At 35.2% G+C, this 144,179-nt stretch overlaps 2 protein-coding genes and 1 long non-coding RNA gene across 3 annotated transcripts; 1 reads left to right on the top strand and 2 right to left on the bottom strand.

Moving 5' to 3' along the window:
* Nucleotides 1–86,867: 86,867 nt before the first annotated feature.
* LOC109118937 (uncharacterized) lies at nt 86,868–87,642 on the bottom strand. The gene is made up of 2 exons (XR_002026113.3): nt 87,454–87,642; nt 86,868–87,373 (listed from the first exon to the last, which is right to left on the bottom strand). It is a non-coding gene; the product is annotated as an uncharacterized lncRNA (long non-coding RNA).
* A 23,637-nt stretch (nt 87,643–111,279) lies between these two features.
* LOC138339416 (uncharacterized) lies at nt 111,280–111,918 on the top strand. Its single transcript, XM_069291013.1, has one exon. The coding sequence runs from the start codon at nt 111,280–111,282 to the stop codon at nt 111,916–111,918; it is 639 nt and encodes a 212-aa protein (XP_069147114.1).
* Nucleotides 111,919–119,743: 7,825 nt separating this feature from the next.
* LOC138339415 (uncharacterized) lies at nt 119,744–120,365 on the bottom strand. The gene is made up of 2 exons (XM_069291012.1): nt 120,303–120,365; nt 119,744–120,187 (listed from the first exon to the last, which is right to left on the bottom strand). The coding sequence occupies exons 1-2, from the start codon at nt 120,363–120,365 to the stop codon at nt 119,744–119,746; spliced, it is 507 nt and encodes a 168-aa protein (XP_069147113.1).
* Between the last annotated feature and the right edge of the window lie 23,814 nt (nt 120,366–144,179).

The raw sequence follows: 144,179 nt of genomic DNA, 5'->3' as shown, positions 1-144,179 counted from the left end.
AATCACGATATATAGGTATAATTCCATCCTATATACCATACACTCTAAGTTTTACCCTAGAATAAACACATTTCTAACATTCCTTGGCTTACCCTCTATTCGACTTCTGAGTTCAATAGCAGAAAATAAGTTTAAGTTAATGTTAGTCATTCACAAAAAAAGTTACACAAGAACTCAAGCATAAATCATATTAACCCTAGAATAAACATGTTTCTAATATTCCTTGGCTTACTCCTCTATTCGACTTCTGAGTTCAATAGCAGAAAATAAGTTTAAGTTAATGTTAATCATTCACAAAAAAAGTTACACAAGCACTCAAGCATAAATCATATTAAAACTCATCTAACGCTAAAAATATATACCATTAAGCAATTAATCGTAGATATAACCTTAGAATCAAGGAATTTAGGTACTCACAGTATGAAACATCATCAAATAGTGTTAAAAGATCATATAAGTGTTTACCAAATGAAAGAGTAGAAGATAATCCCTAGGGAATGTCAGCAAAATCGCCAAAATTCGGTTTTCCATATTTCAAAAGCTGAATAATGATAAAATAATACAATTGGACTATTTATACTCTTAAAAGAACCTGAGATGCAAATCTGGAGTCCAAGTCTTCGGCTAGAAACATTCCCTCGATGAAAATTTTGAATATATCAAGCCAACTTCGCAACATGTGTCCATTGCGCGCTCCACTGGTTTGTAAAATTAGTTTTTCACATGCTGGCTTCAGCTCCGCAACGCAGAGGGGCTCCCTCACATGGTATTTTTTCAATCTCTTAGCCATTTCTCCTTAGCAATTTTGACTTATATTTTCCGACCTCATGCGCGGTGTCCTTTTTCGCTTTTTTTCTTGGCTTTGCACCCCACGACATCTAATCATATTAGTTAGAGGGAACACGATAAACGGACTCCAAAATTGCGCCAGCGATTAGGAATTTGCTCTCATACTAACCTATATATATGGGATAACATGGCCATTAGGTGAATAAATACGCCTAAAATTACCACCCCCTGCTAAAAGCTTAGTTTGTCCTCGAACACTTCCGCTCTTTCATGCATACTACGATTCTATTACCCTTCTAACAAAAGACAATCAAGCGTTTGCCAGAATAACCACACGAATTTCAAAACATGTATGAAAAAAATATGCATTTAATATGGAAACTCATAAAAAGCTATGTAGCCTCAAGAATGGACTCTTATAACGCAACAAACTCATGCACAATTTTTGGATACATAGTTACAATAGTTACGAGCCCTCATTAAACATGTGACCTCACCACAAGTGAACACCTTGATTTACTCACATATAAAAATTCAAACCATATTAGGTGTGGGAAGAAAATTTTGCTCAAAATCTAAAAACATCGCATGCTTAAACCAATGAACTATAGGCTTTCCCTTATTGTACTACATCACCACTTCCAAGAATATGGTATTTCAAGGTCAGTTAAGTCTTTTAAGAGTTGCAATTTAGGCTATGGAATAAGTAGGAAATATTTGTCTATGATTAGTGACTACAATCCTAAGCGATTTAATACAATACAAACTTCATTTTTTGTCTTTCACTTAATACCTTCCTTTGTATGCTCCTTTTCGTCATATCACTCAACCCTTTGTTGTAAGGAACTCAACATTAATTTGTTCCCAATGAAGGAACTGTTATTATATTTACTTTATTTTCTTGCTACACAAGCCATACATATGAAAAGGGGTTTCACACTTGTTCTTTCTTTTCCTTCATTATTGTTCACTCCATAGGCGCTTTTGGATCAATTTTATACACAATAAAAGGAACAATAATAAGCTTCATGTTTTGCTACGAAAGAATAAGTCAAACGCTCGATAGTGGTTAACAAAGGATAAAATAGGGTAGAAGAAGAAAACAAACAAGTCTATCAATGAAATGCCTATATCACTTCCTCAACTCCTTATCCTCTGTTACACTCTATAAACACACCAGACAAGTTTTAAACAATCAATTAGTAGCAAGGAATACACAAACCTTACACACATGGCACACATTAAAATAAGAAGTTATTACTACAGAATACTTCTCCGTTATTGAAACAAATTCATTTTAAACAAATGGCATCTAGAGTCACATACAACAGCTTAAATGTCTCTCAATGCAGTGTGCAGCCTTATAAAGATTCCAACCCTAAAGACCCAACGAAAGAAACTAACCTTAATATGGTCTTCATCCATTAGTCATAGGGAAGCTTGACTCAACTATGACAATGACTCAATCCTAGAAAAATTAAAAAAATGGTTAAACGGGACTGTCCTTGGCCAATGAACCGAAAAAAACTTCCAATGAACCCTAAAAAATAACATAAAAAAATATTTAAACAGATATAATACTCCCACTACATTTAATTATTTAAATTTGTAGCATCGTTTCTAGTGTGACATATTTCAAAATGAAATAAAAGTAGCATGGGTGTACTTCCCGGATCATACTCCATGTAAGCATCACTGTCAGTGCCCTCAAGAGAAAATATGCCACCCTCTTCTACATAACAATTGGATTAACTATTTTACATGATTCGTCTCTTGTCTTAATCAGTAAGGATATCATCCCATACAACTCTTAAAACGAGGTCCCGAGTATAGCAATGCTTCAACATGTTCATTTAAGGGGAACCTCTTGCTATATAAACCAACTACTTCTAATTTAATGCTCGACAACCAGCTCTATAGCATAGCATTTCCAATCCCAACATGCATGGCGTGATTAGATCATCCCTCCTGTTGCGCTTACCAGTACTGAGGGTAGGTATGTGCACATTATACGACCCCTTTGTCTTTTTCACATCTAAGGGTTCAATGAACAAAGGTTCCATGTAGTCCACGCTTTCCTTTCGTACTCATCTTCGCTGCAAAAATTCGTGAGTAGTCACCCAAAAACATACCTTAGAGATCAATGCACTCTAGTCTTTCACATGGATGATTTCCACACCTCACCTATATTTATGGGTGCATCCCTCATTAGAGCATAGACCAAGCACACACTGTCCGTCGTCACTTTAGTGAGATGCAACTCTGGTATCAAGCAATTTATTACAATTTTTAGCCACGAGCTTCACAATTGATTCGAGCATAAGAGTATGATTGATGATAGCTACTATGACTATGCCTAATACACTTTGGAGTGGATTGTACTCCACAGAGAGTCAAATTTGCTGATAAGGAGGATTGATAAGTGCACCTCATTAAGACATTGGAAGGGGCATCTACATTACCCAATATATTATTTATATTTGAGGTGTAAGAGGGACCATCACGCCATACATCATTACAAAGTGAGAACAACATTTGATTTCCAATTTGCATAGAATTTCGAATAACACTAATATTGCACTCTGTTTGATCATGGAATATGAAACCCATAAGTACCTCTTTTCGGCAGAATATAATTCAAGGGAACTCCTTCTCTAGTAGCACATCATCAAACATTTGAAAAGTACTTGGCTTCAGTGTGTGATTCAATCAATTTTTTCCTTAGATGTGATTGTCTTAGCCCCGTAGCGTTGGCTCTGCCCTTGTGAGACAGCAAGTGCTTGGGGAAAAGTTGTTGTAGTTCTCATTCTGTTACCTCTGCTAGACGAAACTGTTTTCCCAGATCTCTGTGTGCCAGACTTAATGTAAAGGTCCACGATACAAAGTTGTCGCAACATGCCTTATGAATTCATCTTAGTCATGTGGGAGAATTTCTGCTCAATGGAAGCAAGTCCGCGACACGCTCCATTAGTGGATTCTACGTTTAATCCTTCACAGTTGTTGCAATTCTCATCTAAAAGTCCATGATGCACATCTTTCATGGACATGAATTGTGATTTAATTTATTCTTGTGGGGGTCATCACCTTGCAGAAACAAGTCCATAATGCGGTAATGTCGAGGACCCCACGATTTTTCCCCAAAATTTCCCTTTTTATTTTTTATAATTAAAAATTAGACCATGTAAAATAAATAAACTAACCTATAACGAAAAACAACAAGAATTAATATATCAAAACAAAATAAAAAGAAAAAGTTCTCTATAGTACAAAGTCATGGGTTGCCTCTCGAGTATCGTCTTATTTAACGTAATGGCACAACTCAGCTCCCTATCATTTTAATGGTCAAATTCAAACTATTTTCTTCTAAATCCACCTCTTGTCTGAAGTAATGCTTCAGCCTCTGTCCATTTACTATAAGAGTAGACTATTTTTCTTTGTTGTATAACCTACAACTTCATTGTTTATAATGTACACAACCTCAAATGATCCATTTCATTTTTAATTCTTACGTGTAAACAACCCCATCGGGGTTACAAAATAATACGTTTTAACTAGGATCTATGATTCAGGACACAATATGCTTTCACCATAGATCTTCACATTTTCATGGGCATGGAGTTTGAATTCCTCCAATTCATGTAGATGGCACATTCTTTTTCTCCCTCCTAATTTCCGATCCAGATTTAGGTTCTTCACTGTGCAATAACCTTGATGTTATAATTCAAACATAAACGAAAAAGGCTTTACCGAACAGCAAGTTCTAGGGACAAGTTCATATTGGTGTCTTATTAGTTGTCTTGTTCGCCTATAATGCATCATTAGGCTTCATCTCCCAATCTTTTGTTTGGTTATTTACTCTTTTTTGGAAAATCTTCTTCACCTCTTGGTTCGATATTTCTATATGGCGATTAGTTTGAAGGTGATACATTGTACCTATCTTGTGTCTAACCCTGTATTTAGCTAACATATTCTTCATCAATTGATTTGTGAAGTGCATTCCTCCATCTCTGAATATTTCACTAGGATATCCAAATCAAGTGAAGATATTTCTTCAGAATCTTCATTACCACATTAGCATCATTAATCTACATAGCTACTACCTCAACCCACTTTAACACATAATCCGCAACCACAAGTATGTATTGATTTCCATTTGATGGAGGGAATGGCCCATGATACATCAAATATTTCTACCCCTAAGATGTTATGAAATGGAATCTCGTATTGCCTAGAAATAGTCTCCATACTCTTGCATTGATCATAATTTTTTACATAACCTGCAACATCTTTAGAAAGAGTAGGACTAAAAACTCGATTCGAGCACTATCACGCACTAAGAGCACCCCCTCGATGATACATGGCGTATTCGACCCTAAAGGGGTCATATTCAAGCTTGACATTCATTCATCGCATAGATACTAGAAATAGTACGGATTCAGAACCATACAGTTCAAAAAATTTAAAAACACAAAGAGAAGTCTAAGTTTCACATTAACCATCTTAGACCTAATCTAAAAAAAAATATAATAGGGACACATTCCCTTTACAATTGAATTCTTCATAATGGCCTTAGAATGTGAAAGAAGTAAAAAAATTAAAAGTTTTGTCCTTGATCTATGAGGACATACCATGTCTTGGAGGACAATATATCAAGGCAATTGAATCCTAGATAGAACCAATCACTCACCGGAACCTACAATTAAAGTGAAAACATATAAAATATGGGTTAGCACACAAAAAATGTACTAAGTATATGAACATGAAAAATCATGCCTTAAAAGGGGACATTGGTTTGAAACCATACATTATGCCACTTTTTAATGATCGTTGTACATACCACCACCCACACTAAGATAACCAAAAGTGAACTCAACCTTCAATCCTTTCATCCTTTAAACAATAAACCATTTAAGAGACATAACATTGCATAAGTCAATATGGTACACTAGGAGCATTAAATAAGAAAACCCCTGAGTCATAGTTGTGCAATGTGTAAGTAGCATCCCATAATACTACTCTTACGAAGTACATGAAATCACCATAAGAAAAAACATACATATCAATAAGGCATGATAAGAGGGCAACTCATGATACAATTCAATTATAGCTACATTTTTGCATTTAAGTATATAAGAGTCAACATTACTCAATCACTTTATTTAGAGAACTTTCATTCTCTAAGGACACATTCACTCATTGATGACACATTCATTCATTATAGACACATTTATTCATTGGTCATTAATACCTCAGGGAAGTTACTATAGCCCTGTTGAAGTCTACTAGTGATAGGTATGGATAGCATCTCATACTAATAACCACACTTCATAGAATTTCTCAAGAGACTAGAATTCACATCTCACATGATGGGAATAAGCAATAACCAACATAGACCATGAGAGATAATTCATGGAGTCTGTTGTTCTATACCCACACTGAAAAAAGGTGGTCCCTTTCCATATGGAATACCGGTAATATCATCTTGGATTGACTTGAATCCACTTGATATATCCTATGCGGTCACATTGTTATGGGATATGAAAGCAGTTCATCAAGATCTTACCTAACATAGTGAGAATCTTCGTTTAATCATATCATCTGGGTGTTTAGCCTACATTCCCATAGAGTAAATTCATTAAAATTACATTCACGTGCTTGAGAGGGACACCAGAATAAGGAATATTGACCCAAAACACATACACATGAAGGGCCACCACAATTTGGTCTAGTGATTCAAGGTATAAGGATAGCTCATTGATCATCCTAGGAAGAGCCACCAGCATTACCTCTACCTCTCCTAGGTTCATATTTATACACAAGTAGGAGGCCACCAACCATTAGGTCTACAACTTCAAGGTATCACATTCACATACAAGGAAGTGCGACCATAGTAAGGCCTATCCTTCTAAGGTTTCACATTCACATTAGCACGTGGACTCGTCATGAAATGTAACCACCCTTAGGTCTAACAACACAGGATTTAGCCAAGATTAACTTATTATTCATTCATTTATACAGAGACTACCAACATTAGTTCTACTAATCAAAGAGATTCATTAATTCATTAATAAAGAGGCTACAAACATTAGGTCAGCCGATTCATGATCATTTAGACCTTAAGTCAAGACACGTTTATTATACTAGACAAGGTTCTCTAGTTTACTAATTCAAGATTCACATTCACATTTACATTGATATATAAAAGAATAAGGGTCCTTATCCTACAAATTCAAGAGATTCAACATTTACAATATGGAACATTTCACATTCCATGAATATCATTCATGACTATTTAGTAAGAATATATTTAAAATATAAACACATTGGCTTCCTGTACAAGAAAATCATAATATCGTTGGGATAACATGTGTGTGTGTGTGTGTATATATATATATATATATATATATATATACACACACACACACACACACACACACTTCAAGACATGATCATTGAATACACATTCCATAACTATTAAATAAGCACCTCCACCTTTCAAGTGCTCAGTATCATTTCATAATTCTTATTCAGTAAGAGAATGATCACAATTTGTCTTCAAGTCTTTAGGTCACAACTAACTAATACATCAACAATTTACCATAATTTGGCATAAATAATGATTCTGTTCAGAAATCTTAATCAATTTAGGCAATTCATCATCATTCATTCATGATTAATAACCCATATCATAAAGGACAATTTTTCGAAAATCGAGAGAAGTCATGGGGTTGATAGAGTTTTTCATCATAAATCATAAATCAAATAGTAATTCAATCATACCTATGCCATTACAAACTCGTTAATATTGTTTGTTCAAACAACCCATGAGTTTGAGTAAAACTTAAGTTTTTCTTAAACAATGAAATTGACTCTAGGGTAAATATTACCCTTAGATGAAAGATCATCATAACTTATTAGATGAAATCCACAAAAAATTAGAGAAGATTCTTTTTTGAAATCCCCAACCCTGGCTTGAACTTAACCTTGGTCTCCAACTAAATTCTAGAGAGAAGAAATTTTAGGAGAGAGGGTTTTAATTTGAGAGATGAAGTCTAAATTAGGCTATTAATGTTTTAATACTTATTAACTACATTAAATGACTTAAAATAACCGCCCACACAATAGGGGCTTTGGGTGAATTTACCGATTTACAAGCACAATGGTCGGGTATAGATAACAAACGTAGGTTCCATCTATGAACCCCCATCCAAGGACCACAGATAGGTCCACAAGACGTACTGTCAACTGTGGTTTGATTCAAATACCCTTATTTATGGCTCTTGACCTATGGAGAACATTAACTGGGTGTGGATGGAACTATGGGTCGTTGACCCCTTTCGTAGGTCACTCTCAAATCGGCAACTTCAAGGTATTCTTGGGGTTTCGACTTAGGGCCTTCTTCAAGTAAACCTAGGGTGCTACTTGAGGAGTCGTACCTTAAAGTATAACCCCTAAACACCTTAACCATGGCTTGGGTTAACTTATAATAACATCAAACATTACATCAACCTCAAATGCACACATGTTAGGCTCTAGTTTCACTAGTTAGGTTTAGGATCATTACATTATCCCACACTTAGAAACATTCATCCCCAAATGACGCTTAAACACATTCAGTGGTAAATATTAACGACTAGAAGCCCATCATCATACATTCAAAATAAAAACAATGCTTTAAATTAGGAGGAAACATTATCTCCACATCAATAAGCTCAAACAAACTTCATGCAGTGCAAGCAAGTAGGAACTACATATACAAACACATTATACGTTTGAACTTCACGTTCCTTTCATTGGATGAACTTTCTTCTCCATATCACATCATGCTTATTAAAACATCATTAGGCAAATATGCAAAACTTTAAAGAACACCTTTAAACGTTCTCCACAATTAAACTGACGAAGTAATTAGGTAAATCATCATAGATGCATGTCTACATGTGTAATACATTTATGAAAACTCATGTTTCTCATTACATAAGTATTAAACTAAATCATGCATAACATAAATAAGCCATAGAAAACTCACTAACACTCATGACTCCAACCAAGAAACAAGCTACAAGGGAATCTAGGTCTCAATCTTGATTAGGAATAGAAGGAAAAGAGAAGGATACCTATGACCTTACCCTTCAACATATTATCCCCAACTTTAGAGAACCTAACTAAAGAAACTAACATCAACATAGGACCCTGAATAGATCATTAACTAACCAGATCTTTCAAATTAGGAAGGTACTAATTAAGGAACTCTTGCTCACAACAACCTTACAAACACCACTCAAGGTCTAAAATGAGTCTACAAAATTGGGTCTAAACTCCTCAAACTCTTCACAACATCACTTCTTTCAATTCTATTCTCAGGGCAAAACATCACTAAACTTTCACACTCATCTCATAAGGATGCTTCCATAACAAAGTAAATTATGCTTATACTCTGCTTTAAAGGAGTCTACTCACCAAACATCTATTGGCATCACTTAAACACCACTATTCTTCAAATATTTTCCACAAACCTAAAAACTCCATCATATCATTATACAAACCTCACACATAACCATAAAGCAACTCATCCACACCAAAAAATTTCATTCAACTATAATAACTCTTACCTAATCACATTACCACAATAGCATCTCCACTTACCTTTTCCACCTCGAAGCCACGAAGCATTAATGCTTTAAGTAGTCACATCTAGAGGACCACCAAACAAGGAATGAGGAGAGATCAAACGGAGTTGATCTTCGTGGCACGACACAAGAGTAATGAAGAAAGTGAAGCTTCTTATTGTAATAGCCTCTCACTGATAGATGTGTCACAATTCACACCAATGAACCAATTCTGCTAGACGTGGCATGTTAGACATCAACCCAAGAATCATTCCAAAAATCTTATGCTTTCATACCAACTTTTTCACGTGTCAAGAGCACCCCCTTGAGGTGACAAGGAGTACTCGACTTAGAAAGGGTCTTATACAAGCCTCATGGAATTTAATCAACATAGATACTAGGCATACTACGAAATTAAAACCATAGGATTCAAAATATTTCAAAACATAAGAGGGAACCTAATTATAACATGGGTATTTTAGACCCAATCTAAAAAAAACATAAAAGGGACACAACCCCTTTATAATCGAATTCATTACAATGGTCCTAAAAAAATAAAAGAACTAGGAGTAGTAAAAGTATTTGTCTTTGATCTATGAGGACATACCAAGTCTTTAAAAAAACACTATCCAAGCACTTCTAACCTACATAGAACAAATCACTTGTTGGAACCTACACTTGTAGTAAAACATAAAAAAATATGGGTTAGCACACAAAAGTGTACTATGTATGATGAACATGCAAAAACATGATTTGAAAAGGGATAATTGCTCAAAAACCATGCATTATGGCACTTTTGAAATACAGTTGTAAAATAGCTTATGAAAAATACACACGTATAATCATCATGCAATCCATGATATCTCAGTTAGGCAATACCAACATGTAAGTCGTTACCTTTACCTTTTAACCTTCAGCTCAAGTAACCATCATGCTATATCTTGTGCAATGTATGGATGGCATCCAATACAACCATCCACACTAAAGCACCATACTAATGTCATAAAGTGAACTCAACCTTAAATATTTTCTACCTTTACACAATAAAGAGTTTGAGAGGCATAACGTTACATAAGTCAACTCTGCAATAGAAGAATTACCTACGACAATCTCTAAGTCATGCTAGAGTAGAATACCATAATACTACTCACAATAAGTACCCCTTTGAAGTCACCATATAAAAGCACTTTCATATATAAGGCGTGATAAGGGAGAAACTCATGATAATATTCAAGTATAGCATGCATCTTTACATTTAAACATTTAAGATTCATCATTAGTAAATCACTTTATTTAGAAAACTTTCATTCACTAAGGACGCATTCACTCATTTAGGACACATTCATTCATTAAGGACACATTAATTCATTAAGAACACATTCATTTATTAAGGTCACATTCATTTATTGGTCATTAACACCTTATAGAACCTATTATAACCCACTTGAAGCCTACAAGTGTTATGTATGGATAGCATCTCACATTACTACCCACACTTCATATAACTTCTCAAGGGACTACAATGCACATCTAATATGATGGGAATAAGAGTTTAACTAGCATAGACCATGAGATATAGTTAATAGAATCCTGTGCTGTCACGACCCAAAACCGGGCCGCGAGTGGCACCCACACTTACCCTCCTATGTGAGTGAACCAACCAATCTAACCTTAACATTTCAATGCAATAACAACAGAAAGTAATGCGGAAGACTTAAGCATCATAAGTATAATAAATAATCAACTTCTATAACTCAAAAACATATCATTATCCCCAGAATCTGGAAGTCATCATCACAAGAACATCTACAATCAAATGACTAAACTAAGAGTATTCTAAAAGCTAAAAATACATAAGAAGCTAGTCCATGCCGGAAGTTCAAGGCATCAAGACTTGAAGAAGGAGATCCAGTCCAAGCTAGAAGCATTAGCTCACCCTGAATTTCCGATGTAGTAAGACTGGCTTGAATTACTGTTAAGTTGAAGACGATGGCACGTTTGCTGCACTCCACAAATAAACAAGAAGAAAACATAAAAGTAGGGGTCAGTACAAAACACGGGTACTGAGTAGATATCATCGGCCAACCCAAAATAGAAATCAATATATACCGAGTAATATCATAAAATCAACTATGATACTCAACATGTAGCAACAACAAGCACTGTATCATTAACAATTACCGTCAAGTTCACACATGAGGACTCAAGCCCCAATACCATACTCATTTGGGAATCATGTTCGTTAGATTGAGTATATTAACATCTTTCAAGATTCATTATCTTTAATTCTCTTGTGTCGGTACGTGACACTCCGATCCCTCATTTCATTATTCCTCTTGTGTCGGTACGTGACACTCCGATCCCCTAAATCTACATGTTGGTTCGTGACACCCGATCCCCTAATTCTACGTGTCGGTTCGTGACACCCGATCCCCTAATTCTATGTGTCGGTTCGTGACACCCGATCCCCTAATTCTACGTGTCGGTTCGTGACACCCGATCCCCTAATTCTACGTGTCGGTTCGTGACACCCGATCCCCTAATTCTACGTGTCGGTTTGTGACACCTGATCCCTTAATTCTACGTGCCGGTTCGTGACACCCGATCCACTAATATCATTCTGTAAACCATCAAGCCTTCTCTATACCAAGGCATCATCAATCCCATTACTTTAATTCATCAAGCCTTCTGCTATACCAAGGCATCATTATTAATAATGTATATTAAAGTTTCCTTTCAAGATTTGGGATTCAATATTTTCATCATGCTCATCTTATCACAATCACACAATCATATTCATGCAAACATACAATTAAGCATATAGTAGGGTTTACAATACTACCAATATATATCATTCTCTATTAAGAGTTTACTATGAAAGCATGAAAACCATAACCTACCTCCACCGAAGAGTTGAATCAAGCAAGAATTTTTCCAAAGCTTTGTTTCTCCCTTCTCGTTCGATTCTCTTTCTCTCTCTTGTTCTTTCTATTTTCTTTATTCAAACCCTCTTTCTTTTACCCTAATTAGTATATAATTAAGAATAAAAGATGGCAATAATATCCCACTAATTAACTTAGGGTTACCTCTTTTAACCCCTCAAGAATTTGAGTTATTAATATAAACCCACGAACTTTATAATTAAGGCAAGAATAGTCAAAAACGTCCCTTTAAACTTAACCAGAAATTCGACTCTGCCTGGGACTTGCGCAACCTGTGACGGGCCGTCGTGCCTGGGACGGTCCGTCCTGCAGGTCGTCGCAGAGTCCAGAGACCCAAATTTCCACCAAGGGTCTGTGACGGTCCGTCACATGTGACGGTCCGTCCTGCCATTCCGTCACAAAGTTCAGAGAGTCGATTTTTAGTACCCAATTTCAGATTTTCGAAGTGTTTTGAAACGAGACCCTGCGACGGTCCGTCGTGCCCATGACGGTCCGTCGTGGGGTCCGTCGCTTCTGCCAGTTTTTCCAGAATTGAAGTCTGTTGCTCAAAACGACTAAACGGGTCGTTACATTAGATACCAATTTACCCATCGTTCGTCCCCGAACGATCAAAAGAAGGAAAATAAGGGCGAAAAGGAGTACCTGAATCTTTAAACAGATGTGGGTATCTTTCTTGCATATCCGCCTCTTTCTCCCAAGTGGCTTCTTCAACCGGTCGATTCTTCCATTGCACCTTTATGGATGCATTCTCTCTTGACCTCAACTTGCGAACTTCTCTATCTAAAATAGCAACAGGCTCCTCCTCATAAGACAAGTTCTCATCAAGCAAAACTGAATCCCAACGGATAATGTAGTTTCCATCCCCATGGTATCTTTTCAACATCGACACATGGAATACCGGATGTACTCCGGACAGCCCTGGAGGCAAGGCTAACTCATAAGCCACCTCCCCCACTCGCTTAAGTACTTCAAATGGTCCAATGTACCTTGGACTTAGTTTACCCCTTTTACCAAACCGCATCACCCCTTTCATGGGTGAAACTTTCAACAAGACTTGTTCACCTTCCATGAATTCTAAGTCTCTAACCTTTCGAACTGCATATTCTTTTTGTCTACTTTGCGCCGCTAGAAGCTTTTCTTGAATAGACCTCACTTTTTCCATCGAATCCCTCAAGAGATCAGTACCCCAAGGTCTGACCTTGAACGCATCAAACCAACTAATGGGAGACCTACATCTCCTACCATACAATGCTTCAAATGGGGTCATGTCAATGCTTGAGTGATAGCTATTATTGTATGAAAACTCCGCTAAGGGTAAGAAGCTATCCCAATGACCACCAAACTCTATCACACACGCACGAAACATATCCTCCAACACTTGAATCGTTCGCTCAGACTGACCATCGGTCTGGGGATGGAACGCAGTACTAAGGTCCAACCTAGTACCCAATTCTGCATGCAATGTTTTCCAAAACTTAGAAGTAAACTGCGTACCTCTATCTGATATGATGGATAGTGGAACCCCATGCAATCGCACCACTTTCGAGATGTAAAGTTTGGCTAACTTTTCTGCATTGTAAGTTACCTTGACCGGAATGAAATGAGCAGATTTAGTTAACCTATCAACAATCACCCAAATGGAGTCATACTTACCCATCGTCTTCGGAAGACCAACCACAAAATCCATTGCAATTCTTTCCCACTTCCATTCCGGAATGGGCATTCTCTGAAGTGTTCCTCCGGGCCTTTGGTGTTCATACTTTACTTGTTGACAGTTTGGACATTTGGCAATAAAATCCACAATGTTACGCTTCATTCTACTCCACCAAAAGTGTTGCTTTAGGTCACGATACATCTTGGTTGCGCCCGGATGTATAGAATACCTTGAACTATGAGCCTCTGTCAGAATAGTGTTGATCAGACTATAGACGCAGGGTACACATACCCTTCCCTTGATTCTCAAAACACCTTCCTCATCGATCTGTGCTTCCTTAGCCTCTCCTCGCAATACCTTATCTTGGATTATGCGCAGTTTCTCATCATCGAACTGTCTTCCCTTAATTTTGTCAAGAAAGGAAGATCTTGACTCCACCGAAGCCAACAATCCTCCCTTCTCATTTACTTCTAATCTCATCAAGTCATTAGCTAGAGTTTGAACCTCTCTAGCTAATGGGCGTCTAGAAGCTTGCAAGTGAGCTAGACTTCCCATGCTTCCCGCCTTCCTACTTAAAGCATCCGCTACAACATTCGCCTTCCCCGGATGATACAAGATAGTGATATCGTAGTCCTTTAGTAACTCCATCTATCTCCTCTGTCTTAAGTTCAAATCTTTCTGAGTAAAGACATACTGTAGGCTACGATGATCCGTATAGATCTCACACTTAACCCCATATAAATAGTGTCTCCATTGTTTTAATGCAAACACTACCGCGGCCTATTCCAAATCATGAGTGGGATAGTTACGTTCATGCACTTTTAATTGTCTTGAAGCATAAGCAATCACACTCTTCTCTTGCATTAGTACTGCACCCAAACCAGAATAGGATGCATCACAATAAACAATGAAGTTCTTACCCTCTACTGGAAAGGTAAGGATAGGTGCGGTAGTCAACAAAGTCTTTAGCTTCTGAAAGCTTTCCTCACATTCATCCGACCATACAAATGGGACATTTTGCTTAGTCAAGTTCGTCAATTGGGAAGCAACAGAAGAGAATCCCTTGACAAATCGGCGGTAGTAGCTAGCTAACCCAACAAAGCTCCTTATTTCTGACACATTAGTGGGTCTTACCCAATTCTTCACTGTCTCAATCTTAGAAGGATCCACCATCACTCCATCCTTAGAAACCACGTGCCCCAAGAAGGACTCCGCATCTAGCCAAAACTCACACTTAGAGAACTTGGCATAAAGCTTTTTCTCCCTCAACATTTCCAATACCATTCACAAATGCTCTTCATGTTCCTTCTTGCTCTTTGAGTATACCAATATATCATCAATAAATACGATCACGAAGAGGTCCAAATATGGCTTAAAAATCCCGTTCATCACGCTCATGAACGCAGCAGGGGCATTCGTAAGACCAAAGGACATCACTACAAATTCGTAATGCCCATACCTCGTTCGAAAAGCAGTCTTTGGCACATCCGTTGCCCGTATTTTCAATTGATGATAACCGGATCTCAAGTCAATCTTAGAGAAGACACAAGCACCTTGTAATTGATCGAACAAATCATCAATGCGGGGAAGAGGGTACTTGTTCTTAATAGTTACTTTATTCAGTTGTCTGTAGTCTATGCACATCCGAAAACTCCCATCCTTCTTCTTTACAAACAAAACCGGAGCACCCTAAGGAGATGCACTTGGTCTAATGAAGCCTTTGTTCAATAACTCTTGAAGTTGTGCTTTTAACTCTCTTAACTCCGCGGGAGCCATTCTATAAGGGGGTATAGAAATGGGGCGAGTACCGGGTTCAAGATCAATACAGAAGTCAATATCCCTATCCGGTGGCATACCAGGAAGATCTGCAGGGAACACATCCAGAAACTCACGAACTACTGGAACTGACTCAATCGAAGGTACTTGGGTAGTGTCATCCTTGAGATGTGCCAAGAAAGCTAAGCACCCTTTACTAATCATTTTCTTAGCACGAAGAAAGGAGACGATGCGGACCGGGTTGGAAGTGTAGTCACCCTCCCACACTAACGGGTCTGTCCCAGGCTTGGCTAACGTCACCGTTTTAGCATTACAATCCAAGATTGCAAATTGCGGAGAAAGCCAAGTCATACCCAGAATTACGTCAAAATCATCCATTTCTAAGATAACCAAATCTACATAAGTGTTGCTCCCCACAAAGTTTACCAAACAAGACCTATATACCTTTTCAACTACCACAGACTCACCCACCGGAGTAGAGACACGAATAGGAATATCAAGTAATTCACAATGTAAATTTAGACCATTAGCAAATGAGGAAGATACATAAGAAAACGTGGATCCAAGATCAAACAATACAGAAGCCATGCAATCACAAACAAGAAGATTACCTGTGATGACAGCATCAGATGCCTCCGCTTCAGACCGCCCAGGGAAAGCGTAACAATGGGCCCTATCGTTCGTCTGTCCGTTGCCCCTACCATGTTGTGATGTAGTGGCCCCAGTTTGCCCATTACCTCTGCCATTTTGGTGACCACTATTACCTCGACCACCACGCCCTCCAGAAAAACGGCCTCTACCATGACCACCTCTACCTCTAGTTATTGGGGGTCTGTAACTTGGTCTGGGACAATTTCTCCTAATATGTCCAATCTCCCCACATCCATAACATTCTTTGGAGTCGATCATATTCCCCTCGGAGAAGTGTTGACCGGTCTGAGGTAGTCCCCCAACTACAGTCTGTAGTGAAGACTGAATTGGTCGGACTAAGTAACTTCCCGAACCTTGTCCTCTAGTGTAAGAACCATTAAACTCAACTCCCTTTCTAAGCCTTTTTGATGTCGATGTTGTGGTGAAGTCGTCTGGCTTCACTCCTTCCACTTCAATCACAAAGTCTACCACCTCTTGGAAGGATTTTGCCGTCGCCGCTATCTGTAAGGCCGAAATCCGCAATTCTGACCTCAACCCCTTCACAAACCGGAGAATCCGCTCTTGAGGACTGAAACAGAGTTTAGTGGCATATCTGGATAGTGCACGAAACTTAGCCTCATAAGCATTAACCGACATCCTACCTTGCTCTAGGCTCAAGAACTCATCCCTTTTCCTATCCCTCAAAGTCCGGGGGATATACTTCTCCATAAACAAACTAGAGAATGAGGCCCAAGTCATAGGTGGTGCCTCTATTGGTTGACACTCGATATGTGACCGCCACCACATTTTGGCGTTCCCTTGAAACTGATAAGTCACAAACTCCACACCAAACCGTTCTACTATACCCATCTTATGTAGTAACTCGTTACAGTCAACCAGAAAATCATAGGCATCCTCCGATTCAGCACCCTTGAAGACCGGAGGTTTCAATTTCAAGAACTTACTGAAAAGTTCATGCTGATCATTTGTCATTATAGGCCCAGTAGTCAGACGTGGAAATGTGCCTATGTCCAATGGAACATCCATGCGGGGAGCCATAGTAGCCGCATGTTGTACTTCTGAAACCGGAGGTGTTGGCGCAGAAAACACTGGAGGTGCCTTACCTTGATCAGATAACCCGCTAAGATAAGCCAGAACCTGATTGATCATCTCCGGGGTAGGTTGGGGTGGCATTTCCTCATTTTGCACTTGTTCAGTTTCCCCATCCTCCCCTTCTCTTATTACTTCCTCGGTCGGTGGAGGAGTCACTGCCCTAGTATCAGATGGGCTAGGTGCTTGTCCTCTCCCTCTAGAGGACATCCTCCCACGACCTCTTCCACGGCCCCTTGCCGCTGTTCTTCTTCGAGCCACAACCCAGTGGCTGGCTCAGTTGTTTCTTGTCTGGCCGATGTTGGTGTTGGCGTAGTCGTTGCTCTAGTTCTAACCATCTACGAAAGAGAGTGAAGATGGTCAGATACCAATTCGTATCGCCTAGATACCAATTGGACTCAAGTAGTAGCACAAAAGAAAGAATGAAAGAGTGAATTTTTTCCTAAAGTCTTATAGCCTCTTAAGGAAAAGTAAAGGCGTCCCCCTACCGTTCCTTAAGACTCTACTAGACCTGTTCTTGTGTGATGAGACCAACGAACCTAAAGCTCTGATACCAAGTTTGTCACGACCCAAAACCGGGCCGCGACTGGCACCCACACTTACCCTCCTATGTGAGCGAACCAACCAATCTAACCTTAACATTTCAATGCAATAAAAACAGAAAGTAATGCGGAAGACTTAAGCATCATAAGTATAATCAATAATCAACTTCTATAACTCAAAAACTTATCATTATCCCCAGAATCTGGAAGTCATCATCACAAGAACATCTACAATCAAATGACTAAACTAAGAGTATTCTAAATGCTTAAAATACATAAGAAGCTAGTCCATGCCGGAAGTTCAAGGCATCAAGACTTGAAGAAGGAGATCCAGTCCAAGCTAGAAGCATTAGCTCACCCTGAATTTCCGATGTAGTAAGACTGGCTTGAATTACTGTTGAGTTGAAGACGATGGCACGTTTGCTGCACTCCACAAATAAACAAGAAAAAAACAAAAAAGTAGGGGTCAGTACAAAACACGGGTACTGAGTAGATATCATCGGCCAACTCAAAATAGAAATCAATATATACCAAGTAATATCATAAAATCAACTATGATACTCAACATGTAGCAACAACAAGCACTGTATCATTAACAATTACCGTCAAGTTCACACATGAGGACTCAAGCCCCAATACCATACTCATTTGGGAATCATGTTCGTTAGATTGAGTATATTAACATCTTTCAAGATTCATTATCTTTAATTCTCTTGTGTCGGTACGTGACACTCCGATCCCTCGTATTCATTATTCCTCTTGTGTCGGTACGTGACACTCCGATCCCCTAAATCTACGTGTCGGTTCGTGACACCCGATCTCCTAATTCTACGTGTCGGTTCGTGACACCCGATCCCCTAATTCTACATGTCGGTTCGTGACACCCGATCCCCTAATTCTACGTGTCAGTTCGTGACACCCGATCCCCTAATTCTACGTGTCGGTTCGTGACACCCGATCCCTTAATTCTACGTGCCGGTTCGTGACACCCGATCCACTAATATCATTCTGTAAACCATCAAGCCTTCTCTATACCAAGGCATCATCAATCCCATTACTTTAATTCATCAAGCCTTCTGCTATATCAAGGCATCATTATTAATAATGTATATTAAAGTTTCCTTTCAAGATTTGGGATTCAATATTTTCATCATGCTCATCTTATCACAATCACACAATCATATTCATGCAAACATACAATTAAGCATATAGTAGGGTTTACAATACTACAAATATATATCATTCTCTATTAAGAGTTTACTATGAAAGCATGAAAACCATAACCTACCTCCACCGAAGAGTTGAATCAAGCAAGAATTTTTCCAAAGCTTTGTTTCTCCCTTCTCGTTCAATTCTCTTTCTCTCTCTTGTTCTTTCTATTTTCTTTATTCAAACCCTCTTTCTTTTACCCTAATTAGTATATAATTAAGAATAAAAGATGGCAATAATACCCCACTAATTAACTTAGGGTTACCTCTTTTAACCCCTCAAGAATTTGAGTTATTAATATAAACCCACGAACTTTATAATTAAGGCAAGAATAGTCAAAAACGTCCCTTAAAACTTAACCAGAAATCCGACTCTGCCTGGGACTTGAGCAACCTGTGATGGGCCGTCGTGCCTGTGACGGTCCGTCCTGCAGGTCGTCGCAGAGTCCAGAGACCCAAATTTCCACCAAGGGTCTGTGACGGTCCGTCACACCTGTGACGGTCCGTCCTGCCATTCCGTCACAAAGTTCAGAGAGTTGATTTTTAGTACCCAATTTCAGATTTTCTAAGTGTTTTGAAACGAGACCCTGCGACGGTCCGTCGTGCCCATGACGGTCCATCGTGGGGTCCGTCGCTTCTTCATGTTTTTCCAGAATTGAAGTCTGTTGCTCAAAATGACTAAACGGGTCGTTACATGTGCTCTATCCCCACACCGAAAATAGGTTGTACTTGTGCCTATGGAAAACTGGTAATATTAGCTTGTATTGACTTATGACTGTCTAATAGCCTATGCGGGCACATAGTTATGGGATATGAAAGAAGTTTATTGATATTCAACTTAATGTTGGGAGAACCTCAATCTAACCATATCCGCTTGGTTCATAGCCTGTATTCCCATGTAGTAGATTCATTAACATTACATTAGTGTGCTTTAAAGGTCCACAAATATTAGGATTAGCGACCAAGAGTACACACACCTGAAGGGCCACCACCATTACATGTATCGATTCAAGGTATAAGGATAACTCATTGATCTTCCTAGGAAAATCCACCACCATTAGGTGTACAATCCTAGGTTCATCATCCCACACAAGAAGGAGGACACCACCATTAGTTATACTGCTTCAAGGTTTCACATTCACACACAAAAAAGGGCCACCATATTATGTTAATCGGACCAAGGTTTCACATTCATATTCGCACCATGAAAGGCTACGACCATTAGGTCTACCAACAGAAGGTTAAACCTACACTAATTCATCATTCATTCATTTATAAAGAGGCTACCGACATTATTTCTACCAATAAAAGTCATTCATCCTTTCATTCATAAAGAGGTCACCAAAATTAGGTCTACCAATCCATGATCATTTACAAATTAAGTCAACATACATTTGTTATTCTGGAAGAGGATGCTCTACCCTACCAATAAAAAATATACATTAACCATTACATTCATTTATACAATAATAGGGTGCCTAAGACTGCCAATCAATATATTCCACATTTGCATTAGATCCTTTCACATTCCATCATAATCATTTCTTCATGAGTGTTAAATAAGAATATACTTTCAATCAGAACACATTGATGTCCTATGCAAGTTGATCATTCTATAATTAGGACCACATACACACACACACATATATATATATGTATATACATATATATATATATATACTTCAATACATGCGCACCTAAATTTCATTGAATTCACATTCATATAACTAGAAATTAAGCACCTCAACCTTTCTAGTGGATTAACATCAATTCTAATTGAACATAAGGTTGATCACAATTTGCCTTCAAGTCATTTGGTATCAACTCACACAAAATCCAATACATTAATAATTCACTGTGATTTTTCATAGATAATGATACAATTAAATCATCCATAGACATAATTCTTCATCATTCATTCATATTCAATAACTCATATTATAAGGCACAATTTAAAAAATTGATCCTTTAATTTTTTAATCATAAATCATCAACCAAACAAAAATTAAATCATACTATTCCGTTAGAAACATTTTGAGATCATTTAGTTAAAGAACCCGTGAGATTGAGTAAAAATTATGGGTTTTCTTTAACTTTGAAAACATTCAAATTTACTCTATGGGGGAAGACTAACCCAGTATGAAGATCACCATAAATTATTGCATGAAATCCCACAAAATTTTTATAATAGACACATCGAAATCCCCAACCCTAGCATCAACTTGACCCTGATCTCCGGTGGAGTTATTGAGAGAAGATATTTTGGGAGAGAGGGTTTTAATTTCAGAAATGAAGTCTAAATGAGGGTTTTAATATTTTCATACTTTTAAAATACCTTAAAATAACCTTCTACACATTAATATGTACTTGGAGTGAATTTACCAATTGACCCCCACATAGGCTGAGTCTATACAGCACACATGTGCCATCTACAAAACTCCATCCACGATTCATGGATGGGTTCAGGGATAGACTGTTCAATCCTGGTTTTGTTCAGAGGCCCTGATTTATGGTTCTTGACCTACAAGGTATATAGACAGGTCGTGGATGGATCTACAAGGCGTGGACCCTTCCTATAGGCCATCCATAAATTTGAAACCTCATATTATCCTTGGGGTATTGGGGCTTTGACTTTGGGTCCTCCACAAGGACCCTTAAGGTGGTTCTTGGGGAGTATTACCTTAACTCAAAACTCCTAAACACTTCAACCATGGCTCGAGTCAATGTAGAAAAATATAAAACTTCACATAAACTCAAACGCACACATAGTTGGCTCTATTTCACTAGTTCATTTTGAAGATCCTTGCAAGCACCTTATGTGTATTGCGCTCACCTCCATGATTACCCCATATGAATACAAGTGGAATCTATCCTTCAATTGTCTCATCTCATATGTATAACTGAGCATCATAAATTAGGCTCCTCTTTTGATGTGTCGTTGCACCCTTTGGTAACAACCCGTTCACCAAATAATTAACAATATAAGCATACTATATGAGTTTTGTCACCTCGAGGGCCAATAGTTTTTCATCAGGTATATTTTGTCGAAACTAACTTTTCTTCTCTACATTTTATGCACTCTCTAACATGGACAATTTATCTGCAATTTCATTTTGAGAACCCCTTCGATCCTTGATCTCCAGGTAAAACTCTTGCAATAGCATAATCCACCTATTCAACTGTAACTTTGCATCATTCTGATTGTACATGTTCCTGATAGTTGTATTGTAAGTATAAAAAACAACTTTACAACCTACTAGGGAAGATCTAAATTTGTCAAAATCACATACCAGTGCTAGCATTTCTTTTTCGATAACCGTGTAGTTGGTTTTGGTTGCATCACAATTTTTCCTTCATAACAGATTGAGTGAAACACTTCTCTTTCGTTTCACCCTAACACTGCTCCTACAGTGCGTCTCACATCAGATCAAAATGAAGATCCCAATTTTGGAAAAGTCAAGATTTGAGGTTAGTTTAACTTCTACTTCTAGGCTTCAAATCTTTAATGCACATCTTATCGAAGGTATATTTCATATCCATTTCAAGAATACTAAACATAGGTCTCAAATTCTTAAAGAAAACTTTAATGAATTTCCTAAAGAAACAAACGTGACAGTATGACACGATCAACTTCCAATCCTCATTTTGACACCTTTTGTTCCAATACAATTCCTTTCTTCACTGGGAAATGACATTTTTCCTAGTTTAGGACACGACTAGTTTCCTCAAATCTATTGATCCCCTTGTCTAAATTCTCCTAACACCTGTCATAATACTCCACAAAGAATGATAAATCGTCCATTAATATCTCCATAAAATCTTCAATCATATCATTAAAGATGGCCATCATGCATTCTTTGAAGGTGTATGGGGCATTGCGTAGCCCAAATAACATTTGTTTGAAGGCATAATTCCCATGCAGACAACTGAATATAATTTTCTCTTGGTCCTCTTGTGCATCAACGATTTGGTTTTTATACTATATAGTCATCTAGGAAACAACAATATTCTTATCCAGCTAACCTGTCCAGTGTTTATCAATAATAGGAATAGATTAGTGATATTTTCTGTTGGATTTACTCAATTTCATGTAATACATGCATATTCTCACCCTATCACTGTGTTGTTTGAATCAATTCATTATTTTCATTGTAGATTAGTGTCGTGCCTACTTTTTTGTTATACAGCGAATCGGGATGACCCACATTCTGTCTAAAGTCGGGCATACAGTACCCTTTTTTAGAAATTTAATCACCTACTTTCACACCACTTTATTCATCAATATCTTTAATTCTCTCTGAGATTGTACACTTGACTTACGTCCCTCCTCCATCAATATCATGGGCATGCATAAAGCTAATTTGATGCCATGCATATCAGCCATATGCAAACATATCACCTTTTCCCTCCTCCTCAATATTTTGAGAGGGGCCTCAACCTGCACTTCAGACTAAGCAGAAGAAAGGAATACAAGTAACAATTCATTAGCACATAAAAATGCATACTTGAGATGAAAGGAGAGAGGTCTTAAATCCATCTTTAGTGCTTCCTAAATTGATGGCTTAGGAACTGGTACCAAGACTCTATTTAATGGTTCCACAAACATGCGAAGCATACTCACATTTGGATCATCTAAAATGCTATCTAGCTCTCAGGCTTCATCGTCCCACCCAATTTCCTACACAATTAACATTTTCTTTAAAGGGTATCGGACTTCAACATATTTAGATGTTGTTTCCTCATCAATGACTATAATTGCTTACAAATCCTCTTATATTTTAGGCAACTTCATTGCCTTGTATATATCAAAGACCTTTACCTTATCATGAGCCCTCATTGTCAGTGTATCAGCTGCCACATTAATAAAAACACCACACGTTTCTATGAATTTTTGTCCCAAAATAAATGGGACCTCCGGGTCATGCTCAATATCGAAGATGTCAAAGTCAACGGGGAATATCATAGTTCTCACATAGACTAAGACATCCTTAATAACACCATATGGCCTTGCTAGCGAAGGGTCAACTAATTGCAACTTTATGGTTTTGGACTTGAGACTTCCTAGTCCCAACTTAAGAATTACATAGATGTAGGCATTAAAATGATAATTGTGACCAAATTTCACAACCCTCTTGCCAAAATTAAAATACCAATTTTTATTTTTAAAGTAAAACTCCCTGCATCTTTCAACTTAGTTGGGAGCCTATTCTATATCCTAGAATTGCAACAAGTACCACTATTGCATACTCCATCAATCTATTCTTGTAGTCCAGAACATGTTTGGCATAATTAGGAGTACCTACAACACATCAATAAAATGAAATTTAACATGTAATTGTGTAAGTAATTCAATAAACTTACCAAAATATCCCTCCTTCTCCTTCATTTAGAATTTATGTGGAATGTAGGAGGTGGTTTTGCTTTTTGTTCCTCATCCACCCTTGGCTCACTTGTCAAAATACATCTATTTGTTTTACTTTTCCTTCAGCAAATTTTTTCTTTGATGTTAGCCACTCCAATAGACTCCTACTATGGGTACTCACAACATTTACCAGTTTTGGGTGTGGATCAATATTCATAGACAAACCCTCTTACGATTTAGAATTTTGGGCAGTAGCGAACTGCCCAAGCTGCTTCCCTAAATTCCAAGTCACTAGTTGATTGTTTCATACATTTGCTGCAAACTTAGCTTGGTAATCCATGATTTATTAATCTTGTCCTCCACAGTTGAATCAACTTGCTTGACAATTAGCATGACCTTGTTGGTTTCCATGGCTTTGTTGATTGTAATTTACCCACCACCTTAAGGCATGTATTTGTTCTGACCTTGATGTTTGTTTTGATTATCACACCATGAAAACATTTTCCGCTATCTTGGATTTTAGGGGTTTCCATAATTTTGGTGATTTCCTCCACGTTGGGCATTACCTACAAAATGTACAGATTATGGGTTTGCTCCACGTACCTTAGAAATGTTATCTCTACCTCCACATACTTCAAACAATGTTGGTAGTTGCTACACCATATTAACTAGAGCTTGCTGTTATGCTAGTTGCATGTTGTTGAAGTGTGTAGTAATCATATTTTGCGTTGCTGGAATTTGTGCACTTAAGGTTGTCACTACGTCCACTTCAAACACTAGTACAGTCTTTTGTAGGAACAGTATAGGTCCTCTTCAATTCCACTCGGGATAACCTTGTGATATTTTTTTTAAGTAATGTAAACAACTCATCATGTGTCTTCTACAAAGCTTGTCAATCTACAATAGAATTGAGTAACATTTGTGTTTGGTTTATACCCTTCAATAAATGTGTGGACCAACACTTCATTAGCTCATTAATGATGTGGAAAACTTAGAAACAGGACTTAAACCTTGCCCAAGCTTGGTGAAAATTTTCTTCTTCTTTTTCTCATAAGATTAATATATCGCTTTACAGCTTCAATGTTTTCCAGATGGAAAAACCTTATCAAGAAATTCCGAGCAAGATCATTCCAAGATGTTATGAAATTTGTGGCTCAGAGTACATCCATATTTTTTCTTCCCCAAGCAAATAAAATGGGATTAAGGTAAGCCTGACATAATAAGGGTTCACTCCAGTAGGGGTGAACGCGTCTTTGATCTCAAGGAAATTCAGAATATGTACTTGTGTTATCATGAAATACACCAATGAACTGTCTGATAGTGTGCAATAGTTGCATCATGTTTTTACATAACTCAAACAACCCACCAACTACAGGTTTGTGAATACTTGAAGTAACATTGGTGGTGTATGGGATTGCAATGTCTCTCACTATCATTTCTGTTGCAGATATGTATTGATCCTCCATTTCTTCTAGGTTACATGTTGACTATCGAAAATAGGAACATTGTATGTGACTCTTTCTTTCTTTCTTGAGTAACAAACAAATTTCTCCGGCTCACCCAGAGGCTTTACCAAGTCCTGGTCGTCCTTCACAGTCAAATGTATACACAACCTGTAAAATGGATATAGAAGATCAAGTTGTCAAAACATATACATATAATTTCGAAAATAAAAAATTAAATGTCTTCTAATTTAAAAGTCCTTAGCCCTTGTGCCAAAAACATGTTGTAACCAAAAGCACGCACAAGATTACGTGCTCACTCAAGTAGTATAGCAACACTTTCGAGCCATATTATCTAATCCAAAGGACTTCAAAAAAACAAACACTAAATTATTGAAACTAGAATGAATTTATTTATGCGACAGAAAAATTTAGGAATTTATTTATATCAATTTAATTAAACATTTTCCAAATTCTATTTACTACAATTGAAACAATTGAAAATGAAGGAATTACACAATTAGGGAAATATTCCAGGGTTGTACCATGCATCGATATCAAACATAATAATAACTTCTCCTAGCTTTTGACATGTTGATTTTACTATCATGATCTCCCGATATATCATTGAGTAGGGATAGGCATGAAACAATAATGAAGCATTAAACTATAACCTTGCACATTTATCAAACCCAACATATAGGTATTATCCTATCCTATATACTAAATACTCTAAGTTTTATCCTATGATTAACTGGATTTTCACATTATGTGGTCTATCCCTCTATTCGTCTTCCGAGTTCAACAGCGGACTATAAGTTTATTTTAATTTTCATCAGTCAATAAAATAGTTAAACAAGAATGCAACCATAAATCATAAAAAACACATATCATGCTAGGAATAAATACCATTAACCATTGATCGTAGCTACAACCCTAGAATATGGGAATCTAGCTATTTATATTAATCACTCTTTTTAAATATTTGCATGAAAAAAAGGAAAAACTAAATCATTTATTGGAAATTGGGCATGTACTAGTACATCTATCAATTAAACCTCCTAGTTGCGCACTAGTATTCTAATATATCTACGAATAACTTTTTTCTTTGTTGATCAACTACCCTGATTGAGATTCATATCTTTCCATACCTTCATCATTATTTGAAAGAATTTTTCATGTGCAAAAACAAAAATAATTATGTCATATTCATAAGCAAGGTTGTTAAGATTTGCACTCCATTTAGGAACACCATAACCAACATACTGTTTATCATCAAATAAGGAATTTAATGCCCTAGACAGAACTTCTGCAATGAGAATAAATAAAGCAAAAGATAAAGGGTCCCCCAGTTTTAGCCCCTGGTAGAGTGAAAGAGGACTTTAGTTTACCCATAAAGTTCCAACTGTTAGCTATTGTCACATCAGAATTTACCCCCTAGATGTAACCGTGGTAGTTGTCCTTTTGAATGATAAGGCTAGCCTCTTAGTTTCATGTCAGTACATTCATAGGTTGAAAAATGCGGGGAAAATTAAAATAGTATTATATCTACTTGGAAGTTTCTTAGACCTCTACATACACATAATATATATTCATATCGAGTATACATAGACCCTTCAGATAGGAAGATTACATAGCCTTCTGCTTTTATTGCACATACATATATAAGAATATGGAGTAAAGTCTAAATGATTATCTCATCTCATACAATCTAAACGAATATCACAATATGGGCATAGACCTTAAATTCAACAAGACAATATATAGGTTGTCCAAAAGTACAATATTCAAATTACAAGAAAATGAATGATAGAGTCAATAAGCTCATAACAAAATTCAAAGCTAGAGGATGCCATTTCCCTCTAGAGTTGCGAACGTACCATACTTCGATGAAAGGAAGAATCCAACCCATCAACAATGACGCCTCCCAAAAATTCTTCAACGACCAGAACCTAAAATATTTGGGGAAAAAGGTAAGAAAATGGGCTTAGTACTCCACAAGTAATAAGTATGAGATCTTATGCACATACACAAACAAAACATGCTAAAGGGACTTTTAGTTAAATCATGTCATTTTACTCATTTAAGAATTTACGCACAACCAATAGTTAAGGAAGTCAAATGTAAATGAGAACGCTTAAACCCATAATATCATATACTCTATCACCAAGTAATATCATCACAAGCATGAATAAGAGTAATCACATAAATAGCAATGTAAGGTAACAAATCATAAATTCCCATAGAGTCAACAAGTGCAATGACCAAGTGAAGCCCCATAACTCTACTTAATCAAGTCACCCAAAAAGAACTATAATTAGTATCATAGTTAATAAAATATAACATCATATGTTCAAAAATTTGTATGTTTAGTAAATAAGACCATTAAAACCATTTGTATGTTCATAAGAATCATAATCATCATATAAAAACATTTACATTTAACACCATCCATATACATAATATTAGCTTCCCAAAGCTCCCATCAAGGCACACTAATGTAAGGCATAGGTAGAGTCTCATACCCCTACCTAGGCTAAGTCAAACCCCTCAAGTCACTTTAGTTAGTCTGTACTTCATTCTTTCATTTTAGTTTAGGGAACACCTGCTTTCTCCGACATAAACCACATGACTAAATGTGGAATCCAGTGTCATATAACCTTACACCAATGGGAGATTGTCTACTGGCTAAGGTAAAACCTCATATAAATATAACTTTCTAGGTGGATCCACTAGCTATTATCCTATGGTGGCAACATAGTTTTAGGAACCATGAGATAGGTATTCCCTCTACATACCATTTAGTAAATGGGGCCTCAAATCATGGGAATCATTGAATGAGTATCACTCAAAGGGGAGTCAACATCACTTATAGACATATAGGGGAAAACTTCCTCTATGGAAAGCCACCACCTCCCATTGTCAAGTTCACTCGGTCCTAAGCTAAGTACCTTTATTGAAATGTCTTTAAGCATTTAATTATGAATCATAACTTAATTTAGGCCATATGGTCTACCCCTTGTATAATCATCATCATCAATATCTCAATAAGAATTGTATGAGTATAAGTTTTTTTTATCACAATTCATACAAGTGAGGTTAACACTTTAGTATTTTAGAACATATTAAGACACATTGATACTTTTCACCATCCTTATAGCACATATACCTTAATCGACCTCACAACTTAGTCAAGAAATTTGAATTCAACACCATACCACCCTATAGTCCTAGTACAAGGCATACTCCAAACGTAATATCATGACTTAACAACAAATAATCACTATTGGAAGAGAAGATAGAGATTCTAAGACTTACCAAACCTCCCTCGTAGTCTATAATCAAGGTCTTACCATAAATCCCTAACTCAAACCAACTTGGGAAGTAACATTCACATAATGATAACCAATAAGATAACAAGGCCGATTGCATCTCTATAACACAATTCATCTTTAGATCACAACTTGAGACAAGGTACATAGGCTAATTTCACATTATAATTCATAACCTAAATCACATCTCAAGAAATAGCATGATAGGCCTATAATTTGTCTTAATTTAATCATCATAGCACCATATGATAGTAATCTAATCAACAACAAACTGAATTGAATGATCACAATACAATATAGGTTAAGATCACTACCCAGAGTTAGGGATAGAGGATCATATTCTTCAATTTACACAAAACCTTAAACAATTACCATTAAAAAGTTGAATTACATGTTAATATACTCAATATAAACCTCAAAATTCATTAACCACTCAATCCATAACTTCAATTTTTTAATTTAACGAAACCCATAAGAAAACTCAACTTTTTGGAATCTATTTTGAAGGAAACCTTTGATGAAAGAATCTCAAAGGTTAATGGAATCCATACCTTAATGTTTCTCAACAATTTTATGAAGAATCTCCCCTGTTTTCCAGTCCCCAAACCCTAGTTTTTTTTAGCCTTCAATGGAGAGTTCATGTATAGAGAGAAATAAGAGGGAAGTAGAAGAGTTAATTTTGAGAGTTGTCTTTAGGTTAATGAGTATTGAGGTATTTATAGTGGGTCTTAATTAACTTAATTAGTCTCCCTTTAATACCTAACTAACTCCTAAACCACTTAATAATTAAATGAAATCATTTAAAATTTAACAACGAAACTCGACCTTCACAGACGAGAACCCGATCAATGATCCGCCGGTGAGTTGACAGACACCCCGCTCTGTCCTACACTCTATCATCTCGGTCAGAGACTTTTCAGGCGAGGGTTTCCTCCAATTTTTCTATGTGTTGGACGACGGTGGCATCGACTCCCCATCGATCCACACACGATCCGTAGCTTGCACCTCCGTATTTCGTCGATGATTCCAAAAACTGTGCAGCTGAAGGGCCCTAATCCACCAGCCTATGTGTTGGACGATGATGGAATCGACGTCCCATCAATCTACACAGGGGCCGTCGTCCGTTCGATCGATACACACTATCAGGCAGTCCAACATCAAACTTTATGGATCCTCCTCAAGGGCTCTTGGTTGGTCCTTAGGGAGTTGTACCCGACGTTTCTATCATAAAACAACTAAACACCCATTTTCTACCTTTCCACCCATTTCGTACATTTCCGACTCCTAAAAGTTAGTCAAGAAGGCTAAGGTACACTAACATCCCTTTGAACCAACTTCCCCGACGTTTTTGGATGTTTTCATTCTTACACCTCCTTAATGACCTATAATCATTAAAAATAAACTTAGATCAGTGTTTAGACATTACGACACCTATGTTAGGCTTTACAATAAGTCATGGATTTTCAAGGTGTTATTTTATCCCCCCCCCCCCCCCCCCGTTTAGGAACATTCGTCCCCGAATGACACTAAAATTCATTTGAAGCAAAGAAGAGACCCAACACTAGCAGCCCAACCAATCAACAACATCCATTAAACATAAATCATGTCATTTTGGCAAGGCTAATAATAAAACTCATATTACCACACCTAAGGCTCAAAACACTTCATCATGAGACATTTCCCTCTCACAACACTTATGAGCTCACATATATCACATGAGTCAATTAGCACAAAGTTCAACTTAACGACATGCTACCTTTCATTTCATGAAGACTCAGCATATCAAAATGCATAACATAACTTAAAGCAAGCAAAAAGCAGAATTTCAAGTTTCTAATAGCAATACTACAATGACTTCACTGTAAAAGTTACTATGAGGTTTTTTAAAATGCCATTTTTGTAACACTTCACACAAAAATCAAGAAACCACAAATCTTTGTCATAATTATATGATTAAAAGGAATGTCTAACCTTATTTCTCAAAAAGAGGAGGATTACGGGAATTCATATCAGTCGCAGCCTATCATGTAGCATCCTCAACTAATTGATTTTTCGATAACACTTTTACGGATACAACCTGTTTATTCCTTAACTTCTTGACTTACTTCTCAAGAATTTGAACCGAAAATTCCTCATAAGAGAGGTTATCCTTGACACCAAGACCCTCAATAGGAAGAATGGACTCGGGATCACAGAAACACTTTTTAAACATAGAAACATGGAAAACCGGATGAACCAAAGCCAATTTACTAGGAAATTTCAATTCATATGCAACCTTACCAACCCTATGAAAGATTTCATAGGGACTCACATAACGAGGACTCAATTTCCCCTTCTTGCCAAACCTAACCACCCCTTGCATTGGTGAAATTTTCAAATACACCTTATTACCTTCTTTAAACTCCAAATCCTTTCTCTTACTATCAGCATAAGACTTTTGCCGACTATAGGCCATTTGCCACCTATTCCTTATGATATGAACCTTTTCAAAAGACTAATAAATCAACTCAGGACCAAGAAACGATGTTTCACCCAGTTCAAACCATCTAATAGGAGATCTACACCTCCTACCATACAATTCTTCATAGGGAGACATTGAAATGGATGAATGAAAACAAGTTATACGCAAACTCCACTAAAGGTAAATGCCTGTCCTAACTCCCTTTAAAATCAATAATGCATGCTATATGAATATCTTTAAGGGTTTGTATCGTACGGTGTTCTTGACCATCTGTTCGGGGATGAAAAGTGGTGCTTAACTTCACCATAGTACCTAACTCTTTTTGGAGTGACCTCCAAAATCTAGATGTGAATTATGCTCCCCGATGCGATATGATGGATAATGGAATGTTGTGGAAGCACACCATCTAATCTAGGAATATTCTTGCTTAACCCTTCGCCGCATATGAAGACTTGACGGGGATAAAGCGAGCGGATTTAGTCAATCGATCTACATTCACCTATATGGAATCATAGGAATTTTAGGTCTAGAGTAAACCTACTACAAAGTACATATTGATATCTTCCCACTTCCAATTTCGAATTTGGTCTCTTGTAATAGGCGCCACCTGGATTTAGGTGTTCGCCTTTACTTGTTGGCAATTTGGACACTTAGCGACAAATACTGCTATCTCTCTTTTTAGACATTCCCACCAATATATTTCCCTTAGGTGATGGCACATTTTGTCAACCTCGGATGAATTGAGTAGCGGGACCCATTTGCTTTTTCTAAGATCCGATCCTTCAACCCATCTACACCGGGAACACATAATATCCCTTGGTACCTTATTACACCCTCCCCCCTAGGGAGAATGATGTATTCAACTTTCCAATAACCGATTCATTCAACTAGAATAAGCCTAAATAAAGGTGTTTCTTGGAGTTCACCTCAACCACTAACGATGACTCAGTGTTATGATGAACTATGGCATCCCCATCTAGAGAACTCTTCAACCTTACCGCAAACCTAGCCAACCTATGCACTTCCCTTGCTAGGTCCTTTTTGGATTCATCAAGATGGGATACACTACCCATAGTAATATGATATAGGGCATCCTCAACTACATTAGCCTTGCATGAGTGATAAAGAACACTCATATCATAATTTTTCAACAACTCAAGCCACCTTCTTTTTTGGAGATTTAACTTCTTTTGGTTAAACACAAATTGGATATTTTTATGATCGGTAAAAATATCTATATGAAACCCATACAAATAACACCTACAAATTTTCATAGCAAACACCACGGCCGCTAATTCAAGGTCATGAGTAGGGTAATTTCTCTTATGTACCTTTAGTTCCTAAAGGCATAAGCTATCATCTTCCTATTTTCCATAAGCACACATCCCAAACCCACTCAGGATACATCACAATACACCACAAAACCCTTTGTACCTCTGGTAAGGTCAACACCGGAGCGGAATTAAGCCTATCTTTCAACAATTGCATGCTTTTTTCACATGCCTCTAACCACTCAAACTATTTACTCTTTTGGATAAAAGTAGTAAAAGGAGATGCAATGGATGCGAAACCATCCACGAATCTCCAATAGTAACTCGCTAAACCCAAGAAACTCTTAATGTCAGTCGGAGTCAATTTTCTAGGCTAATTTTTCACCGCTTCTGTTTTTGTTTGGTCTACTTCAAATCCTTCACTAGAAATTATGTGCCCAAGAAAATTCACTGATCTCTGCAAAAACTCACACTTACTATATTTAACATAGAATTGATGACTTTAATGGTTTGCAACCCTACCCTTTAATGACCCATATGATCATCCTCATTCTTCGAGTATACCAAGATATTTTTAATGAAGACAATGACAAACGAATCTAGGTAATTTCAAAATACTCTATTCATTAGGTCCATAAATGCCGCTAGAGCATTGGTGAGACCGAAAGGCATGACCAAGAACTTATAATGTCCATACCTACTTCGGAAGGCCCTCTTTGGTATATCGTCCTATCTCACTCTAAGTTGATGATACCCCGACCTCAAGTCTATGTTTGAAAAGTAACTTCCCGTTGGAGTTGGTCAAATAAGTCATCAATCAAAAGGAGATGGTACTTATTCTTAATGGTGACCTTGTTGAGTTGGCGGTAATCAATACACAATCTCAAAGACCCATCCTTCTTTTTGACAAATAACACCTGAGCACCACATGGAGATATATTAGGCCTTATAAAGCCTTTGTCAAGCAAATCCTTGAGTGGAGCCTTGAACCCTCTTAATACCGCCGGAACCATCCGATATGGAGGGATTGAAATGAGATATGTTTCTGGGGTAGCAAATTGATACCGAAATCAATTTCCCGTTCGAGAAGATTACCGGGAAGGTCATTTGGAAAAGTATCTAGAAATTCACTCACTACTGGGACCGACTAAATAGGAGGAATTGTTGAATCCAAATCTTGGACTCTTACTATGTGATAGAGACAACCCTTTGAGATCATTTTCCATGATTTTAGACAAGATATGATGCGACCTTTAGGAATAGAATTTTCCCCGTTCCACTCTACCACGGGTTCATTTGGGAAGTTAAACCTAACCACTCTTGTCCTACAATCAATGGACGGAAAAAATGCATGAAACCAATCCATACCCAATATAATGTCAAAATCAAGAATATCGAGTTCTACTAGATCAACATAAGAAACTCAATTGGGCAATGAGATAGAACAATTTTTAAAGACTCTTCTAGAAAAAACCAACTCTCCCACCGGAGAACACACTAGAAAAGTCTCATGCAAAATATTGGGTAAAGCATCAAACTTTTTAGCTACTAGAGGTGTAACAAAGGACAAATTAGCACCCTGATCAAGTAAAGCATACACATCAAGAGTAAATATTTTTAACATACCAGCCACCACGTCGGGAGAGTTCTCTTTCTCACCCCTAAAACGAAAAGCATTGAAAAATGTTCTTTTTTGGAGAATAACTTGAACAACATGGCTGTCCAATCTTCCCTTGCCCTTAGCATTCGGACAATCTCTCACCTTGTGGCCATTTTTGCCACAACCAAAGCAAATCCCAGTTCATACCAAGCATTCACCAAATTGACCCTTTCCACATTTGGCACAAATAGGTTTCTCATTAGACGAACTCCCAATCTTCCCCTTTTGGTCTTTCGGCCTAGAGTCCTTGTCATCCCTAGCCTTACGAAATCTGTATGGAAGTTGATTTTAGAATCTCTTCTGGAATTTAGGATTATCTTGAATCTCAAGACTATTCTTTGTAGCTCCACTCTCAAAGGACCTTTCCCTATTTGTATCCCTATCCTTCCTATTAGATCTAGCCTCCTCCACCCTTTTAGCATGAATCATAAGATGGGAAATGTTCATATTGTCATGTAACATCGCTAAATGACATTCTTCTTGTAAGTCATCGGATACACCCGTCGAAAATAGACTCATATCTTCTCTAGGATTGGAGACCAAGGAAGGAGCATATTTAGCCAATTCGATAAACTTCAAGGATTAATCATGAACACTCATATTCCTTGGCGGAGGTTAATGAATTCCACCACTTTAGCTTCTGTCATCTCTCTAGGGAAAAGCCGGTGATGAAATGCCTTCTTGAAGATCTCCCAAGTCATCGGCCCTCCTCGAAGCGATATATTATCTCTCCATTGCATATACCAAGTTTGGGACACATCCTTGAGTTGTTATGTGGCCAACTCGGCCTTCTCACTTGTAGACACCCCATCGCATAAGGTATCTTATATACCACATCAATAAATTCTTGGGCGTTTTCATCAACCATAGAACCATATAAGGTTGGAGGATTCCTTTCCGTGAAGTCCCTAAGTCGGGAAGCCATAGTAAAAACTTGTTTATGAACCCTAGGTGCAACCTCCCGATTGTCTTGGGCTGTCATAGCTTGGGCTTGAACGGTCATGGCTTGTGCTTGAGTAGTCATGGATTGAGACATTTGAGCAAGAATAGCCCTCATCTCCGCCTCCATCATAGGTGGAGGGTTAGCCTTGGCTTGATCAACATTAGCATTCTCCTCAATTGGAGGAACTTGCTCATCATATGAGTCACGCATTAGCAACTTTCTCCTCAAGTCTTCGAGTCGCATTCCTTCGAGTGTTCATGATTCCTATAAGCACAACAATATGAGTAGATGAAAAATCACACCATAAGTACACTCTATTAGCACGATATAATATTTCCAAGAAATAGAGTGATTCATAAGCATCATATAGGTTTCTACTCATAAGTGTGGTGCGCTTAAAAATTATGTATACAAACATAAATAGACGTTGTAAAGAGAGACGTAACTCAACGATTTCAACCTCATTCTCTCATACAAAGTGTGTTACATCCAGGTTTACCTCTAGACATAACCAACATCGTCGTCCTTTTGAAGGACTAAGAATAGCCTCTTAGTTTCATGTCATTACATTTATATGTTGAAAAATGCAGAAAAAATGTAGAACTTTTATTATCTCTACTTAGAGGTTTACATAGACCTCTACATACACATAATATAAATTCATATTGAGTTTACATATACCCTTCATATAGAAGGTTTCATAGCCTTCTACTTTTATTGCACATACATATATAAGAATATGGAATAAATTCTAAATGATTGTCTCATCTAATACCATCTATACGAATGTCACAATGTGGGCACAACCCTTACATCAATTAAACAAGACCATATATAGGTCATACAAAAGCACAATATTCAAATAACACGCAAAGGAATGATACATTCAATAAACTCATAAATAAATTCAAACCTAGAGATGGAATTGCCCTCGAGATTTGAGGACCTACCCTATTTGGATTAAAGGAAGAATCCAAGCCTTCCACAATGACGCCTCCCAAAACATCTTCAACGACCAGAACCTAAAATGTTTGGGGAAAAAGGGAAGAAAATGTTGTTAGTACTCCATAGGTACTAAGTATGACATCTTATGCACATAAACAAACAAAACACACAAAAAGGGGATTTTAGTTAAATCATGCCATTTTACTCCTTTAAGAACTTAAGAACAACTAATAGTTAAGGAAGTCAAATGCATATAACCACACTTGAACACATAATATCGTATACTCTATCACCAAGCAATATCATCACAAGCATGAATAAGAGTAATCACATAAATAGAAAAGTAAGGTAATAAATCATAAATTCCCATAGAGTCAACAAGTGCAATGAACAAGTAATGCGCCATAACACTACTTAATGAAGTCACCTAACAAGAACTATAATTAGTATCATACTAAACACAATATAACCTCATATATTCATAAATTCATATTTTTAGTAATTAAGACCAGTAAGACCATTTGCATGTTCATAAGCATCATAATCATCATATAAAAACATTTACATTTAACATCATTCATATACATAATATTAGCTTCCCAAAGCTCCCATCAAGGAAAACTAGTGCAAGGCATAGGTAGAGTCTTATACCCCTACCTAGGCTAAGTCAAACCTCTCAAGTCACTTAAGTTAGTCAATACTTCATACTTTCATTAGTTTAGGGAACACTTGGTTTAACCGACATAGACCACATGAGCCAAATGTGGAATCCGGTGAAATAAAACCTTATACCCATTGAAGGTGGTCTACCGGCCAAGGTAAAACCTCATATAAACATAGCTTTCTAGTTGAATACACTAGCTAGTATCCTATGGTTGCACAACAGTTTAAGGAACTAAGAGATAGGTATTCCCTCTACATACCATTTAGTAAATGAGGCTCACCTCATGAGAATCATTGGATGAGTGTCCCTAAAAGGGGAGTCAACATCACTTATAGACCTATAGGGTAACACTTCCTCTATGGAAAGTCATCACCTACCATTGTCAAGTTCAGTGGGTGATAAGATAAGTCCCTTTATTCAAATGTGTTTAAGCCTTTAATTATAAATCATAACTTGATTTAGGCCATATAGTTTACCCATTTTAGAATCATTATCATCTATCGCTCAATAGAATTTTATGAGTATAAGTTCTTTTTATCACAATTCATATAAGTGTGGTTAACACTTTAGCATTTTATAACATATTAAAGAACATTGATAGTTTTCACCATCCTTATGGGAAATACACTTTAATCAACCTCACAACATAATCAAGAAATTTCAATTCAACATCATACAACCCTATAATCCTAGTACAAGTCATACTCCAAATGTAACGTCATTACTTAACAACAATTAATCACAATTGGAAGTAAAGATAGGGATTCTAAGACTTATCAAGCCTCCCTCATAGTCTATCATCAAGGTCTTACCATCAAACCCTAACTCAACCCAAATTGGGGAGTAAAATCATCACACAATGATAACAAATAAAATATTAAGGCCAAATGCATCTCTATAACACAATTCATGTTTAGATCACAACTTGAGACAAGGTACATAGGCTAATTTCACATTATAATTCATAACCTAAATCACATCTCAAGAACTAGCATGATAGGCCTATAATTCATATTAATTTAATCATAATAGCACCATAGGATAGTAGTTTAATCAACAACCAACTCAATTGAATGAACACCGTACAATATAGGTTAAGATCACTACCTAGGTTAGGGATAAAAGATCATATTCTTCAATTTAGACCAAACCTTCAACAATTACCATACACAAGTCAAATTACATGTTAAACTACTAAATAAAACCCTAAGAATTCATTAACAACTCAATCCATAAGTTAAATTTCATATTTGAATAAAATCCATAAGAAAACTCAACTTTTTGAAATCTATTTTGAAGGAACCCTTTGAGGAAAGAATTTGAAAGGTGAACGAAACCCATACATTAATGTTTGTCAACAACTTGATGAATAATCCACCGTTTTTTCCAGCCCTCAAACCCTAGAGAGTTGGTGAGTTCATGTAGAGAGAGAAATAAGAAAGAGAAATAAGAGAGAAGGAACAGAGTTTATTTTGAGAGTTGTCTTTAGGTTAATGAGGGTTGAGGGTATTTATTGTGGGACTTATTTAACTTAATTAGTATCCCTTTAATCCCTAACTAACCCCTAAACCATTTAATTAATTAAATGAAATCATTCAAAATTTAACAGTGAAACTCAACCCTCACAACTGAGACCCCGATCGATGGTCCGTCAGTGAGTCGACGGACAACCCCCCCTCCACCCTGCACGCCGTCATCTCGGTTAGAGACTTTGTAGGCGAGGGATTCCTCCAATTTTTCTCAGTGTGGGACGACGGTGTCATCGATGCACCGTTGATCCACACACGAACCGTATCCTGCACCTCCGTATTCCGTCGATGATTCCAGAAACTATACAGGTGAAGAGACCTTCTCCACCAGCCTAAGCGCGAAACAACGGTGGCATCAACGCCCCATCGATCCAGACATGGGTCGTCCTCTTTCCCGTCGATGAACACTGCTAGGCAGTGCTGCATCAAATTACATAGGTCCTCCTCAAGGGCCCTTGGTTGGTCTTTGGGGAGTCATGCCCAGACGTTTCAAAAATGAAACAACTCAAACACCTATTTTATACCTTTCCACCCATTTTCATACATTTCCGACTCCTATAAGTTAGTAAAAAAGGATAAGGCACACTAACATCCCTTTGAACCAACTTCTCGGGCGTTTTTGGACATTTTGGTTCTTAAACCTCCTAAATGACCTATATTCATTAAAAATTGACTTAGAAATGGTGTTTATACTTTATGACGTATATTTTAGGCTTTACAATGAGTCTTGGATTTTCAAGGTTTTACATCTATAATCCTTAAGATGATATCAACAAACCTATCAGAGAATCCCATTTTCCTTAAGACTTTCATTTAAAAGAACCATGATACCCTGTGATAAGCTTTGATCATATCAAGCTTAAAATAATATTGGGTTGTTTTCCATTTTTGGTGATATTAAATGCAATCTTAAGAGTAAGCAAAATATTTTCAATAATTTTCCTTCCTTATACAAATCACTATTAGTTGGAAAAGATAGACCTTGGAATTACCATTTTCAATATTTCATGTACCGCCCTGGAAAAAACTTTATTGATGAAATTACTCAATCTTTTAGTACTTTGATTAGCAGCAAAAGGTTAGTATTAGTAATACTAATAGAAAGAAATGTAAAACCATCTGGATCACTTGCACTATCCCCACAAATATTAAATACAATATTTTTTAACTTTTCCTTTGTAGAAATAATGTTAAGAAAAACATTATCCTCTTTGATTAGAATTTGTTAAATGTGGTTTAGAAGAGAAAACTCTGTATCTCCCTTTCTTGAGTAAACCGTGTTTGATAAAATATAACAGCTTCATCAAAAATATATTCTTTATACGTCAAATTCATCTTTTCCTTCTTCTCTTCACTAGATTGTAAAGGATTCTAGTATTTCTGCCAGCTTTTTCGGACAACATAGTTTTGACTTTTTGGTTCCAGTACTTCTCCTCATAGTGTAGATATTTCTTAAATCTTGGTTGTGCATTCTGCATTACTTCCCTATTCACACTGGATTTGACTGTGTCTTCCTTGATTATAAATTTTTTGAAAATATCATCAAGCACCTCACTCCTCCATGACTTGAGACAACTTTCACTTTTTTTAAAAAAATTTTGTCAAAAAATCAAAGAAAATGTTATGAAATTGAGAACCTGACCAAGTCTGAGCAACCACTCGCTTGAATGATTCATGTTTTACACAAAAATTCAAGAATATTAATGGTTTGATAATATTTACCAAATTTTCTTAACAAGATAGAAGTATAATGGCATGTCTGGATCCACTTCTTGAAAGATGATCGACTTTCAGGTGATTAAACAAATTTTGCATATCTTTATTTTCTAGGATTATGTCAGATCTTTCAAAAATGTAATTATTCACTGCTTTACTCTACGACAAAGTAAATGGGCTACCTTTATAAATCAACTTTGTGCAAAATCCAATACAATTTGCAAATATTTTTGTATCACCTAGTTGCACAGGACCCCATCAATCTTCTCTTTTGCATTCAATACAACGTTAAAATCCCCACAAGTTATCCATGGAAAAGTGTAGGAATTGGACAATCGATATATATCCTCCCACAAGTGCAATATGTACAATCTATCACATTTGGCATAAACCGCAGCTATGTAGGATGCTTTGTTTAAAATGAGTATCATTAAGCATTGGAGTAATTTATTTGGATAAATCCACTACACATCCTCTTGATAACCCTCCTTTAGAAAAAAACAATTTTTTCCATTACAATGAGCTTTGAAAAAATCCATCCCCAATTTCCTTATATATTTGCTGATGAGACTAGAATTTTTAAAAGGATACATTAAAGCAAAAATATTGAATTTATATTCTCTATTCAACATTTAAACTCTTTTAAATGCTTTTTGAATCTTTATGGACCTAATATTCCAAAAGAAACACTTCATTAGTGAGACTTATTCTTTTGTAACCCTCTCATTGGCAATGTTTTGATAGGCTGACAATCTACTGTATTGCCACCATTTTTTCCAAATCTGATTGTTTTATTGATTTTTCTTTGACTTTCTCTCCATATTCTGCACTATGTACTCCTTCACTACTTATAGTACTTTCTTTTCGTGATCTGAAATGCTTGATTGTTCTTGTTTCTCAGGGTAATCCTCCACTATGAAATGAGATACAGTGTCATATAAGACCTTGTGAGGTGAAGAACCATTAATTTACCCATGCTCCTGGATTTCATTTTCATTATTGTTGGAATATCCATTATTCCATACATTTAGATCCTTAATTGGCTTAACCCTCTATCTTATCGTCTGTTGTGCCTAGTTGATGTTGTTGGCCCCTGTGCTTCTCACTGACCCACTATGATATATATTTTAAGAACTTTGATTGCTTCTATCTACTTTCTTTTGAAACAAACAAGTATTTTGTTGCTCGTCTTGTTAGCTTTGTTGTTGATTCTGCGTTGTAATGGTTTATTTTTCTTCCAAAATGATGTTGACACCACAATATCACTACATTGCCCCTGAGATTCTGATTGCCCATATTTCCTTCAAGTTTTCATTATTCCTGTATCTTGACATTGGAAAAAGTAATATTGTCACATCCCGAGACCACACCCTAAAAGATATGGCACTTGAAGAGTGCAACAACCGTACTTGAACTCTTGGAGGTGTTTTACAAGATATATATGTGTGTGTGTGTGTGTGTGTGTGTGTGTGTGTGTTTGTGTGTGGGTGTGTGTGTGTGTGTGTGTGTGTGTGTGTGTGTGTATGTCTGTGTGTGTGTGTGTATGAAAAGTACTGCGGATTTAAGAGTTTTCACAACATTCTAATAGCCTTTAAAAATATCTTTCATTTAAAATACATTAGAAATACTAAGTCTCATTTCATCAAATATTAGACACAAGAGTACATTGGGACACGACCCATACAATAGAAATGTAGTACTACTAAGTCGATTACAATACTGCAAATAAGACAAATAAAAGACATCTATGCCCTCGAGTCAAATGGGGACATACTTCAACTTGCTTGAACGATCCTATAATGTAAGCTTAGCCCCCAAAATCACCTTCACCTATGAATCACTTTAGATATAGTTAAAAGCATGGAATTAGTATAAACACGTGTGCTAAATATGGCATAATGCATAAAAATAATGAAAATGGACATTTAATGGAAATATGCATATTTTGATTTAAATAACATAATATAAGCATAAGAACAACATTATCACCATAGAAAAACGTAAGGAAACACTCAAAAAATTTATCACATTTTAAAGGATAACTTTACACTAAACCCATGTCACTTTACAGTGACTTAATTCACTATAACAGTGAAGTCTATTCACTTCACATAGAACACTTTCTAGCATGTATTTCTCCCCCCTAAAAGCTATCCTAAGACTCACTTAAGTATGACAAAGATAAAATGCCCATACATGCTCTCTAGGCACACCTAAATGATCATTAAGACCACCTATAATGAGATACATACACTTACAATACACCAATTACATGAACATGACATTCTCCTACCAAATGTAATTCTAAGGTTCACTTGAGTTAGTTGTGAAGCGACCTCCCATACAATTCCTTTCACACACACTTAAGATATCCATTAGAATACCTAGGATAAGATCAATCTCACTTAATACATTAGCATTCGTAGAATATGACATTTACCTCCAAAAGATTATCAAAACACCTACTCAAGTTATTAAAGAAGAGAATGTTCATGATTGACCTCTTTCAGATTACCTAATTAATCCTTAAGACTACTTAAGTTTGGATTATGTCTAGATAATCAACCAACTTCCCTAACAAGAGTCATTCTTAAGGCTTTTGTAGGTAAGATACAAAGTGACCATTCCTATGTCCTCTTCACACCCTTAATATACAAACCTTAATTACTCTAGATATTTACTTATTCATTTAACATTCTCAAATTAAGGCATTACACGCATTAGTTCATTCAAGAGACATTCATCACATAAGGACATTGGAATAATGGCCTTGGGAAGACCTAGGGATTCTTACTAACATATTCAAACCCTATTGTTCAATGTCTAGGTAGATTCCCATACCACCACTAAACTTCATAAAACTTGTCAAATACTAGTAGGTATCCCATATGATGAGAACATGCAATAACTAACATCGACCATGGTAGCAAACCATTCAACCCGGAGTTGTATCCTAATCTGACGGAGGGTGTTCTACTTGCCAATGGTAGAACTTGGACACATCCCATGTAGGAACATGGTTAAGGAATATGAAGGGTTGTCATTGTACTCTAGTCTCATTCTTAATTAGAGATAATTCCCTTACCATACTCAGTCGATTCTAGGCTTTGTTCTAATAGAGTAATTTACATTAAAGAATCATACCAAGGGGTTCCATATCTAGTTCATAACCCAATCACATTCACCTTACCATATAGGTACCCTAGGGATGCCTTACAATAGCTACAAATATATTTTAATGACTTTACTAAGGATGATATGATATTGTTCCAGCCAACCAACTCTAAGTCCATCATTCATTACAAGAAGGATACGATTACGGCTTTGACTTCAAGGCTCATAACCTTACCACTAGGTTCAAGGTTTCATTTAAATGACCTTCTTAGCATTATTCAAGGTCTAATTTCATTCATACATACAAGACTAAGGGGATTTAGAATCCTAAGTCAAGACATCTCATATTCACATTCATGCATGTATCAAGTAAGGGACCCAAGTCTACCATACAAGACACTCCAATACCTCACTTTAGCATGTATTACATATCATTTTACAAGAACTTAGGAATAATAATTGTCAACTACAAGTCATCGTATACACTACTATAACATCATCAATATAACCATCATAGAATTATATAGTCAAGTAGGAATAATCATGCATCAACTCTAAGACTACACACATAAAAACATAGTAGTCTAACATGATCATCTAATAACAATTGAAGAACACATGATTTCACTATCACAAGTAGATGAATATGATCATACTTCACATAAATCAACTAAAAAATCATCATAATACTTCAAAGTAGTTTTCCGACAAGGTCGTAATCATCATAATACATAAAGTAACACCAACAAGGTCACATCATTCGCATAGAACCTCCATTGTAAGTGTACCATACCAATCACAACATAATTCAAGAAATACATTATATAAAATAAGGATAAATAGGACAGCGTACCACCAATCTATTCTCACCACTTCGATCCATAGATAAATCATACAATTCAATACCAAAAAGCTTTTACCCATTGCCATGAACAACAATTCAATACAAAACATATAATAATCAATCAATCTAGGTTAATTAAATATAGATTTATCAATCTAGACAACATATACATCAATTGAATATAATTCTTACATCATTCAATAGCCCATTGAAAACTACACTAGAATTCATAAGCATTAAGTCAATATTAAGTCAACCATAAAGTATTCAAAAACTAGTGTTCATCAATTATATGGGTTCATAGGTTAATTGAGTTCAAAACATATAATTAAAAAAATTCAATCAATATACAATGATTTAAAACCTTTAATGCAAGAGTCCATGGATATATCATAAAATTGAACAAGTTAATCTTTAGAAAACTTTGAAAATCTCATTGAATTTTGGGCTCCTTGATAAACAAAGTTTTAAGGATAAAAAATCATACCTCAATGATTTTAATCTACCAATTTGATGAAAAATCACCACTCAAATCTCCAATCCAAGTTCTTCCTTGAGTTTTGGCTTCAATGGAGTTCTAAAAATTTCATAGAAATTTTGGTGTTTTGATTGGGAAAAATGAATTCATCTGGGTATTTAGGACATACAAAACCACTTAAAATACCTTAAATACCCCTAAGTAGCCGCCCACACTATTATTTTGATGGTAAATTCACCTTTGCAACTTACACTGAACTACACATAATGCAGTAACCATCAATGGGGTGTTAGTCCCTTGACGGGTCATCATGTCTTTCGTCGATTGGATCAGAGCCTGGAAATGGGAGCTTAGCTTGCTAGGATAAGTACCCATCAATGCCTTAGCAGTTACGAAGCGTCAGTCCACCTACTGGGCATCAATTGCTTCCGTAGGTGGGACTGCCTTGGGTTGTTTTGGCCATTAACAAGGGTCCTTGATTGTCGTTGGGGATAGTTGCCCAGATGTGTCCAACCCAAATATGCTTTAACCTCCAAACATCGTGAAAGTTGACACACTTCCTATAAACACTATAATAACTCATATAACGACCTCATTAACTCATGAAACACACATATAGGCACATAACCACACATGAGGATCATAGGTGACTAGTTGTCGAATGTCTTGATTGTCCGTTGACCTTTCACTTCAAAATCACCTAAAACTCTATACACTCCCTCAATACCACATGATAAACCATTTTAGGACCTTAGTCCCTTATTACAAACATGTTAGGTTCTAGCTTCACCTAAGTTATTTTTAAGGTGTCACAAATATTCTTATTCACAGTCTAGGAAACTTGTGAGGAGTTATTATTCCTACATAGGCATGGGAAAATTAGTTGAGTTATTAATAAGAGTCAATCATCGTTAATGGTTGACCTCCATTGGCATCAAACATCAATATAGGTTACCATTAGGTACGGTTTTACCTAAGGGAGAATTAGTAGATCATCTTACATGCATATATTCATATCACCTTGTAATTTGGGGTTCCAACATACTTTTGTCCCACCACAATCTCTTTCTTAATGGATTCTATTAGGAAAGATGGATAGAATATTCAGAAAAAGGATAATAACAACTAATAATATGTGAAACACAATAAACAATCGATGATACTACATATCAAAAGTATAAATAGATTATAACAATACATAAATGCACTCAAAGAATGCACCAAATCAAATTATTATATTAGAGTGAATATTTCTCACAATTGTTCCTTGTGATGTAGCTGAACCATAGCAATTAGAATCTCAAGATGCAGTAACACCTATCATCAAGGAATAACATACTTACATATGATGGGTTTTTTTTGTTATTCTAGTTTTGATATTCTTATTATGAATCTTGGGTTGCGTTTTATGACATTTTCACTATGTGAACATGATTGTCTCTTCCATAAGAATATATCAAAGAACCTCCCTGTCATCATACTCATGAAAAAACTATAAACAGATTAGAAAAAAAACATTTACTCTTTTTACTATGTCAAACAATGAAAATGTTAAATTTTTGTTTCTTTCTTATCCTTTAATGAAATTTAGTGAAGCACCAAAATTTTGTTAAAACATATCAATAACAAAATATTTGGAGGCCTATTTATTTGGGCAATTAAGTATATAATAAATAATTTTATTTCTTGGTAAACTAATACCGACCTTCTTGGTATTAGTGGTGGACTAGTGAGGAGTCTACTCCTGACCACTAGGTCAAGAGTTCAAGGATGGTAAAAACAAAAAAAAAATTACAACATTGAGGTATTCTATAATATATTTTAATTCATTTTATTAAAAAGATAACAAAAAACAATAGTAGTGTGTAATCAAAGTGAAAATATATAGTTATATAAAAATAAACAAAATTTATTTTAGAATACCTATAGTAACCAATGATTTTCATCGCTTACTCGAATTGAACCCTTGACCCAATTTTCTCTTGACCACTGGGCCAGGGTTCAATTCAGGTGAGCCGAAGAAAATAATTGGTTATATAGGTATGCTAAAATACATTTTTTAAATTTTTTTGTATAAATATATATTTTCTCTTTGATTACATAATACTATTATTTTTTGATATTTTTTTAGAAGAATAAAAAGATATTATAGAGTACCTCAATATTGTTAGGTTTTTCCTTTTACCAATCTTGTACTGTTGACCTGGTGTTCAGGAGTAAACTCCTCAGTAGCACACCACTATGAACAAGAAGTTCGGTGTTAATTTACAAAAAAATTAAATTATTTATATATACTTAATTGCAAAATACCTTAAATTCCCAAATAAATAGGCCTGTAAATATTTTGTTCTTCATATGTTTCAATAAAATTTAAGTGCTTCACTGAATTTCATAAGAAAATAAAAAGAGTTACCATTTTCACTATTTTTGACACAATAAAAAGATATAATGTTTGTTTTTTTAATTTAGTTTTAGTTTTTTCTTTGTGTTAGACAAAGGAGGTCCATAAATCTAATTCTTCTGATAGAGACACTTAACTAATTAATTGGGGGTATTGATGAATCCTAATTATCTATTTTTTAAAAAAATAAAAATTCTAGTTAAGATCTCTATTATTCTTTGCAGCATGACCACTAAAAATGATAAATCTAGTATAATTATAATCATATTTGTATATCAATTTTGTCTTTTTCTTGTTGGATAAGCACATATTTTATTTATTAATCGAAGTTCAATTTATTCCAAATAACTTTGATCACTAACAATCTATCAATACGAATATATGTTTTTTTTTTGGGATTTAGGTAAACTATACTTTATTTAAGGCTTAAGTCATACGCAGCCCCTTAAAGTTGTCCGCATAATTCACTTAGATACCTTAATTAAGACTTGTATCTATTAAAAACTTCTAGACTTCAAATTTATGCCACTTGAGCACTTTTAGCCTAACTGACATTGTGAGTGTGATTCACCGCTCATGAGCGCGTGAAGGGATTTATTTTTAGTTGAATTATTTTTTAAATAAAAAATAAACAGTCAGCTTTCTTCTTCTTCTTTGTGCTTCTTTGTCATCAATAATTTCTCCGGCAATCGTCATCGCCATTGCAATCTTGTTCTTCTTTCGTTTTCTTTTCTTGTCAATTCAATTCATTTACCTTTCATCCTCATTTTTTTTTTCAAATTTGCATTATCGCTGCCATCACATACTCCTCATTTGAGCAACCACCAACATCTCTACCATTAACCTATCATATGGTCGTTTTATTTCTTAAGACAAGATAAAGAAAAATAAAAATGAAAAATTTGTAGTAAGTATCTGTTAAAATCTCCATGTTTTAAAATGAACAACAACAATGGTGGAAAGGGTTATCTTTAAGGGAAAGAGAAGAAGGGGGAGGTTTGGGTGGGTGGGGTGAGGTGAGGTGGCTTTTTCATTTTTTTTCCTGGTTGAAACTCTTTTATTTTTTAGATTTAGATTTTATTTGTATTTTAATTTCATTTATTTAAGATAATTAAACTAAAATTCCACATGTGCTATTTTAATTTGTTATTTTGCCACATCAATTGCGTGTGTGTTGCATGCACTTTATTTTTTAACTAGGTGTGAGAAAAATGTTTGATAGGTATTTATTTTTTTAGGTTGAAGTGTCTGATAGGAAAATGGATATGTTGAAGTGTTTAAGTGAAATATGTGGACAACTTTAAGGGGTCTTACATGACTTAAGCTTTATTTCAATAATAAATATTGTAGGCATGACTTATTCTATGTTTTGGTAATAATTGCACTTGTTTGGTAAATTTACACCGGTCTTGTTGAGCACAATGGTTTGTTGGTTGAGCAGTTTTTTCATAAATACTATATCAAGGGTCAAGGCTGGTAAACCACATACAATTAATTTTATTAGGCATTTTATAATTCCTTTTATTATTTTAAAGATTATTTCCTTTATTAGATTACAAATTATTGTACATTGTTGTCTATTGTAGAGATTTGAAAACTTTTCAAAAATACTATTTGTTTTATTTGAATAGGAACAAATAATTTTCAGTTAATTTAACTTCATACTTTTGAAATTTTTGCTTATGAACATTTATATTTATCAAAAAATTTAATCGTTCCAAAACTTAATTACATGTATAAATTATTAAGTTAAATCTATAGTGCTATTTTTAATTAAATCTAATATAATCATGAGCCATTATTATTGTGAACTTTATTTTTAAGTAGTAAAATATTATTTCAATGCCCTATTTAATATTTTAGGTATATATAAATAATTTTATTGGTTGGTAAATTAAATTGGCCTTCTTGATCATAATGGTTCACTAGTTGAAGAGTTTTCTCTTGACCACTATATCAAAGGTTCAAGGTTGGTATATGCCTACATAGTTGATTTTTCTACTTCTACCAACCTTGAACCGGGAGAACTCTTCAAGTAGTGAACTACTATGATCAATAAGGGTGGTGTTAATTTATCAACAAGAAAAAATATTTATACATACTAAAAACATAATGCAAACAATATTTTATTACTTAAAAATAAAGCTTAAAATAATTTAATGTCCCATAATTATATTAGTGTTCATTACAAGCATATAATTCAAATGTGTGAAGTTAAATTAATTGAAAATCATCATTTCCGATTAAAATAAATAAATTTAACATGTTCCCAATTTTCTACAATAAAAATCATAAAACAATAAATATGTAATCAAATAAGAAAATATTATTTAAAAATTTTAAGAAGGTATTATAAAGTGTCTAACAACATTAATTTTCTTTTGTTTTCCAGCCTTGAAACTTTGACATGGTGGTTTGGAAAAAACTCCTCAACCAATAAATTATTGTGATCAAGAAGACCACTATTAATTTACCAACAAGTAAAATTGAAACTTAAAATGAGTCACGCCTGCAATATTAATTATTATAATGTATAATTTATCTAAATACCATAGTTTTAAAAAATAATTACATTATTTTCTTATTCATTTTTAAATTATAAAATCACTTAAAATTTATGAATTTCGAATACATTACTGAAATTCGAATATATTATAGGACTTCCGAATATATTTGAAGTAATTATTCATTGTTCTTGATTAATAAGTAGAGGATTAGATTTGTATTAGAATATTTCATGGTAATATAAGTATTGGAAGGGTATAGCATGTTGGTTCAAATAATATGAGGGACAAGTTTTAGTATTGGAATTGAATTATATCAAAATAATATTACATTTTGCATATAAGTTAATTGATATTTGTGAAATGCATGTTGATTTCATAGTGTTTTTTTACGAAAAAATTATAGTTTGTTATAATGTGGTTAATTCATTCTTTTGTGATTTATTATCGTAATTGGTAGTCTGTGCTAAATAAATTTTTGGTCCGGAAAATGGTAAAAAAAATCGAAGAAGTAATATATTAAAGAATCTTCTCAAATAAATTCTTTTATATTTTAAGATAATTTTTATTATTGTCTGAAGTATTTCATCTTATTTCATCATCACTTTCTGACATATTTTGTTTACACAGTTAGAAAATGAGCCCTATATATGTAATGCAATTTCATTTAATTTGATTAAGAAACACAATTTCTTTTTGATGAGGAGGTTAAGAAATAGATTGTTCGTGTAAAGTTTCAAGGGTAAATTTGTTACATATATGGTTACAATCTAGAGATGTGGCCTAGCTTATAGATGCACATATGCCAAGAAATTTGATATTTTATTTTAATATATCAAGTAATTACTTATCATTTCTTATAATCTTCTACCAATTGAGAAAGTGTTTAGATATAAGAAGCTAAAATTCTAGTAAAACTCACAAATTAGAGTAGTTTTTGAATATTATAGATGATTTATCAGTTAGTTTAATTTGTTTCGTTATAAAAATATAATAATAATAAGGAAGGTGATTGTAATACCTCAAACCACAAAAGAGAATAGTGTAGTACTTAAATTACATAAAAGAGGATAATTTCGATCTTTATCCTTAAAAACTAATTGAAAAATAAAATATCATTAATTTTAACGGCAGGTTCCCCGTTGGTGGAGCCTTTCTTCCTCCCCCTTTCTTCTGTCATTTCTTCATCTCAATATTCTTTCTCCTACCTTTTTTTCCCTCAAATTTCCAAATGATGTATTCTTCCGTACACTGTCAAAAATCCTCTACTACATACTAAAATTTCTTCAAATTTCAAAAGATGTTTGTTTTAAGTGGTAAGGTAGCGTGATATTAGACAATTTACTCATCATAGAACAACATGATTAGAAATTATTATAATATTTCACTAGCTATGCAAGAAAAAATCACAAGACATCTTACAGAACCTTTAAAATTTATTCAGAAAATTACTCCTGAATGTAATAAAGAAGTTACTTCTATATAATTTGAAAATAAGAAATCTGAATCAACTTCATTCTAATCTTTTGGCCTATGATAAATATTTTTCTTTGTATAATCAATTCATCCATGAAGAATCCATGATACAAAACACTTCTTGATCTTATGCGGTACAAATCTAAATTAGTCTGAATATATATATCAATCATCAATGAAAAACCAGTTGAATGTTGAAACCGACTTCATATTTTCTAACACATCAATATCCATAAATCATGGTGGTAAAATCTGAACGAACAAAAGTAGAAAATAAAAAGTTACAAATATTATTTTGAATGTTGATGAAAATTTAGCCTATAAGAGAAGATTTTAGCAGTGAATAAAAGAATCAATTATAAATTGGTGAAAAATGACAAAAAAGAAAATGGAGAAGAGGAAAGAGAGGGGCAGAAATGGCCCACCATGTATGGAACCCACAATTAAGTTTTTTATTTTTCAGTTAGCTTTTAGGGCTAAAACCAATATAATTATTGATGGAAAATAGTAGGGATGGGCTTAAACCCGCATAAACCTTCAAATTCTTTACCTCACCCCTGATAGGATTATTTTCTAGCCCCGCCCTGCCTGTTCCACATAAACCCATTCCGCCTTGATCCGTAGAGTTTTAATGTACTTTTTGACTTATTTAAATAACATGAATAAATCAATTCTAACACTAGGAAGACTAAAATATCATCAAATTGACTAAAAATCATTAAAAACACTAACATATTTAAACTCACATTGTTATACTTTTAAAAAAATTATATACAGAGACAAGTTAGAACACCAAAAATGATTATGAATATATATTTCCATCGAACTCCACATATGTAGTCCAAGAACTTTTGAACTCTTGAGCACTTAACCTTCCAACCTTCAATATATATCTCTTGTTCATTGATAATGGGCAAATTTTATACTTATCTTTCTTTACTAAGTTACTAGTAATAATGCAATCCATAAGCAAAAAACTCTTTTACGCAAATAAAAAATATTCATGGCTAAAAAGATCCTAAAGCTTGCAAATCATATTTTACCAACACGGACAGAATTCAAGAATTGAGATTGCAAATCACATTCCTAGATATTATAGTAACAAAAGACTACTAATACATTCATGAAAATCGAAATACTCCCTATGCATCCCTGCCCTTTTACAACAATAAAGGTTCAAAATTATGAATCTAAAGAAACAGTCTTTATAACTTAAATCAACAATCTTTATAAGTTAAACCAACACCAATTTTTAAAACAAAATATTAAGATCAACAATCTCTTCTATCAACTATCATGGAATTTCAAATGTCCCACAACTTGAATCCAACTCTTCTTCTTCATCAAGCAAGGTCCAACATGAAACTCTATAAGTGCTTGAAGTCAAACCTAAGAATAAAAGTATGTGTTTAAAGTATTATGAAATGGAAAATATTTTAAAATAACAATTCATTGGAAAGTTAGATACCATTGTTTCATTCAATAACCAGGTGCGAGCACACATCAAAGCTTCCAAAGTAGTAGGATGGAGTCTAATGCGGTGTGAAATAATAAAACTTGCACTAGGGTAAAATGTCGAGTCAGAAACAACAATAGACAAGGGAATGACTAATATGTGTAAATTGATCAATTTGAGGACTTATATGGTAGGAGGTGTAGACCACATATAGGATGGTTTGATGTGGGTGAAGTTCTCCTAATAGTTCCCATATTGACAAAAGAGGCCATAGATAATGTTAGGCTTATAAGGAAAAAATTGCAAACGACTCAAAGTCGGCAAAATTCATATGCCCAGGTGAGAACAAGGGATCTAGAGTTAGATGTTAATGATTAGTTTACCTATAAATCTCACCCATGAAGGGTAATGAGATTTTGTAAGAAGGGAAAGCTTTGTGTCTAGTATGTAGTCCTATATCAGATTTTGAGGCACGTTGGCAACGTTTCATATGAGTTAGATGTACTAAATGATTTTCCATCAGTACATTATTTTTTTTACATCTCTATGCTTATGAAGTTTGTTGGAGATCCGACATCCATAGTTCCCTTAGAAGGGTTGGGAGTTGATGAAAGTCTTTCTTACGAGGATGTTCTAGTAGAGATTCTAGACCGGCAAGTTAAAAAGTTAAGAAATATCTTCTGTGGAAGTGTTGTGGAGGAGTGAGTTAGTTGAGGGTGCTATTTGGGAGGCCGAGATCGATATGATGTCCTGGTATCATCATCTCTTTCCTTCTACTCCTATTCTAGCTTGAGCTAATGAGTTGCTCTTTGTTTGTCCTTTGTTTTTGAGTCATGTTCTTTATCTTTCTCCTTGATTCCCTTATGTGATGCATGTTCATGAAAACATGAAAATGAGTTCATATGATTTTTGTTTCTAATTTGTTTTGAATTTAGGTGATTTGTCTGTAGACTTCATAATATGAATTGAACAACATGCTTTTGCTATGATTTTTGAGAAAATTGTGTATGAGCTCCATGATATTGTGCTGAGCATGTTTTATCTTGGAGAAAGTAGTTACTCCTTGAACATGAGTACTTTTGAAAAATTCTTGCATATAGAATTTCTAGATATGGCTCCTATTTCCAAAAGATTGATTGAGTATGCTTAGCTTGATGTTGATGTTTCCTCCTTGTATAGGTGCATTGCATGCATAATGGAATGTTATAGTTAGTTTCACCCCTCTTACGATGTTTTAAGAACGTACGAGCTTGGAGACAATAGTTCCTCCTTGGTTACATGCATTGCATTAATAGGTTGGGTTGTTAGTTGCTCTACTCTTCCTTTAGAATAAGCTTGAACCTCCTCGAGAACGAATGATCCCAATGAGGAGTTATTGTAATGCTGCATATCCAAAAAAGCCAAATGAAACCAATTCTCATACTTTAGGTGTGGTCCATGGTTGATATGTCGAACAATCATTTAAGGTCCAAGAACCACGGCTTGACCATGGACCATTGGTCACACCATGGATTGTGAGTAGGGTCCGTGGTGCAAAGCTCCAAATTCAAAATTCTGATTACCAATGATGGTCCACTAGGAAGGACCGTAGATCAGACACCAGTCCGTTGACAGGGTCCTTAGTTTGAAGGCCGGTGCTTGTTGGTTGTTATCTTCAGGTCTAGTTATTTCTTTTTCCTAATTAATTAGTTTCTATACTATGGAATTTTATCCTTCACTAAGACCTCTATATAAGTACTTTAAACCACCAAATCAACCAATTCACTTCATTCTTCCAAATACACAAAAGAAGATCGATTCTCCTATACAAAATATCTCTCTCTCTAAGAAGAAGAAGAAGAAGAAGAAGAAGAAGAAGAAGAATAAGAAGAAGAAGAAGAAGATGAAGAAGAAGAAGAAGAAGAAGAAGAAGGAGGAGGAGGAGGAGGAGGAGGAGGAGGAGGAGGAGGAGGTGGAGAAGGAGGAGGAGGAGGAGGAGGAGGATGAGGAGGACGAATAGGATGAATAATAAGAAGGACATAGAGAAGGAGAAGGAGAGGAAAAATGAAAATGAGAAGGAGAAGGAGAAGGAGGGGGACGAGAAGGAGGAGGAAGAGGAGAAGAAGGACAAGGAAAAGGAAAATGAGGATGAGGATGAGGATTTGGCTTCAATGTATGATAATTTTCCTCCATGGATTCCTTTCATTCATGAAGTTCCAAAATTCCTCAATTTCAAAGATTAGAATTCCCTAATTGAGTTAGGGTTTTCATCATTTATCCTGGATTCTTTGCATTATTGATTAATATGATTGAATTAAGGTGTCCTATGAATGAATTGATTAAATACTATGATTTTATGATGATTTACCTATAAACCCATGTAATCCCTATGTTTTCAATTTAAGAATCATAATATGTGGGAATTTGATATCTAGGAAGAGTTTTGGGAAATTTAGAATGCATTGAAAGATTTATATGAATTTATGATAAAATCCATATGTAACCCATGTTTTCTAAGTAATGATGATTGAAATAGGGTTTTGACCTCAACATGTAAATTATGGACTTATGCAATTTCTCATGCAATCTACGTAAATATTTTGAAGAGTGATTTGCGAGTAAAGTCAAATAATGATGTTTTGTGATAAAACAATATTCTAATTAACACATACTATCATGATGTGAAAGGTTTTCTCACATAGAAATGATTCTTAGGTTGAAAGACTTTCACGCCTTATTAAGTTAAAGATAACGAGCTATCCTAATGAACTAGCTTGGATTGGTTGTCCAAGGATACTTCTCCATGAATAATGAAGTCAAGTAAGAAATGAATATTCTTTGGGTTTTATGCTTAACACCGGAGGATATTGATAATGAGATTGAAGCTCTCCCGTTAGTAGAGGTCGGGTTCCTAGAAGCAATCTAAGGAGATAGAAGATATCCATCAACAGATTCGGGGTTCTAGTAGTAATGTCATTATCCCTTAACTATATGCCCCTATAAGTTGATTAACTAGTGAGTCAAGTTAATCTAGAAGTGCATGGTTCTACCTTGGCAAGTAGGACAACTATTTTCGTTGTTGGAGACACCTGAGGATCATGTTATAGCTGACATGGTCCTTATGTTTATTAAGGATAATTTCCCACATTAATAATGAACTGAGGTAACTTCAACACGTATCACAAATGAGTTGAAAGGTTTTAAAGCTGATATGAGCTTACCTTGACCATGGTTTTATAACTTACTTTTTCTAACTCTCTTACATCATGTTTTAGCTTGGTCAATTGAATTTCATGAAATGAAATATCCCTTATAGCATGATTTTTAAATGTTATGTATGGCTATCATACGTGTTACATTATTTTGCACTTACACAAACTCTTTCCAACATTTCCTCAAATGTACGGTTCGACAATCAGGGTCATCAATTTCATGGATAGAGGTTGACTTCATATATTTTCCGAGCTTTGGTAAGTCCTCGTTCCTTGAGGAAGAAGTTATATTGTTTCAGTTTCTTTCATGTATTTCTCTTTTGTATGATGTGTGGGATAGAACCAATCTCATTCTATTGTATTAGATGGCTATGATGAGACAAGTGTTTTAGACTTCCATTTTTCTATTATAAACTATTTTGAACATGGATAATTGTTTTTCTCTTGTTGTTTTATTTTGTATGTAATGAAAGATAAGTGGCTTGTAAGGAGTCCTTCGGGAGTACCCCTCGGTCATTACAATTATTGCAATCTTATTCACCTCTTCTCAAACTCTTTGCATCCTTTTTTATTTGAGAACTTGAACTTTGATTTCTCAATCATTTTATATTAAACCCCTTTTTATTTTATTGAACTCTCTTTTTTATTACAATTTTCCAAAGAGTTTTCATCAAAATCTCTTTTTTTTACCTAAGTGTGTTAATGGGCCGTCATTCCACATCCACCTTTTTTCCTGCTTATTCCATACCTAGTCCGTTCCAAAATTCTAACTTTCATGCCATGGATAGCTCTATAAATCATTGGGAAAACCTATAACACCCGCAAAAGGCATGACAATAAATAAGAAATGGGGTCAAAACTCAACTTAAGAACAAGGAAAATAAACAAATAATTAGAGGGAATTTTTGAAATGCTTGAGGAGCGAAATACGGGACGTTAACACTGGAGGAATTCTCAGCAAATAATTGAAGAAGCAACCAGCATAGCAATTTTGTTCCAATGCCCCCCAAAAAAATTACCTAATGCTCCTTAAACTTAAGTAACAAATAGGAGACGCAACCCCCTTTACTATGCCTTAATCCACTATGATATGTGAAGGAACCAACCCATGTAGAGAAGGGCAAGATCGCACTAGAATAACAACCATCTCAACAAGCACTAATACAATTCATTATCTTTAATTCAAGATGGGTCAGAGTACCAAGTTCAAGAATCCATGTGTAATATTATCCAAACCCACAAACATGCTTATTTTGGTTTTTCTAGGAACAAAAAATGACTAACCATAAAAACTTAGAAAGAATCTAAAATTTGATACTCATATCCAGTCTGCAGTGAGTGGACTCATTGGTGGTATCATCATTACGTTGAAGGAAGATATTCTCAGGGATCTATATGAAGGTAAAGGTACTTCCTAACTTTAATTCATTACTTTTCTTGGTTTTTTATGTTAATTTAGATTTAAACGTGGGAATCAATCTGTATGATGAATTGTGTCAAATAACTGAGTAAGAAGAACAAATGGTTTAAGTATGAACTTACATATGATTTATCAAGATTTATTATGCTTATGATATTCATGTTATGTTTATACTATTTATGTCTTATTATTATGTCTATTGTTAAATAACCATTTGAGATATCTTATGTTTGGTATGATAGTTTCCATACTTTGTACATTTCGCACTAACACATAATTTGCCTATTCTAATATACTGTAAGGTGTTGAGAAGATTGAGTTTCCTTGAAGGTTAGAGTTTCCAAGCCTTTCAAGGAGTGAATATTGGTGAGTCCTCATAGAATTCGGGACACCACCCCTATGTTATCTTTTATGTTCTTACCTATGTTTTGACTTTTGTGGGTTGCATCCCAACACATTTTTACTATGCTGTCATAGATAGTTTTGAGACATATAGAAAGGCTTCGTTTTTATTAAATGACTTCCGCATTATGTTTTTAAGAAAAAAAGTTTTAATTTCGTGCTACTTTTCATATGTATGCAATGAAAGATAGCTAAGGGTTTGTATAAGACCGCTGAAAGGTCAAGTACGCCATGTTACTTCTAGGGGGTTCTCTCTGGTTGTGAAAAACTTGGTATCAAAGCATAAGGTTATGGAACGGTCATAGGATATCTCAAAACCAAGTCTAGCATAGTCTTATTTGTGTGATAGTTGTGATACATATATGAGTAGGAGACTATAGATGCTTAGAAAAGTTTCACTTCTTCATTCTTCAAGTTGTGCCATAGAGTTTTGGCTTAAGTAAGACCTTTTTATAATGTTTTTCTTACAATTTTGTCCTTGTTATGACTAACACTAGGGCTAATTATATAAGGAAAGAATATGGCAATGGGTATCAATAGATTCCTCCCCAAGGAGAATCAGTTCCTCCTCCATTTCCTAATGGTACACAATTGTGGAATGTCACTCTAGAGGAGTTTGGGACCTCTATGATTTTGATGGCTCAAGCCTTGATGCCCAAGCCACTAGGGAGGTGATATAAAACCTTATAGGGGGAATTATTGCCTATATGATTAGGGAGTTCTTAAGGATGAACCCTCTGGTATGTAGTGGTTCCACGGTGGAGGATGCTAATGGGATCATATATGAGGTTTATAAAACACTTACTATTACGGGATTAGCCTCTAGGGAGGAAGCGGAGCTATCCACGTATCAATTTAAAGATGTAGCTCAAGTTTTGTATGAACAGTGGAAAGATGCTAGGCCGATAAGGGTGGGTCCCATCAAGTGGGAGACTTTTAAGTCGGCTTTCCCTGATAGGTTATTTCCCAGGGAATTGAGGGAGGCTATGTTGGAGGAATTCATAAGCCTCAAACAAGGAAATTTTACTATTAAGGAGTATGACTTGTATTTAACTCTTTTGTCTAAGTATGTTCCAAGCTTGGTAGAAAAACCTAGAGAATAGATGAATAGGTTCGTGACGGGGGTGTCCGATCTAGTAGAAAAATATTGTCGTACGGAAATGCTTGTTGATGATATGGATATCCCTCAGCTAATGGTGTTAGCCTAAAAATAGAAGAGTCCAAACTTAAGAAGGAGAAAAGGAGAAGTAGGATGGACAATGAATTACTATGGCATGGTCGTTCTAAAAACCAACAGAAGTTTAAGATTGATAGAAATTTTGTGAATAAGGTTATTCTAGTATTCCTAGGTATGAGGATGAGAGGGTGTCTAAACTAGACCTCAAAGGGAAGATCAATAAGTATTCATGACCTACTTTCCCTAGGTTTGGTAAGATACATGAGGGTAAGTGTTTGGCCTATAGAGATGGTTGTTATAGATGGGTTAGAGTAGCCATATTAGGAAGGATTGACCTAAGGCAATGGCTAATGTGATGAAAGGAAAGCACATTGATGTGGAAGATGGTATTCCAATGAAAAATAGGTTCTATGCTCTCCGATCCAAGGGTGATTTAAGAATTATCTCCTTATGTTCCTTTTTGGTATGTGTTTCTTCAATGACTTTTTAAAATTTCCAGAATTTCTTATGATTTTGATTTTCCTTGTTGGTTAGGACTTTTTCCTTATTATGATGAAATGATGCTAGACAGACATGTGCGGCTTACTCCTAAGTGGTGGATAGTGAGCCCTTTTCATAAAGTTTTTATATGATTATATGTTGCTATAATTCTCATTGATTGTTATGAAGGTGGGTAGACCTTGTTAAAAATTGACCTAACTTTATGATGTTGTCTCTTGCTGTGACATAATTGTGTCCTATAAAGAAGTGTTTATGAAATTGTATTCGAGGAGGAATGTTTCTTAAGTGTGGGATATTGTAAGGATCCCAAAATTATATAAGGTTAATAAGGAATCTCATGTGTTTAAAGAGTCAATAACTCATGTTTAAAATGTGACACAGATTGTAGAATTTAGTTTGAAGAGGTTTGAGGCCAAATGTCCAAGGACGACCAAGACGTCCGGAAGCTAGTCTAGTTGAACTAGTGTGTGGTAGAGTTTTTCAGTGGAGTTTTGGAGTATAGCATGAGGGTGAAATTGAGTACCGAGGATTCCTACAGATAGAATGATAGGTAAAGGGTCAAAAGGTTTTAGTACGACTCCCCGGGACCACGCTAAGGTCCCCAAAGAGTACTTAAATATTTGCCTAAAAAGATTCCTAGAAGCCTGTTTGTTGAGGTTGTTGAACGTCGCGCCTGCAGCACTCAAAGGGAAATTTTACCCTGAAACACAGAATAAAATTCCAGAACCAAGAATTGGAGGTGACCCGGCGACGCACAGTGACTTTCCAGATTTGGTCGTGTCGTTTATAAGTCAAAGTAGAATTAGTAAATGGTCCAATAGGTGAAGGGGTCTTTAGGGTGTTTTGAGGGATGAATTATCTGAGGTTATTTTAGTGGTTTTAAGTGTATTCAAGCAGTAAAATAGTCATTTATACTCTAGACACCAAATCAAAACCTTTCCTTCCATAAAACTCTCTAAAGAACATCATTGAAAAGAAAGAGAAATTGGAGGCATCTTCTAGGACGAAATTCATCACTAAATAAAGATGGAATTAAGGCACCAATCAAAGGTATCTGAATCTTATTCATCCATCAGTTCTTCCATTAATGTCTCCCCCATAGTTTCCCACTATTGTGTATCCAAAATACCCAATTTGGATATGGTTTTGGTTGAATTGTAGGTAAGGCTTGACTGTGATGCCAATCTAGAGGGTAACATTCAATTATATTTATATGATGATTATGTGATGTTTTCATGTTGTTTCATTGATGAATTCTAAGTTGTGAAGATGAAGGTTATCATGGTGGGTTTAGGCCATTAGAGGCAAGATGAAGGTTCTAAGTTGATCTTCTTAATTCAATAGTTTTGAATTCCAATTGATCATAATAGGAACACCGAGCTATGAATTGAACTAGGAATAATTGATTAAGGATGATCTTGACTTATAAAGTTTAAACTGAACCTATATGTCATCATGTATGACTAGATTTACCTTCAAATGATAAAATTGAATGATTTAACTTGTAAATTTGATATGGATCATGATGGAATGAAGTTAGCTTTGATGATAGGGCTTGTATGTCGTAGCTGTTAGGACTTTGGGGGTGAATTAATTATGAGCGGATTGTGATGATGTTCTCTTTCTCTTTTACGCTTAGACATGAACAAGCTAGGGGAAGCAAGTTCTCTCACATATATGGATTATAGGTTGACCTAAGAACCTAATATAAATAAAGACATGATAGACTAATGGAATAGTATTTTCTTGTGTAATTGACTTGGTAATCTAAGACCAAGGTGTTATAGATTGAGATATCTCATAGTATCTTGATATTCTAAATCTCAAGGAGTATTGAGTTGAAATACTCCTGGTAGCTAGAGATAGTGAATATCATGGAGGCTTGAGTTGAAATACTCATGGTAATTTAAGTTGATTAATCTCATGGTAGCTTGGGATGGAAGAATCAACCTCTCCCATGTTTAGCTTGACCTTATATTGTAAGTATTCTTGGTCATGTTAGTTTTATTTGGTTAGTCCAAAACCATGTCGTGGAACCTTTAGGGAAAAGGCGTATACTCTCCTAATGTTAGCTTGATTTGCATACAAGGTGCATTTCATGAAATAGATTGAGATAGAATTCTCTTGGTAGCTTGGGGTTGAGAAATTATGCACCCCTATAGATTAACTTGCATCTACATGATTGGTTGCATGCTGGTTAGGTTGGGACTATTGTATCATTTCTTTCTTAGCTTTGATTATACGATGAGATGCTTTCCATGGTAGTAGGTCTATTATGGTGGCATGTTAATCTTAATAGACAAGAGTGCAAGATAAGTTATATTGGATTAAGATATGCTAGAGAAGTATTTAGTATGGATGGTAGTATAAGATGCCATCTATACATGGAAAGTATCACTTGAAGATACCTATGACATGACCCCTACATGATGTATGCTTGGCTTGGATAGTTTCTATAGTTGCTTTACATGAATTTATTGACTTAAGATGGAAGTTCCTTTTCAATGTTAAATACGTTTACTAGAGATTCTTAAACTAAAATAAAAGGAAATAGGGTGACTTCAAGATATGCTTGGTATGGGATGCCTCACAAGCATTTCACAAGTGTGATTTGAGGTGGCCTAGGGTCATAGTGTTCATATGTTATGATGAACTATAGTCTTGATTATGAGGGTGGATTCTGATCAAGAATGACAAAAGAGGGGTACTTTTCTTTCTTACTGGTATCATATGCTACCTTAGCCTTGCACAAGTATACTTGGAGGTGGCTTGTGAAGTAGTTCATTTGAGTAAGAAGGATAAATGGTTTATGTATGAACTTAAATATGATTTTGATGCTTTATTATGCTAATGATACTCATGTTATATTTATTCCATTTATCTCTTATGATTATGTCTATTGTTGACTAAACCCTTTGAAATATCGTATGTTTAGCATCATAGTTTCCATACTTGGTACATGTCGTACTAACACAACTACATTCTAATCCAATATAGGGTGTGGAGAAGATTGAGTTTCTTTGAACAGTAGAGCTTCCAAGGCTTTTAAGGGGTGAAGATTGGTGATTCCTCATAACATCCGAGGACACCATCCCTATGTTGTCTTTTATGTTCTTTACTATGTTAAGACTTTTGTGCGCGGCATTCGAAGACATTTGTATGCATGTTGTCATAGATAGTCTATGATACATATTATAGAAAGGCTTCCATTTTATGACATAACTTCTGCATTATTTTTGAGAATTTTTTTTTAATTTTGTGCTACTTTTACTATGTGTGCAATGAAATATATATAAGGTCTTATACAAGACTCCGAGAGGTCAAGTACGCCATGTTACATCTAGTGGGTTCTCCCCGATCGTGAAAACAATATTTATGATTACCGAGGTTACCCTCTTAGAAGTTACAAGGAATCTCATACAAGCCCTTAGAATAATCATATATCAACGCACAAAATAATGTGGGAAATTTAAAACTTTTACAATCGAAGTCAACTTCTTTATCATAAAAGAACATAAGAGTCTAGACATGTCTTGTTCACCACCTAATATAATAGAGAGTAAAAATAGGTTCAAAAGCAATTTTACATCAATGAAGTCTCAAAAGTAGAAAATACAATAGAAACAAGAAAAGATAACATCTTTTACTCGCACTTGAGGTATCACCAAGCCTAGGCAATAGTCAATACAAGCTTCACTAGAAGGAAGAAGAATTCCTCAATGACCGGAACCTACACTCATTGTAAATGTAGAAATATGGGCTAGATCATACCCCTACTAAGAATAAACAGTACCCCTTAAGGATTCATAGGTAATGTACATGTTATTAACATGATTCATGTTCTTACCATATAGGTAAAATAGTCTTAACCGACATAAACCATGTGAGCTACATGGAATCTGGTGTGTTCTACCCCCACACTAAAAAATGGTGTCCTATTTGCCTTAGGTAAAACTATCATTTTTAGCTTTTAGGTGGATCCACTAGCTAAACAACTATGTGGGAACATAGTAATGGGGTATTGAGATTGATTCTAGAAAACCTAACTGCTAATGTGGGGGCTTCAATCTCATGATACACCATATTAGGATCCCAGTCACTAGCCTAAAGGAACCCACCTCACATTCATATCCACTCGGTGCTAAGCATAATTCCACTTAAAAGTCCATGAAGGCTTTGCTTAAGTTTATTTTTATCAAAGAATGCATTAGGCGTTCAACAACATATCATTATAATAGAACATTGATTCATTAGGTGATAATGTCCTTTCAACCATAGAATAATCAACTTGTTAGTAAACTTTGCACATCTTAATCATAGTGTGATCCTAAGAATAGTCCTTCAAATAATCACAACAAGCTTACCATAATCATAGTCATTAATACATAATCATGTGTAAGAGTAGAGGAAGAAGGAACTGATAATCAAAGCCACGAATATACAAAAGTCATAGCAACATAACCATCTAGGTGAATCATGAGTTCATATGCAATCACTATAAACATATATAAATCCCATCAAACTACCCTTAATGGATAAGAATCAAGACAAACCCTAAAATGAAGAATCACTACACTGATTAGTTTATCATAATGATTCACAACATAATTAATTTAAAGATAATCAATTATCAAGATCCCTAAGTCAAAAAAGTCATACTCTGGTTCATAATTTAGAAAAAATGGGGAATTATAGGTCCAAGGGAAATTTTCATCAAAATCCAACAAATGCTATTGTAATCATACATTATCATAATAAACCATAGTAAATCCTAATTAGACAATTTAATTATTTTTGGAATGTTTTATCGAATAATAATTTTCTAAAAAAGTTTGTTTTATTAAAGGGTATTTTCGATTTTTAGGAGTCGCCACTTAATTTTTGAGGAAAAATCAAGAAAACTTATTTCCAAAAAAACTTAAACAGAAAAATTTGTTTTGAAAACATTTTAGGGGGTTCGGGATTCTTATTAGTGTCTTAGGAAGGTGTAAGGCACCTAAGACACTCCGCTAACTTACGGTTTTCCGACGACTAACTATTTGACTATTTTGTTTTAACTTTTACAAGTCGAAGTTAAAACTTTATCAGGATCTACTTAAACAAACTTTGCAACTTTTAAAATAGTTATCTTGCAAATTTTGAACTTCTTACGATATCTATGCAAACTTTACAAGTTTCGAAATATTTATCTCTTTGAGATTCCACCTTTAGTTAAACTTCTTAAGTTTGATAAAATAGATAGGCGTTCCGAGGGGTTTGGAGTTTTCCCATCCTAATACTAATGAGAATTTAAACGAACGCACAAACAAAGTAATAGAGAGAGAGAGAGAGAGAGAGAGATTTGGGTCCAAGCTCGGGTTCTGTTCGCCTTGACCGAGTTTGGACCCACCTGTTTTCGGGTTTTTGACCCATTTGTACCTGTCCTAATCTAAACATACAAAATAAACTATAAAAGAATGGAAACGACGAGGGCTTATGCCCATTACAAAATAAATAAATGCAAAATATATAAAAGAAGCTAAGGAAATCTTCTAGTCCATTCTTGGATTTTTTTTCAATCTCTATGGATTTTTGAATCTGCACCTCTGTCTCGATAGGCTGACTCGATGGGAAGAGCTTTTGAGCCTTTACGGCTCAGCGGGGACATGCAAGAGATGGAGATGAAATCCACGAGACTCGCCAGCGATTTTACATGCAAACGTACAAAGGGATTATATAAATGACGCTAAGGAAAATACACAATACGTAACAATCACAACACCAAAAGCAAACAATCAACTGGACATCGCATGAACAAATAATAATCGATTAACAATCAGCTGACAAGTAAACTAACTGCAAATGAAGGTGAAATAAATAATAAATATAAAAAAGAAGGATAGGAAATAACCAGCAACAACATAACAATAATGTAGTAATCAAAATGGTGTAAGTTGTAGTAATAATAATTTCTTTAATTTCCAGAAAGCATGAATATAAACAGCTTGACAAATAAAAAAATCAACACATATGAAACCACAAAAACCAAGCAACTTAAGATAAAAGAAACTAATAGAGATGTATATTTTATGATAAACACTACATGTTTGAGAAAAGGAAGTTAGATTGAGCACGACACAGTAAACTTAAAGCAGAAAGAGCAACTATATAGCACAATATTTCCAACCGAAGAGAGCTAATAGTAGGTGAAGAGCACATGTATGGATTTCCGAACTCGACGAAATAGAAATCTCTCTTTGACATGGAAAATGAACTTCAGCAAACAGTACAATAGAATTCTTTTGAAATTTAAAACAGATAGATAACAGCACCTAACAGCTAATCACTTCAACATACACACAATGTAACAGCATTTCATCATGTCAAACCATTCAGCCATGGAAGCCTCAGCTTTACCTCCGCCATATAAGACAGAGAAGCTGGTCCAAATGAACCCTGGACACATATGAAACGTATCAAGAAGCTCGCTGACTCGGACTTGTGATATGAAAGAGAGAGAAAGAGGAAGAAAAGAAATAAACAGCTAACATAGTTTCACCTATGAAAAATGCCACTAAAAGGCCCCTTCAACAGTGAATAATAACCAACGACAGACTTAGCTTAAGGGGGGGATTATCCCTTTCTATCATTCATGTCACCGAAAACTCTAAACTTCGACATTAAAGACCACAAGGTACCATTCTCTAATATGCAAACCTCAATGCAAATGAAGCATGTCAAGAACTAAATAAAGACTCGCACTAAAGAAACAGAATGAACATGCTCGGAACAACAGAACGGATGCAATGACTCCCATACAAGATGGAGCGGCAAGTTCAGAAAGCAGAGTAAACTTCTTCGACAGCCATAAAACACAGAAACGAACCAGAACGAACTCAACAAATCACAGTAGTTCATGACAGATAGGACCAACAGCAGCTCACAAAGCAATGATCGACAGACGAAACCATTTCAAGATGAAGGGAGACGAGAAAATAGTATAGAGTGGAGAGGTTACCTGTTCGAGAGCAGCAACTGGGACGGGTAAGCAGGAAAAGGCAACAACGAACTTCCACCACCGCGAACGCGAACGAGCTTCCACCCTCAAACGAGAGAGACGTGCCGAGGTTGCTACGACGCTTCACCAGAATACCACTGTTAAACACTCGTCGGTGAAATAGAGTGTTTCACTCTAAAATTTATCCGACTTCCTTAGTTCTTCTGATAACCAACAGTAGAAAAAACCAAAATGTTTCCAAAAATCTCACAACAAACAGAATAGCTCAATTCCTTTTTCAGGATTTCCCAATTTTCAATCTTAGAAATCTCAAAAAAAAAATTCCCACCCAAAATTTCCAACCCCCTTTTCGGTCTAGGGTGGGGGTTTATATAGGAAGACGATTTAGGGTTTCGAAATTGGGATGGGTTGCAAGAGTTTCTGGCCCATTCCAATTCAAAATCTCAAAGTCTTATCCGAAATTTCGAGCGGGAAGGGAGTTTGAGGCGAGGTGGAGGGCTGAGATGAAATCGTTGTCCTTGCGAGCTACGTGGCTCGATCTCAGCTAACAAGGACGAAACGCTTCTCGCCTTGTGCTCACTGGGAGGCTGTGTACGATCTACAAGCGAGGACAACTCCAAAGAGCCGTTGCGCAGCAGCGTGGGAGAGAGGATGAGAGTGAGGGGGACGCGTGAGGAAGACGCGGGAGAGAGGGAGAGAGAAGGATAGAGACGCGAGAAGGAGAGAGCGTGGGGGGTCGCGTTTTTATTTTTGGGTCTATTTCTTCCGCGTTTCTTTTTCTTTTCTTGGAATTTTGTTTTTTTTCTCTGAGAATGGCGCCTGGGAATTTGGGGACGAAGGAGGGGGAAAGATGAGGGAATGGGTCGGGTCAGAGGTGGGTTGGGTTAAAAGATGGGCTGGAGTTGTGTTTTGGGCTGGATTTAATTGATAAAGTGGGATTGGGTCGGGTAAAGATTGAGGGATTTGGGCCTGGGTGAGGAATCACAAAGGGGTTGGAAACTTCGGCCGAAATTGGGAGAGAAGGGGAGTGGGCCGCCGGATTTTGGAGAGGAGGCCCACATGTGGTCTTGCACATCAAAAGGGAAATGGGTTGGGTTGAGAGGCAATTCGGGATGGGCCTGAGAATTATGAAATGGGCCGCTGGGTTTGAATTGGGTTAGATTGAAATTAAAGTAGGTTGGGCCTGAATTCAGTTCTTCAAAAGGATTAAAGAAAAGAGTTAAATTTAAATAATGGCCAATTGATTTAAAATGAATTTGGTATAAATTCATTAACGAGCCTATTTATTTAGTAACATAACTATTTGAATTATAAAATAATGATTCAAAATATAGTTTTGATTTAAAGAAAACTAGTTTAATGGAATACTTTCTAAACTAAAGATATACATATATACATATACATATATATATATGTGTGTGTGTGTGTGTGTGTGTATATATATATATATATATATTTATATATATTTTCTTTCATTTTCGCAAGATTTACCAAACTAATTAACTCAAATAATTTGAAAAACTCACGAAGCTCGATAATTAATTTATACCAACGTGGGTCAAAAATTAGGTGTCAACATGGAAGAAAAGCCATGTTGAAGATTGAAAAACCCTAGTTTTTGGGAATGTGGAAACTTGAAAACTCAATTTGAAGGAGCTATTTGGATTATAGGAAGAAAGACTTATTCATGGATCCCTAGCTTGATCGTTACCTTTATTTTCATTGGAGTCTATAGAGAAATATTTTTGAGAGGGGAGTTAGTTGATTTTTGAGTCTGTGAGTTCTAAGGTATTAAAAGAGTTGGTGAAAAGTTACAAGTACTTAAATATGTCTAAAATAAAAAATAGAAACCTTTTCCATTATTACTTACTTACCTAATTAATTAGCATTTTACCTCTTTACTCCTTAGTTGGTCGAGACTATGCAGCCTTTCGGGTGACATATGACTCCCCCACCTATGGACTATAGGTGGGGTGACACCACGTGCAGGTAATTCATGGTTTGGGTCTTAGAATAGTAAAATCATGAGAAGAATTAGGGAGACTAATTTTTAACCCACGACCCCAACCTACAATGCATGAGCCTACCCACGATTTGTGGGTGCCCATTGTGGGTCCTGATGTCTTTTGACAACTCTTTGGGCCCTCACTAGGTCACCCTTCAAGGACCCTTCGGGGGTCCTTTGGTGTTATGCCTTGACGTGTAGGTCCTAAAACATTAGTACTAAGTTAGGGAGGTCAATTTACGACTCTTAACTTCATAATATCCCTATTTGGGATCTTAGACTACAAGTTAGGCCCTAACTTATGTCATTATATTTCTGTGTGTTACAGTGTCTCATCTATTTTTCATGGATAACGTGGAATTTTTTTCCAAATATGACACCTGGAATTGTGCAAGAATCAATTGGACTCCTAAAATAGTTTAAATAAATATTCAGGCTAGAAAATCAATTTCAGTACATCTAAAGTTATCTTCTCTAGGAACTGCTCTACCAATAAATGCAATATCTTCTTGAGCCTACTAAAAATTAGTGCCAACAACTTCTTCGAGAAGTAATGGGATTTCCCTATTTCTCAAAAAGGCCGACTTGGATTCCTCACTTCCCTTCACTTGAGAAAATCATCTTTTGGGACCTTTAAGGAAAAAGAGGGAAACCTTAAAGTTAGGGACGTTCATGAGAATGCAGCAAAATCACATGCAATTGTACACGGTAACTCAAGTAGTACAATGAATTTTTTGAGCCGGATTGTAGAACCGAAATGACTTCAAATAAAAAACACTATCTTTGTTGTAACTTAAATAAATTTACTTATGCAAAATATGATTTTAGGAATTTTTTTATATCAACTAAATAAAATAATTTCTAATATCATTACTACAACTAAAACAGTTGCAAAAACAAAAAGAAATTTCACAATTTTTGAAATTCTTCAGGGTTGTAGAATAAACTTATTTCAAATATAACAATAACTTATCATAGAATTCAACATTTTAACCTCTTTATTGATTCACAAGGTGGAGTTTACGATCATGATCTCTAAGTACTACTGCCATTGATAGCCTAACTACATTATTGAGCGGGGATAGGCATAAACCAATAGCAGAGGACTAAGATAAGATGTTGCACATTCATGAATCACGATATATAGGATAAAATACCATACACTTTAAGTTTTACCCTAGAATGAACATTTTTCTAACATTTCTTGGCTTAACCCTCTATTTAACTTCTGAGTTCAATAGGATACAATAAGTTTATGTTAATGTTAATCAGTCATAAAAATAGTTACACAAGAATTCAAGCATAAATCATATGAAAACTCATCTAATGCTAACAATATATACAATTAATCAATTAATCGTAGCTATAACCTTAGAATCATGGAATATAACTACTCACGGTATGTAACATCATCAAATAATGTTCAAACATCATAGAAGTGTTCATTTAAATGGAAGAGTAGAAGAAAAGCCATAGGGAATGTCAGCAAAATCGCCCCAATCCAGTTTTTCCATATTTCAAAATCTGAATAATGATAAAATAATAAAATTGGACTATTTATAGTCTGAAATAAAACCCGACATAAAAATCTGGAGTCCGAGTCTTAGACTAGAACCTATTCCCTCAATGAAAATTTTAAATAGTTCGAGCCAAGTCCTTGACGCGCATCAATTGTACATTCCCCTGGTTTGTAAAATTAGTGTTTCACATTATGGCTTCAGCTACGCGATGCAAAGGTGCTCCCTCACATGGTATTTTTCTAGTTTCTTGGCTATTTCTCCTTAGAAGTTTCGACTTCTATTCTCCGATCTCATGCACGGTGTCCTTTTTCGCTATTTTTCCTAGCTTTGAACCCTACAACATCTAATCATATTAGGTAGAGGGAACACGATAAATGGACTCCAACATTGCAGCATCTATTAGGAATTTGATCTCATACTAACCTAGATATATGTATAACTTGGCGATTAGGTGCATAAATACGCCTAATATTACAACCCCACGCTTAAAGCCTTTTTTGTCCTTGAACACTTCTGATCTTTCATGCATACTACGACTCTATTACCTTTCCTGCTACAAACAATCAAGTGTTTTCCACAATAACCACACGTATTTCAAAATATGTGTGACAACAATATGCTTTCAATAAGGAAACTCGTAAAAAACTATCTAGCCTCAAGAATGGACTCTTGTAACGCAAAAAACTCATGCACAGTTTTTGGATACATAGTTACAATAGTTACTAGCCATTATTAAACATGTGCACTCACCACAAGTGAACACCTTGATTTAATCACACATAAAAATTCAAACCATATTAGGTGTGGAAGAAGATTTTGCTCATAGTCTAAAAAATTGCATGCCGAAACCAATGAACCATATGCTTTCCCTTAGTGTACTGCATCACTACTTCCAAGAATGTGGAATTTCAAGATCAATTGTGTATTTTAAGGGTTGTAATTTGGGTGAGGGAATAGGTAGGAAATATATTTGTCTATGAATGGTGACTAAATTTCTAAGAGCTTTAATACAAGACAAACTTCATTTTTGGACTTTCTTTTAATATCTTTGTTCGTAGGCCCCTTTTCATAAAACCACCAGGCCCTTTGTTTAAGGAACTCTACATTAATTTTGTCCTGATAAGGGAACTATTATTATATTTACTTTTTTTTCTACACAAGACATACATATGAAAAGGGTTTTTACACTTCTTCTTTCTTTACCTTCATTATTGTTCACTCCAAGCGCTTAGGCGCTTTTGGATCAATTTTATAAGCAATAGAAGGAACAACATTAAGCTTCATGTTTTCTACGAAAGAATAAGTCAAAGGATCGATGGGGTTAACTAAGGATTAAATTGAGTACAAGAAGAAAACAAACAAGCCTATCAAAGAAATGCCTATATCACTTTCTCAACTCCATATCCTCTCTTTCCCTCTGCAAACACACCAGACAAGTTTTGAAATAATTTAGTAGCAAGGAATACACAAACCTCACACACATGGCACACATTCAAGTAAGAAGTTACCACAATAGACTACTTCTCCGTTACTGAAACAAATTCATTTTAAACAGTTATCATTTAGAATCACATACAAGATCATAAATGTCTCAACACAGATTTGTCCATTAGTTTCAACCTTCACCCTAACTCAATGTAGTTGTGCAGCCTTATAAAGATTCCAACCCTACAGACCCGATGAAAGAAACTACCCTTAATATGGTCTTCATCCATCAGTCAAAGGGAAGCTTGACTGAACTATGACAATGAATCAATCCTAGAAAATTTAAAAAATTATATAGTTAAACGGGACTGTCCTTGGCCAAAGTATCGAAAAAAAACTTCCATGAAACCCAAAAAATAGCATAAAAAATTTTACATAGATATAATACTCCCACTACATTTAAATATTTAAAATGTAGCACTGTTTCTAGTGTGACATATATCAAAATGAAAGCAAAGTTGCATCGGTGTACTTCCCTAATCATTCGTCCATGTAAGAATCACTGTCGGTGCCCTCAAGAGCAAATATGTCACCCTCCTCTACATCAAAATTGGATTAACTATTTGATATGATTCCTTTGTTTTCCTAATCAGTTGGAACATCATCTCATATGACTCTTAAAATGAGGTCCCGAGTCCAGTAATGATTCAGCATGTTCATTTAGTGGGAACCTCAATGATATATAAATGAAATGCTTCTGATTTAAAGTTCGACACCCAGTTGTATAGCATAGCATTTCTGGTCCCAACATGTGTGTTGTGATAAGATCATCCTTCCTGTTGCGCTTAGCGGTACTAAGGGTGGGCTCGTGGACATTTTACGAACCCTTTGTCTTTTTTACATCTAAGGGTTCAGTGAGTAAAGGTTCCATGTAGTCTAGACTTTCCTTTCGTACTCCAGCTAGCTGCAAAAATTAGTGATTAGTCCCCCAATAGCATACCTGAGACCTCGATGCACTCTTGTCCTTCAAATGGACGATTTCAACACCGCACATATATTTATGGGTACTTCCTTCATCATAGCATAGGCCAAGCACTCACGGTCCCTCGTTATTTTAGTGAGATGGAACCCGGGTATTAAACAATCTATTAAGATTTATAGACACGAGCTTCACAATTCATTTGAGCATAAGGATATGATTGATATAGCTACTATGCCCATGCCAAATACACTTCGCAATGGACTGTGCTCCACACAGAGTTAAATCTGCTGATAAGGACGATCGATAGTGAACCTCGTTAGGACATTGGAAGGGGCATATACATTAACCAATATATTATTTATAGTTAAGGGTGTCAAAAGTACCATCATGCCATACACCGTTACAATGTGAGAACAACATACGGTTTCCAATTTGCGTAAAATTCCGAACTACACTAATATTGCACTCTGTTGGATCATGAAATATGAACCCATATATACCTCTTTTGGGCAGCAAATAACTCGAAGGAACTCCTTCTCTAATAGCACATCATCAACAATCACATTTTAAAAGTACTTAGCTTCAATGTGTGATTGAAGCCATTTTTTCCTCAGATGTGATTTCCTCAGCCCCGTAGCATTAGGTCTTCCCTTTGGGGCTGCAGGTGCTGGGGGAATAGTTTTTCTAGTTCTCACTCTATTACCTCTGCTAGACAAAATTATTTTCCCAGATCTGTGTGCCAGACATGATGTACAGGTCCACATATAGAGTTGTCGCAACATGCCTTGTGAATTCTTGTTCGTCACGCGGGAGAATTTGTGCTAAATGGAAGCAAGTCCGTGACATGCTCCATTCGTGGATTCTATGCTTAATCCTTCATAGTTGTCACAATTCACATCTATAAGTCTATGATGCACATCTTTCATGGACATGACTTGTGATTTAATTTATTCTTTTGGGGGCCATCACTTTGCAGAAACAAGTCCACAATGCGGTAAGATCGGAGACCCCCCGATTTTTATCCCAAAAATTTCCCTTTTTGATTTTTAAAATTAAAAATTACAACATCTAAAATAAATAAACTAACATATAACTAAAAACAACAAGAATTAATCTATCAAAACAAAATAAAAAGAATATGTACTCCATTGTATAAAGTCATGGGTTATCTCACGAGTAGCATCTGATTTAACGTAATGGCACACCTCAGCTCCCCATCATTTATTGCTCAAATTCAAACTATTATATTGTCGATCCATTTCTTTTCCAAAGTAATGCTTCAGCCTCTGTCCACTCACTATAAGCGTATGCCATTTTTCTTTGTTCTATAGCCTACATCTCCATGGTTTACCATGTACACCACCTCAAATGATCGTTCCATTTTGACTTTTTACGTGGAAACAACCCCATCAGAGTTGAACAATAATACATTTTTACCAAGCATTATGATTCGGGAGAAAATATTCTTCTGATGCCATAGATCTTCGTATTTTCATAGGCATGGACTTTGAATTCCTCCAATTTATGTAGATGGCGCATTCTTTTTCTCCCTGCTAATTTCTAATCCATATTTAAGTCTTTGACTGCGCAGTAACCTTGATGTTCTAATTCAACCGTAAAGGAAAAGGCTTTACCAAACACAAAGTTCTAGGGAGAAGTTCATATTGGTGTCTTATTGGTTGTCTTGTTCGCCTATAATTCATCATCAAGCTTCATTGCCCAATCTTTCCTTTGGGCATTTACTTTGTTTTTGAAAACTTTCTTCACCTCCCGGTTTGATATTTCTACCTGGCCACTAGTTTTAAGGTGATACATTGTAGCTATCTTGTGCCTGACCCTGTATTTAGCTAACATATTCTTCACCAATTGAATTGTGAAGCGCATTCCTCCATCACTTAGTATTTCACTAGGGTATCCAAATCGAGTGAAGATATTTCTTCAGAATCCATATTACCACTTTAGCATCGTTAACCAATATAGCTACCAACTCAACCCACTTTAACAGATAGTCCACAACCACAAGTATGTATTTATTTCAATTTTATGGAGGTATTGGTCCCATGAAGTCGATCCCAATATATCAAATATTTCTACCTCTAAGATGTAATGCAATAACATTTCGTACTTTTTGGAAATAGTCCCCATCCTCTTGCATTGATCATAACTTTTTACATACCCTGCAACATCTTTAAAAAGAGTAGGACAAAAAACCAAATTCGAGCACTATGACGTACTGAGAGCACCCCCTAGATGATACAGGGTGTACTCGACCCTATAGCGGTCTTATGAAAGCTTGGCATTAATTCATCGCATACCAAAAATAGTACGGATTCAAAACCATACGATTCAAATTATTTCAAAACTCAAGCAGAAGTCTAAGTTTCACATGACTATCTTAGTCATAATCTAAAAAAACATAATAGGGACACATTCTCATTACAATTGTATTCTTAATAATGGCATAAGCCTATGAAAGAACTAAAAATAATAAAAGTCCTTGTCCTCGATCTTTGAGGACATACCAAGTCTTGGAGGAAACTATATCCAAGCAATTGAATCCTAGATAGAACCAATTACTCACCAGAACCTACAGTTGTAGTGAAAACACAAAAAAATATGGGTTAGCACACAAAAATGTACTAAGTATATGACTATGCAAAAACATGCTTTAAAAGGGACATTTGGTTTGAAACCATGCATAATGCCACTTTTAAAAAATTGTTGTACAAGAGAATAACATACACACAAAACAAGTATAATCATCATACAAACAATAATATCTCATTTAGATAATACCAATATGTAAGCCATTACCTTTACCTCTTAAACTTCACCTCAACTAACCATCACGCTATACCTTTTACAATATATGGATAGTGAGCCATACCACCATCCACACTAAGGTCACCAAAAGTGAACTCAACCTTCAATCCTTTCCACCTTTACACAATAAAGCATTTAAGAGACATAACATTGCATATGTCAATATGGAACATTCGAAGCATTAAATAAGAAAACCCCTAAGTCATAGTTGTGCATATATAAGTAGCATCCCATAATATTACTCTTACGAATTACATGAAATGACCATAGGAAAGCACATTCATATAAAATAAGGCTTTAAAAGAGAGCAATTCATGATACAATTCAATTATAGCATGCATCTTTGCATTTAAGTATTTAAGAATAAACACTACTCAATCACTTTATTTAGATAACTTTCATTCACTAAGGACACATTCACTCATTAAGGACACATTCATTCATTACAGACACGTTTATTAATTGGTCATTAAGACCTTAGAGAATTCACTATAGCCCTCTTGAAGCCTACTAGCGCCAGGTGTGGATAGGACCTCATACTAATACTCACACTTCATAGAACTTTTCAAGAGACCAGAATTCATATATTACATAATGGGAATAAGCATTTAACAGACATAGACCATAAGAGTTAGTCCATGGAATCCGGTGTTTTATCCCACACATAAAATGGTGGTCCCTTTGCATAAGGGATACTTATAATATTAGCTTGGACTGACTTGAATCCACTAGCTAATATCTTATGCGGGCACATAGTTATGGGATATGAAAGACGTTCATCAAGATCCGGCGTAACATTGGGAGAACCTTCGTCTAACCATATCCTCTCGGTGCTTAGCCTACATTCCCATGGAGTAAATTCATCAAAGTTACATTCATGTGCTTGAGATGGAAACCAAAATAAGGACTGTTGACCCAAAGCACATACATATGAAGGGCCACCAAAATTTTGTCTAGTGATTAAGGGTATAAGGATAGCTCATTGATCATCCTAGGAAGATCCACCACCATTAGCTCTACCACTCCTAGGTTAATCATTTCACACAAGTAGAAGGCCACAACGATTAGGTCTACCACTTTAAGGTTTCACATTCACATACAAGGAAGGGCGACCACAATTAGTTCTATCAGTCTAAGGTTTCACATTCACATTAGCACGTAGACTCTTCATGAAATGTTACCACCGTTAGCTTCAAAAACACAAGATTTAGCCAAGATTAATTAAAAATTCATTCATTTATAGAGAAACTACTCACATTAATTCTACCAATCAAAGACATTCATTCATTCATTAATAAAGAGGCTACCAACATTATGTCAATCGATTAATGATCATTTAGACATTAAGTCAAGACACATTCATTATTCTAGAAAAGGTGCTCTAGCCTACCAATTAAAGATTCACAATCAAATTTACATTCATATATACATGAATAAGGTTCCTAAGCCTACCAATTCAAGAGATTCAACATTTACAATATATATATATATATATATATACACACACACACACACTTCAAGACATGATCACCTTAATTCCATTGAATACACATTCACATAACTAGTAAATAAGCACCTCCACCTTTCAAGTGAATAAATATCATTTCATAATCATATTCAACAAGAGATTGATCACAATTTGTCTTCAAGTCCTCAGGTCAAAACTCACTAATACATTAATACATCAACAAATTACCATAATTTTGCATAGATAATGATTTTGTTCAAAAATCTAAATTAATTTAGGCAATTCATAAACATTCATTCATGATCAATAACCCATATCATAAGGAACAGTTTAGGAAATTTAGAGAAACCATGGTTTCATAGAGTTTATCATCATAAATCATCAATCAAATAGTAATTCAATCATACCGATGCAATTAGAAACTCTTTGAAATTGTTTGATGAAACAACCCATGAGTTTGAGTAAAACATGTGTTTTTCTTAAACATTGAAATTGAATCTAGGGTAAATATTACCATTAGATGAAACATAATTATACCTTAATAGATGAAATCTCACAAAAATTGGAGAATAATCTTTTTGAAATCCCTAACCTTAGCTTGAACTTGACCTTGATCTCCAACAAAATTCTAGAGAGAAGATATTATAGGAGGGAGGTTTTTGATTTGAGAGATGAAGTCTAAATTAGGGTTTTAATGTTTTAATACTTATAAAATGCATTAAATGACTTATAATAACTGTCCACACACTAACAGGGGCTTTGGGCGAATTTACCCATTCACATGCACAATGGTCGAGCATAGACAATATACACAGGTTCCATCTACGAACCCCCATCCACAGACCGTAGATATGTCCACAAGATGTACTGCCAAACTGTGGTTTGGTTCAAAGACCCTTATTTATTGGTCTTGAATTTTGGAGACCATTTACTGGGCGTGGATGGACCTACTGGTCGTGGACCCCTTTCGTAGATCACTCTCAAATTGGCAATTTCAAGGTTTCCTAGGGGTCTTGGAGTTTCAACTTAGGGGCTTCTTCAAAGACCCTTGGGGTGCTACTTGAGGAGTCGTACCTTGAAGTCTTACCCCTAAATACCTCAACCATGGCTTGGGTTAACATAAATAGCATCAAACCTTACATCAACCTCAAATGCACACACGTTAGGCTATAGGTTCACTAGTTAAGTTTAGGATTGTTACATTATCCCACACTTAGTAACATTTATCAAATGACGCTTAAACACATTAAGTGGTAAATATTTAAGACTAGCATCCCATAATCATACATTAAAAATCGAAATAATGCACAAAATTAGGAGGACACATAAGCTCAATATCTATATATTCAAACAAACTTCATGCAATGCAAGCAAGTGGAAACTACATATGCAAACACATTATGCATCAAAACTTCACATTCATTTCATTGGATAAACTTCCTTCTCCATATCAGATCATGCTCATTACAACATCATTAGGCAAATATGCAACACTTTCAAGAACACTTTTAAATGTGCTCAACAATTGAACTCATATCAGTCTACAAAATTGGGTCTAAACTACTCCTCAAACTCTTCACAACACCACTTCTTTCAATTCTATTTTCGGGGAAAACATCACTAAACTTTCACACTCATCTCATAAGGATGCTTTCATAACACGGTAAATTATTTTGATACTCTTTTTAAAAGGAGTCTACTCACCCAACATCTATAGGCATCACTTACACAGCACTATTCATCAAATATCTTCCACAAACCTAAAACTCCATCATGAACTTCTACCAGCCTCACACATAACCATAAAGCAACTCATCCACACCGAAAAATTTCATTCAACTATAACAACTTTTACCTAGTCATATGACCACCATAGCATCTCCACTGATCTTTTCTTCCTCCAATCTATGAAGCATTAACCCTTTGAGTAATCATATCTAGAACACCACCGGACAAAGAATGAGAGAGAGATCTTATGGAGTTGAGCTCTGTGGCATGCCACAAGAGTAATGAAGAAAGTGAAGCTTCTAACGTCCTATAGCCTGTCACTCATATATGTGTCACAGTTCACACCAATGAACCAACTCTACTAGACCTGGCATGTGATAAATCAACCCAAGAACCATTCCCAAAATCTTATGCTTTAATACCAAGTTTGTCATGCCTCAAGAGCACCCCCTTGACGTGACAGGGCATACTCAACTCGGAAGGGGTCTTATACAAGCCTCATGGAATTCAATCATCGGATAGATAGTAGGCATACTACGAAATTAAAACCATATGATTCAAAACATTTCAAAACGCAACAGGAAACCTAATTCTAACATGGTCAATTTAGACTTAATCTAAAAAAAACATAATAGGGACTCGATCCCTTTACAATCAAATTCTTCAAAATGTTCTTACAAAATAAAAGAACTAGGAATAATAAAAGTAGTTGTCCTTGATCTATGAGGACATACCAAGTGTTTAAGGAAACTCCATCCAAACACTTCAATCCTACATAGAACCATTCACTTGTCGGAACCTACACTTGTAGTACAATATTAAAAAAATATAAATTAGCACACAAAAATGTACTAAGTATGATGAACATGCAAAAACATGCTTTAAAAAGGGACATTTGGTCTAAAACCGTGATTTATGCCACTTTTGAATCACCGTTGTACAATAGCATAACAAACATATAACACACGTATAATCATCATATAAACCATGATATCTCATTTAGGCAATACCAACATGTAAGTCATTACCTTTACCTTTTAACCTTCACCTAAATTAACCATCTTGCTATATCTTGTGCAATGTATGGATGGCGTCCCATACAACCATTCACACTAAGGCACCATACTAGCATCACCAAAAAGTGAACTCAACCTTAAGTCTTTTCCACCTTTACATAATAAAGATTTTGACAAACATAATGTTACATAAGTCAACTTTGCACATTAGGAGAATAACTAGGACAATCTATAAGTAATACTAGAGTATAATACCATAATACTACTCATACTAAGTACCCCTTTGAAGTCACCATAAGAAAGCGCATTCATATATAAGGCATGATAAAGGAGAAACTCATGATATTGTTCAAGTATAACATGCATCTTTACATTTAAACATTTAAGATTCAACATTACTCAATCACTTTATTTTGATAATTTTCATTCACCAATGATAAATTCACTCATTTAGGACACTTTCAATCATTAAGGACACATCCATTCATTAAGTACACATTCATTCATTAAGGTCACATTTATTCATTGGTCATTAAGACCTTAGAGAACTCACTACAACTCTCTTGAAGCCTACTCGTGCTATGTATGGATAACATCCCATATTTCTACCCACACTTCATATAACTTCTCAAGAGACTACAATGCACATATAACATGATGGGACTAAGTGTTTAACCAACATAGACCATGAGAGATAGTTAATGGAACCCAGTGCTCTATCCCCACACCGAAAAGAGGTGGTCCTTATGCCTATGAAAGACTGGTAATATTAGCTTTGATTGACTTGAATCCACTGGCTAATAGCCTATGCGGGCACATAGTTATGGGATATTAAAGAAGTTTATTGAGATTTGGCTTAATTTTGGGAGAACCTCCATCTAACCACTTGGTGCTTAGCCTGTATTCCTATATAGTAGATTTATTAACATTACATTAGTGTGCTTGAGAGGTCCACAAATATTAGGACTAGCGACCCAAAGTACATACACATGAAGGGCCACCACCATTAGATCTACCGATTAAGGGTATAAGGATAACTCATTTATCTTCCTAGGAAGATCCAGCACCATTAGGTGTACGATCCTAGGTTCATCATTTCACACAAGAAGGATCTCACCACAATTAAGTCTACCGCTTCAATGTTTTACATTCACACACAAAGAAGGGCCACCACATTAGGTCTACTGGACCATGGTTTCACATTCACATTAGCACCTGGACTACTCATGAAAGGCTACTACCATTAGGTCTACGAATACAAGGTTAAACCTACACTAATTCATCATTCATTAATTTATAGAGAGGCTAACGATATTTTTTCTACTAATAAAAAGACATTCGTTCATTCATTCATAAAGAGGTCACTAATATTGGGTCTACCAATTCATGATCATTTAGAAATGAAGTTAAGATACATTCCTTATTTTGGAAGTGGATGCTCTACCATACCAATGAAAGATACACATTCACCTTTACATTCATTTATCAATAATAGGGTGTCCAAGACTGCCAATTCAAGATATAAAACATTTGCATTATAGATCCTTTCATATTCCATCATCATCATTTCTTCATGAGTGTTAAGTGAGAATATACTTTCAATCACAACACATTGACATCCTATGCAAGTTCATCATTCTATCATTTGGAACACATAATATACTTTAATGCATGATGACCTAAATTTCATTGAATTCATTTTCATATAACTATAAAAATCACCACCTTTCCAGTGTATTAATATCTATTCACAATTATAATTCAACATAAGGTTGATGACAATTTGCCTTCAAGTCCTTAGGTCTCTACTCAAAAAAACTCCAATACATAAATACATCAATATTTAACCGTGATTTTGCATAGATTATGATTTAATTAAATAATCCATAGACATAATTCTTCAACATTCATTTATGATCAACAACCCACATTATAAGGCACAATTTAGAAAATTGAGAGAATTCATGATCAACTTGACCTTAATCTCCAATGGAGTTATTGAGAGAAAATATTTTGGTAGAGACGGTTTTTATTTGAGAATTAAATTCCATATGAGGGTTTTAATATTTTCATACTTTTAAGATACCTTAAAATAACCTTTTACACATTAATAAGTACTTGGGGTGAATTTACCAATTAACCCCTACATAGGCTGAGTATAGACAGCACAGATGTGTCATCTACGAAACTCTATCCATGGATTGTGGATGGGTTCAGGGGACAATTGTCCAATCGTGGTTAGGTTCAGAGGCCCACATTTATTAGTATTGACCTTCAAAGGACATATACAGGTCGTGGATGGAGCTACAAGTCGTGGACCCCTTCCATAGGTCACCCTCAAATTAGCAACCTCATATTTTCCTTCGAGTCTTGGGGTTTTGATTTTGGGTCCTTCACAAGGACCCTTAGGGTGGTCATTGGGGAGTCGTACCTTAACTCCAAAGCCCTAAACACCTAAACAATGTCTCGAGTCAATATAGAACAACATAAAATCTCACATAAAACACAAACGCACACACATTAGGATCTAGTTTCACTAGTTCATTTTTAAGATTGTTACAAACGCCTTATCTGTAAAGCGCTCACCTCCATGATGACAACATATGAAGACAAGTGGAAAATCTCAATCACTTGTCTCATCTTATATGTATGACCTAGCATCATAAATCAGGCTCCTCTTTTGATGTGTGGTTGCACCCTCTGCTAACAATCCGCTCACCAAATAATTTATAGTATCTGCATACAATGATAGTTATGTCACCTCTAGCGCCAATAGTTGTTCATCAAGTATCTTTTCTCGAATCTGAGTTTTCTTTCCCACATGTTACGCACTCTCCACCTGGACAATTGATTCCCAACCTAATTTTGAGAACCTCTTCGATCCATGATCTACATGTCAAACTCTTGCAATAGCATAATCCACCAAACTTTGTATCCTTCTGATTATACAGGTTTCTGATAGTTGTATGGACACTATAAACAACAACTTTACTCCCTACCACGAAAGATCTAAATTTTTCAAAATCATAGAGCAATGCTAGCATTTCTTTTTTGATAACTGTGTAGTTGGTTAAGGCTGCATCCACAATTTTTCCTTCATAATAGATTGAGCGGAACACTTATTTTTCGTTTTTCCCTAACACTGATCCTATAGACACATCACTTGCATCACACATCAGCTTAAAATGAAGCTCCCAATTTTGGGTAAGTCAAGATTGGAGCTTCTTTCAACTTCTTCTTCTAGGCTTGAAAAACTTGAATGCACTGCTCATCGAAGACGAATTTAATATCCTTTTCTAGTATACTACACATGGGTCTTGCAGTCTTAGATAAAACTAAACAAACATTATCCAAAATAATCTCAACCATTTGAAAGAGATTGGGGGATGGAACTTTTCTATGTCTTCCGCTTTTGCACGATCAACTTCCAGTTCTCGCTTTGACACCTTATGTTCCAGTATAATTCCTTCCTTCACTAGGAAATTACATTTTTCCTAGTTTAGGACGATACTAGTTTCCTCAAATCTATTGAGCCCCTTGTCTGAATTCTCCAAACACCGGTCAAAATACTCCACAAAGAATGATAAATCTCCATTAATATCTACATAAAATCTTCGAACATATCCTGAAATATGGTCGTCGTGTATTTTTGGAAGGTGGGTGGAGCATTGCATAGCCCAAATAACATTTGTTTGAAGGCATAAGTCCCATACGGACAATTGAATATGGTTTTCTCTTGGTCCTCTGGTGCAATGACGATTCGGTTGTATCCTATATAGTCATCTAGGAAATAACAATATTCTTGTCTAGCTAACCTGTCCAGCATTTGATCAATAAAAGGAATAGAGTAGTGATCCTTTCTGATGGATTCACTCAATTTCATGTAATCCATGCATATCCTACACCCTACAGCTGTGTAGTTTGAATCAACTCATTATTTTCATTGGTGATTATTGTCATGCCTAATTTTTTAGGTGCACACTAAACTGGGATGACCCACTTGCTATCTAAAGTCGGGTAGATGGTACCCTTATTTAGAGATTTAATCACTAGGTTTAATTTGCTCTGAGGTTGTACACTTGACTTATGGCCCTCCTCCATCAATATCATGTGCATGCATAAAGTTGATTTGATGCCATGTATGTCAACCATATGCCAACATATCACCTTTTCCCACTTCCTCAATATTTTGAGAGAGGCCTCAGCCTGAACTTCAGACAAAGCAGAAAATGAATACTAATAACGATTCATTAGAACGCGAAATGCACACATGAGATGAGAGGGGAGAGGCTTTAAATCCACCTTTAGTGCTTCCTAAATTGATGGCTTAGGAAGTGGTCCCAAGACTCTATTTAATGGTTCCAGAAACATGCGAAGCATACTCACGTTTGGAGCATCTATAATGCTAGCAAAATTTCAGGCTTCATCGTCCCCCTCACTTTCCTTCCCAATTAACACGTTCTTTAAAGGGTTTCGGGCTTTAACATATTTAGATGTTGTTTCCTCATCAATGACTGTAATTTCTGACAGCTCCTCATATATTTTAGTAAAATTCATTGCCTTGTACTCATCAAAGACATTTACTTTGTCATGAACCCTCATTTCAGTCTACCATCCGCCACATCAATCAAAGCACCACATATTTCTAGGAATTGGTATCCCAAAATAAATGGAACCTCTAGGTCATGCTCAAAATCTAGGATGACAAAGTCAACGGGGAATATCATAGTTCCTACATGGACTAAGACATCCTTAATAACGCCATATGGCCTTGCTACCGAAGGGTCAACTAATTGCAACATTATGGTTGTGACTTGGGCCTTCCTAGTCCCAACTTAAGATTACATAGACATAGGCATCACGTTGATACTTGTGCCGAAATTGCATAACCCACTATCCAAAATCACTTACCAATTTGTATTTTCACAGTAAAACTCCTTGCATCTTTCAACTTAGTTAGGAGCCTATTCTATATCCTAGAATAGCACTTAAGTGCCACTATTGCATACTCCATCAATCTACCCTTGTTGTCCACCACATATTTAACATATTTGGCATAATTAGGAGTACATGCAACACATCAGTCAAATAAAATTTAGCATGTACTTGTGTAAGTAATACAATAAACTTAACAAAACATCCCTCCTCCTCCTTCTTTTTGAACTTATGTGTGAATGTAGGAGGTGGTTTTTCTTTTGGTTCCTCATCTACCGTTGGCTGACTTGTCCAAATTCATCTACCTGTTTTACATTTTCTTTAGCAAATTTTGTCTTTGGTGTTAGCTCCTCCAATGGACTCCCACTACGGGTACTCACAACATTTACCTATTTTGGGTGTGGATCAATATCTCCATACAAACCCCCTTACGGTCAAGAATTTTGGGCACTAGCAAACTACCCAAACTGCTTCCCTAAATTCCAAGTCGCTAGTTGATTGTTTCAGACATTTGCTGCAAGCTTAGCTGTGTAAGCCATCATTTGTTTATCGGTCCTCCACAGTTGAATCAGCTTGATTGACAATTACCATGACCTTGTTGGTTTCCATGGCTTTGTTGATTGTAATGTTGCCCACCACCTTGTGATGTATTGGTTCTGACCTTGGTGCTTGTTTTGATTACCACACCATGAAAAAATTTGGTGGTTCCGCCAACTTGGATTTTAGGTGTTTCCATAATTTTGGTGATTTCCTCCTTGCTGGGCATTACCTACAAAATGAACAGATTATGAGTTTGCTCCACATAACATAGCAATGTTATCTCTATCTCCACATACTTCAAAACATGTTGGTAGTTGCTACACCATATTAACTGGAGCTTGCTGTTATGCTAGTGACATGTTGTTGAAGTGTGTACTAATCATATTTCGCATTGCTGCAATTTGTGCAGTTATGGTTGTCACTACATCCACTTCTAACACTCGAACATCCTTTTGTACGACCAGTATAGATCCTACTCCGTTCCACTCGGGATTACCTTGTGATTTTTTTTAACAACTCATAATATGTCTTCTCCAAATCTTGTCAATCTGCAATAGAATTGAGTAAAATTTTGTGTTTGGTTTTGACCCTTCAATAAATCTGTGGACCAACACTTCATTAGCTTGTTAATAATGTGGAAAACTTTTAAACAGGACTTAAACCTGGCCCAAGTTTGTGCAAATTTTCTTCTCCTTTTTTTCATAAGCTTAATATGTCGCTTCTCAGCTTCACTGTTTTCCAGATGGAAACACCTTATAAAGAACTTTCGAGCAAGATCATCCCAAGAATTTATGAAATTTGTAGGGTCAGAGTTCAACCATATTTTTTCTTCCCCAAGCAAATAAACGTGTCACTGATCTCAAGGAATTTTTGAATATGTACTTGTCGGTCCTCATGAAATACATCAATGAACTGTCCAATTGTGTGCAATAGTTGCATCATGTTTTCACTTAATTCATACTACCTACCAACTACAGGTTTGTGACTACTTAAAGTAACATTAGTGGTGCGTGGGATTGCAAAGTCTCTTCCTGTCATTTCTATTGTAGGTGTGTCTTGATCCTCCATTTCTTCTACGGTTACATGTTCATAATCGACAATAGGAACATTGTACGTGATTTTTTTTACCTTCTCCAATAACGAACAAATCTCACCGGTTCACCTAGATGCTCTACCAAGTCTGGGTCGTCCTGCACAGTGAAATCTTGATACAACCTGTAAAATGAATACTCAAGATCAAGTTGTCCAAACTTCTACAGATAATTTAGAAAATCAAAAATTAAATGTCTGCTAATTTTAAAGTCCTTAGCACTGGTGCCAAAAACTTGTTGCAAAGGACTTCAAATAAACAAACACTAAATTTATTGAAACTAAAATAAAATTATTTATGCGACATATGATTTTAGGAATTTATTTATATCAACTAAATTGAACAATTTCAAAATTTTATTTACTACAATTAAAACAATTGAAAATGAAGAAATTACACAATTAGGGAAATATTCCAGGGTTCTACCATACACCGATTTGTAACGTAATAATAACTTATCCTAACATTCGATATGTTAACCTCTTATTACTTACCACCATTGATAGCCTAACTACATCATTGAGTAGGGATAGGCATGAAACAATAGTGGAGCATTAAACTATTATCTTTCACATTAATCGAATGCCACATATACATATAATCCTATCCTATATACTAAACACTCTAAGTTTTACCCTATAATGACCATGCTTTCCACATTATGTGGTTTATCTCTCTATTCGTCTTCCAAGTTCAAGAGCGGACTATAAGTTTATTTTAATGTTCATTAGTCAATAAAATAGTTAAACAAGAATGCAACCATAAATCATAAGAAAACACATCTCATGCTAGAAATAAACACCATTAAGCCATTAATCGTAAATACAACCCTAGAATAAGGGAATTTCGCTACTTATAGTATGTAACATCATCAAATAATGTTCAAAGATCGTACAAGTGTTTACCAATACAAAAAAGTAGAAGAAAATCCTAGGGAATGTCAGCAAAATCACCCAAATCATGTTTTACCATTTTCTAGAAGTTGAATAACCATAAAATAATTTGGCTATAGTGTGAAGTAAAACAAGTGATGCAAATCTAGGGTCCAGGTCTACACCCTTAAAATTTCAAATATCATGAGCCAACACCGCGATGCGTGTCCATCACACATTCCACTAGTTTGTCAAATTAGTTTTCCACATGCTGTATTCAGCTTCGCATCGGGGAGGTGCTCCTTCACAATGTATTATTCCAGCTTCCTAGCCATTTCTCCTTAGCAATTTTGAGTATTTTTCTCCAACCCCATGCATGGTGTCATTTTACACTCCTTTTCCATGGTTTTCACCCTGTGGCATCTAATCATATTGGTTAAAGGATAAATTATAATTGGACTAAAAAATTGTACTACCGATAAGGAATTTTCTCTCAAACTTACCTAGATATATGGAATAACCTGGTTATTAAGCGCATAAATATGCCTAAGATCGTAATGGAAAGTGGAATTTTGAAATCCTCTATTTTAATCTTAGCGAGGATCACAAAGCTTCCATTAGTGACTACCACATCCCATGCAATAGCCCCAAAAAAGACTCCCTATTTTGAAGCCTTATTACCGATGAGATTTTCTCTGTTGTTAGTGCTTATGAAATCATCACCAACAATAGTTTGAGCTAGACCCAAATATTAGGGACCCTATTGTTCTGGATCTTGACTGCAAAAATCCCAAGACAAACTAAAACCTTTTTGGCTCTTCTAACATAGGATACTTCCTACCAGTCAATCCCGCCACCAAAAGGTCTCAATGTGAACCCACACTTCCACTGTTATAGATCCTCAAAATAAGATATCAACCACATCTTCTTTCAATGCCCTAATGATACTACTTTTTGGCACTACATTATTTGAAACAATAAGAATATAAAGGCCATAAATGTAAACAGTATTAACTGGATCCTCTTTTGGAGCCACGTGAGGAATAAGACTTTCAACAACAACATCAATTGGAAAACCCTTTCACCATTTTTCTTATGGAATATTTGTCTTACAAGGAACAGTATAATGTTTAACAAGGTAACACACTATATCGACAACGACAAAACTATCAGTAAAAGCATCGAATATCACTAAGTTGTGGTATAGAAAAAGAAATCCACTCCTAAGAAGAGCACCATCCATGTTTAATGGGGACCCCCTGATAGGGGGGCCTATCAACTCAACATCAATAGGGTGGTAAAGAACATCTTGGTATGGGAGAAATTGGAGATGTTTTAGAGATCATTATGGAAATTAAGTCCTAGATTTCAGCAACTAAAGCCCAAAAACAATTGTGGCCATGGTAGAACTACAGACCCTAAAAATGGGCCTTAAACTTGGAGTAGATCACAACTTATCCCTCTTAGTCATCAACATTGACTCTTCAAACATCGCTAACTGCATAGACAAAGATTATATATCTTGCACTAACTTAATTTTAGAGTGCATGTCATTAATACAGATGCTTGGCACACTAGCATTGATGCACATCTACAAGAAACAAAACAAATCATGGTTGCAGAAAAGTTGACGAAGGAAGGACTAAGGGCCTGTTTTGTTTGACTTTTTGTTTATGACTTATAAGGCAAAAGCCATAAGTTAGTATTTTAAATTATGGCTTTTGACTTATTTTTTTTATTTTGGCTTTAAATATAAGTGCTTAGAAGCACTTGTTATTTTTGCCCTAACCCTTCAAAACTACTTAAAAGCTATTTTGGCTTAAAAACACCTAAAATAAGACAATCCAAATCGGAACTAAAATGAGATTTTTTTAATTACCCCAATATCTTGTAAGCATATACTAGGAAAATCGCGTGTTAGAAATGTTCATTTTGTTAACCCTATTATGCAAGGCTAGGATGTGTGGCAACACTCTTTAATTATGGGCCCACTTACAAGGGGGTACATACACTAAACTTATATCGTCTATGACATCATATATATAACTACCTTTTTAACTAAAAGGCAATTTTTGGTGTTATTTGAATAAACTCAAAAAGGGGTTACTAATAATGAATAATGAATAAAATATTTTCAATGAGTATTTCTTAATCAGCATCGTAAATTGTTTTTTTTCATTTTTTAATTAAAGGGGTGAAGCTCGCGGGCCTCATATATACAAAGAAATTATTCAATATGGACTAAGCCTTAGATGGCCCATCCCAAATAATTGAATTTTTTTAATAAAAGCAAATTAAAAAACAAAAAAAATGATTGTATTGAAAGAAGACAACTAGGTTAAGTGAAATTTCATTAGTCGACCTTATCGTGACCTCATGATCGACGACAATCATCCGTAGAGTTGACAAGACCAGATGGTTCCTTCGGAGATTCACTAGTTATGTTAACTCCAGGTGACTTTCTCACTCATTCAACTTTGATTTTTGTGTTCTTTACTTGCAAATCTAGAGCTTTCTTATGTATGATAAGCTACTATGAAGATATTTGTTCCTTACCCCAGATTTCTTGAATTATAGCTTTCTGATAGTAGATTTGTAAATCTATGAGCTTAAATTCAAGCCCTCTGTTGCCCAGAAAAAATACCATAACATAGTAGTCAAGTAGAATGAAATATTTTCCCTATTGTTAATTTTCCATAGAATCATCCTCATAGAATCTAATATCACACATCAAATGAGAAAATCAAGGTTCTTGATTTGAACCTAATTTTCTAATATACTAGTGCTAAAATTAGCATATAACTAATCACTATTACATATTAATTTGCTCGTATCCGTTGATAAACTAAGCCTCTAAGAGAAAAATACCACACATTAAAAGTAGAAATTAGAAAATAAAACAGTTACCAATTAGTAAATGTTACCCGTACATATGAAAAACTCACATAGAAGTAGTTAGAATAGAAAAGAGATTCACCCATAGTTTTGCCCAAGACTATTATCATTGTACACCTTAAACTCTCACCAGGTGGCATAGTAACTACGTATTTTGAAGTCACTTCAGGAAAATCTATAACAAAGAAAATTATCCTCTGTTTCAATAGAAAACTGTGTGATTAAAACTTGTGGCCGCAATTAATCAATTTTATAGATGTATCATCCTCAAGAAAGGCATGTTTATTTTATCAATATTACGTATTTTCGTAGTTATTGTTGGCATATCCTAATACTTTTCTACCATATATTTACTACAAAATGATAACATCTTTCCTTTCCATATTTGGAGCTTATTATTCACCTCTTGATGAGTTCATTGTAATCACTCTTTTTCTTATTAGCATGAATGATAGGAAAAACTAAATCATTGATTGGAAATTGTCCATATACTAGCACATCTATCAACTAAACCTCCTAGTTGTGCACTAGTACTCTAATGCATGTACCAATAACTTTTTTCTTTGTTGATTAACTGCCGCGATAGAGAGTCATATATGTCCAATACCTTCATAATTATTTGAAAGAATTTTTCTTGTGCGACAGAAAAAATAATTATGTCATTTGCATAAGCCAGGTTATTAAGATTTGCACTCCATTTAGGAACATCATAACCAATATATTGTCTATCATCAAATAAGGAATTTAAAGCCCTAGGCAAAACATCGGCAATGAGAATAAATAAAGCATGAGATAAAGGGTCCCCCAGTTTTAATCCGTGGTAGAGTGAAAGAGGACTTTAGTCTACCCATTAACCAACATAAAGGTCCAACTATTAGCTATAATCCTCCAGATGATATCAACAAACCTATCAGAGAATCCCATTTTCCTTAAGACTTTCATCTAAATAAACCACGATACCCTGTGATAAGCTTTGATCATATCAAGCTTAAAATAATATTGGTTGATTTTCCCTTTTTGGTGACATTAATTGCAATTTTCAAGAGTAAGCAAAATATTCACAATAAGTTTCCTTCCTTTTACAAATCACTATTAGATGGGAAGGAGAGACCTTGTGATTACCATTTCCAATCTTTCATGCACCACCCTAGAAATACTTTATTGATGAAATTACTCAATCATTTAGTCCTTAGATCAGAGAAAGAGTATGGATTACTTTTTAAGCTAGGGACACAAGGTTAGTATTAGTAATACTGTTAGAAAGACATGTAAAACCATCTGGATCACTTGTACTATCCCCGCAAAGACTAAATACAATATTTTTCGCCTTTTCCTGTGTAGGAATAATGTTAAGAGAAACATTATCCTCTTTGATTGGAATTTGTTGAATGTGGTTTCGAAGAGAAAACTCTGTAGCTCCTTTTCTTGGGTAAACCGTGTTAAATAAAACATAACAGCTTCACCAAAAATCTGTTCTTTATCTGTCAAATTCATCTTTTCCTTTTTCTCTTCACTAGACTGTAAAGGATTATAGTATTTTTGACTGCTTTTTCGAACGACATAGTTTCAACTTTTTTGTTCAAGTACTTCTCCTCATAGTGTAGATATTTCTTAAATCTTGATTGTGCCTTCTTCATTACTTCTCTATTCCCACTGGATTTGACAGTGTCTTCCCTGATAATTAATTGTTTGAAAACATCACCAAGCACCTCACTCCTCCATGACTTTAGACAAATTTCACTTTTTTTCTAAATTTTGTCATAAAATCAAAGAAAATGTTCTAAAGTTGAGAACCTAACCAAGTTTGAGCAACCACTCGCTTGAATGATTCACGTTTTACCCAAAAATTCAAGAATATTAAGGTTTTAATGATATTTACCAAATTTTCTACACAAGATAGAAGTACAAGGGCATGTCTAGGTCCACTTCTTGAAAGATGATCGACTTTCAGTTGATTAAACAAATTTTGCATGTATAAATTTTCTATGATTATGTTAGACCTTTCAAAAATGTAATCATCCACTGCTTTACTTTACCACAAAATAAATTGGCTACCTTTGTAAATTACCTTTGTGCAAAATCCAATGCAATTGGTAAATTTTTCAGTATCACCTGGTTGCACATGACCCCATCAATCTTCTCGTCGTCATTCAATACCTTGTTAAAATCCCCACCAATTATCCATGTCAAAATGTAGGAATTGGACAATCGATATAGATCCTCCCACAAGTGCAATCTGTACAAGCTATCACATTTGGCATAAACTACAGCAATATAGGAAGCTTTGTTTAAAATGAGTATCATTAAGATTAAGTGTAATTTATTTGAATAAATCCACTACATATCCATTTAGTTACCTTCCTTTCGAAAAAAAAATTCCACTACAATTAGCTTTGGAAAAATCCATCCCACATCTCCTTATATATTTGCTGATGTGACTGGAATTTTTAAAAGGTTATATTAAAGCAAGAAACTTGAATTTATCTGCTCTATTCAGCATTTGAATTCTGTGAAATGTTTTTTGAATCTTTATTGACCTAATATTCCAAAAGAAACACTTCAATGAGACTTATTCTTTTGTAACCCTCTCTTTGGCAATGTTTTGGTAGGCTGACAATTTACTGTATTGCCACCATCCTTTCCAAATTTGATTGTTTTATTGATTTTTCTTTGACTTTATCTCCATATTCTACACTATGTACTCCTTCACTATTCATAGTATTATCTTTTCGTGATCTAAAATGCTTTATTGTGCTTGTTTCTCAGGGTAATCCTCAACTATAAAATGAGATACAATGTCATATAAGACCTTGTGAGGTGAAGAACCATTAATTTGCCCATGCTCCTCGATTTCATTTTTGTTATGGTTGGATCCTTTATTGGCTTGACCCTCTATCTTATCGTCTGTTGTGCCTAGTTGATGTTGTTCGTCCATGTGCTTCTCACTTGACCCACTATGATATCTATTTGAAGAACTCTGATTGCTTGTATCTACTTTCTTTTGAAATGAACAAATATTTTGTTGCTCGTCTTTCTATCTTTGTTGTTGACTCTGCATTGTAACGTCTTCTGTTTCTTCCAAAATAATTTTTGTTGACTCCACAATATCACTACATTGCCCCTAATATTCTGCATGCCCATATTTACTTCAAAATTTCATTGTTCCTGTATCTTGACTTTGGAAAAAGTAATATTCTCACATCCCAAGACCACACCCTAGAAGATTTGGCACTCTCGGAGTGGAATCGGCATACTTGACCTCTCGGAGGTCTTCTACAATCCTTTTCGTATCATTCGATGTTTGTGCATATATATATACATACATATATATAAATATATATATATATATATATATATATATATATATATATATATATATATATATATATATATATATATATATATATATATATATATATATATATATATATATATATTAAAAGTAGTGCTGATTTAAAAAAATTCACAACATTCTAATAGACTTTAAAAATATGTTTCATATAAAATCCATAGAAAATACTAAGTTTCATTTCATCAAATCTTAGACACAAGAGTACTTTGGGACACGACCCATACAATAGAAATATAGTACTACTAAGTCTATTACAATACTTCAATAACAGAAGTAAAATACATCTATGCCCTCCAGTTCAATGAGGACAGACTTCAACTTGTTTTAACGATCCTATAATCCAAGATTAGCTCCCAATAGCACCTTAACCTATGAATCACTTTAAAGATATATAAAAGTATGAAATTAGTACAAACAGTTGTACTAAATATGGAATAATGTATGAAAATCGTGAAAATGGACATTAATGGAAATATGCATCTTTTGATTTAAATATCATAACATAAGCATAAGAACAACATTATAACCTTAGAATCACATAAGATAACACTTAATAAATTTATCACATTTTTAAGGACAACTTTACAGTAAACCCATGTCACTTTACATTGACTTAATTCACTATTAGAGTGAAGTCTATCAACTTCACATAGAACACTTTCTAGCATGTAATTCTCCCACTAAAAGCTATCCTAAGACTGACTTAAGTAAGACAAAAAGATACCACACATACACCCTCTCTAGGCACACCTAAATGATCATTAAGACCACCTATAATGAGATATATACACTTCAATACACCAATCACATAAACATGAAATTCTCTTACTAAAGGTGATTCTAAGGTTCACTTGAGTGAGCTGTGAAGCGACCGCCCATACAATACCTTTCGCACACACTTAAGAGATCCTTTAGACTACCTAGGATAAGATCATTCTCTTTTAACACAACAGCATTTATAGAATATGACATTCACCTCCCAAAGGTTATCAAAAGACCTACTCAAGTAATTAAAGAAGAGAATGTCCATGTTTTACCTCTTCAAAATTACCTAAGTAATCCTTAAGACTACCTAAGTTTGGATTATGTCTACAGAATCAACCAACTTCCCTAACTAGATTCATTCTTAAGACTTATATATGTAAGATACGAAGTGGCCATTCCTATGCCCTCTTCACACCTTAACTAGACAACCGTTAATTACTTTACATAAGTACTTATTCATTTAACATGTTTTCTTAACTCAAGTCATTACATTCATTAGTTCATTTAAGATACATTCATAACATAAGGACATTCAAATAATCGTTTTGGAGAACACCTAGGGACTCTTACTAACATCTTCAAAGCCTATTGTGCAATGTCTAGATAGCATCTCATACAACCACCTAAACTCCATTGAACTTCTCAAATACAAGTAGGTATCCCATATGATGAGAACATGCAATAAGAGACATAGACAATGGTATCGAAAAATGAAACCCGGAGTTGTAACCTACTCCGATGGAGGGTGTTCTACTTGCCAATGGTAGAACTTGGACGCATCCCATGTAGTAACATAGTTAAGGAATATGAAGGGTTTTGTTGTACTTTAGTCTCATTCTTAACTATAACTAATTCTCTTACCATACTCACTCGGTGCTAGCCTTTGTTTTCATAGAGTAATTTACATTAAAGGATCATACGAAGGGATTCCATATCTAGTTCATAACTCAATCACATTCACCATACCAAAGAGGTCCCCTAGGGCTTCCTTAAAATGGCGACAAAGATAGCTTAATGACTTTCCTAAGGATGATATGATGTCGTTCCAGCCAACCAACCCTAAGTCCGTCATTCATTACAATAAGGATACCATTACGGCTTCGACTTCAAGGCTCATAACCTTACCATTAGGTTCAAGGTTTCATTTAAATGGCCTTCTTAGCACCATTAAAGGTCTCATGTCATTCATGCATACAAGACTAAGAGAATTTATCATCCTAAGTCAAGATATCTCATATTCACATTCAAGCATGTATCAAGTAAGGGACACAAGTCTACCACACAAGACACACGAATGTTTCACTTTAGCATATATTACATATCATTCTAGAAGCACATAGGAATAACCATTATCATCTATAAGTTATCCTATACACTACTATAACATCAGCAATATAACCATCATAGACTCATATAGTCAAGTAGGAATAATCATGCATCAACTCTAAGACTACACACATAATGACATAGTAGTCTAGCCTAATCGCCTAATATAAATAGAAGAAAACATACTTTCACTTAATCACAAGTAGATGAATATGATCATACTTCACATAAATCAACTAAACAAATCATCATAATACTTCAAGTAGTTTGCGGACAAGGTCATGATTATCGTAATACATAAAGTAATGCCGACAAGGCCAAATCATTCACATAGCACCGCCACCATAAGTGGACCATACCAATCACAACTTATTTTAAGAACTACAATATATAAAATAAGAATAAATAGGACAGAGCACCACCAATCCATTCTAACCACTTCAATCCATATCTAAATCATCCAATTCAATACCAAAAAGACCTTACCCATGGCCATGAACATCAATTCAATAAAAAAACTATAATACTTAATGAATCTAGGTAAATTCAATATAGATTTCTCAATATAAGACAACCTATACATCAACTGAATACAATTCTTACATAATTCAATATCCCATAGAAAACTACACTAGAATTCATAAGCATTAAGTCAATATTAAGTCAACCACAAAGTAGTCAAAAACTAGGTTTCATCAACTACATGGGTTCTAATTAACAACAATTAAATCAATATACAATGATTTAAAACCTTTAATGCAAGAACTCATGGATAGATCATAAAATTGGACAAGTTCATATTAACCTATGATTTTCTTCGGCTAACTCGAATTAAACCCTTTACCCAATTTTCTCCTGACCACTGGGTCAAGGGTTCAATTAAGGTAAGCCGAATAAAAAATTGGTTAATATAAGTATTCTAAAATACCTTTTTTCAAAAATTTTGTATAAATATATATTTTCTCTTTGATTACATACTACTATTGTTTTTTGCTATTTTTTAAAAAGAATAAAAAGATATTATAGAGTACCCCAATATTATTAGGTTTTTCTTTTTACCAGCCTTGAACTGTTAACCTAATTGTCAGGAGTAAACTCCTCAGTAGTCCACCACTATGACCAAGAAGGTCGATGTTAATTTACCAAAAAGTAAAATTATTTATATATACTTAATTTCAAAATATCTTAATTGCCCAAATGAATAGGCCTACAAATATTTTGTTCTTCATATGTTTCAACAAAATTTCAGTGCTTCACTAAATTTCATAAGAAATTAAAAGGAGTTACCATTTTCACTTTTTTGACGTAATAAAAAGATTAATGTTTTTTTAACTTAGTTTTAGTTTTTTTCTTTTTGTTATACAAAGGAGGTCCATAAATCTAATTCTTATGATAGAGACAGTTAACTAATTAATTGGGGCTATTGATGAAACCTAATTATTTTTTTAAAATATTATTCTTTGCAACATGAATACTAAAAATGATAAATCTAGGATAATTATAATCATAATGATATATTATATGTTTTTCTTTGGGATTTAGGTAAACTATATTTTATTTTAATAATAAATATTGTAGGCATGACTTATTCTATGTTTTGGCAATAATTGTACTTGTTGGTAAATTTACGCCAGTCTTGTTGAACACAATGGTTTGTTGGTTGAGCAGTTTTTTCTCAACTACTATGTCAAGGGTAAAGGCTGGTAAACCAAATAAAATTAATTTAATTAGGCATTTTATAATTCCTTTTATTTTTTTAAAGAATATTTTCTTTATTATATTACAAATTATTGTATTTTGTCTTCTATTGAAGAGATTTGAAAACTTTTCAAATTTATTTTTGTTGTATTTGAATAGGAACATTAATTTTCAGTTAATTTAAGTTTTTGCTTGTGAACATTTATAATTATCAAATAATTTAATTGTTTCAAAATTTAATTGTATGTATTAATTATTAAGATAAATCTATAGTGCTAGTATTAATTAAATCTAATATAATCATGACCCACTAATATTGTGAACTTTATTTTTAAGTAATAAAATATTATCTCAATGCCCCATTTAATATTTTTGGTAAATATAAATAATTTTATTCGTTGGTAAATTAACACCGGCCTTCTTGATCATAATAATTCACTAGTTGAAGAGTTTTCTCTTGACCACTATACCAAAATTTCAAGGTTGTTAGATACCTACATAGTTGATTATTCTACTTCTACCAACCTTGAACCGGGAAAAATCTTTAAGTAGTGAAATACTATGATCAAGAAGGGTGATATTAATTTATCAACAAGTAAAATTATTTATATATACTAAAAACATAAAATGGGCTATGCAAACAATATTTTATTACTTAAAAATAAAGTTTAAAATATTTTAATGGCAATTATATTCGAGTTCATTACAAGCATAAAATTCAATAGTGTTAAGGTAAATTAATTGAAAATTATAATTTCCTATTCAAATATATAAATTTAACAAGTTTCCAGTTTTCTACAATAAAAACAGATAACAATAAATATGTAATCAAATAATAGAATGTTATTTAAAATTTTTAAAAAGGTATTATAAAGTGTCTAACCACATTAATTTTCTTTGGTTTACGAACCTTGAACACTTGACATGGTAGTTAGGAAAAAACTCCTCAAACAATAAATCACTATGATCAAGAAGACTATTGTTAATTTACCAACAAATAAAATTATTTATATTTATTAAGAACATAAAATGAGTCACGCCTGCAATATTAATTATTATAATGTATAATTTATCTAAATACCATGGTTTTAAAAGCTAATTGCAATATTTCCTTACTCTTTTTCAAATTATAATATCCCTTGAAATTTATGAATTTTGAATACATTAGTGAATTCCGGATATATTACAGAACTTCCGGATATAATTCAAGTAATAACTCAATGTTCTTGATTTATAAGTAGGGGGTTATATTTATATTAGAATATTGCATGGTTACATAATAATTGGAAGGGTATAGCGTGTTGGTTCGAATAATATGAGGGACAACTTTTAGTGATGTAATTAAATTATGTCAAAATGACATTATGTTTTGCATATAAGTTCATTATTATTTGTGATATGTAGGTTGATTTCATATAGTTTTTTTTTTACGAAAAAATCTTAGTTTATTACGATGTGGTTAATTCATTCTTTTGCTATTTATTATCGTAATTGGTAGCCAGTACTATGTAATCCGGGAAAAGGTTAAAAAAAATAGAAGAAGTAATATATGAAAGAATCTTCTCAAATAAATCCTTTTGTATTTATAGGACAATTTTGATTATTATCTGAAGTATTTCATCTTATTTAATCATCACTTTCTAACATATTTTGGTTACAAAGTTAGAAAATGAGCCCTATATATGTTATGCAACACCATTCAATTTAAGAAACACAATTTCTTTTTGAGAAAAGGGTTAAGAAATAGATTTTTCATGTAAAGCTTCAAGGGTAAATTTGTTACATCTATGGTTGCAATCTAGAGATGTGGCCTAGCTTATAGATGTACATATGCCAGGAAGTTTGAAATTTTATTTTATAATATCAAGTAATCACTTATCATTTCTTTTAATCTTCTATCAATTGAGAAAGTGTTTATATATAAGAAGCTAAAATTCTAGTAAAAACTGACAAATTAGAGTAGTTTTGGAATATTATAGATAATTTATCAGTTAATTTAATTTGTTTTGTTATAAAAATATAGTAATAATAAGGAAGGTGATTATAATACCTCAAACCACAAAAGAGATTAGTGTAGTACTTAATTTATATAAAAGAGGATAATTTCGATCCTTAGCCTTAAAAACTAATTGAAAAAAGTAAAATATCATTAAATTTAACGTCGGGTCCCACCGTTGGTGGAGCCTTTCTTCCTCCACCTTTCTTCTGTCATTTCTTCATCTCCATATTCTTTCTCCTGTCTTTTTTTTCTCAAATTTCTGATCGATGTGTTCTTCCGTATATTGTCAAAATCCTTCCTTACATACTAAAATTTCTTCAAATTTAAAAAAATGTTTGTTTTAGGTGGTAAGGTAGTGTCAAGAGACTAGTCAGTCAATTGATCACTTTAATTTACTCACCATAGAATCACACAATTAGAAACTATTGTGATATTTCACTAGCTGTGAAAGACAAAATCACAAGACATCTTATAGAAGCTTTAAAATTTATTCAGAAAACTACTCCTAAATGTAATAAAGAAGTTACTTCTATATAATTTTAAAATAAGAAACTTATCAACCTCATTCTAATCTTTTGTCCTATGATGAATATTGTTCTTTGTCTAATCGACTGATCCATGAAGAATCATAATACAAAGCACTTGTTGGTCTTATGAAGTACAAATCTAAATTAGTTTAAATATACATATCAATCATGAATAAAAAGAACCATGTGCCTCTTGTAAACAAGTAAAAGTTGAGTGTTAAAACCGACAACATATTCACAAACACATCAATATCCATAAATCATGGTGGTAAAATATGGACGAACAAAGGTAGAAAATAAAAAGTTACAAATATTATTTTGAATGTTGATGAAAATTTAGCATGTAAGAGAGGATTTTGGCAGTAAATAAAAGAATCAATTTTAAATTGAAGATAAAATGTCAAGAAAGAAAATAGTGAAAAGGAAAGAGGGGGAAAGAAATGGTCCACCAAGTATGGAACCCACTACTAAGTTTTTTAATTTTCAGTTAGGTTTTAGGGATAAAACCAATATGATTAGGGATGGAAAATGGAAGGGCGGGGCTTAAACCTGCAAAGTCTTACCTCACCCCTCATAGCGTTATTTTCTAGCCCCACCCTGCATGTTCCACATAAACTCATTCGTTCCCGCTATGTATAGTTTTAATGTTCTTTTGGACCTATTTAAATCACATGAACTATTCAATGTTTACACCAGGAAGACTAGAATATCATCAAATTTAATAAAAATCATTAAAAGCACTAACATTTTTAACTCACATTGTTATGCTTTTAAAAAATAAAAAAATATGCACATTTATATACAGAGAACTTAGAACACCAAAAATAATTATGAACATATATTTCCATCGAACTCCACATATGAAGTCCAATAACTTTTAAACTCTTTAGCACTTTACCTTCCAATCCTCAACATATATCTCTTGTACTCATTGATAATGGGAAAATTCTATACTTATCTTTCTTTACTAAATTAGTAGTAATATTGTAATCCATAAGCAACAAACTCTTTTACACAAATAAAAAATATTCATGGCTAAAATTATCCTTAAGCTTGCAAATCATAATTTACCAAAATGACAAAATTCAAGAATTGAGATTGCTAATCACAAACCTGGATATTACAGTAACAAAAGACTACTAATTACATTCAACAAAATCGAAAGACTCCCTATGCGTCCATGCCCTGTTACAACAATAAGGACTCCAAATAATAAATCTAAAACAACAGTCTTTATAACTTAAATCAACAATCTTTATAACTTACACCAATACCAATTCTTAAAACAAAAGACTAAAAGCAACAATATCTTGTATCGACTATCATGGAATTTCAAATGTCCTACAGCTTGAATCCAATTCTTCTTCATCATCAAGCAAGGTCCAACATGAAACTCTATCTGTACTTGAAGTTAAACCTAAGAAATAAAAGTATGTGTTTAAAGTATTATAAAATGGAAAAACTTTTAAAAAATAATTTATTGGGAAGTTAGTTACCATTGTTTCATTCCATAACCAAATGAGAGTACACATAAAAGCTTCCAAACTAGTAGGATGGAGCCTAATGCGGTGTGGAATAATCAACCTTACACTACTGCAAAATCATGTGTCAGAAGCAACAATAGACAAGGGAATGACTAATATGTGTAGATGGCTCCATTTGAGGACTTATATGGTAGGAGGTGTAGATCACATATAGGATCGTTTGAGGTGGGTGAATTTTCCCTAATAGTTCCCATATTCGAAAAATAGGCCATAGATAAGGGTAGGCTTATAACGAAAAAGTTGAAAATGACTCAAAACCGGCAAAATTCATATGCCGACGTGAGAAGAAGGGATCTAGAGTTTGATGTTAATGATTGGTTTTACCTATAAATCTCACCCATGAAGAGTGTAATGAGGTTTTTTAATAAGGGAAAGCTTAGTCCCCAGTATGTAGGCCTATATTAGATTTTGAGGCATGTTGGCAAGGCTTCTTATGAGTTATATTTTCTAAATGAGTTGGCATTAGTAAATTCTGTTTTTTTTACGTCTCTATGCTTAAAAAGTGTGTTGGAGATCCGACATCCATAGTTCCCTTATAAAGGTTGGGAGTTGATGAAAGTCTTTCTTATGAGAAATTTCCAGTAGAGATTCTAGACCGGCAAGTTAAGAAGTTAAGAAATAAAGAAACATCTTCCGTCAAAGTGTTGTGTAGGAGTGAGTTATTTGAGTGTTCTATTTGGGAGGCCGTGATCGATATGATGTCCTGGTATCCTCATCTCTTTCCTTCTACTCTTATTCTAGCTTGAGCTAATGAGTTGCTCTTTGTTTGTCTTTTGTTTTTGAGTCATGTGCTTTATGTGTCTCCTTTATTTCCTTATGTGATGCATGTTCATGATTAATATTTCTAATTTGTTGTGAATTTAGTTGATTCGTTTGTAGATTTCATAATATGAATAAAAGAACATGATTTAGCTATGATTTTTGAGAAAAACTTGTGTATGAGCTCCATGATATTGTCTTAACCATGTTTTATCTTGGAGAAAGTAGTTACTCCTTTAACATGAGTAATTTTGAAAAATTTATGCATATAGGATTTCTAGATATGGATCCTAATTCCAAATGATGTATTGAGTATTCTTAGCTTGAAGTTGATGTTTCCTCCTTGTATACGTGTATTGCACTCATAGTGGGATGTTAGAGTTAGTTTCACCCCTCTTATGATGTTTTAAGAACGTTTGAGCTTGGAGACGATCCTCCTTGGTTACATGCATTTAATTAATAGGTTGAGTTGTTAGTTGCTCTCCTCTTCCCTTAGAATAAGCTTGAATCTCATCGAGAATAAATGGTCCTAATGGGGAGTAATTATAACGCCCCGTATATAAAAAAGTGAGATGAGACTGATTCCGATATTGAAGGTGTCGTCCGTGGTTGGCGTGCCTTACAATCGTATGAGGTCCAAGAACCATGGCTTGACCAACAGATCGTTGGTCAAACCATGGTTTGTGAGTAGGGTCCGTGGTCTGAAGCCCCAAATTCAAATATCTTATGACCAATGATGGTCTACTCAAAAGGACCGTAGATCAGATTCCAGTCCGTCAACTAGGGTCTGTAGTTTAAAGGTCGGTGCTAGCTATTTAGGGGTAGTTGGGTATTTTTACTAATTAATTAGTTTTTACACTATGTTGTTTTATCCTTCACTAAGACTCTTATATAAGTACTTTAAACCACCAAATTAACCAATTCACTTCATTCTTCAAAATGCACAAAAGGATATCAATTCTCATATACAAAATATTTCTCTCTCTCTAGAAGAAGAAGAAGAAGAAGAAGAAGAAGAAGAAGAAGAAGAAGAAGAAGAAGAAGAAGAAGAAGAAGAAGAAGAAGAAGAAGAAGAAGAAGGGGGAGGAGGAGGAGAAGGTTCAGGAGAAGAAGAAGGATCGGGAGAAGGAGAAGGAGAAGGAGAAGAAGAAGGAGAAGGATGAGGAGGAAGAAGAAGGAGATGGAGAAGGAGAAGGAGAAGGAGAAGAAGGAGGACGAGGATGAGGAGGAGGAGTAGAAGAAGAAGGAGAAGGAGAAGGCAAAGGAGGAGGAGGAGGAGGAGGATTTGGATTCAATGTATGATAATTTTCATCCATGGATTCCTTCCATTCATGAATTTCCAAAATTCCTCAATTTCAAAAATTAGAATTCCCTAATTTAGGGTTTACATCATTTATCATGGATTTTTTGCATTATTGATAAATATGATTGAATTATGGTGTCATATGAATTAATTTATTAAATACTATGATTTTATGACAATTTACCCTTAAACCCGTGTAATCCCCATGTTTTCAATTTATGAATCATATTATGTGGGATTTTGATATTTAAGGAAGAGTTTTGGGAAATTAAGCATGCATTGAAAGATTTACATGAATTTATGATAAACTCCATATCTAACCCATGTTTTCTAAGTAATAATGATTGAAATAGGGTTTTGACCTCGACAGGTAAATTATGGACTTGTGCATTTTCTTATGCAATCTATGTAAATATTTTAAAGGGTGATTTGCGAGTAAAGTCCAATGATGATGTTGTGTGGTAAAACAATATTTTCATTAACACATACTAGCATGATGTGAAAGGTTTTCTCACATAGAATGGATTTTTCGGTCGAAAGGCTTCCTCACCTTATTTAATTAACGATAAGAAGCTATTCCAATGATTTAGCTTGGATTGGTTGTCCAAGGATACTTGTCCATGAATAATGAAGTCAAGTAAGAAATCAATATTCTTTTGGATTTATGCTTTACACTGAGGATATTGATAATGAGATGGAAGCTCCCCCATTAGTAGAGGTCGGGTTCCTAGAAGAAATCGAAGGAGATGGAAGATATCCATTAATAGATTTGGGGTTCTAGTAGTAATCTCCTTATCTCTTAACTATGTGCCCCCATAAGTTTATTAGCTAGTGGGTCCACTTAATCTTGAAGTGCATGGTTCTACCTTGGCAAGTAAGACAACTATTTTTGGTGTTGGAGACACCAGAAGATCATGTTATACCTGACATGGTCCTTATGTCGGTTAAGGCTAATTTCCCACATTAATAATAAGCTAAGGTTACTTCAACAAGTATCATATATGAGTTCAAAGGTTTTAAAACTGATATGCCTTGACCAAGGTTTTATAACTTTATTTATCTGACTCTCTTACATCATGTTTTAGCTTGGTCAATTGCATCTCATGAAATTAAATATCCCTTATATCATGATTTAAATGTTATGAATGGCTATCATACTTGTTATATTATTTTGCACTAACCCGAACTCTTTCCAACATTTCCTCAAATGTAGGGTTCGACAGTCAGGGTTATCAATTTCGTGGCTAGAGGTTGACATGATATATTTTCCGAGCTTTGGTAAGTCCTCATTCCTCGAGGAAGGAGTTATATTATTTCAGTTTCTTTCATGTATTTCTCTTTTGTATGATGTATGGTCTAGAACGAATCTCATTCTATTGTATTAGATAGCAGTGATGAGACAAGTGTTTTAGACTTCCGCTTTTCTATTATAAACTATTTTGGATTTGGATAATTGTTTTGATCTTGTTATTATATTTTGTATGTTATGAGATCTAAGTGGATTGTATGGAGTCCTTCGGGGTTCTATAAGCCATTTTATGTCCAAGGGGTACCCCTGGGTCGTGGCAATTATTGCAATCATATCCACCTCTTCTCAAGCTCTTTTCATCCTTTTTCATTTGAGAACTTGAACTTTGATTTGTCAATCATTTTATTTTAAACCCCTTTTTATTTCATCGGACTCTTTTTTCATTAAAATTTTCCAAAGAGTTTTCATCAAAATCTCTTTTTTTACCATAGTGTGTTAAAGGGCCGACATTCCACATCCACCCTTTTTCTGCTTATGTCATACCTAGACAGTTCCAAGATTCTAACTTTTATTCCATGGATACCTCTAGAAATCATTGCGCAAACCTACAACACCCACAAAAGGCATGACAGTAAATAAGAAAATGGGGACAAAACTCAACGTAAGAACAAGGAAAATAAATAAAGAATTAGAGGGAAATGTTGAAATGCTTGGGGAGAAAAATACTGGAGGTTAACATTGGAGAAATTTTCATCAAAGAATTGAGGCAGCAACCAACATAGCAATTGTGTTCCAATGCCCCAAAAAAATTACCTAATGCACCTTAAACATAAGGAATGAATAAGAGGCGGAACAAGCTTTTCTATGCCTCAATCCACTAAGAGATGTGAAGGAACCAACCCATGTAGAGAAGGGAAGCATCTCACTAGAATAACAACCATTTCAACAAGAACTAATACAATTCATTAGCTTGAATGCAAGATGGGCAGAGTACCAAGTTCAAGCATACGTGTGCGAAATGGTTCAAACCCATAAACATGCTATGTTGGTTTTTCTAGAAACAAAAAATGACTAACCATAAGCAGCTTAGGAAGACTCTAAAATTTTATACTCATATCCAATCTACGGCGAGTGGACTCTTGGTATCATCATTACATTGAAGGAAGATATTGTTAAAATTTATAGCCTAACTATTCCTAGGGATCCATATGATGGTGAAGGTGCTTCCTAACTTAAATTCATTGCTTTTCTCTGCTTTTTATGTTAATTCAGATTTAAACGTGGGAATGAATCTTTATGATGAATTTTGCCAAATTGTTGTGACTGACAAAACTAATTGGCTAATTAGAGGAGACTTCAACAAAGTCCTACATGCCAAAGAAACACTTGGTGGGACAAGCATAAATAATTCTCGAATCGACCATTTGAGGAATTACCTTAATAATTGAGGTGTGCTGGACCTGAGATATAAAGGTTGTAAATACACTTGGACCAATAAATGTTTTATGAATAGAAATGGACTCATTTTTGAAATATTTGATAGGTGTGTCCCTCTTCTTGTTAATCTCCAAGCCAGTGCTACCAATTCTAATAACAATCCCTTCATCATGGAATCCATGTGGTATGGGCATCCATATTTCAAAAGATTTGTTACAAAAATATTTGACAACACCAATACCTTTGACAAAGTTATTAGACTTTTCAAGGATGAGGCAATTACATGGAACAAATCTACATTCAGCAATATCTTTCGGAGTATGAAGAGAATTCTTACAACACTCATAGTCATCCAAAACTCTTCTACGTATCACAATCCAAAACTCTTCTACGTATCACAACAGACCCTTCGTTCAAGACCTAGACAAAGGGGATGCCAATATCGAGTTCTTTCACACCTCTACCCTGAACGGTATGAGGAGGAACAAAATCACTTCCCTCAAAGAACAGGCTTCTTGGGTATGAGGTCATTAGGGAAAGCTAATTACTTCGTAAATATCTACACCACTAACCACTCTCATTCCAAGAATATTCCTCTGGGATCAAGCTCAAACAAGTTGCATTTTTGAAGGATACAAAGACCTCTGCACTAAAATCTTTCAAGACCCTAGAAGTCCTAAGGCATATGGCCTCCACCCTCTTCTCTATACTAATATTGGGACCTAGTTTGGGAGAAATTCATCACCTTCTGTACGGAAGTCTTCTATACTCAACTATTTCCCAAAATTTAACCAAACCCTTCGGTTCCTTATTCCTAAGATCCAAAATGCCACCATGCTCAAGAACTTCATGTAGATTGGGATTTATAGAATGATATATAAATTGGTGAAAAAAATCATTATGAATCTCATAAAACTCCACCTCTAAAATAACAGTAGTCCTAGTCAATCCAGTTTTCTCTCACCCAGAAGAGACTCAAATCACGTCATTATATTCCATGATTACATCTAGCACTAAAAAACATAAAGGGAAAACACTAATCTGATCTGAATAATATATTTGGAAAAAGCCTTCGACAAGCGGAAGTAGTCAGTCATAAGAAACACAATGTTATTCTTCATTTCCCCCCCCCCCCCCCCAAAAAACATTTCTCTCATCACATATGGTGTCTGCTCTAACTCCATATTTGTCATTTTATATGGAAAACTGACTCTTTTGCGCGTACTAGGGGCATCTAGCAGGAGGATCCATATCCCTATATTTTTTCATTCTCTGCATGAAAAGGTTGTCTATGAGTATTGACCAGTCTAAGAATGGACTCACATCAAAAAAACAACCACTAGGACAAAGTCTCTGTCATTACTCGTGGTTGCCCGTTAGAATTAAGATGTTGTACTTGACCGCGAAGAGGTCTCATACAAGCCCTTGGCATAATCATAACATCAAAACATAGAATAGTCTAATCTTCTGTAATACCCTGAAACGAACAAAGGTGAACTAGAGATTTGTAAATGTTTCATGATTTAATTTTGTTTTAAAATAAATTATAATTATTTACTTAGTAAGTATATGAAGTTTGGTTACTTTTGTAGATCAAACGTCCAAGAACGTCTATGACGTTCGAAAGATATGCCTTAGGAAGTGCTTGTGTGTTCTGATGTGTTTTAGTAAGTTTGACATGTTTGTTTTAATTAAAATTGACATGGGATTTTCTAATACCTATATGAACATTTTTATGGGTTCAAAGTTTGGGTAATACTCCACCTAGATCCCACAAGGGGTCCTAGAAGAGGACCCAACACTTGGCAACTAAGCTGCCAAAAACTAGGCAATCGACGCCCATCAACCTACTGGTTGTAGTATCAACAACGCATCATCATTTGGGGGAGTAGTACCACACTCATTGGGATATTATAACCCAATTAAGAAGAATTTGAATCCATCAAAACCGTAGAAGTACAGGCTGTCGGTCAAACGACGCCCATCAGCTTGGGGTCATCGATTGGCGCCTGTTAAAGCTGTCATGTTTTGCTGTCAAACTTGGGGTGTTTTTGTAAATTCACCCCAAGGATTTTATGAACCTAGGATTATTATTTTAGGGCTTTTAAATTATATTAAATTGGTTTTAATTCCTAGACCTAGACAAGACCCCTCATTTAATATATTTAAACTCTATCACCAAAGAAAGACACACCCAAATCCCCATAAAAGCTTGGACTCAAGGAAGGGCTTGGATGGATGCTAGTGGACGTGATCTTAATCAAAATTAGTGGGTTTCCTTATCATTAAGGTATGATAGTCATCCTTTAACCCTCTTCCATTCAATGATTCATTTCTAAAAGAATTCTAAACGGGTTTTCAAACTCTATCTTCTTCTATATTTTATTCTAAGCATGGGTCTTCACATAAAAATGTATTAATAATTCAAATGTATTATTTTTAGTGTTATATGGTGATTTCAACATCAAAACCCTAATAAAACCATGCTTATGCATATTTTTAACTTTTGCTTAAGTAATGGGTTAAATGAACATGATTCTGTAATGCTTGAGCTATGGTTTCTTCATGGTGATATTATAGTTTAGCTACTGACCTAAGGGCAATTTTAGTATGAGTTTTTGGGTAAATTGTAAATAGGTGTTGAAAGATTGGATGAATGATAAGTTGGTCTCATTGTTTAACTCTTAGTATGAAATGCTTTGAGTGGTATGGTCTACCTTTAGTGCGGTGTTTACTTGAAATATATACATATGTATTGTGAATAAGGCCATGAAGTAATATTATGTGAAGTATGATGATAATGATATTGTTCTTGTGATGTGATTTATGAAGCTTTTTATGTGAAGCATGCTAGAGCTAATATCCTAAGGTACTATATGATTATGTGAATCATGTTTAAGGGTGTAATATAATGAATGAAGGCTTAAGCATATTTAGAATTAAATGTTGATGAAAATGGTGATTAGGTTAAAGGAGTGCTCACATGTATACTTACACACTCACACTTGAATGAATGAATGAAGTTAGTGAATGTTGTAAGGGGAGTCTTGGGGTGAACACTCTTCGTTAGTTGAGATGAAGTGTTTAGTAGCAACCTCACTATATTCCAAGAGCTTTCTAAGATAGGTAGGAGGATGGATTCCCTTCGTGAGTCAAGATGTACTTTACACTAGTTATCCTTAACCTATAGTATGAAATATTGAGACTCAGTGGGGAGTTATTCTTAGCACCGAGAGGATATAAAGAAGGGGTGGTTGCCTTTCGTGAGTTGAGATGTTGTATTCCAATGTACCTCTTGAGATGAGTACTCCTCGTTAGTAGAGAATGAGTTACTTAGTAGCAATCTCATTATTCCTTAACTATGTGCCCGCATAGGTGTAGCTATGGGGAAAACCATGTAAAAGCTAAGAGAATGATCCTACCCTCAGCAAGTGGGTATCTCTCATCCTATAAGGGCTAATATCGGGATTTCATGTTTAGCTCTCATGGTCTATATCAGTTAAGCTAGCCCCCACAAAAAAATTAATGAACTAAGTCTCCAAAAATAATGTACTACTTGGGGTAGGTGGTGGTATGATACGCTATTTATCCATTGCATAAGTAGACATTCCGAAATGGGAGTCTTGGTGTGTTTTATATGAAGTTAAGTTTTATATAATGAAGTTATGAAAGACTAATGTAGTGTGATTTATCCAAGGGAATCCTCAAGGAGCACTAAGTGGGATTAGTAGTATGGGATGCTACACAGAACTTAGTGCAACTTACAAATCCCATTGGAGTAGGGCACTTATATGAAGTCCTTAATGTATAAATGTTCTTCTAATGTCTAATATAGATTGTGGACTTGTTTCCCGTGCGAGGTAAGCCTACGGTTGGTAGTCTTAAGGATCATTTAGGTGTATATTGAAGGGGGTGTATGGGGGTTCCTTCATGTCGTCCTTAGTGAGTCGTAGGATAACTTGGTTAGGGAAACCTCAAAGGAAATGAGTTCATTGTAATGTACTTGAGTTTACTGTAAAATTATATTTTCGCTCTAAAATTATGAGAGTTCTACTTTATGTGATAAATGATGATTCTTATACTATTTTTACTCTATAATCATAAAGGTTTTACTTATTTGGCATGAAATCTTATTTTACTAAAACGTCTTTTTTACATGTTTTTTCATATGCCATACTTAGTACATTGTTTTGTACTAACCCCATACTTTTCTATACTCTATAAGTATAGGTTAGAGGCAAGAAGAAGTCTAGAAGGAAAAGCTTGGGAATCGACTATCTCAAGACTAAGTATGATTTCATATATTCGAGGGCATAGTCCTATTTCTTTAGTCTATGTTATTAATACTCATTAGGTATTTTCATTTAATGTAAAGGGTCGTGTCCCTAAGATATTTAAATCATGTCGTTAACATAGATTGTGAAGACGATATCACTCTTTATTATTTAAGAAAGATATTTTATTATTATTATAAATGTCGTGAAATTTTTAATTTTGCACTACTTTTCATGAGTTATGTAATGAATGATAACAAATGGCTAGTGCAAGACCTCTAAAAGGTTAAGTACTCAATTGTCCGACCCAAGGGCTACCCTAAATGCTAGGGGGTACTTTTGGGTCGTGACAAAATTAGTATTAGAGCATAAGTTATGGGAAATAATTTAGGATTTAAAGTCTCACAAGCCACTTCTAGTAGAGTCTTGTTCATCGGTGTGAGTCGTGACACATCCATGAGTGAGAGGCTATAAGATGATAGAAGTTTCAATTTCTTCATTATTCTAATGTCATGCCTTAGAGTTGAGCTCTATAAGATGTCTTTCTCAACATATTATCTTTGTGTTTATAGTACATGAATACGAGGATAGCAACCGCTTGAAGGGAAGAAGAACGTGTATCTAATGAGAGGATCCTTCCCTGTGTTGACCAATTCCCTATAGTTGTCCTAGAGAATGTAAAACGCGCGGTTCCCCTTCTGGAACCTCAAGGACCCCAAGGACCTCAAATTCCCCATATGCATCAAGTTCTTCAAGTTCCCTTTCTTGAATGGGATATGACTAATGTTAGAGTCAAAGGCTACCCTTATGAATTTGACCGAACTCATGACAATTGAAGCTCAAGTCGTCACTAACCATTTGGTTGCCAAGTTAACCAAGGGGATGGACTCAACCTAATGTGAGTACTCATGCTACTAGAATTCAGGATTTCATGAGGATGTACCCTCTTACATTTCATGGCACTAAGGTGGATGAAGATCCACAAAGTTTCATATATGAGATATTCAAGGTGATGGATGCTATAGGTGTGACCCTTAGGGAGAGAGCGGAGCTAGCCTCTTACCAACTCAAAGATGTGGCTCAACTGTGGTTTGAGCAATAGAGGGATGAGAGACCCTTAAGGGATGGTCCGGTAGATTGGTAAGTTTTCAAAGAGGCTTTTCTAGATAGGTTCTTTCCCTTAGAGTGGAGGTAGAAGAAGATGGTTGATTTCATGAATATTCGTCAAGAGGGAATGAGTGTGAAAGATTACTCTCTCAAATTCACCCAAATATCTAAGTATGCCCCGGCCATGGTATCCAACCCTAGGGATAGGATGAACAAATTTGTGATGGGAGTGTTTAGTTTGGTGGAAAGGAGTTTCGTACGGCAATGCTCCTTAATGAAATGGATATCTCTAGCTAAAATCATGGTGTATGCACAAAAAATTGAGTCCAAAATTAGGGAGATAATGCAAGAAGGGAAGAGGCCTAAGTTTGATGAATCTATTCAACCAAAACCCAAGAAGAGGTTCTATCACCAAGAGTCTTCCATGGGTGAAAAGGATAGAGTTTCCAACAAAAATTCCCAAGGAGGTGGCCATACTTGTGAGAGGCCTAGGTGTGCTACTTGTGGGAAGCAACATTTAGGTAAGTGTCTTGTCGGAACGAATGGTTATTTTGCATGTTCTAGTAAGAATCACAAGATGAGGGAATGCCCTAAAATCAAGGAAAAAGGGAAAGAGATCAATCAAGCTCCTCAAGGTGGTCTAGATCCTAATGCTCCGAAGAAGAACCCTCCCTATGGGATGGGGGCTAGGAGGGAGAACAAATCTGGAATCGATAGTCCTGGTAAGCCTTAACCCTTTATGGTTGTTTTTTTAAGTGGTAAGATCATTTCTTATGGTTTTTTCTTTATTATGATCATGCTTTCGTGATAAATTTCTTAAAGGAGAAATTGTTGAAGTTCATGCATGTTTCACTATAGGAGAGTTATGCTCACTGTAAATAATTTCAAAAACTGAGAAAAATTGAATTTTCATGAAAAATGGTTTCAATGTGTTTAAAAATTATGTTTATGAGCATGTGTAATGTTGTAGAAGGTATTTCCTCCATAAGTGAAGAATTAAATGTGTTTTTGAATTTGGAAATTTCTTTTAGAAAGTTTTCTGTGTTGCTTAGCAAAATGCTTGTCCATGTGTAATTGGTGTTCCTTGTAAGTTTGGTACATTGAATACTAATATTTGACCCTTTATTTAGTGTGTTATATGCTCTTAGTAAGTCCTTAATGTTCTTAAAGAGTTTAGTGTCATTCGAGGATGAATGTTGTTCCAAGTGGGGGAGAATGTAATACCCTAAAACGAACTAAGGTGAACTAGAGCTTCGTAAATGTTTCATGAAATAATTTTGTTTTAAAATGATTTATAATGGTTTCCTTATGCAGTGTACGAATTTTGGTGATGATTGTTGGCCATACGGCCAAGAACGTCCATAACGTTCGGAATATCTTAGGAAGTGCTTGTGTGTTCTCATGTGTTTTAGTAAGTTTTACGCGATAATTTAATTAAAATTAATGAGGGATGTTATTAAAACCTATATGACCATGTTTAGGGGTTCAAAGTCCGGGTACGACTCCACCTAGGACCCATAAGGGGTCCTAGAAGAGGACCCAAGACTTGGCAACCAAGCTGCCAAAAACATGGCAATCGACGCCCATCAACCTACTGGCATAGTCTCAACAACGCCCATCGTTTTGGGGGCACAGTATCACACTTATTGGGAGATTATACCCCAGTGAAGCATCCTCTGAAGCCATCTACGCCTCGGCAGGAAGAGCCATCGATCAAACGACGCCCAGTAGGTGGGGGTCGTCAATTGGCACCTGTTAAAGCTATCACGTTTTGCTGCCAAACTTGGGGTGTTTTTATAAATTCGCCCCAAGTCTTATTTAGAGTTTTTAAAGTATATTAAACTGGTTTTAGTCTTAAACCTACATAATACCCCTAATTTCAAATATTTAAACTTTCTCTCTAGAGAAAGACTCTCCCAAAACCTCATAAAAACTTGGACTCAAGGAAGGGCTTGGAGGGATGGTGGTGGACTTTTTCTTCATCAAAATTATTCGGTTTCCATCTCATAGAGGTATGGTAGTCATCCTTGAACCCTCTTCTATTAAAGGAGTCATTTCTAAAAGATTTCAAAAAGGCTTTTCAAACTATATCTTCTTTCATGTTTGACTCTAAGCATGGATCTTCATATAAAAATGTTTAAATGATTCAAATGTATTGTTTTTAGTTTTACTTGGTGATTTTAACATCAAAGTCCTAATGAACCCATGCTTATGCATCTTTTCAACTTCTAGCTTAAGTAATGGGTTAAATGAACATGATTGTATAATGTTTGAGCTTTGGTTTCTTCATGGTGATATTAAGGTTTAGCTACTGACCTAAGGGCTATTTTATTATGAATTGTTGGGTAAATTGTGAATAGGTGTTCAAATGTTGGATGAATGGTAAGTTCTCTCATTGTTTAGCTCTTATTATGTAATGCTCTTGAGTGGTATGATCCATCTTTGATGAAGGTGTTTATTTGAAATAAATGAATGTAAATCTACTTGTCTATTGTGAATAAGGCAATGAAGGCATATGTTTTGAAGTATGATAATAATATTGTTCTTGTTATTGTGATTTATGAACTTTTTATGTGAAGTGTGCTAGAGATAATTTCCTAAGGAACTATATGACTATGTGAAACGTCATAAGAGTGTTATATGATGAATGAAGGTTTAAACATGTTTATAATTCAATGTTGATGAAATTGTGATTAGGTGAAAGGTGTGCTCACATGTACACTCACACACTCACACTTGAATGAATGAATGAAGTTAGTAAATGTTGTAAGAGGAGTCTTGGGTTGAACACTCTTTGTAAGTTGAGATGAAGTGTTCAGTAGCAACCTCACTATCTTCCAAGAGCTTTCTAAGATAGGCAGGAGGATGAATTCCCTTCGTGAGTTGAGATGTGGAGTCCACTAGTTATCCTTAACCTTTATTATAAGATGTTGAGACTCCGTGGGGAGCTATGTTTCGCAGGAGAGGATATGAGAAAGGGGTGGTTGCACTTCGTGAGTTGAGATGTTGTATTTAAATGTACCTCTTGAGATGAGTACTCTTCGTTAGTAGAGAATGAGTTACTTAGTTGAAATCTCCTTATCCCTTCTATGCTCTTGCATAAGTGTAGCTATTGGGAAAGCCATGTAAAAGTTAAAAGAATTACCCTACCCTAGGCAAGTGGGGATCCCTCATCCAATAAGGACTAATATCAGGATTCCATGTTTAGCTCTCATAGTCTATGTTGGTTAAGCTAGCCCCCACAATAGAATGAATGAACTAAGTCTCATAAAAAATGAACTACGTATGGTAAGTTGTGGTATGGGATGCTATTAGTCTCATAATTGCACTAAGTATACATTTCGAACGGGAGTCTTGGTGTGTTTTTTATGAAGTGTATGAATGTGATATCATGTGTTGTAAATGAAGTTAGGTAAATTAAAGTATAATATTAACGAAGCATGTTAAAGTTAAGTTTTATATAATTAAATTATGAATGACTAATGTAGTGTTCTTGATCCAAGGGAATCCTCAAGGAGCACTAAGTGGGAGTATAGGATACTACTCTCACATTGCACTTAGTGTAACTTACAAGTCCCATTGGAGTATGTCACTTACATGAAGTCCTTAATGTATGAATGTTCTTCTAATGTCTAGTCTAAAGTGTGGACTTGTTTTCCCGTGCGAGGTAAGCCTATGGTTTGTATTCTTAAGGATCACTTAGGTGTGTATTGAAGGGGGTGTATGGGTGGTTCCTTCATGTATTACCTTAGTGATTCTTAGGATCACTTGGTTAGAAAATTTCAAAGGAAATGAGTTCATCGTGTTTGGTATGAATTACTCACTGTAATGTCACTGTGTTCACTGTAATGTACTTGAGTTTACTGCAAAGTTATATTTTGGTTATAAAATTAAGAGAGTTCTAATTTTTTTTGATAAATGATGATTATTATACTATTTCAAATCTATAATAATGAAGGTTTTACTTATTTGGCATGCTTATTTTACTAAAACGCCCCTTTTTGCATGTTTTTGTTTATGCCAATCTTAATACATTGTTTTGTACTAACCCCACACTTTTATATATGTTATAAGTATAGGTTGGAGGCAATAAGAAGTCTAGAAGGCAAAGCTTGGGAATCGACTCTCTCAATACAAAGTATATCCTCATATATTTCAGGGCATAATCCTATTTCTTTTGTTTCTATTATTAAGACTTGTTAAGTATCTTCATTTGATGTAAAGGGACATGTCCTGAGATATTTAAGTTGTGTCGTTAAGATTGTTTGTAAAAACGATATCACTCTTTAGTATTTATGAAAGATATTGTATTATTATTATAAATTTCATAAAAAATTGAAATCCGCACTACTTTTCATGCCTTATGTAATGAATGATAGAAAATGGCAAGTACAATACCTCCAAAAGTCAAGTACACAATTGTCCAACCCAAGGGTTGCACTAAATGCTAGAGGGTACTTTTGGGTCATGACATTTTCACCTCCATATACTTCGAAACATTTTGGTGGTTGTTGCACCATATTAACTTGAACTTGTTGTCCTAGTGATCCTAGTGACATGATGCTAAAGGGTGTAGTCATCATATTTAGCATTCCAACAATTTGTTAAGGCTGCAATTGCATCCACTTCTAAAACTCCAGCATTCTTTAGTATGACCGGTTAAGATCCTCCTACATTCCACTTGGTATTATATTGTAAAATTATATTAACTAATGTAAATAACTCAATAAATGTCTTCAGCAGAATCAAGTAAAATTTTTGTGTTTGGTTCCATTTCTTCAATAAAGGCATGGATCAAAACTACGTTATCTTGACGATGATGTGAAAAACTTAGAAACTAGGACATAAACTGTCACATCCAGGGAGCACCCCCTAGATTCAACCGGCATCGTCGTTCTCGGAGAGGACTAAGACTAGACTCTTAGCTTACATCATTACATTCATAGGTTAAACATGCAAAAAATTTAAAATTTTCTATATCTATCTTGAGGTTTATATATACCTCTCACATACGCATAATATATATTCATATTGAGTATACATAGGCCCTTCATATAAGAAGATTATATAGTCTTCTACTTTTATTTCACATAGATATATATAATACTTAACATAGTCTTAAAAGGATGTATCATCTCATAACCATCTAAACCAAGAGTATATCAATGGTCAGATCTTATACATCACTGTAATAAAGACACATATAGGATACAATCTTTAGTAGTCAAATGAAAAGGAAAGAACTAGAAGTCTTATTACTAGGACAACATCAAATCTTGAATAGTGGCATTGCCCTCGGAAAGTGAGGACCTACTCAACTTGGATGAGTGAGAATTTCAAGTCTTCCTTCAAAGTCGTCTCAAAATCCCTTTAACGACTGGAACCTAAAATGTTGGGGAAAAGGGAGAATATGGGGTAGCACATCACATGTACCAAGTATGATACCATATGCACACACATCATAAAATCATGCTAAAAAGGAAAATTTCATTAAATTATATTATTTCACTTTGAAAAACCTTATGCACATTCAAGAAACAATACAAGTCAATCTTACATATCCATTAAGTCAATACCATATACGTCACAAAACAACCCTACTAAACCTAGTCAAGTCAAACATGCATGTCATCATACTTGAGTATATAAATAATACAACTCAATCATCAAGCTATAACATCATCAAGCATATATAAGAACTCATAATATCATAACCAAAGTAAGCCAATCACCCATGAACCCTAATTAAGTGAACTAGTGCAATGACTAAGCAAAGTCTCATAACCTTACTAGGTCAAGTAAACCCAACAAGAACCATAGTCGATGTCCAACTTCACATAGCATATCATTAAGAATACATATCATCATACTTTAGTAATGGAGACCAAACACATATTCATAAGTGAATCCTGTCATCATATACATATCATGTACAATTATAAGCATCTACAAATATAATAACACCCTTCTAAGACTTCCCTCAAGGCTAATTAGTGCAATGTTTAGGCAGAGTCTCATACCCCTACCTAGACTAATTTAAAACCCTTAGGTTATCCTAGTTAGAGTTTATTCCCTTACTTCATTTTACCTTTTGGGAACATCTAGCCTTAACCGACATAGACCACATGAGCTAATGTGGAATCCGGTGTCATGGAACCCTACACCAAAGGAAGGCGGACTACTTGCCAAGGTAATATCAAAACATGAACATAGCAACTACGTGGATCTACTAGCTAGTATTCTTATGGGGCAACATGGTTCAAGAACTAGGAGATATAGTTGGGACAATCTTTATGCTACATGAATTATAGTATCCAATCTCATGATTACAATAATGATCCTACCTTTCCTATGTGGGAAGGGACACTCCTCCCTTTAGTCCACTCGGTGCTAAGATAGAGTCCCTTTTGAAACGTCTTTTATACCTTTATTAATCATAATTGATTATTGTAGGTCATAGGGTTTATCCCTTATATAATCATCATCAAAGCTCAATAATAATTGCATGAATATTATGCTTTCATTATAGTTTATACTAGTGAGGTTAGCACATTTAGATATCACATCATGATAGGGCACATTTGTAAGTTATCGCCATCCTTATAATATTTACATATTAGCCTACAACTCACAATCAATAGTTCAAGACATTTTAATTCAACATTATATCAACCCTATAAATCTTAATATAAGGAATACTTCAATACAAAATCATCACAAAATAACAAGTAATCATAATTGAAGTAAGGAATAGAGATCACAAGACTTACTCAATGTCTTTCACAATGTCATCATCAATGTCAGACCATCGACCACTCAATTCAAACCAACAATGGGTGTAATACCATCACCCAATAGTAACCAATGTAATAATAAAGCCAATTGAATCATTATACAACAATTCATCACTAGTTCATAGCCTAGAACTAGGGACTTAGATCAAGTTCATAATATACTTCACAACCTAGGTCAGTTACTCAAGAACTAGAATCATTAGATTACAATATATCACAATATACTCATACTTAGAGTGATAACAACATGGGATAGTAATTCACACACTAACCAAACCAATTGAGTCAATACTATATAATTCATTTCAAGATCACAACCTAGTGTTAAGGGGAATACGTCATCTTCTACAATTGAGAGCAATACATCAAGAAGTAAAATCATTGAGTTATAAAACATTTTAATCTACTCATAATATCCAAAAGTATTCATAAACAAATCAATTCACAATATCAATTTCGTATTGCAAGAAAACCCACTTGAATTTCATACTTTTGAAATCAATTTGATGGAACCCTTTGAAGAAAGAAGTCCCAAAGGCGAAAGTAATCTCATACCTTGTTGATTGATGTATTTTGATGGAGAAACTTTGGTATTTAGCATCCCTAGAACCCCTTGACCTTGATTTATATGGTGTTCTTCTTCTTGGGAGAGAGAAAGAAGACAGAAGGAGGAGCTATTTGGGTTTGGAAAATTATGAGGGTTAGGTTAGTCTAATTTGGTTAGGGTCTTTATATAGGTCATTAAGCAACTTAATTAGACCTCCCTTAACCCCTAAATAATTAACTAACCGCCAAATTAATTAATTTAACTAAACTAAAAAGGTGCAGCAAAACAATTGACTCACAGATGAGACCTCGATAGACCGTCCGTCGGTCAAACGACGGCCAAGGGACCAACCATCTTGTTGGTCCATAGTTTCGGTCAGAGAATGTCCAAAACAAGCCCTTTTTCAAATTTGTCTAAGTGTCCATCGATGATGACCATCGATGCCCCGTCGATTGGACCACGACACGTCGATGGCCTTCATTGGTGACACTGTCTCTTGACAGCTTTTTGCCACTTTTGCAAAGGTCCTCCTAAAGGGCCCTTAGTTGGTCCTTGGGGAATCGTACCTGGACGTTTCGACTATTAACTAACTCTAATACGCGTTAGACACTCCTCCACCAAAATTCATCATTTTTAAACTCCTAAAACTTTGTCAAATAGGCTAAGGCACACTAGAACCTCATTGAACTAGTTTCTGGATGTCATAGACGTTCTTTGACGTATTGATTCCTAAACATCATAAATGATTTATATACACTATTTTGTACCTTAAAACAGTGTCCCTTTAGAAACATTTGTCCCTGAATGACACTAAAATTCTTAAAAAGTAAGAAATAGACTCAAGACTAGAAGCCCAACCAACAACAACATATCAAAACATGATTCATAATCAAAGTTCACATAGCCTCATAACCTTTGTCATAATGTAACTAAAAACATTATTTTCAACTCATAAGAGTTCAATATTCACTCATGCTTATTCATTATGCCAAAACCTCCTTCACCACATATCCATGTTCTCAATACAATTCATGAGATCATAATATACCCAAATGCACAACATAAACTCAAAAAAAGTAAAAATCAAAATTTTCAAGTCTAAAGGCATAAGTTCATTGTAATTCACTATAACATGAACATTTTTGCAGAACATCACCAAAAATCATAACAACTTCAAATTTTGTCATTATTTTGATTATTAGTAGGAATAACTAACCTTAGTTCTCAAATAGATGAGGGTAACAGGACTTCATGTCGGCCTCGGCCTCCCATGTTGCACCCTCAACTAGGTAATTCTTCCATAACAACTTTACACAAGCCACCTCTTTGTTTCTTAACTTCTTTACCTGTCTATCAAGGATTTGAACTGGAACCTCCTCATAAGATAATTCCTCTTGCACACCTAGACCTTTAATAGGAAGAATGCACTCGGGATCACCAATACACTTCTTAAGCATGGAAACATGGAGCGCGGGATGAACCGAAGCCAATTCACTAGGAAACCTCAAATCATATGCAACCTTACCAATCTTTTGCATGATTTCATAGGGACCCACATAATGAGGACTCAACTTCCCTTTCTTGCCGAATCTCACCAGCCCTTTCATAGGTAAAATTTTTAGATACGCTTTATCACCTTCTTCAACTCTAAGTCCCTTCTCCTATAGTTGGAATAAGAATTTTGCCAACTATAGACTGTTTTCAAGCGATTCCTTATAATATGAAACTTCTCCAAAGTCTTATAAATGAATTCGGGACCCAAAAGTGAAGACTCACCCACTTTAAACCATCCATTAGGAGATCTATACCTCCTACCATACAAGGATTCATAAGAGCCATAGATATAGAGGAATGGTATCTATTATTGTAAGAAAACTCAACCAAAGGAAAATGTTTTTCCCAATTTCCCTTGAAATCAATGATACAAGCTCTAATCATATCATCAAAGGTTTGAATAGTACGCTCTGCTTGACCATCCATTTGGTGATGAAAAGTGGTGCTTAGCTTCACCTTGGTATCCAACTCTTTTTTGAATGACCTTCAAAACCTAGATGTGAATTGTGCACCCTTATCCGATGTGATGGATAATGGAATACCATGGCGACACACATACTCATCTATGAATATCCTTGCATAATCCTCTGCCTAGTAAGTAGACTTGATAGGAATAAAATGAGCGGTTTTGGTCAACCTATTCACAAACACTCATATGGAGTCATATTGCTTTTGTGTCCGAGGTAAACCTACCACAAAATCCATATGAATTTCTTTCCATATACAAATAGGAAATTGCATTTATTAAAGCAAACCACTAGGCTTTTGATGTTCGGCGTTTACTAGTTGGCAATTTGGACACCTAGCAAAAATTCCGCTATGTTCTTCTTCAAGCCTTCCCACCAAAACACCTCTCTAAGGTCATGGTACATCTTGGTCGAATCCAGATGAATGGAGTACCGGGATCCATGAGCATCCTTAAGGATCCGGTTCCTCAATCCATCTAAATTGGAACGCACAACCTTCCTTGATACCTCAAGACACCATCCCCCCTAAGGAGAATGACTCATTAAGCGTACCAAGAACCGACTCCTTCAAATCCATCAATGGTCTATCAAGGTGTTGTTTGGAATGCACCTCAATTACCAAATATGATTCGGAGTTACGATAGACCATGAAACCACCATTTGGACAATATTCCAATCTAACACCAAAATGAACCAACCTATGAACATCTTGTTTGCCAACAAACTAGGTATTTCTTGGCTTTCTCTACATGAGACACACTACCCATGGTCTTGCCGGGGTGGTAGAGAACACTCACATTGTAATCTTTCAACAATTCTAACCACCTTGTTTGTTGGAGATTCAACTCCTTTTAAATAAATATATATTAAAGACTCTTGTGGTCCGTATACACATCACACCATACGGGTAATATCTCCATATTTTCAAGGCAAATATCATGGCCGCTAACTCAAGATCATGAGTTGGATAGTTCATCTAATGTACCTTATGTTTTCTAGAAGCATGAGCTATTATTACTTTCCTATGTTGCATAAGAACACACCCCAAGCCCACTCGTGATGCATCACAATACACAAGGAAGCCCTTGCTACCCTACGGTAAGGTCAACACAGGAACGGAAGTAAGCCTATCCTTTAATATTTTGAAACTTCTCTCACATGCCTCTGGCCACTCAAATTTCATACTTTTTTGAGTCAAAGTAGTCAAGGGAGATGCAATGGGTGCAAAACTGTCTACAAACCTCTTATAATAACCCACTAAACCCAAGAAACTCATAATGTCAGTTGGAGTCAATTGCCTAGGCAACTATTTCACCACCTCGGTTTTCCTTGGATCAACCTCAACCCCCTCACTAGAGATGATATGACCAAGAGACACCACCTAACTCAACCAAAACTCACATTTTCTATACTTGGTAAATAATTGGTTCTTCTTACACACTTGTAATACCACCATTAAATGGTCCATGTGCTCACCCTCATTTTTCAATTATACAAAGATGTCATCAATGAAGACAATGACAATGAATTTAGGTAACTTAAAAACACCTTATTCATGAGATCCATAAATGTCGTCGGGGCATTAGTGAGATAAAAAGACATTACTAAGAACTCATAGTGACCATATCTAGTCCAAAATACCATCTTTGGTATATGTTCACCTCTCACCGTAAGTTGGTGATACCCCAATTTCAAGTCAATCTTAGAAAAGTAGATTTCCCCTTGGAGTTGATCAAACAAGTCGTCAATCCGAGGGAGAGGATACTTGTTCTTAATAGTGACTTTATTGAGTTGGCGATAGTCAATACACATTCTAAGGGACTCATCATTTTTCTTCACAAACAAAACTTGAGCACTCCATGGAGAAGTACTAAGTCTTATGAAGCCTTTGTCTTGTAAATATTTGAGTTGAGTCTTTAACTCTTTCAATTCGTCCAGAGTCATCCAATACGGAGGAATTAAAATGTGGTTGGTATCCGGTAGCAAGTCATACAAAAATGAATTTATCATTCCGGAGGGATTCCAGGAAGATCCTTACGAAAGACCTCCGGAAATTCCCTTACTACGGGGGCTAACTCAATGAGAGGATTTTTGGAGTCTAAATCTTTGACTCTAACAATGATAGGACACCCTTTTGAGATCATTTTACAAGCCTTAAGACAAGAGATGATAAACCTCTAGGAATAGAATTTCCCCCCTTCCACTCTAAAACGGTTTCATTTGGAAAATTGAACTTGACAATTCTAGTCATACAATCAATGGAAGCAAAACAATCATGCAACCAATCCATCCCCAAAATGAAATCAAAAAATCTACCATATCAAGTTCTACTAATTCAACAGAAGTAACTCTACTGGGCAACATTATAGGACAATTCCTATACATCATCTTTGCAACCACCGACTCACCTATCAGGGTAGTTACCATGAAAGGTTCATTTAGAATATCAGGAAAAATATCAAACTTTCTATCTATTAAGGAAGTAACAAAAGATAATGCACTATCCAGATCAAGTAAAGCATAAACATTAATTAGAGGACTTGTAACATAGCGGACACCACATTGGGAGAGCTCTCTTGTTCACCCCTTGAGTGAAGTGCCTAAAAGTGATTCTTCTTTGGAGGATCCACATTAGAACCACTATCTTGCCCCTTCATATTTGGAAAATCCCTAACCTTGTGGCCAGTCTTGCCACACCTAGAGCAATTGTCCTTCCAAACAAGGCAATCACCATAATGTTTCTTGCTACACATTCCACAAGTTGACTTATTGTTTGGTGAGCTAGTAACTCTTCCCTTTTGAGACTAAGGGTTAGAAACACTATCATCACGAGCCTTGGGAAATTTGGTAGGAAATTGATTAGAAGACCTATGTTTAAAACTAGGCTTGTCTTGACTGTTAAGCCTACCCTTTGAAGAACCACCATCAAAAGATTTTGCCCTCTTGGCATCTCTACTCTTTCTCTTAACCCTAATCTCTTCCACTTGTTAAAAATGAACCATAAGAGAAGAAATTTTCATATCACCATGTAGCATGGACGAAAGACATTCTTCTTTCAAGTCATCCAACACCCCCGTTACAAAGCTGTTCATTTCATCCCTTGGGTCAGAAACCAAAGAAGGAGCATACTTTGACAATTTAGTAAATATAAAAGGGTAGTCAAGTACACTCATACCTCCTTGACGATGATTGATGAATTCCTCCACGTTGGCTTCCCTTTTATCCCTAGGAAAGAAACTATCAAGAAAATCCTTCTTGAAAAACTCCCAAGTCACCGGTCCACCTCTTAAAAGCCTATTTTCTCTCCATTAGACGTGTCATGTTTGGGCCACATATTTGAGTTGGTAAGTGGATAATCGACCTTCTCACCAGAAGTCAACCTAAAATTATAGAGGATCTTGTAGGTTCATCATGAACTCTTGGGGGTGTTCCTCAACTTTGGACCCATAGAAAGTAGGGGCATTCATCCTAATGAAATCCCTAAAATGAGAGGCCATGGTGTCAACATGTTGGTTTCCTTGGAATATAACCTCCCGATTAGCTTGGGCCGTCATGGCTTGTTCTTGAGTAGTGACGGCTTGCGCTTGAGTAGTAATGGCTTGGTCCATTTGGAGAAAGCCATCCCTTATGTCCCCATCCGTCAAAAGAGGAGGATCGATCGGAGCCTAGTCATCATTAGCAAGTTCTTCAAGAGGAGGGGATTGATTGCCTCAAGGAGGACCTCCCGCATTGGAAATCTCTTCATCAAGTCTTCAAGAGGATGTTCTTTGAGTATCATTGTCTATAATCACAATAACAGGATTAGATGTTAAAGGCACATAGAGTCAAGACTCTAGAGGCACGTATCAAATTTCCAAGAAAAGGAGTATTTCCTAAGAATCATATACTTTCCTATTCATAAGTATGGCGCTCTTCACAATTATGAATAAGAATCTACAAAGACGTGGTTAAGTGGGAATTTGACTCTAAACATATTCAACCGCATGCTCTGATACCAAGTTTGTCACATCAAGGGAGCACCCCCTATATGTAACTAGCATCGTCGTCTTCAGAGAGGACTAAGACTAGCCTCTTAGCTTACATCATTTCATTCATAGGTTAAAAAATCAAAAAATTTAAAACTTTTCTATATCTATCTTGAGGTTTACATAGACCTCTCGCATACAAAAAATATATTCATATAGAGAAGTGAGGACCTACCCAACTTGGATGAGTGAAATTCCAAGTCTTACTTCAAAGTAATCTCAAAAGTCCGTCAACTACCGGAACCTAAAATGCTGGGGAAAAGGGAGAAAATTGGGTTAGCACATCACATATACGAAGTATGAGACCATATTCACACACATCATGAAATCATGCCAAAAAGGGACATTTCATCAAAGTATGTTATTTCACTTTGAAAAGCCTTATGCACATTCAATAACCAATACAAGTCAATCTTACATATCCATTAAGTCAATACAATGTACATCACAATACCAACCCTACAAAGCCTATTCAAGTCAAACATGCATATAATCATATACTTCAGCATATAATCAATACAACTCTATCATCTAGCTATACCATCATCAAGCATCTATAAGAATTCATCCATCATAACCAAAGTAAGACAATTACCCATGAACCCTCATTAAGTAAACTAGTGCAATGACTAAGCAAATTCTCATAACCATACTCAAATAAGTAAACCCAACAAGAACCATAAACAATGTCCAACTTTACATAGCATATCAATAAGAGTAGATATCATCATACTTTAGCAACAGAGACCAAACACATATTCATAAGTGAAGCCAATCATCAAATGGTATCATCAATGTGCAAGATCATCATATACATATCATGTACAATTATAAGCATCTACATATATAAGAACATCCTTCTAAGACTTCCCTCAACTCTAATTAGTTCAATGTTTAGGTAGAGTCTAATACCCCTACCTAGACTAAGCTAAACCCCTTAGGTAATCCTAGTTAGAGTTCATTACATTACTTCCTTTTACCTTTTGAGAAAATCTTGCCTTAACCGACATAGACCAATTGAGCTAATATGGAATTCGGTTTCATGGAACCCTAAACGGAAGGAAGGCGGACTACTTGCCAAGGTATTACCAAAACATGAACATAGCAACTACGTGAATCCACTAGCTAGTATTCCTATGGGGCCAACATAGAGCAAGAACTAGGAAATATATTTGGGACCCTCTTTCTGGTACATGCATTATAGTCTCCAATATCATGGGTACATTAGTGATCCTACCTTCCTTATGTGGGAAAGGACACTCCTCACTCAAATTCACTCGGTGCTAAGCTAGAGTCTCTTTTGAAATGTCTTTAATACTATTTATTAATCATCATAGATTAATGTAGGTCATAGGGTCTATCCCTTATATAATCATCATCATAGCTCAAAAAGATTTGCATGAGTATTGTCCTTTCATTACAATTCATACAAGTGAGGTAAGTATATTAAGATATCACATCATGATAAGGCACATTGGCAAGTTATCACCATTCTAATAACATTTGCATCTTAGCCAACAACTCATAACCAATAGTTTAAGACATTTCAATCATACCAATCCTATTAATCTTAATATAAAGTATACTTCAATACAACATCATCACTTAATCATAAGTAATCATAATTGAAGTAAGGAATAGAGATCACAAGAATTACTCAATCTCCTTCACAATCTCATCATCAAGGTCTTACCATAAACTTCTAAATTCAACCCAACAGTGGGTGTAATACAATCACATAATAGTAACCGATGTAATAACAAAGCCAATAGAATCACTATATAACAATTTATCAGTAGTTCATAGCTTAGAATTAAATACGTAGATTAAGTTCATAATCTACATCATGACTTAGCTCAATACTCAAGAACTAGAATCATTGGATTAAAATATATAACAATATACACATAGTTAGCATAATAACAACATAGGATAGTAATTCACATACTAACCAAACCAATTGAGTCAATACTATTCAATTCAATTCAAAATCACAACATAGGGTTAATGGGAATAAGTCATCTTCTATAATTAAGACCAATACATCAACAAGTAACATAATTGAGTTATAATACATGTTAATCTACTCATATTATCCAAAATAAATCATAAACAACGAAATTCACAATATCAATTTCGTATCGGAAGAAAACCCACTGGAATTTCATACTTTTGAAATCAATTTGATGGAACTCTTTGGGGAAAGAAGTCCCAAAAGTAAAAGGAATCCCATACCTTTTTGATTGATGGAGTGTTATGCATAAACTTTTATCTTTATCATCCCTAGAACCCTTTGAACTTCACTTCTATGGTATTCTTCTACTTGGAGAGTGAAAGAAGAGATGAGGAGAAGTTATTAGGGTTTGGGAAATTATGAGGGTTAGGTTAGTATAATTAGGTTAGGGTCTTTATATAGGTCATTTACCAACTTAATATGACATCCCTTAACCCCTAAATAATTAAATAACCACCAAATTAATTAATTTAACTAAACTAAAAACGTGTAGCAAAACAGTGGACTCACAGAGGAGACCTCGACAGACGGTTCGTCTGTCAAAAAACGGCCAAGGGACCAACCATCCGGTTGGTCCATCGTTTAGGTAAAAGACTGTACAAAAGAGGCCCTTCTAGAATATGTCTAAGTGTCCATGAATGGTGTTCATCGACACCCCGTCGATTGGACCATGCCTCATCGGTGGCCTTCGTTGGTAACACTGTCTCTTGACAGATTTTTGCCACTTTTGCAAGGGTCCTCCTAAAGGGCCCTTGGTTGGTCCTTGGAGATTCATACTCGGACATTTTGAATATTAACTAACTCTAATACGTGTTAGACACTCGTCCAACGAAATCCATCATTTTCCAACTCCTAAAACTTAGTCAAATAGGTTAAGACACATTAGCACCTCATTAAACTAGATTCCGGACGTCATGGTTGTTCTTTGACGTTTTGATTCCTAAATTTCCTAAATGACTTATATAAATTATTTTGGACCTTAAAACAATGACACAACCTTTAAACACTCATGTTAGGCTCTAGAACACGTCTTACATTTTTGGATTATTACATTAACCTATCCCAATTTTGGTACAAGTTTTCTTCTCCTTTCTTTCAGAAACTAAATATGTCGCTGGTCAGCTCGGCTATTTTCCCAGATAATAAAATTCAAGAACTTTCGAGCAATATCATCCCAAGATGTTATGGAATTTGTCGGCTGAGAGTTTAGCCATCGTTTTGCTTCCCTTTGTAGAGAAACAGGGAATAAGGTGAGCCTAACATAAGTAGATTTCACATCAATTGGGTTGTACATGTCAATGATCTCGAGGTATGCACTCGTGGGTCCTCATGAGATATACCAAGTGAATTGTCGATTTGTGTGCAATAGTTCCACCTTGTATTGTTTAAATTCAAACCTCCCATCGGTTGTAAGTTTTTGATACTTGAAGTAATATTGGTGGTGTGTGGGATTGAAACATCTTTCACTTTCATTTCTTACATCATCATAGGTGTATATTGATCCTCTCTTTCTTCTAGGGTTATGGGTTCACTACTGACCGAAGGAACATGGTATATGAATCTTTTTTTCCTTCGCTCGTAACAAACAAATCTCTCAGGTGCAGTTAGAGGCTCTACTAAGTTATGGTCGTTTTCCAGTGTCAAATCTTGACACAACCTGTAAAATGAATAGCCAAGATTAAGTTGTCAATACTTTTACAAATAAATTAGAAACTCAATAATTAAATATCTTCAGATTTTACAGTCCTAAGTAGCAACGCCAAAAACTTATTGCGATCAAAAGCATACGCAAGTGTACGTTGTAACTCAAGTAGTATAGTGACTCTTCCAAGCAAGATTATCGAATACAAAGCACTTCAAATCAACAAACACTAACTTTATTGTAACTAAAATAAACTTACTTATGCAACAGACGATTTTAGGTGTTTTTTTATATCAACTAAATTGAACAATTTCAACTATTAATTACTATAATTAAAAAAGTTGAAACCAAAGTAATTTCACAATTTTTAAAATATTCTAGGGTTTTATCATACACCGATTTCGAAAATAATAATAACTTATCCTAATATTCAGCATGTTAACCTCATTATTGATTCACAAGGTTGATTTACATAATTGAGTGGGGGTAGGAATCAACCAATAGTAGAGGATTAAGCTATCATGTTGCACATTAATCAAATGTGGCATATAGGTATAATCCTATCCGATATATGAAACACTTTAGGTTTTACCCTAGAATAAAAACGCTTCTCACATTCTTTGAATATCCCTCTATTCGTCTTCCGAGTTCAAGAGCGAACAATAAGTTTATTTACTATTGATAATTCATTTGAACCGTTAAACAAGAATGCAAGCATAAATCATAAGAAAACTCATCTCATGCTAGAAATAAATACCATCAAGCCATTAATTGTAGCTACAACCCTAGAATAAGGGAATTTAGCCACTCATAGTATGTAACATCATCAAATAATGTTCAAAGATCATAGAAGTGTTTACCAAAATGAAAGAAGGGAATAAAATCCTTAGGGATTTTTAGCCAAATCGCCCAAATCATGTTTTCCTATTTTTCAAAAACTGAATAATGATAAAATAATACAATTGGACTATTTATAGTCTGAAATAAAAGATGTGATGCAAATCTTGAATCCAGGTCCGTGTCGACACACATCCATCTCATATTCAACTGGTTTGTAAAATTATTTTTTCACATGCTGGCTTCAGCTCTGTAACACGGAGGTGCTCCCTCAAAATGTATTTTTTCCATATTCTTGGCCATTTCTCCTAGCAATTTCGACTTCTATTCTCCGATATCATGCATGGCGTCGTTTTTCTCTCTTTTTCCTTGCTTTGCCCCCTACAACATGTAATCATATTGGTTAGACGAAACACGATAAATGGACTCTACAACTACACTACCGATTGGGAAATTACTCACAAACTTAGCAAGACATATTGGATAACTAGGTTATTAGGCGCATAAATATGCCTAAGATCATAATGGAAAGTGCAATTTTGACATCCTCTATTTCAATCTGAGTGAGGAAAACAAATCTTCCATTAGACACGACCACATCCCACACAATAGCCTTAAAAAGACTACATGATTTGAGTTCTTATTAGCAATGGGCTTTTCTCTAGTGGTAATTCTTATGACCTCATCACTAACGACAACTTGATCAACGACCAAATATAATGGATGCACATTGACTGGATCTTGACTTTCAAAGTCCCGAACACAATTAAAACCTTTCTATGGATCTTCCAACATGGGATACTTCCAACCAATCAGTGCCTCCACCAAAAGGGGCTCAATGTGAACCCTAGCTACAATTATTGTAGATCCTCGAAAGAAGATATCAACCATATATTTTTTGAGTGCCCTAATGCTACTACTTTCTAGGACAACACTATTAGACACAATAAGAACATTTAGGCCATAAATGTCAACACTAGTAACTAAACCCCCTTTTGGAGACACATGAGGAATATTCCATTCAAGAACACCGTCAATTGGGGAATCCTTTCACCATTTTTCTTATGGAATATTTTGCTTACAAGGAATAGTAATATGTTAACAATGTAACACACCATATCAATAGTGACAACATCATAAGTAAAAGTATAGAATATCATTTGTTTGTGGTCCAAAAGAGAAATCCACTCCTATGAAAAATGCCATCTGAGTTAAATTGGTACCCCTGACGGGGGGACCTATAAACTCAACATCGATAGGGTAGTAAAGAACATTTGGGATGGGAGGAATTGCAGGTGACTAAGGATATAACATTGGAAAATGAGTCCTTGGTCTAAGCGATTGAAGCCCAAAAACAATTATAGCCATGGCAGAATTACAAGCCCTAAGAATGGGCCTCAAACTTTGAGTCGAACACAACTTATCCCCCTTAGTCATCAACATAGAGTCTTCAAACATCGTTAACTGGATAGACCAAGATTATCTATCTTAGAATAACTTCATTATAATGTGCAAGTCATTAATGAAGATGATTTTCACACTAGCACTGATGTACTCTACTTGGAACAAAACAGGGTTGACGATAAGCTGGCAAAAGAAGGACTAAAACTGGAGCTTTTTAATGCCTTTTATATCTTCTTAGCTCCACGAGTGTGCTCCTATCACGAGTAGGAGGTATATAAACTAGGGAAATTGTGTATTATAAAGGTTCATTTTATTAACCCTATTTTTCAATGTCGGGATCGATTTGACCCAAGACTTTTTAATTGTGGACCCACTAATAAGGGAGTACATACACTAAACTTATCTTGTCTATGGTTTAATATATATAAATACCTTGTTTAACCAAAAAAGACAAATTTTTGTGCTAGTTGAATAAACTCCAATAGGGGTTACTACTAGTGAATAATGAATGAAGTCTTTTCAATGAGTATTTTTAATCAGCATCGCAACTTGTTTTCTTTCATGTTTTAATTGAAAGGGTGACACTCACGGGACTTATATATAAAAACAAAATTGATAAATATGGAGTGAAACTTAGGTGTCCCATCCTAAAGAAATGAAAACAAAATTTAATAAAAGCAAAAAAAACAAGCAATTGTTATAAAAGAAGACAACTAGGGTAAGTGAAATTTTGAAAGTCTGCCTTCTCGAGACCTCATGATAGGCGACAATATCCCGTAGAGTTGACAACACCACAAGGTTCCTTCGGAAGTACTCCAGCTATATTAACTCCAGGTGACTTTATCACTCATTCAACTATGTTATTTGTGTTCTTTATTTGCAAATCTGGATCTTGCTTGCGTATGATAAGCTACTGTGAAGATGTTTTTTCCTCACCCTAGATTTTCTAGAATTATAATTTTTGATACTAAATTTGTAAATCTAGGAGCTGAAATTCAAGCCCTCTTTTGCCCAGAAAATATCCCATAACTTAGTAGTAAAGTAGTATCAAATGTTTTCCCTATTATTAATTTTCCATAAAATGAGCCTCATAGAATCTAATATCACACATCATTTGAACCTAATTTTATACTATATTAGTACTAAATTAGCGGAACCAGTCACTAATCGATATTGAATAATGCTCTTAATTTAATACTTTAATAGACTGAGCCTCTAAGAGATTATACCATAAATCAAAAGGAAACATTAGAAAACAAAACAATTACAGATTAGTAAATATTACCCCTACATATGAAAAATATCACGTAGAAGTAATTAGAACTGGAAAGAGATTCACCCATAGTTTTTTTCTACGACTATTACAATTGTACACCTCAAAATCACACTGTGTGGCATAGTAATTAGGCTTTTTGAACTCACTTCAGCAAAAACTATATGAACATTATCCTTTTTCCAATAGAAAGTATTGTGATTGGAACATGTGACCGCAATTAATCGATTTTGCAGATGTATCATCCTCAAGAATCGCATTTTTATTTTATCTATATTGAGTATTTTCTTAGATATTGCTGGCACATCATAATAATTTTCCACCATATAAGTGCCACTAAATGATAACATATTTCCTTTCGATGTTTGAAGCTTATTTGTAACATTCGTGATGAGTTCACTGTAATCACTCTTTTTCTTCATAGCCGGATTCTAGGATAAACTATGAAATTGTTTGGAAATAGGCCCCCTGAGATAACAATAAATCTATATACTAAACCTCCAAGTTGTACACTACTATTCTGATGCATGTACTAGGAACCTTTTTCTTTGTTGATTAATTATGCTGATTGAGATTCATATCTTTCCAGTACCTTCATTATTATTTGGAGGGATATTTCATGTGGAACAACAAAAATAATTATGACATGTGCATTAGATAAGTGGTTAAGATTTGCACTCCATTTAGGAATACCATAACAAACATATTGGCTATCATCAAATAAATAATTTAAAGCCCTAGAAAAAACTTCAATATTGAGAATAAGTAAAGCATAATTTAAAGGGTCCCCCTGTTTTAACACCTAGTAGAGTGAAAGGGGTCTTTGGTCTACTCATTAACCAACACTAACTACCAACGGTTAGCTAAAATTCTCCCTATGATATCAACAAAGCTCTCTGACAATCCCACTCTTCTTAGGGTTTTCATCTAAAAGAACCATGATATTTGTCATAAGCCTTGATCATATCAAGCTTATAATAATATTGGTTGGTTTTCCATTTTTGGTGATATCAGATTGCATCTCCAGAGTGAGTAAAATATTTTCAATAATGTTCCTTCCTTTTGCAAATCATGAATGGTTTGAAGAGATCAACCTTGGAATTACCATCTCCAATCTTTCATGTACCAACTTGGAAACAGTTGTATGGATTAAATTACTCAAAGTTTTTAGTCCTTAGATCAAAGGAAGAGTGCAGGTAATTTTTTTAGGCAGCAACAGAAGGTTAGTATGATATTTCCTCCAAACAAGGAAAAAGACCAATTTCCATATACCGTCACCAACTATATCCTAGTAATACTAATAAAAAGGACTTGTAAAACAATCTAGACCACTAACGTTTCCCCTACAAGATTAAACACAACATTTTCACCTTTTCCTTTGTAGGAATAATGTCAAGAGAAAACACAATCTTCTTCTTTCAGAATATGTGGGATGTGATTTAGAAGAGAAAACTATGTAGCATTCCTTTCTTGAGTAATTGTGTTTGATAAAACTTAACTGCTTCATTAAAAATTTGTTCTTTATCCTCCAGCAGACCACCTTGCGTATTATAACTTTCTGTCAAATCAAACTTTTCCTTCTCCTCTTCGCTAGACTGTAAATAAATCTAGTATTTTTGTCTCCTTATTAAAACTACATAGTTTCTGTCATTTGGTTGCAGTACTTCTCATAGTGTAGATATTTCTTAAACTCTCCATGTGCCTTATGCATGACTTCTCTATTCCCAGATGGATCATTTACCAACAAATCTCCTTGATTTCAATAATGTCTTCCTTGATAATTCGTTGTTTGAAAATATCACAAAACACATCTCTTCTTTCCTGACTTGAGACAACATTTACTTTTAAAATTTTGTCATAAAATCAAAGTAAAGGTTCTGAAATTAGAACCTGCGTTTTAGCAACCACTCACTTGAATGATTCATGTTCTATCCAAAAATTCAAGAATTTCGAAGGCCTTGATCATATTTACCAAATTTTATTCATAAGATAGAAGTACAGGGCCATGACCAGATGTTAACTTCCAATTGAGTAAGAAATTTTTCATCTCTTGGTTTACTAGGATTATGTCAGACCTTTCAAAAATATATTCCTCCACTGTTATACTATTCCACAAAGTAAATGGGTTACCTTTTTTTACCTTTGTGCACAACCAATCCAATTTGCAAATTTTTCATTACCACCTTCCTGTATGGGGACCTCATCAATCTTCTCTTCCTCATTCAATACCACATTAAAATCCCCACCAATTATTCATATGAAAGTAGAGGAATTGTACAATCGATATAGATCCTCCTACAAGTGCAATCTCTGCAAACTATCATATTTGGCATATACTGCACTAATATAGAAAGTTTTGTTTAAATGAGTATCATTAAGTTTTAGAGTAATTAGTTTGGCAAAAGGCACTAGAATATAAACTTGATATCCCTCCATCACAAAAAAAAAAAAAATTTGCCATTATGATTAGCTTTGGAAAAATCCATCCACAATATCCTTATATATTTTTTTGATGTGACTAGCATTTTAAAAAAGTTTCATTAAAGCAATTAAATTGAATTTATGTGCTCTACTCAAAATTTCAACTCTGTGAAATACTTTTTGAGTCTTTATGGACCTAATATTATTAAAAATATAATTTATCGTTGACACTTATTCATTTGTAACCCTCTATTTGACAATATTTTTGTAGGCTAAGAGCCTACTGTATTGCGACCATTCTTCTCAACTTTTAGTGTTTTATTGATTTTTATGTGACTTTCTCCATCATTTTTACCATCTACTCCTTCACTATTTTTAGTAGATAAAATTATCAATATTACCACTCAACTTTGTTTTATTGGTTGACTTTACCCCTGCCATTGAAAGCAAGTTATATTTTACTATTGCCGTCAATAAACTTAATAAATATACCCCTTCTTGGATGAAAAGCCCCAAATCAATTAAAATTATCAATTTTATTTAAATAACCCACTTATAACTCAACCCGACCCACTTAATAAAATAACTCATTTCTTTTACCCAAATCAACTTTAGTGTTCTAATGAATTTTAGTGTTCTATTTGCTTTTATTAATGTTAAAAGTGTTCACCTTTCTCTTTCTCTTTTTGATCTTCTTTCTACTTTCTCCCCATGCAACCTTCATCTTTTCATTTCTTGAAACAAAGCATAATGGCTTTCGCAAGATAAACTATAGATTGTAGCTATAAAAAAATCTCAGTGCATTCTGTTTTTGCCTCTTAATATTTACAGTCCATCCACATCTTGCATTGTGCTTCTGTCGCACATCCTTGATGGTTTTCAACGCCAAATAAAAAAAGATTGCAAATTTCTCGTCTCTAGGAAAATGTAGGGTATATACAAATATAAATCACTTAAACATGAAATATTCAATAATTATATATGTACAACAGAAGACATAGGTGAACTTATTAAATTCCTTGTAAATTTCCAAAAGGTCGTGTCAAAATGAACCATAGATCTGTTAATCTCAAATACCTTTAAGTTCCTGTTTTTGTTTTTTACCATATTAAATCAGTTAACGGTTGAGATCATAGATAGAATAACATGAAAAATTATCCAAATCAATATATATGGGCTCCGACGGTGGTGGCGGTGGTGGTGAAGGAGATCACGGAGAGGATGGTGGCTTGATGGGGGGAATAAAGTTGATTTGGGTAAAAGAAATGGGTTATTTTAGTAAATGGGTCAACGAAAATTATCTTACAACCCTTGTTAAAAAAGCAATTTACCATTACAATGACTTTGAAAATCATTTGACAATGAACCCATGTTTAGATTGGAAATAGGGGAATTTAATCATAGAAACACGGGATCAAGTGTTACTATACCTTATTGATTTAAGACCCATGAAATTGGAGAAGAAATCGATTAAAAATCGATTAGCTTGAGCTTGAGTTTGGCCTCCAATGGAGTTTTGGGAGAATTTTGGAAGAGAAGAGGATTTTGGGTTTTTGATTTATCAATGGGTAATTGTGTTTTGATATGGGAATGGAAGTAAAAATGAATTAAAATACATTTATAACCAAACCCCAGTACCCAAAATACTCCCACGTTAATTGGACCTTTTTAAATAAGTCAAACTTAACTTTCATTTTTGGAATTTTCGTTGGGGAACAAGTCCGCGTAGTGGAGATGTTCCCACAAGATCTCTGGAATCAAATTTTGGGACATTAGAGTCCGAGACACGTCAACGACATAGATCAACACTTTTATCCCATGGTAAACCTAGACAGCGACGCACAATTGTTTATGACATGCACAACTTCTTGCTGCCTTGGGCATCTTGTTAGCCAATGGTTGGGTCCTCCTCAAGGACCCTTAGGTTTGTTCTTGGGAAGTCATAACCATATGTTTTAACACTAAACCTGTTCCTATAGGTGTTAGGTTCATCCCCCCTGACATTGGAATCCAAACAACACATAAAAACAAGGCAAACATACAAGGACACACTAGCACACAAAAGACTAGCTTTCGGAGGTCTTGGTTGTGCTTTGACATTTGACCTCAAACGTATTCAAATAAACTATTACAAGTAGTTTATAACCTTATAAATAGGTTCATTAACCCATAAAACACATGTGAGGCTATAGTTTATCCTAGTTAATTTTGAGGGTCTATGGAGGTTTAAACATGGTAAATTGCATGCTTTAAAGGGAAATGTCGGTTTTTGCATGATTTCAATGTTTTCATGAAAGGATATCGTACTTAATGCATATTCATACTAACACCTACTTTTCCTTCATTTTCCTCAAGTGTATGGTCCAGTTCTCGAGGGGATCATTCTAGTAGCTAGAGCTTATAATTGAGTATTTTTTTACCTTATTGGTGAGTCCTCATGGTTTAAGGATGGTTTTTTCCTATGTTGTATTTAATTTTATGTACTTCCCCTTTTTGTACATGTTGCATGGTTTATTCCCTATTTTGATCAATCATTGTATTAGATAGCTTTGTTGAAACTAAGTGTCTTGACTTCCACTTTCGTTTATGAAAATTTTGGACTTGAAATGTGTTTTTACTTTTATTGTTCTATTTGTTATTTTTATGCGGACTAAGTGGATTTCATGGAGTCCGTAAGGGTTCTATACGCCATGTTTCATCTAGGGGGTACCCTGGGTTGTAACAAACTTGGTATCAGAACACAAGGTTTATAATGATCCTAGGATGATGTCTTATAATCCATGTCTAATACAGTCTTAATCATGAGTGTGAAGCGCGCCACTTTTATGAATGAGAGTCTACAAGATTTCAAGGAAACTTCACTCGTTCTTTAATCTAAGTCATGCCATAGAGTATAACTCTATAATGCCTCTCTCCTAATCCTTGTCCTATGTTCTTTAGTGTATGAATACTATAAGGGATAATGCTAGAAAGATGAGGATGACAATGTGGAATAAGCAACTCCTCCTCAAGATCATCAAGTTGTGGTTGATCCTTTTGTTGAGAATGTTAATCATGCGGAGTGTAGGGAGACTCTTCAAGTATAGGATCAAGATGTAACTGCTCAAGAAAATAGAGAGGTTGTATCTCTGGTGAATCCTAATATGGATTCCGCGTCTTCAAGAGTGAGGGATTTATCAAGATTGAACCTCCCCCCCCTCGGAATTTTATATCTCCCAAATTAATGAAGACCCTCAAGAGTTTATCAACCAGGTCTATAAGTTACTTGCTATTATGACGTGACTCTGGAAGTGAATTCAGAGTTAGATGCTTACCAATTTAAAGGTGTTTCTCAAGTATGGTATAACCAATGGAAGGAGGGGAGTTCGGTGGAGCGGGTCCTGTAAAGTGGGAGATTTTTGAATAGGTGTTTCTTGATAGATTTTTCCCCTTGAGTTGATGGAAGCTAATTTGCAAGACTTTATTAACCTTATTAACTAAATTAGAGTGTGAGGAATATGCTCTAAAGTTTACCCAACTATCCAAGTATGCTCCAACTAATTTGGCATATTCAAGAGCTACCAAAAAGTATCCTTACTAGACCTAACATCATGTCATCGCTTTCAGATACAAGTAAGTTGGACTAGTTATTGAACCAACTATCTCACGGGTGAGATACAATGTAGATCCAACTGTCGATTCACTCGTGGGATCCGGGCGGTCCGGGGGGACCACCACAGCTCCTCTCTTCTCGAGAATCCGCCGGAGTCAGATCAGTATGGGAGTTCGGTAAACAAATTTATGATGGGAGATTTCGACATTGTTGTCAAATAATTCTGTAAGTCAATGCTTGTTCAAGATATGGATATTTCAAGTTTCATGGTGTATTTCCAACAAATGGAGGAAGAGAAACTCAAGGAAAAAAAATATGCAGGTGAAAATAGCTAGGACCGATCATGGGAACTTTTCAAATACTAAGTACGATGGATAAGGTCAATCAAGGTTAATAAATGTTTTTCCAACCAAGGTTCCTCCAGTGCACCTCTAAGGTTCAACAAGTATAGGGTGTCCAATACTAAACCTCAAGGAAGTAATGATAGTTGACCGTATGTGACTAGGCCTATTTGTGCAAAGTGTGGTGCCTAGTGGGCATAGATGGTTGCTTTAGTTGTGGAAAGAGTGGTCACAACATAAGATATTGTCTGATGCTTAAGGTTCAAGGAAGATAGGGCAAGAAGGCTCGTCCTAGAGGTTTAAACTCAAACGCTTCCAAGAAAAACCGCTTTTTTCTCTCTAAACCCGAGGTGACCAAGAAAGTTCCCCGGATGTAGTGATCGGTATGTTAAAAGTCCTCCTTTGATGTTTATGAACTATTGGATCTCGGTGCTACTTTATCTTTTGTGACACCCTATGTGGAAATGAAGTTTAATGTTCCTTCGAAAGTGTTTTTATAACTTTTTATGCCTCAACTCCTATTGGTGATTTTGTGGTGGCTAAGAGGGTTTATAGAATATGTCTTGTTTCCTTATCCGATAGAGTTACTCTTGTTGACTTGGTAGAGCTTTACATGTTATAGTTTGATGTGACTCTTGGCATGGATTGGTTATATGCATGTTATGCCTCTATTTATTATAGAACTCGGGTGGTTAGTTTCCAATTTTCTTATGAGCCTATATTAGAGTGAAAATGGAGGAAATTCTATACCTAGATTTCAATTTGTATCTTACCTTGAACCTAGAAAGTTTATATCAAAAGGTTGATCTTACTATGTGGTTAGGGTAAGGGATGTAGACTCTGAAACCCTTTATCTTGAGTTGCTTCTCGTGGTTAATAAGTTCCTGGTAGTTTTCCTTGATCATTTATCTAGTATTCCTCTTGAGCAGGAAATAGATTTTGGTGTTAACCTTTTTCCAGATACACAACCTACCTCTATTTCTCTTTATATGATAGCTTCGACCGAGTTAAAGGAGTTAAAGGAACAATTAAAGAATTTGTTGGATAAGGGTTTCATTCGACCATGTTTCTCTCTGAGGAATGCTCATGTGTTGTTTTTCATAAAGAAATATGGGTCTCTTAGAATGTGCATAGATTATCGTCAATTGAATAAAGTGCCCATTAAGAGCATTATACTCTTCCAAGAATTGATGACTTGTTTGACCAACTCCAATGGGCTAGTTATTCTAAGATTGATCCTCGTTCGGATTATCACCTACTAAGGGTGAGAGATGATGATATTCCAAAGATATTTTTTCAAACCCGGTATGGTCATTTTGAGTTTTTAGTAATGTCGTTTTGGTTAACGAATGCTCTGGAGGAATTTAAGGTTTTGATGAATAGGGTTCTTAGACAATACTTTGATATGTGCGTAATTATTTTTATTGATGATATTTTGATCTACTCAAGGAGTAAGAATGAACATGTGGATCATTTGAGAATTTTGTTGTAAGTTCTTAAGGACCAATAACTTTTTGCGAAATTTAGAAAGTGTAAATTTTTGTTAAGGTCCATAGCTTTCCTTAGTCATAGTGTGCCAAGCAAGGGGATTGAGGTAAATCCTAAGAAGATGGATGTGGTCAATAGTTGGCCTAGACCTCTTACTCTTTCCAACATTAGAAACTTTTTGGGTTTGGTCGGCTACTATAGAAGGTTTGTTGAGGGACTTTCTTCCATTGTTTCTCCTGTTGCGGCTTTCACTCAAAAGAAGGCTGAGTTTATGTTGTCAGAAGCTTGTTAGAAGAGTTTTCAATAGTTAAAAGATATACTTACTTCCACTTTGGTGTTTACCTTACCGGAAGGTACGGATGGTTTTGTGGTGTATTTTGATGCCTCCAGAGTTATATTGGGATGTGTGCTTAAGAAAAATGGTAAGGTGATTGCCTATGATTTAATTCATCTTAAGATCCACTACAAAAGTTATCCTACCCATGACCTTGAGTTAGCGGCGGTTATGTTTGCCTTGAAAATATATAGGAATCATTTATATGAGGTCCATGTGGATATTTTCACCAATTATAAGAGCCTACAATATATGTTTAGTCAAAAGGACTTAAATCTCTGTCAAAGAAGATGGCTAGAACTATTGAATGATTATGACATAAGTGTACTTTATCCCCCCCTCCCCGGTAAAGCTAATATAGTAGTGGATGCTCTTAAAAGGTTATTAGTGTCTAGTGTGGCTTATGTAGAGGATGAAAAGAAAGCATTGGTTTGTGATGTGCATAGGTTGGACCGACTAGGTTTTCAACTAGTGGATTCCACTAAAGGTGGTGTCATGATCCATAACGGTTTTGAATCATCCTTTGTGATGGATGTAAAGTCCAAGCAAGGTCTTGATCCTATATTAGTTAAGTTGAAAGAGGTGGTGCTTAAGAAGTCCGTTGAGGCTTTCCTCAAGGGGTAATGGGGTGCTTAGGTATCAAGGTCGGTTATGTGTTATGAATGTTGATGATTTAAGTGCACAAATTATAGTGGAAGACCATAGTTCTCGGTATTCTATTAACCCAACAGCCACCAAGATGTACCGTGATCTGATAGAAGTTTATTGGTAAAATGGGATGAAGAATGATATTGAGAGTTTTGTGGTCAAGTGTCCTAATTGTCAACAAGTTAAGGTCGAGTATCAAAGGTTGGGAAGATTATCCCAAGATATAGGTATTCCCACTTAAAAGTGGGAAGATGTAAACATTGACTTTATTGTTGGTTTTTCTCGCATTCTAGACAACATGATTCTATTTGGGTCATTATAGATAAGATAACAAAATCAGCTCAGTTTGTTCCTGTTAAGGTTTCTTTTTCGGTGAAATACTATGCTAAGCTATACATAAAAGAAATGGTGAAGTTTTGTGGGGTTCTTTATCCATTATTTCCAATTAGGGTACCAAATTTACTTCTCACTTTTGGAAGTTATTCCAAAGAGGTCTTGGCACTAAGGTTAAGCTTAGCATGAATTTTCAACCCCAAAATGATGTTCAAGAAGAGTGTACCATCTAAACATTAGAATATATGTATGTTAAGGACATGTGTAATAGATTTCAAAACTAATTGGGACAATTACTTGTCCTTAATAGAGTTTGCCTACAATAATAGTCATCACTCTAGTATCGATATGGATCCTTTTGAAGTCTTGTATGGTAGGATATGTGTGTCTCCCTTTGGTTGATTTGAGGTGGGTGAAGTTGCTTTTATAGATCCAGAGCTAGTTTATGAATTCATTGAGAAAGTTACGCTTATAAGAGAAAGGTTGAAAACGGTTCTAAGTCGGCAAAAGTCTTATGCCGATGTGAGACTTACGGACCTAGTATTTGAGGTTAATGATTGGTTCTATCTAGAAATCTCACCCATTAAGGGTGTGATGAGGTTTTGTAATAAGAGGAAACTTATTCCCCGATATATAGGCCCATACCAAATTTTGAGGCGTGTGGGTAAAGTTGCCTATGAGTTAGATTTGCCAAATGTGTTGGCTCTGATTCATTTGATATTTCATATTTCTATTTTAAGAAGTGTATTTGAGATCCTACATCCATAACTCCCCTAGAAGGGTTGGGTGTTGACGGAATTCTTTCATTTGAAGAGATTTGATAGAGATTCTAGACTGGCAAGTCAACAGATTGAGAAACAAGGAAATAGATTAAGTAAAGGTTTTATGGAGAAATCACGTAGTTGAGGGTGCTACTTGGGAGACCAAGGTCGATATGAAGTCCCGTATACTCATCTTTTTCTTCTACTTCTAGTCTAGCTTTAGGTAAGTGGTTCCTCTTGAGTTTATCTTATTTGTGGGACTCGTATGTATTATATGTGTTTTTCCATTATTTCTTTTTGTTATGCATGTTCTTGAGGAATTATGTTTAGTAAGAAAATGAGTTTTTATGATTGATTGTCCTCATGTTGTTGTGCTTTGAGTGAGAGTTGCTTATGTGCTTCTTGACATGAATTGTTGAACATGCTTTAGTTGTGCTTTTTGGTACTCCATGAGGTTTTGTTGAGCATTCTTTTAGTTTAGAGAAGGTAATAACTCCTATGAACATGAGAAATTTTAAGATTCCATGCATAATAGAGTGTTAGGTGTAGTTCCTACTTCCTTGTGATGCATTGAATATATGTTTAAGTTGGAGTTGATGTTTCCTCCTTTGAATTGTGCATTATTATTATGTTGCATGCATGATGAACTGCTAATCTTGAGTCTTTACCTCAATAAGGTGTCTAGATCTTCATTCAAGGATGAATGATCCCAAGAGAGAGATATTGTAACAACCCAAAAATTATTAGGCTAAACTAGAGCTAAACGTTAGAGTTACAGTCATGAAGGTGGCCTAGGGCCAAGGGAAAGAGGGAAAGATCCAAGTTAAAGGAGCCAAGTGTCACGGACTTTTTGATTCGGACAATGTTCCGTGAGGCACTTGACGGTTTACTCACGACTCTTGCACGTTCTTGCAAACTCAAGTAAGCCTAAAACTTGAATCGCTAAGAAAATAAGAAGCAAGACAGAACTTTGGAAGAAGGAACTTCTATTACTTGAAAAATGATTGGATGCTTTTACAAGTAAAATAATCTACTATTTATACTACTCTAATGCTGCCTAAGAGTTAGTAAATAAACTATACAAGTTCCTAAGACTATGCCTACAAGATGAGCTTCCAAGTCTTCCAAAAAGGACTCCTAGATGCTCCTAGTCTGCCCCATGATCTGCACAAGCCTCTCAAAGACTTGTAACTCCTGAAACAGCCGCCCCACTAACAAGTGTAACAGCTGTAACAGCCGTAACAGCTGAAACTGTTGTAACTGCTGCCTCTTCAACTGCTGCTGGCCCCCTTGGCTGCTGACCTGCGTGATCAGCCTGCTCCCTTGCGCCTGCTGGCTGCCTCATTGGGTGGCGTTCGGCCTGAATGGATGGCGGGACGTCACAATCTCCCCCACCCCATGATGCGACGACCGCGACGCATTGCTGCAAGAACTCCTGAATTTTGTCTTTGAACTGCCACAAGTCTTCGTACTTCTCCCCTGTGGCTTCTTCCGGAGTTTATCCCTTCCAATGTACGAGAAACATGGCACTGGCCTGCTGTCCTCGTTTCCGCTTGGCTTGGTAATCTATGATAGCTTCAATTTCACGATCATGCAAGGCAGTAACGGTGATAGGGGCCCGTTGTGATTTGTTCCGGCTGGGATCGTCCTTATCCTCATGATAAGGCTTAAGGACGCTGGCATGAAAGACCGGGTGGATCTTGAAGTGTGGAGGTAACTCCAACCTGTATGAAATTTTACCCACCTTGGCAACAATTTTGAACGGACCCTCATATTTCCGCACCAGGTTGTGATGCATGCCTCTAAGTGCCTTAAACTGCCTCGGATTAAACTTTACCAAAACCATATCACCTTCTTTGTAGTTGTTGGGACGACGCTTGCGGTCGGCGAACTTCTTCATCCTCCTTGCCGCCTTGCTCAAATAAGATTTGGCAAGGTCGAGTTGCTCTTCCCACCCCTTGGCAAGGTTGTAAGCGCCCAAACTTTTCCCCTCGAACAATGTTGGCAATGAGTGCGGAGTTTGGGGTTGCTGGCCCGTTGCTAACTCGAACGGTGTGCGCCCTGTAGATTCACTCCTCTGCAAATTATAAGAAAATTGCGCCATGTCTAGGAGCTTAGCCCAATTTTTCTGATGTGCACTAACATAGTGCCTAAGATAGCATTCCAACAAGGCGTTGACGCGTTCAGTTTGGCCATCAGTTTGGGGGTGGAAACTGGTGGAGAAATGAAGTTTTGAACCAAGAATCTCGAAGAGTTCACTCCAAAAGTTCCCTGTGAAACGAGGATCCCGGTCACTAATGATGAACCTCGGCAGCCCCCAATACTTCACAACATTTTTAAAGAACAATTGTGCAGCTTCCTTAGCAGTACAACCGGCTGTGGCAGGCATGAATGTAGCATATTTGGAAAATCTATCCACTACGACCATAATAGTGCCAAACCCGTTTGACTTCGGCAAAGAAGTAATGAAATCCATAGATATGCTCTCCCATGGACGACCAGCTATGGGTAATGGCTCC

The sequence above is a fragment of the Solanum lycopersicum genome, chromosome 11 (genome assembly GCF_036512215.1).
Source record: "Solanum lycopersicum chromosome 11, SLM_r2.1".
Lineage (NCBI taxonomy): Eukaryota > Viridiplantae > Streptophyta > Magnoliopsida > Solanales > Solanaceae > Solanum > Solanum lycopersicum.
This window is presented reverse-complemented; position numbering and strand designations above follow the sequence as displayed.

Excerpts from the sequence above, each read along its gene's own strand:
- LOC138339416 (XM_069291013.1), top strand. The coding sequence starts at position 111,280 with ATGGTTGATTTCATGAATATTCGTCAAGAGGGAATGAGTGTGAAAGAT.
- LOC138339415 (XM_069291012.1), bottom strand. The coding sequence starts at position 120,365 with ATGGCTCTTATGAATCCTTGTATGGTAGGAGGTATAGATCTCCTAATG. Across the intron at positions 120,188-120,302 it reads TAATGGATGGTTTAAAGTGG|GAGAAGGGACTTAGAGTTGA; the intron begins GTGAGTCTTCAC and ends TTCCAACTATAG.